We start from the raw sequence: 144,179 nt of genomic DNA on the forward strand, positions 1-144,179 counted from the left end.
TGGTGGGCCGTTAGAAAGCATAGATAATGAAGTTACAGGCTATCTTTGTCCACCTGAATCTAAACAATTTGCCGAGAAAATGAAAAGATTTGTAGATGATGGTGGATTAAGTAGCAAGTTAGGTAAAGCTGGTCATCAGAGAGTCATAGACAAGTTTTCTTTCCAAGCATTTACTGATCAATTACACAATATTGTGACACGGTACTGTGAGAGTTAGTTATAAATATACGAGACATGAACAATGTGTAATAATATTATTTTTGTATATAATGTCTGTGACACAACTAGACGAGACTATTCGCTGGTGCGTCATAGTCTCAATGCAAAATAAAATATTAAAAAAAATGGCTTCGCTATAAAACTTACTATGGTTGAACAAATTTATTAGTTTAAAATAATTTTCACATTTTAGAAATATGAAAATGAGGCAAGATCAGGGGCCTCAACATTTTTGTTTGCGTCTTCAAATGTTTCTTGCAGCAGCAACATACAATTTTTATTTTTCATGAAGATCTCACTTATCCGCAGTCAACAAGCTGACCAAATTTGATTTTTGACTTCCGTGAAGCAAAGCACACAATGGGAGTCTTTGCAGTTGGTCTGTCTGTCTGTCTGTATGTATGTGTGTATGTGCATGTGTGGTACCAACGTTGGGACAACTTCAATTTAATTTTACACCAACTTGTGACAACAGGACCTACATTGTGACATCCCTCACTATTTTTAGCTCCGCTGTCGACTTTGTCAAGCGGAGCTTATCATATGAGTGATTGTCCATCGTCGTTGTCGTCCGTGTCAATGTTATACTTTTGCGACTTCTTGAAAACTATAAGCCTGAATGCTTTGATACTTTGTGTGTATGTACCTTGGGTAGAACTCTCTTAGATTTGTTCATTTCATGATGATATCTTCAATTCTCTCATTTTGGTGAATATTTTTGTAATTTTTGTTAAAAAGTGATATTTTCAACTTCTTGTTAAAAACTACAAGTCTGATTGCTTTTATATTACATATATAGGTACTACTTGTGGACCTCTTTCAGATTTGTTAATTTCATGGTAATATTTTCAATTATCTAATTTTGATGATTATTTTTGTAATGTTTAGTGAAAAGTGATATTTTTGAATTCTTGTTAAAAACAGCAAGTCTACATATTTAGGGGCCCAAGCCTGTAGGGCGTGGCCCCTATTCTTATTGTTCGGTTTTTTCTTCTTTAAACTTCTTCTTCTTCTTCTTTCTTCCGTAACTTTTTTCGTCAAGCCGTTTGAGAAAACCACTGAACCAAATAGTCTTAAATTGCTCTATACTGATAGTCTCTAATATGAACTGGTGCAACATGCTTTCAGAATTTTGATTGGCCAATTAGTTTGGCAGCCATATTGGATTGAAATAAAACCGGAAGTGGCTGTTTGACCACTTTCTGAGGGTCTAGGCGTCTAGATTTTGTTATGGTGTATAGTACAACTCATGTGTAATAAATATCAGAAATAAAAACTTTAGCGGTCATGTGACTTTTCCCGCCATTTTGTTTTTCCTAAAAATGGTAAAAAACACTTAAAAATCTTCTTCTTCAGAACCACCAAGTAAAATGTTCTCATATACAGTATTTAGCTTCTACATATAGAGCAGATTTAGATTTGAGAAATTCGTTATGATTGGTCACGTGGTTTGGCCGCCATTTTGGGTTTTTTCTCAACAGGAAGTAGTTTTTTACTCATGCCACACTTGAGCGTTAATCTCAAATATTGCGTCATGGCATGTCCCTATCTAACCCTTTCAGAAACCTAAAAAAAAATTTCAGATCAGTCACATGTTTTCGCCGCCATCTTGGATTTTAAGCAAAATTGATTAAAAGTTTGGGCATTTGTTTCTCAGAGGTGGGTCAACCAATCTACTAGATGTTTTTATATTTACCATGCCTGGCCTTAGCTTCATATGAGAAAAATAATATTATTTTGATCAGTCACGTGGTTTGGCCGCCATCTTGCATTTTGTGAAAATTGAAATTATGCAACTACATGTTTTGTATTAGTCCGATTGGAATATATTTTGTATGTGTATTCTACTCTTTAGATACATTCTTTCCCCTGAATGGCATATGGCTAGGTCATGTGGCTACGCGCCCATGGGGTGGGGGGCTTCTAACCTCATTAATATGCATAGCTGCTATATCTCAAGCACTGTTGCAGTTAGGAAGATGATTCCTGTGTTATCATGACAACAGTGAACAAGCAATTTCATTAAAATAACAGATTACCATATATGGTCATGTGAACTCATTAGTATGCATAACTGTTATATCTCAAGCACTGTTGCAGGTAGGAAGATGAAACCTGTGTTATTATGATGATGTTAAACAAGAGATTTGAATAAAATAACAGATAACCATATATGGTCATGTGGCTCATTAATATGCATAATCGTTGTGTCTCAAACACTGTTGCAGTTAGGAAGATGAATCCTGTGTTATCATGACTATGTTGAACAAGAGATTTGATTAAAATAACAGATGACCATATATTAATAACCTTTATATCTCAAATAAATATATGGAACCAACTGCATTTCGACCTCATGGTACTAATCATTCAAACTAATTGTGTATCATTTGACATTATTTATGGCATGTATACTTGGGCCCCTGTGACGCTGCTTGCAGCTTTAATGTTCATTTTCTAATGATATTTTCTGTTCTTTAATTGAAATGTGCATTGCTAACAGCAGGTCTAACTCAGCCGACCGGCTGCTTGTTAGTCCCCGTTCGAACGAAGTCCGAAAACGGGGACTTATAATTCGGTCTCCGTCCGTCCGTGTGTCCGTCCGTGCGTCCGTTCGGAGTCATATCTCAGAATCCCTTGGACCGATTCCGTTCATTCTTTGCATTTGCCTAGTACTTTATGTGGGACATATGCACATGCAGTGGTTTAGCGATTCGATTCAAAATGGCCGACTGGCAGCCATCTTGTTTTTTGAAAATGTTGTATTTTGGACATGCTTTGTCAGTTTTCATTCAAACTTGGTACATAGATTATACATGTTAGGATGCATGTCCATGATGATTTATTTCACAATTGGATCAAAGATGGCCGACTGGCAGCCATCTTGTTTTTTGAAAATGTCGTATTTTGGACATGCTTTGTCAGTTTTCATTCAAATTTAGTACATAGATCATACATGTTAGGATACATGTCCCCGACCGTTCGTGAGTTCCTGAGGAAGTCCGTCCAACCATCCGTGTGTCCGTCTGTCCGTGCGTCAGTTTATCCAACGTCATATTTTCGTTCATTCTTTGCATGTGCCCAGTACCTTATGTGGGACATATGCACATGCAGTGATTTAGCGATTCGATTCAAAATGGCCGACTGGCAGCCATCTTGTTTTTTGAAAATGTTGTATTTTGGACATGCTTTGTCAGTTGTCATTCAAACTTGGTACATAGATTATACATGTTAGGATACATGTCCATGACGATATATTTCGCAATTGGATCAAAGATGGTCGACTGGCAGGCATCTTGTTTTTGTTTTTTATGCGGTATCTTGGATGTGCTCTGTCAGTTTTCATTCAAATTTGGCACATGTTAGGATGCATGTCCATGACAATTTGTTTCAAAATCTGGTCAAGGATGGCCGTTTGACTGCCATCTGACTTTTTGGCCTTACTACTATATTTCCACAATTTATGTACCATTTTCATTCGTATTTGGCACATACATCATACATATCTCTGTGTTTCATAATCAGATCAAAGATGGCTGAATAACGGCTGTTTTTATTTTGGCCCTATTACTATGACACGAAACACGTGTTTTCATGTACATAAACAATCTGTTGTATACGCCACTTGAAACTCAAGTTTCAAGACACGCTTGCGACAACTCCTCCGCTTTAATATGACAAGCACAAAGAGAACTTAACGGGGACTGTGTCATTTTCAATGACTTGTTATAATTTATATTAATATTTAATCAAATTTAAGTCAAGTTTGCGTAGTTTAGTGTTACTATAATTGTACCATTCCTATCCCCTTTTAAAACCTAAGCTTCGCATTTCTTTAAGTCACAGGATATTCAACTTTTATTTAATTAAACTTAATTAAAACTCAATTCTATGTTGAATTGCATTGTAATTGAGTTTAATTAATCTCCAATTAAAATGCAACCCTATATATGAATGCATTTTAATCGAATTCATATCGCAACTACTGTAAAAGGATAAATTATTCACTGGGTTTTAATTTCGCTTATTTCGCTAAACTGGAATATGCGCTAAATTAAAACCCAGTGAATATGTAAAATTTAGCATAGAACACATCATCTAAATGATAAAACCGTGAATTTAAAACCCTATGAATATGCCTGAAATGCTAAATAAGTGAAATTTAAACTCAGTGAAAATTAATCATTTTACAGTATATTAAAAGTTAATCCAATGTATGTTACAACGATGGTAAGACGTGGATGTGTGTGTGTGTCCTTCTGTTCCACTGATATCTCAAGAACAATAGGTTGGTTTTTGATTAAACTAGATGTATAGATGCTCTGGGCTATTAATTATGCATATTAATTATCTAATTTACATGATAATTAGCTAATATCTAAAGAACCACTAATTGGATTTTGATGAAACCGGGTGCATAGAAGTTCTGAGACAATGTTTAGCGTTAATATGCATGAATAATAATTACCTAATTTGCCTAATTAGTAAATTTTTGGTTTTTCCGCTGATATTTCAAGTAATAATCATACATTTCAATGAAACTTGGTTAGTTTTGAGTAAAATCTGTGAATATTAATTACCTAACTTGCATAATAATTCATAATTTTGTGGCTTTTCCATTGATATCTTAAGTTTTAATCGCATTTGAATGAAACCTGATACATTGATGGTCTGTGACTTTGCGCAGACCTTATTTCAAAAACTAATTAATTATTACATATTATTAAATATGTCTCCAATACTCTCAAGCACACAGGAGTTTTTTCTAAGCTATCTTTGATTTGAATTTCATTTTGACTTGAGATCGCTACAAAATCATTTCTGTTGAAGGGCACTTCTGAAAAATTTGCATATGAATGGAATTTTCGTTGCATTGTTACAAGAACCAGGGCTCAAGAGTCTAGTGAATCTGGAGTTGTATACTGTTCCCAGGGGCGGACATCCAGGCATTTTCACTGGCTCTGCCCCAGAGTGTAGAACAATTTCAAAATGTTAAAGTGTTGGTAATGTGCTTAAATATTTAGCCGAATTAATATCTGAATTGTTTTATTTTGTTACTGTTCAATGCATATTGCCCTAGATGCAAGTTTTATCAGAAATAATATTTGTATACAATTATTGAATAAATTATAGAATTTATCTTTGAAGTGCGTTTGATTTGTTAGTACTAGCAAAACTTTGTTCATTTATGCATTAACCTATTATTTGAACATGTTTTATATAATACTTCCCAGAATGCAACACTTGATGTCTGGCCACAAAGTTTCGGTGAGCTTATATGTGAAAATTCATCTAAATCATGAAAAGTATTTGTTTTCTGTGTAACTGATCAATATGTTTCTATTTTGTCTACATTTTGTACATCATAAAGTTTGATTTTCTAATTTTGAAAACTGTTTTCTGTTGTTGCTGCTTCATAGGCACTTGTGCACAGTGGTTTAGTGATTCAATTCAAAATGGCCGAGTGGCAGCCATTTTGTGTTTTGAAAATTGTGGCATCTCCAGAATACCTTTTTCTGACCCCTGTAATCATTCCAACATTCTATGATCTGCAGGACATCTCTTACTGATCTCTGTAATCATTCCAACATTCTATGATCTGCAGGACATCTCTTGCTGATCCCTGTAATCATTCCAACATTCTATGATCTGCAGGACATCTCTTACTGATCCCTGTAATCATTCCAACATTCTATCATCTGCAGGACATCTCTCACTGACACCTGTAATCATTCCCACTTTCTTTGATTTGTAGAAAACTTCTCGCCAACCCCTCAAGCATTCCCACTGTGTATGATCTGCAGAAAACTTCTCACTGACCCATGTAAGCAATCCCACTTTCTATGATCTGCAGAAAACATCTTATTGACCCCTGTGAGCATTCCCACTTTGTGAGATCCATAGAAAACCTCTCACTGACCGCTGTAAGCATTCCCACTTTCTACGATCTGCAGAAAACCTCTCACTGACTCCCTGTGACCATTTAAATCACTTTCTATGGTCTGCAGAAAACCTCTCACTGACCCCCTGTAAGCATTTAAATCACTTTCTATGATCTGTAGAAAACCGCTCACTGTCCCCTATAAGCATTCCCACTTTCTATGATCTGCAGAAAACCTCTCACTGACCCCAGTAAGCATTCCCACTTTCTATGATCTGTAGATAACCTCTCACTAACCCCTGTAAGCATTCCCGCTTTCTATGATCTGCAGAAAACTTCTCACTGACCTCTGACCCATGTAAGCATTTAAATCATTTTCTATGATCTGTAGAAAACCTCTCACTAACCCCAGTAAACATTCCCACTTTCTATGATCTATAGATAACCTCTCACTGACCCCTGTAAGCATTCCCACTTTCTATGAACTGCAGAAAACCCCTCACTGTCCCTAGTAAGCATTCCCACTTTCTATGATCTGCAGAAAACTTCTCACTAACCCCTATAAGCATTCCCACTTTCTATGATCTGCAGAAAACCTCTCACTGACCCCTATAAGCATTCCCACTTTCTATGATCTGCAGAAAACCTCTCACTGACCTCCGACCCATGTAAGCATTTAAATCCTTTTCTATGATCTGTAGAAAACCTCTCACTAACCCCAGTGAACATTCCCACTTTCTATGATCTGTAGAAAACCTCTCACTGACCCCCTGTAAGCATTCCCACTTTCTATGAACTGCAGAAAACCCCTCACTGTCCCCAGTAAGCATTTCTATGATTTGTAGATCACCTCTCACTGACCCCCTGTAAGCATTTAAAACACTTTCTATGATCTGCAGAAAACTTCTCACTGACCCCTGTAAGCATTCCCACTGTCTTTGATTTGTAGAAAACCTTACTGACCCCTGTAAGCATTCCCACTTTCTATGATTTGTAGAACACCTTTCACTAACCCTTGTAAGCATTCCCACTGATTTGTAGAAAACCTTACTGACCCATGTAAGCATTCCCACTTTCTATGATCTGTAGAAAACCTCTCACTGTCCCCAGTAAGCATTCCCACTATCTATGATCTGTAGAAAACCTCTCACTGACCCCCTGTAAGCATTCCCACTTTCTATGATCTGCAGAAAACCCCTCACTGGCCCCCTGTAAGCATTCCCACTTTTTATGATCTGCAGAAAACCTCTCACTGACCCCTGTAAGCATTCCCACTTTCTATGATTTGTAGAAAACCTCGCACTAACCCCTGTAAGCATTCCCACTGTCTTTGATTTGTAGAAAACCTTACTGACCCCTGTAAGCATTCCCACTTTCTATGATCTGTAGAACACCTTTCACTAACCACTGTAAGCATTCCCACTGATTTGTAGAAAACCTTACTGACCCATGTAAGCAGTCCCACTTTCTATGATCTGTAGAAAACCTCTCACTGTCCCCAGTAAGCATTCACACTATCTATGATCTGTAGAAAACCTCTCACTGTCCCCAGTAAGCATTCCCACTTTCTGTGAACTGCAGAAAACCCCTCACTGTCCTTAGTAAGCATTCCCACTTCTATGATCTGCAGAAAACCTCTCACTGACCCCTGTAAGCATTCCCACTTTCTATGATCTGCAGAAAACCTCTCACTGACCCCTGTAAGCATTTCCACTGTCTTTGATTTGTAGAAAACCTTACTGACCCATGTAAGCATTCCCACTTTCTATGATCTGTAGAAAACCTCTCACTGTCCGCAGTAAGCATTCCCACTATCTATGATCTGCAGAAAACCTCTCACTGACCTCTAACCCATGTAAGCATTTAAATCATTTTCTATGATCTGTAGAAAACCTCTCACTGACCCATGTAAGCATTTAAATCACTTTCTATGATCTGTAGAAAACCTCTCACTAACCCCAGTAAGCATCCCCATTTTCTATGATCTGTTGAAAACCTCTCACTGACCCCCTGTAAGCATTCCCATTTTCTATGAACTGCAGAAAATCCTCACTGTCCCCAGTAAGCATTCCTACTGTCTTTGATTTGTAGAAAACCTGACTGACCCATGTAAGCATTCCCACTTTCTATGATCTGCAGAAAACCTCTCACTGACCTCTAACCCATGTAAGCATTTAAGTCATTTTCTATGATCTGTAGAAAACTTCTCACTGACCCCTTGTAAGCATTCCCACTTTCCATGAACTGCAGAAAACCCCTCACTGTCCCCAGTAAGCATTTCTATGATTTGTAGAACACCTCACTAACCCATGTAAGCATTCCCACTTTCTATGATCTGCAGAAAACATCTTATTGACCACTATAATCATTCCCACTTTCTACGATCTGCAGAAAACCTCTCACTGACCCCCTGTAAGCATTCCCACTTTCTATGATCTGCAGAAAACATCTTATTGACCACTATAAGCATTCCCACTTTCTATGATCTGCAGAAAACCTCTCACTGGCCCCCTGCAAGCATTCCCACTTTTTATGATCTGCAGAAAACCTCTCACTGACCCCTGTAAGCATTCCCACTTTCTATGATTTGTAGAAAACCTCACACTAACCCCTGTAAGCATTCCCACTGTCTTTGATTTGTAGAAAACCTTACTGACCCCTGTAAGCATTCCCACTTTCTATGATTTGTAGAACACCTTTCACTAACCCCTGTAAGCATTCCCACTGATTTGTAGAAAACCTTACTGACCCATGTAAGCATTCCCACTTTCTATGATCTGTAGAAAACCTCTCACTGTCCCCAGTAAGCATTCCCACTATCTATGATCTGTAGAAAACCTCTCACTGACCCCCTGTAAGCATTCCCACTTTCTATGATCTGCAGAAAACCTCTCACTGGCCCCCTGTAAGCATTCCCACTTTTTATGATCTGCAGAAAACCTCTCATTGATCCCTGTAAGCATTCCCACTTTCTATGATTTGTAGAAAACCTCACACTAACCCATGTAAACATTCCCACTGTCTTTGATTTGTAGAAAACCTTACTGACCCCTGTAAGCATTCCCACTTTCTATGATTTGTAGAACACCTTTCACTAACCCCTGTAAGCATTCCCACTGATTTGTAGAAAACCTTACTGACCCATGTAAGCATTCCCACTTTCTATGATCTGTAGAAAACCTCTCACTGTCCCTAGTAAGCATTCCCACTATCTATGATCTGTAGAAAACCTCTCACTGACACCCTGTAAGCATTCCCACTTTCTATGAACTGCAGAAAACCCCTCACTGTCCCTAGTAAGCATTCCCACTTTCTATGATCTGCAGAAAACCTCTCACTGACCCCTGTCAGCATTCCCACTGTCTTTGATTTGTAGAAAACCTTACTGACCCATGTAAGCATTCCCACTTTCTATGATCTGTAGAAAACCTATCACTGTCCCCAGTAAGCATTCCCACTATCTATGATCTGCAGAAAACCTCTCACTGACCTCTAACCCATGTAAGAATTTAAATCATTTTCTATAATCTGCAGAAAACCTCTCACTGACCCATGTAAGCATTTAAATCACTTTCTATGATCTGTAGAAAACCTCTCACTGACCCCCTGTAAGCATTCCTACTTTCTATGAACTGCAGAAAACCCCTCACTGTCCCCAGTAAGCATTCCCACTTTCTATGATCTGCAGAAAACCTCTCACTGACCTCTAACCCATGTAAGCATTTAAATCATTTTCTATGATCTGTAGAAAACCTCTCACTGACCCCCTGTAAGCATTCCCACTTTCTATGATCTGCAGAAAACCCCTCACTGGCCCCCTGTAAGCATTCCCACTTTTTATGATCTGCAGAAAACCTCTCACTGACCCCTGTAAGCATTCCCACTTTCTATGATTTGTAGAAAACCTCGCACTAACCCCTGTAAGCATTCCCACTGTCTTTGATTTGTAGAAAACCTTACTGACCCCTGTAAGCATTCCCACTTTCTATGATCTGTAGAACACCTTTCACTAACCACTGTAAGCATTCCCACTGATTTGTAGAAAACCTTACTGACCCATGTAAGCAGTCCCACTTTCTATGATCTGTAGAAAACCTCTCACTGTCCCCAGTAAGCATTCACACTATCTATGATCTGTAGAAAACCTCTCACTGTCCCCAGTAAGCATTCCCACTTTCTGTGAACTGCAGAAAACCCCTCACTGTCCTTAGTAAGCATTCCCACTTCTATGATCTGCAGAAAACCTCTCACTGACCCCTGTAAGCATTCCCACTTTCTATGATCTGCAGAAAACCTCTCACTGACCCCTGTAAGCATTTCCACTGTCTTTGATTTGTAGAAAACCTTACTGACCCATGTAAGCATTCCCACTATCTATGATCTGCAGAAAACCTCTCACTGACCTCTAACCCATGTAAGCATTTAAATCATTTTCTATGATCTGTAGAAAACCTCTCACTGACCCATGTAAGCATTTAAATCACTTTCTATGATCTGTAGAAAACCTCTCACTAACCCCAGTAAGCATCCCCATTTTCTATGATCTGTTGAAAACCTCTCACTGACCCCCTGTAAGCATTCCCATTTTCTATGAACTGCAGAAAATCCTCACTGTCCCCAGTAAGCATTCCTACTGTCTTTGATTTGTAGAAAACCTGACTGACCCATGTAAGCATTCCCACTTTCTATGATCTGCAGAAAACCTCTCACTGACCTCTAACCCATGTAAGCATTTAAGTCATTTTCTATGATCTGTAGAAAACTTCTCACTGACCCCTTGTAAGCATTCCCACTTTCCATGAACTGCAGAAAACCCCTCACTGTCCCCAGTAAGCATTTCTATGATTTGTAGAACACCTCACTAACCCATGTAAGCATTCCCACTTTCTATGATCTGCAGAAAACATCTTATTGACCACTATAATCATTCCCACTTTCTACGATCTGCAGAAAACCTCTCACTGACCCCCTGTAAGCATTCCCACTTTCTATGATCTGCAGAAAACATCTTATTGACCACTATAAGCATTCCCACTTTCTATGATCTGCAGAAAACCTCTCACTGGCCCCCTGCAAGCATTCCCACTTTTTATGATCTGCAGAAAACCTCTCACTGACCCCTGTAAGCATTCCCACTTTCTATGATTTGTAGAAAACCTCACACTAACCCCTGTAAGCATTCCCACTGTCTTTGATTTGTAGAAAACCTTACTGACCCCTGTAAGCATTCCCACTTTCTATGATTTGTAGAACACCTTTCACTAACCCCTGTAAGCATTCCCACTGATTTGTAGAAAACCTTACTGACCCATGTAAGCATTCCCACTTTCTATGATCTGTAGAAAACCTCTCACTGTCCCCAGTAAGCATTCCCACTATCTATGATCTGTAGAAAACCTCTCACTGACCCCCTGTAAGCATTCCCACTTTCTATGATCTGCAGAAAACCTCTCACTGGCCCCCTGTAAGCATTCCCACTTTTTATGATCTGCAGAAAACCTCTCATTGATCCCTGTAAGCATTCCCACTTTCTATGATTTGTAGAAAACCTCACACTAACCCATGTAAACATTCCCACTGTCTTTGATTTGTAGAAAACCTTACTGACCCCTGTAAGCATTCCCACTTTCTATGATTTGTAGAACACCTTTCACTAACCCCTGTAAGCATTCCCACTGATTTGTAGAAAACCTTACTGACCCATGTAAGCATTCCCACTTTCTATGATCTGTAGAAAACCTCTCACTGTCCCTAGTAAGCATTCCCACTATCTATGATCTGTAGAAAACCTCTCACTGACACCCTGTAAGCATTCCCACTTTCTATGAACTGCAGAAAACCCCTCACTGTCCCTAGTAAGCATTCCCACTTTCTATGATCTGCAGAAAACCTCTCACTGACCCCTGTCAGCATTCCCACTGTCTTTGATTTGTAGAAAACCTTACTGACCCATGTAAGCATTCCCACTTTCTATGATCTGTAGAAAACCTATCACTGTCCCCAGTAAGCATTCCCACTATCTATGATCTGCAGAAAACCTCTCACTGACCTCTAACCCATGTAAGAATTTAAATCATTTTCTATAATCTGCAGAAAACCTCTCACTGACCCATGTAAGCATTTAAATCACTTTCTATGATCTGTAGAAAACCTCTCACTGACCCCCTGTAAGCATTCCCACTTTCTATGAACTGCAGAAAACCCCTCACTGTCCCCAGTAAGCATTCCCACTTTCTATGATCTGCAGAAAACCTCTCACTGACCTCTAACCCATGTAAGCATTTAAATCATTTTCTATGATCTGTAGAAAACCTCTCACTGACCCCTTGTAAGCATTCCCACTTTCCATGAACTGCAGAAAACCCCTCACTGTCCCAAGTAAGCATTTCTATGATTTGTAGAGCACCTCACTAACCCATGTAAGCATTCCCACTTTCTATGATCTGCAGAAAACATCTTATTGACCACTATAAGCATTCCCACTTTCTATGATCTGCAGCAAACCTCTCACTTGCCCCTGTAAGCATTCCCACTCTTTATGATCTGCAGAAAACCTCTCACTGACCCCTGTAAGCATTCTCACTTTCTATGATTTGTAGAAAACCTCTCACTGACCCCGGTAAGCATTCACACTTTCTATGATTTGTAGAAAAACCTATCACTGACCTCCTGTAAGCATTTAAAACACTTTCTATGATCTGCAGAAACCCTATCACTGACCCCCTGTAAGCATTTAAAACACTTTCTATGATCTGCAGAAAACCTCTCACTGACCCCCTGTAAGCATTCCCACTTTCTATGATCTGCAGAAAACCTCTCACTGACCCCTGTAAGCATTCCCACTGTCTTTGATTTGTAGAAAACCTGACTGACCCATGTAAGCATTCCCACTTTCTATGATCTGTAGAAAACCTCTCACTGTCCCCAGTAAGCATTCCCACTACCTATGATCTGCAGAAAACCTCTCCCTGACCTCTAACCCATGTAAGCATTTAAATCATTTTCTATGATCTGTAGAAAACTTCTCACCGACCCTTGTAAGTATTTAAATCACTTTCTATGATCTGTAGAAAACCTCTCACTAACCCCAGTAAGCATCCCCATTTTCTATGATCTGTTGAAAACCTCTCACTGACCCCCTGTAAGCATTCCTACTTTCTATGAACTGCAGAAAACCCCTCACTGTCCCCAGTAAGCATTCCCACTTTCTATGATCTGCAGAAAACCTCTCACTGACCTCTAACCCATGTAAGCATTTAAGTCATTTTCTATGATCTGTAGAAAACCTCTCACTGACCCCTTGTAAGCATTCCCACTTTCCATGAACTGCAGAAAACCCCTCACTGTCCCCAGTAAGCATTTCTATGATTTGTAGAACACCTCACTAACCCATGTAAGCATTCCCACTTTCTATGATCTGCAGAAAACATCTTATTGACCACTATAAGCATTCCCACTTTCTATGATCTGCAGAAAACCTGTCTGACCGCCTGTAAGCATTCCCACTTTCTATGATCTGCAGAAAATTTCTCACTGGCCCCTGTAAGCATTCCCACTTTTTATGATCTGCAGAAAACCTCTCACTGACCCCTGTAAGCATTCTCACATTCTATGATTTGTAGAACACCTCACTAACCCATGTAAGCATTCCCACTTTCTATGATCTGCAGAAAACATCTTATTGACCACTATAAGCATTCCCACTTTCTATGATCTGCAGAAAACCTCTCACTGGCCCCTGTAAGCATTCCCACTATTTATGATGTGCAGAAAACCTCTCACTGACCCCTGTGAGCATTCTCACTTTCTATGATTTGTAGAAAACCTCTCACTGACCCCTGTAAGCATTCACACTTTCTATGATTTGTAGAAAACCTTTCACTAACCCCTGTAAGCATTCCCACTGATTTGTAGAAAACCTTACTGACCCATGTAAGCATTCCCACTTTCTATGATCTGTAGAAAACCTCTCACTGTCCCCAGTAAGCATTCCCACTATCCATGATCTGTAGAAAACCTCTCACTGACCCCCTGTAAGTATTCCCACTTTCTATGAACTGCAGAAAACCCCTCACTGTCCCTAGTAAGCATTCCCACTTTCTATGATCTGCAGAAAACCTCTCACTGACCCCCTGTAAGCATTCCCACTTTCTATGATCTGCAGAAAACCTCTCACTGACACCTGTAAGCATTCCCACTGTCTTTGATTTGTAGAAAACCTTACTGACCCATGTAAGCATTCCCACTTTCTATGAACTGCAGAAAACCCCTCACTGTCCCCAGTAAGCATTCCCACTTTCTATGATCTGCAAAAAACCTCTCACTGACCTCTAACCCATGTAAGCATTTAAATCATGTTTTATGATCTGTAGAAAACCTCTCACTGACCCCTTGTAAGAATTCCCACTTTCCATGAACTGCAGAAAACCCCTCACTGTCCCCAGTAAGCATTTCTATGATTTGTAGAACACCTCACTAACCCATGTAAGCATTCCCACTTTCTATGATCTGCAGAAAACATCTTATTGACCACTATAAGCATTCCCACTTTCTATGATCTGCAGAAAACCTCTCTCTGACCCCCTGTAAGCATTCCCACTTTCTATGATCTGCAGAAAATTTCTCACTGGCCCCTGTAAGCATTCCCACTTTTTATGATCTGCAGAAAACCTCTCACTGACTCCTGTAAGCATTCTCACATTCTATGATTTGTAGAACACCTCACTAACCCATGTAAGCATTCCCACTTTCTATGATCTGCAGAAAACATCTTATTGACCACTATAAGCATTCCCACTTTCTATGATCTGCAGAAAACCTCTCACTGGCCCCTGTAAGCATTCCCACTATTTATGATGTGCAGAAAACCTCTCACTGACCCCTGTAAGCATTCTCACTTTCTATGATTTGTAGAAAACCTCTCACTGACCCCTGTAAGCATTCACACTTTCTATGATTTGTAGAAAACCTTTCACTAACCCCTGTAAGCATTCCCACTGATTTGTAGAAAACCTTACTGACCCATGTAAGCATTCCCACTTTCTATGATCTGTAGAAAACCTCTCACTGTCCCCAGTAAGCATTCCCACTATCTATGATCTGTAGAAAACCTCTCACTGACCCCCTGTAAGTATTCCCACTTTCTATGAACTGCAGAAAACCCCTCACTGTCCCTAGTAAGCATTCCCACTTTCTATGATCTGCAGAAAACCTCTCACTGACCCCCTGTAAGCATTCCCACTTTCTATGATCTGCAGAAAACCTCTCACTGACCCCTGTAAGCATTCCCACTGTCTTTGATTTGTAGAAAACCTTACTGACCCATGTAAGCATTCCCACTTTCTATGATCTGTAGAAAACCTCTCACTGTCCCCAGTAAGTATTCCCACTATCTATGATCTGCAGAAAACCTCTCACTGACCTCTAACCCATGTAAGCATTTAAATCATTTTCTATGATCTGTAGAAAACCTCTCACTGACCCATGTAAGCATTTAAATCACTTTCTATGATCTGTAGAAAACCTCTCACTAACCCCAGTAAACATCCCCACTTTCTATGATCTGTTGAAAACCTCTCACTGACCCCCTGTAAGCATTCCCACTTTCTATGAACTGCAGAAAACCCCTCACTGTCCCCAGTAAGCATTCCCACTTTCTATGATCTGCAGAAAACCTCTCACTGACCTCTAACCCATGTAAGCATTTAAATCATTTTTTATGATCTGTAGAAAACCTCTCACTGACCCCTTGTAAGCATTCCCACTTTCCATGAACTGCAGAAAACCCCTCACTGTCCCCAGTAAGCATTTCTATGATTTGTAGAACACCTCACTAACCCATGTAAGCATTCCCACTTTCTATGGTCTGCAGAAAACATCTTATTGACCACTATAAGCATTCCCACTTTCTATGATCTGCTGAAAACCTCTCACTGGCCCCTGTAAGCATTCCCACTCTTTATGATCTGCAGAAAACCTCTCACTGACCCCTGTAAGCATTCTCACTTTCTATGATTTGTAGAAATCCTCTCACTGACCCCTGTAAGCATTCACACTTTCTATGATTTGTAGAAAACCTATCACTGACCTCCTGTAAGCATTAAAAACACTTTCTATGACCTGCAGAAATCCTCTCACTGACCTCTGGCCCATGTAAGCATTTAAATCATTTTCTATGATCTGTAGAAAACCTCTCACTAACCCCAGTAAACATTCCCACTTTCTATGATCTGCAGAAAACCCCTCACTGTCCCCAGTAAGCATTTCTATGATTTGTAGAACACCTCACTAACCCATGTAAGCATTCCCACTTTCTATGATCTGCAGAAAACCTCTTATTGACCACTATAAACATTCCCACTTTCTATGATCTGCAGAAAACCTCTCACTGACCCCCTGTAAGCATTCTCACTTTCTATGATCTGCAGAAAACCTCTCACTGGCCCCTGTAAGCATTCCCACTTTTTATGATCTGCAGAAAACCTCTCACTGACCCCTGTAAGCATTCTCACTTTCTATGATTTGTAGAAAACCTCTCACTGACCCCTGTAAGCATTCACACTTTCTATGATCTGCAGAAAACCTCTCACTGACCTCTAACCCATGTAAGCATTTAAATCATTTTCTATGATCTGTAGAAAATCGCTCACTGACCCATGTAAGCATTTAAATCACTTTCTATGATCTGTAGAAAACCTCTCACTAACCCCAGTGAGCATCCCCATTTTCTATGATCTGTTGAAAACCTCTCACTGACCCCCTGTAAGCATTTCCACTTTCTATGATCTGTAGAAAACCCCTCACTGTCCCCAGTAAGCATTCCCACTTTCTATGATCTGCAGAAAACCTCTCACTGACCTCTAACCCATGTAAGCATTTAAATCATTTTCTATGATCTGTAGAAAATCGCTCACTGACCCATGTAAGCATTTAAATCACTTTCTATGATCTGTAGAAAACCTCTCACTAACCCCTGTAAGCATTCCCACTGTCTTTGATTTGTAGAAAAACCCCCACTGACCCCTGTAAGCATTCCCACTTTCTATGATTTGTAGAAAACCTCTCACTGACCAATGTAAGTATTCCCACATTCTATGATCTGCAGAACATGTCTTACTGACCCCTGTAAGCATGTCAACTTTCTTTGATTAGCATTAAACTTCTCACTGACCCCTGTAAGCATTCGCACTTTATACTAATTTTAACATCACAATTCGTGTGGAGTGAGGGCGTAGTACTGACTAAATTATCTAGCTTGCGGAAGAAATGAAATATTAAGGTCGAAGCCTACTCGCATTTTGCAGATGAGTTGACCTAAAATGACTTCAATCGATGTATTCTGTACATTGTTTAGGGCCGCAACATCGATTATAAATTGTAAAAAAATTTGTACGATTTACGGCCTGTTTTGATGAAACATTCTTGTACAAACGAAAAAAGCTGTTGATGTACGGAAGATATAAGAGATATACGTTTTACGCCTTGACAATATCTCGGAATTACGTCTTTTATTTATTAAGTCCATAATTATGCAAATAAAAACAACTGATACTCACAAATAGGTAATACGCTTTAGTTTGTTGTAACGTTGTGCATTCAAACTTTAGAATAAGGACACCGATATTTGCTTACAATGGTTAGGAAAGTTGTGGTCTGAATTGAACTTGATTACAAATAATAGTAAGAAAATAGTAAAATCTGTCTTAAAAAATGGCTTCTGCACGCGATGTTTGTTTCATGGACTAATTTATCATTGTGGGTGTGTGTTATTTTAAAATTATTATTCTTGTAAATTGCATTTGTTTGAAGATGAAAAGTTATTTGGCAGTGATCTGAGAGTAATAAATTAAGAGGGTGAACATAGAATAGATTAATTTTGTTAAATAGATTATTGCTAACAATAGTGTAGTCAACTACACTGCTGCCTTTAGTTTGATGACAAGTGTACTTGCCAGTTTTATCTCCTATACATCTACCATTGAGGATAGTTAGTTCTGCGGATAAACATTACTTCGACCAATGAGTCACCGTAATGATTTTTCACTGCCAAATCTTGAGATGCCCTTTTTAGTGTTAATATTTGGGGCGGGATGACTGATTGTTAATTTTACCAAAAGAGCTTAATTTCATAATGTTTTTGGTTCTGGCGTTAAAAAGGCCCGATAGAATAACCGAATCACGTTTTGAATATCTATTAATATCATCCTCCAATACTTGAAATAAATTTGCGTCTTTCCATTTAAAAATACTTGAATACTGCGGGCTAAGATAAATGGTGCCGTAATAAATATCCTCGTCTAGATTAAAAAATCTTTGTCTAGAAGCAGCCAGAGAAAATCACCACTTCCACTCTTAACTTGTTTAATACCCTGTTTAAAAGTGTTTCTGAAATAAACAACGATTCCTTTTGAGTTAGAGCGGGCTTTTTTGTGTTCATCAGCTCGAAAATGGCAGAAATTCGGTAATTGGGTACAGGAATCTGCGTCCATTTTGGTTATAATATCAAAGTCACTAATAAGATCTCGAAAATTATTATCAATAATTTTGAGATCCAAGCTACAATGAATGTTCCAGGTAGTACAGTTTAGGGTTGTCTTTTTAGCAATAGTCGTCATATAAAAAATACATTCAAAGCAAATAATGCCTGAATTCTTGGTTAGAAAATGTGTTCTAAAAGCAAAAAGTTTGTAGTGACATTTTTCGACACCATCATCACTTTTGTTGACATGTGATGTCTCTCTCAACCGAAATTTACAAGTGATCGGCTTCATATTATTCCAAAACCAGCGATAACAATTTCATATTGTCATTATATGGATAACGTTTTGTCAGCAATAACATAATATACTGAGTTCCTCAACTGAGTTTTAAAATCACGAGAGTTTTTAAACTATAATGTTATGCCATATTTGTCGCGCGGAGATCGAAAATTCCCATTTATTGTGCAATTATTGATCGATGTTTTATGCAATTTTTTTATGTTCGAGTTCGTGTTTATAGTTACTTATACATGTTTCTCTGATTACGATCCGACGTTTAGTCGCTGAGTTATAAGCATTACAAGTTTAGAAACAAACACAAATCTTGCCAGATTGACCATTTTAAAAGTCGGACCCATTACGTAGGAGAAGTAATCTCAACGATCACGCGCTATACACGCAAAAACACGCGTTCGACCAGAAGCACGTTTCACTTGTTAGTCTTGTAGTTTGTCTTGTTCATCCAGTTTCTTAATAAACGGAGTAGTCCCTCATTTTGACTGACTTCGCACACTAAGATTGTCTTGCTGTGTGTTAATAAGGGAAAAGACATGTGTTGGACTTTATCCGTCCACAACAATATTATCAATTCGTTTTGCTGTACAATGTCGATATAAACACGTACATTACGCACTCCCGTGAGTTTTGGAACCATTCTTCGATTGTACCATACTATGCATAGGTGGAAGTCGGAGATATCTCTCAACAATCATGTAATTGACATTTTATCAAGCACTAATGTCATGTCACTATAAGAAGACAGTCACGTGTTACCCGTCAATGATGTAAATCGCCACATGCGACTTCATTTCTGTCATTTCACCAAGTGTGCGTATACATGTACTAAGGCAATGTTTTCAGATAAAACTACCAATTCCCACAAAGGAGGATATTAATATTAATCTATTAATCTGTCTACCGTGATAAGGTTACACGCTAAAATCCAACGATAATCTGGTAAATATTTTTGTAATAGCTGCTTCCCAACGACACAGTTATGTCAAAGCAATTAGTAGTAAACTAATAGGTCAAATGACCATGAGCGAGTTTTTCATTGGCTCGGACGCTAGGTCAGTCGGATCAATATGATAACGTGTTGTTGACGAGGAGCTATGGTTTGATATGTGATATGATGACATGCCGAACGTGATGATCTGTTATATAAGCCTTGATATTAATATACATATACAATCAGACTAGCATTACAAAGATGATATAATATTCGGACGCATGAGTGGTTCGATACATATAGAATTTAGGGTTTGTATGAGGGCGCTATTTCAAACATCTTCGGTTGTGTATATATATATATATTCATATACTTGGTTTCAAATTCACGGATGTTCTAGTGAAACCTCAAAATTGACTGTAATTTGACAGGTTCTTGCTTGTAATGTGGATTTGATTTTAAACAGTATATCAACAATATAACTATGTGTCAGCAATAGCACTTGCAATTTGCACATACAAAAAAGTCAGGAGAGATAACAGTGACATTCAATGTCCGGAATGTCGCCTGCCCCCCCAAAAAATATTTAATTTTAATTTAAATACAACTATATCTATGTTGTTGGGCAGCAGTTTGACCAATATAGAGCTCCGGTTGTTATTTGAAAGTACACCGTATGTTCCGCCGGGGTCACACCACTGACTAGATGGGGACAAACGTTCGAGTTTGCTGTGTGATGGTTGACACCGGGGTAGACAAAATTACGTATTTCAGTTGTCATGGTTTCAAAATAGAGGGGATTATAATCGCCCCCCCCCCATTAACCCTGCGTATTGATACATATTATAATTGCAGTGTGAAGTACACACACTTAAAACTATACAAACCGGTTAACATCATAGCGATTATTTATAATTACTCTCTTCAACTGACAGGATATAGGCGATGTCGATGCTCGTCTCTAATTGTTATGATGACGTCATTTACCACCACCGAGAATGGATGATTTATACTGCTAAAATATTTACAATCCTCGCCTTCGCCTTATTTAATCTGTTGCACTAGCCTAGATATTTCGATCATGAATATGAACAAATGCTGACAGTACACATTGTCTTCTATTAATGAAGTAATGTCATTGAGAATTGACACTGAACAAACGAGGAGGAAATAAATGACTTCTTATATTGTAGTTCGTCTACAAACTAGTTTTTTATTAGTTTCTTTCCAACGGGTTATGTACCAGAGACAATGGAACACAATAATATCTGATGTCACTTTATTCACATGTTTATTGATGTACATTATAATACATAATTAATATATTAAAAAGTGTTGTTTTATATTTACAAACTTATTATTCACTGTTATGTATTTACATTTAAGGTAAAAGCCTACCCATGAACAAAAAATCAGAATTTATTAATTTTCCAATAATTTAAAATTGAGTTCCTGTAACACCTATGTTTTGGGCTGATATTAAGCCATTTCTATAATTTCAATATTCTGGGTTTTAAAATGTGACAACAAATGTAATTGTTCTCTAACACGGTGTTAATGGAGTTCTTCTAATACCATGACTAGCAATTTTTGAAAAAGAAATAATAGATAAATTTTTCAAAATACGATACTGTAACACACAGAAGAGTGTTACAGAATTATACTTCATAGTTGTGTGTAATGAACAAGTGAACATTGTCACGTTATTCGTGGCTAACTTTCTCATAAATAAATTATGAGTAGGCTTCGACCTTAATATTTCATTTCTTCCGCAAGCTAGATAATTTAGTCAGTACTACGCCCTCACTCCACACGAATTGTGATGTTAAAATTAGTATAAACGGCAACACATTCTGCACTCTGCTTGTTAAACGGTTATCATGAGTCGTGATCACACAGAACAAAGGAAAAAGGTCAACTTACTATCTATATATAAAAAGAGGACTTGGATTTCTTAAAGTCATATGATGAATTATTTGAATTGTTCATATATAGGAAATATTGATGTAGCGCCATCACCCCAAGTTAGTGTGAAAGCAATAATCTGTAGTGTAGTGGTGTTGAATTTCATGTAAATAAACAATGTATTTTACACGCGTTCTATACGTCACTATGAGTCCCATATCGAACAGGACGCGGCATGACGACTGCCGTTCTTTCAGTCAATCTGGGTCGTACAGTTTGAATACATGGTATACGCTCCATCCGCACAGTGAATAGATAGATTATTGTTACCATGGTAACAGCGCGTAGATCCCTCTATATTGATGTTAAAGTTTGTGCAGGTGATAGTTGCCATAGGATGCAGAATGTCGCAGTTCTCCGTGACGTAATTGTGACACTCATTGCCTCTTCCAATTGCACCGTAGATGGCGGCATAGCTTCCCGTAGTTGTCTTGCAAGCCGTGTAGTTTTTTTCACATGTCACGTGTCGGTTATATGCATCTGTAAGCCAACGAGATGGAGTGATGTAAGTACACGGGACATATTGATGGGATTGTTGCACATTCCAGATTGATAAAGGGGTTGCGTATTTGATATATGATCTTGGAAAAAAAATATCCACATATACCTGACCTGAAGAAAATTGTTGTATTAGAATTGTAAACCTAAAAAACTCATGTTTATATTTAGGGTGACAACGACACGAAACAGGTTCCCTTGGTGGGCCAAAGAGTTTGTTTGACGATGAACGTACAGATTGTTGTGTCAATGGTCTGACTGGAAGTTTATATGCGTAGGACTGGTTATTTTTGAATTACACCTAACCTAGTACAAGTAATTAGTCTGAGACCCACATATACTCGCGTAATGCATTTTAATAGAATTGAATCGTGTTTGTTTTAATCAGACGGAAACATGTGTTTGGAAATAAAAACTGAGCATTCATTTGAATCAAAGTCGGTATTCCGGCTTCTGTGTATGAGCCGATAGCTATGTATATATAAAGTATAAAGGATATACTATGCATGTAGTAGGATAGTGTCAGGCTGTTGGCGAACATTGGACGGGGACTTGAGACAAACTCGGGGGTGTATGGCTGCACGATTGGTAGGTGAATAATGCCACTACACCGTGACGAAACCTATTAATGTGGAGGGACGCTTGGAGGCTGTATTGTTCCCGAACAAACATACAACGATCATAACTACGTTATATCACAGTCACTCTCCTAGTAGAGTGACTGTGGTTATATGAATGATATGTACGTACCGCTGAGTTGACTGTTCAGATGAACACCGAATACAACCCCGACAATCAAACTACCAATCATAAGCCCAACCAGGAACAGAATAAATGAAATGCATTGCCATTTCTCTTCTAAGTCTGCTACGTCATCAGAAAAACCACCAGAACGTGCTGGACCAAGTGTTGATGAACTGCTGTTTATTTCGGCTTTCTGCATTTAATAGATACAATGGCAAGGATACAGATCAATTTTTGCTGACAAAGTTAGTTATTCCGTGACATTTGTCATTTTGGGGTCAGCTGTTGGTTGCATAGGTTCGTTGTCATTCAATTGACATTCATCAGTCATAGACACGAATTCTGACGTAGAAATCGTACGCTGAAGAGTAAAGACATCACAACACTATAAAATCGAATGTTTAAGACGAATCTATTATTAATACATGTATATGCAATGTGGACGATCGCTTACCTGCTTTTTAATAAGCCACGTGTTTTCGCGATCGAGCGAACTCATAACTGATGCTCGGGAACAGTCAGGCTTGTTGCAGTGTAGTTAAGAGTCAACAAACACAAGGACAACACACCTATAGTTGCATATGCTAATACATTTTTTTAAAATTTGTGCCATATGTCGATGTATTAATTTTAATGTGAATATATAATGCTGTCACAATTAACGCCATTAATTTGTATAAATTCACATTTCCGTCGATAAAACACACCTGTGTTTGCATTGTAATCTGGTACAAAGTATGATATATGATGGTAGACAGATATTCTAGTTGTCACCGGGTCATTGTACAAACCATATTATTTGACAATTGCTAATTCCCAGCAAGCTCATGATAGATTTTTTAGTTACCCGTGTCCCGTGACGTAAAATTGACATTGGTCAGAAAGGTATGCACCCCAATGAACTCGAGTCGATGCTATGTTAATTTTTCAAAATTGCGTTTCTGTACTTATATCTTGCCTGAAAAAAAAATTATTTGTAATTACTTACCATGCGGTAAATAACCAGCTACCTTATAGCTCTTATATCATGAAAGAATAATAACGCCATTTCTCGGGTAAAACTAATGAAGTCAGTAACCCCTTTTCATGACAATTTTCAACATCTTCTTGTCGGCCATTTTGAATTTTAAATGGACAAATAATAGAATATACATCAGTATTTATAAACAGCCACGCGTGATAGCAAAGTTGTTTGAATGGGACAATCCCTTAAATATGAGTGGACCATCATGATATAATTGTTTAGTTTGGTGAACAGGGGCACTTGATTCTGGCAGTGTAAAATATAGATAACGTTTTCTGTTCGGGGGGTCATTTTGAAATCATAGACAGTATCATATTGTAACGCTATTTTGTATAGTTTGGGGAACGCTTTATCGTTTTTTAAATGTTTTAACTCGTTTGTATAACATGCACATATATAATATAATACTTTCTAAAGTTTATGTTCAGTGAAATAAAACAATAGAACGTATGTGGGAAATTAGTGACAATTATGCAAATTGGTATATTTTGGGTTATAAAATAGAGAATTTACCACATTGCCCATCAATCTAGAACACTTCGACAAAGACTTTCCGTTTTCGACATTGTGAAATTCTTTCGTTTTATTTAAATTTATTAAAATTATTGTTCATACATGAGTTTTTAAATACATATTTTGTAATTTCATTAAGCTGCTTTTAGTCATAATTCAAGCAATATTCACTTGTAATCGGTAATTATGAAAATTATCATTGGTGTGCTTATTATTCAATACATTTTGTTATGAAATATTTTGAATTCACTTGTCAAAGTCAGATGTTTTCGCCCCCCCCCAAAAAAAACAACAAAAAACAAAAGAATTTCCCAATATTGTAAACGCAAAGTCTTCATCGTAGTGTTCTAGCATTGGATATACGATGTCGTTCTTAGTATTTGATTGCAATGTTTGGGTGTAGTATTATTGTCGATCGGCGCCATAACCACTACGTCCCTAAATTGTCATTTTTGTTTGGCCTAGGCAAGGTAAGTCACAACTGCGGTAAATGAAAACTGCCCCACCGAGGCCGTGGCTTCGCAAAATAAAAAAAAAGAATTTTTTTTAGACATTCTGCTTGAGTTTGTGCCCAAAGTTACTTTTTTGTTTTGAGTCGGGGACTGTGCTTCCATTAGGTCGGCACTAAGTATTATAACAAAATTCCGAATGACAAAATATTTCAACACTTAGGTCATCAAACGTTCAATGTCCAAGTCTCTGAAACATTCAACTTTCAAATCCGTCAATCGTTTAAAATGAACAAGCAAGTTCATGAGGTAATTTTCTGAAGTTCGTCCGATGTACGTATTATCAGTCCTGATAGACAGCCGTTCATCTTACCGACTTGTCTGTATGTCTGCACGTAACAACGTTTCTGTGATTTTTTTTTACCTGGGCTGACATTGTTCAACCCCGATTGGCTGGTCACATCTGCACTCTAGTTCGATAGAAAAATTGCCAAAATTGCCATGGTAACGGCGAACAACTTAAAAATGAATGTTTGCGTCCCAATCGCAGATCAGCCTACCGGCTTGTTTCTGGTGCGAAATTTTGACAATCAGTTTTAGTATCAGATGTGAGATTGGCTTCGACGGGATAAGTTTGTTTATAAATAAGACAAACTTAAGGTAGCGAGACTATTATTTGTGTTGAAAATTACGATTTTCACATTTATTTATTAATTGATGAAATGCACCATAAACTTTCATATGATAAAGTCAATATAACATAGTATGTCATGTAAGTTGGTTAAAATGTAGATTTTCTGAAGGGAAGCAAGGCAGCCTCAGTAGTGTTTTCCAAAATCAACAACACAGGTTTAATCTGTGTGCCTATAAGTTTCAAAGATAAACTCAAGACAAAGCAATGTTAGGATGTGTTATCAGTAGCTATCTGACACACAATGAGTGTTTCCAAACATTTGAGTGGTTTGTCTCCGCCCCTGTTTGTTTCACAGATTAGTCATTTGCATATGAATGTGTCAGACACAAGGTCACACAGCCACTGAAAAAAATCATTGATTTTGGTGTTTTCATATGCCGAATTTATCCAATTATAGCTATCCCATTCCTTTATTTTTTTGGTTTCCAATAGCCTTACACATTTGGATGTCCCTACACATGGTAAAGCAGACCTTGATGGGAAAACAAATTGATTGTGCCGATAAACAAGCTTGTAAATCTTTGCTGTTACTTCATGGACGTTTTCTAAGAGTTTATGTTTTTCAAAATACAAGGTCTTTAACAAAAAATAACGTATACTTATTGTCGTCGGATTAACACCAAATTTCCACAGCTTTAAGGTGACAATGAGAGGAACTTGAATGTGTCCAGACAAACTATTTCATCGATTATTTACCAACGAGATGTGGTTTGAGTTGGGGGCAATGCGACTAAAACAGTAATTGAAATTCAGGACACTATTTTTTAAAACGCGTTGCTTGAATAAAACTAACCAGACACATTCAATTTACCAGACTATTGAACAACTCGGAAAAGTGAAAAAAATACTTCTTATCGCCAGCATAAATGCGTAATTTTTTTTTTAACAGAAAAAGTAATTTTTCACCTTTGATTGAGTAACGCGTCGTAGAATGCAGATACGGGCATGCAAAATACACTTGTGAAAAGCTTGAAGTCTGGCGATTCTAAAAATATATACTTTCCCGGGTCTATTTGTAGTCATTTAGTCACAATTAGAAGATGAAAACAAGTATGCAAATAATAGTCCCGCTACCTTAACTGGGGTCAAGACAATCAGATATAATTGTGTATATACTCTTGTTGTTTGCTTTAATTTATTTAATTATCCATAAACTGCTTCATTTCAGCGATCTAGTTGGTCTGGAATCCAGCTATTTCAGTACGTTACCATGAGAACTCGAATACGCAGACTGACCCATACGTAAGGCCCGACCACAGCCCCCCCCCCCCGACCGTGACTGATTCACTAGTATATTATTCACCGTGACGATAATAGACGGCTTCTTGTCTACGATTTACTATGACTGATTCGTAATTCTGTGAATCCCGTTGAATCTCAATAGCTAAAACAATAGGTTAAATGCAAGTGACCAGAGTTCCGGTTGATTGCTATTAACTCCACGAAAAAGTTCAGACGATAATATGATATTTTATTACGTAAAGTTATAGGCCTCAGGACTTCATGATATTATTAAATTCAAAATATTAAATCACAGTGCACATTAGCGAAAATAAAAGACAATCAAATAGAGAATAGAAAATAATTACTGGTAAATTTAGTTTATAATAAGTTCAGATCTTAAAGCGCGGTAGTCGTCGCGCTGCGCATGTTCGACATTTGTGTTGATAAACATTGATTTCCCCACAATCCAATGCGCTCTTCAAATGGAAATCACAAGTATGAGGTTTGACCTGATTACCGCCGGTGACTCCTTCGATACCTTCCAATCACATGAAAATTACCTAATTAAAGCTTGGAAACGTCTCAGTTCGTACTCGATGATCTGCGCAACAATCAAAGTCGTCATCTTTGTTTATATGAGACCCATACATCTCGCACATGCGCAGCGCGACGACTACCGTGCTTTAAATATATATTTATACATATATAAACACAGTTTAACTAGAGAGCATAACGGACTCGTTCCTACGAGTATTTGCCTTGAATATATACTTGGCAAAGTTTATCAGTACTATTATTGAATTAGATTTTATTTACCTTTCTTAAATATGTATAAACTCAGATATATCTAGAAAGATGTGCACGCGCTTTTAATACACCGTTCCTATATATCTCGCCCTCTAGTGACAAGACACTCATCTAACGCAAGTGCGTGTAAGAGACGATGTTCATAGCGTTATTATTCATTTTGATCAGTGGTCGTTGTCAATATAAACACTTTTTCTCAAAGACGCTCTACCTTTCAAAAGCAGAACGATTATGCATCCGAACAAAGTTATCTGTTTGAACGACATTGCTTTCGTCTACCTACGTCATATTGACGTCATAAGAACGTGTCGTCACCAGAGAGCGCGCCCGTTAATCGTGTATTCTAAGCGCATGCGTAGTAACGTAATTCAATAACCAATGTGGCGTGTGATGCAATAAGACCCGTGTTATACTCCGTTAGTACCTTCCATAGTTATACTTGCACACAGTCTCATGTTTATTTTTAGTGTTTTTTCAATAAAATAAAATGTCATGGGAGTGTGCAATTATACACTCCCATATTATATTTTATTGAAAAAAAAACACCAAAAAATAAACAAGAGACTGTATGCAAGTCTAGACCCGTTTCAGCTTACAACAAATCATTATAATCTAGATTGAATATAAAACATACATGGTTACATTTATAAAAAATGGTTCTTTCAGTGAATACATTATATACATGATAGAAATAACAAGTGTATATTAGTTCAACTAGTGTCACTACGCGTAACTAGGGCGAGTCAAATATATTATAACACAGACGTTGGAGATGATTTGATGAATGATGAATTGATATATGAACTCTAAGTTATCTACATATACTAAATGTTTTTTTATGTGCTAAATTATATATATATTGTGCTCATCGTACCTGGCACTCACAAAAAATACAATTAAGTAATTTCAGAGTGATCGCTTCATTTCAAGATGACTCAAATACTCTATATGATCCTAGATGAACCCGTATTCCAAGGTGATCCTATTCTTTAAAGTACTAGTAATCCCTGTATTCCAAGCTGACTCCTATATGGTCCTAGGTGAGCCCGTATTCTAAGGTGATCCTATTATTTAAAGTACTAGTAATCCCTGTATTCCAAGCGGACTCCTATATGGTCCTAGGTGAGCCCGTATTCTAAGGTGATCCTATTATTTAAAGTACTAGTAATCCCTGTATTCCAAGCGGACTCCTATATGGTCCTAGGTGAGCCCGTATTCTAAGGTGATCCTATTATTTAAAGTACTAGTAACCCCTGTATTCCAAGCTGACTCCTATATGGTCCTAGGTGAGCCCGTATTCTAAGGTGATCCTATTATTTAAAGTACTAGTAATCCCTGTATTCCAAGCTGACTCCTATATGGTCCCAGGTGAACCCATATTCCAAGGTGATCCTATTATTTAAAGTACTAGTAACCCCTGTATTCCAAGCGGACTCCTATATGGTCCCAGGTAAACCCATATTCTAAGGTGATCCTATTATTTAAAGTACTAGTAATCCCTATATTCCAAGCTGACTCCTATATGGTCCTAGGTGAACCCGTATTCTAAGGGGATCCTATTATTTAAAGTACTAGTAATCCCTATATTCCAAGCGGACTTCTATATGGTACTAAGGTGAACCCATATTCCAATGTGATCCTATTATTTGAGGTACTAGTAATCCCTGTATTCCAAGCTGACTCCTATATGGTCCTAGGTAAACCCCTACTGGAGGCAATCCCAAAATTCGAAGGTGAATCCCATATTTTTAGTTTTCATATCTCAAAGGCGACTGCCAGGCTCCAAAGCGACCCAATATTTGAAGGCGAACTCAATATTTTAAGTTTACTCTCATATTTCAAGTTGACCCCGTATTTCAAAAACGACTGCCATATTCTTAACCGTATTTCAAGGTAACATGGTATATTCCACATTTAACCCCATATTCTAAGATGAACCCATATTTTAAGTGGGTTCCCACATTCCTAGTCAACCCATATTTTATGTTGACTTCTATATTCTAAGATGAACCCATATTTTAAGTGGGTTCCCACATTCCTAGTCAACCCATATTTTATGTTGACTTCTATATTCTAAGATGAACCCATATTTTAAGTGGGTTCCCACATTCCTAGTCAACCCATATTTTATGTTGACTTCTATATTCCAAGATGAACCCATATTGGAAGGTGTTTTAAGTATATTCCCATATTTCAATGTGAAGCCATACATTAAGCAGACTCCCATACTAGTATTCAAAGGTGAACCCATATTTTAAGTAGACTCCCATATTCAAAGTAAACCCATATTTTGAGTTGACTCCCATATTCCAAGTAAACCCATATTTTGAGTTGACTCCCATATTCAAAGTAAACCCATATTTTGAGTTGACTCCCATATTCAAAGTGAACCTATATTTTGAGTTGACTCCCATATATTACAAGGCGACCACATATTTAAAGTCACGGTCGTGCAAACTGTCATCCTGTCATGAAACCAATGTAATACCGTTCAAGCATGACAGTTTGTTCTCATTATGAAGTCACTTCCACATCGTATTGTGTCATTGTCCGATCTCCTGCATTCGATATCGGATGCAGTATAAATATCTACGTCATAGCATGATATTGTGTGATTGTTATTAGTGACATCACAATTTGTACTGACGTAATTCTTACAAGCGATGTCTTTATTTAATCCCCCATATACGTCATAATATTGAAACAATGTACGTTGACAACCTCGTAGTTCTAGTATGCATACACCGATAGATTTTCTTGCTTCTGAAAGATACAACATGTATGTATAGAGGTAATGACTCAAACATGGAGATATTATGACTCAAACATGGAGATGCTATGACTCAAACATGGAGATATTATGACTCAAATATGGAGATATTATGACTCAAACATGGAGATATTATGACTCAAACATGGAGATATTATGACTCAAACATGGAGATATTATGACTCAAATATGAAGATATTATGACTCAAACATGGAGATATTATGACTCAAACATGGAGATATTATGACTCAAATATGGAGATATTATGACTCAAACATGGAGATATTATGACTCAAATATGGAGATATTATGACTCAAACATGGAGATATTATGACTCAAACATGGAGATGTTATGACTCAAACATGGAGATATTATGACTCAAACATAGAGATGCTATGACTCAAACATGGAGATATTATGACTCAAACATGGAAATATTATGACTCAAACATGGAGATATTATGACTCAAACTAGGAGATATTATGACGCCAACATGGAGATATTATGATTCAAACATGGAGATATTATGACTCAAACATAGAGATATTATGGCTCAAACATGGAGATATTATGACTCAAACATGGAGATATTATGACTCAAACATGGAGATATTATGACTCAAATATGGAGATGCTATGACTCAAACATAGAGATATTATGACTCAAACATGGAGATGCTATGACTCAAACATGGAGATATTATGACTCAAACATGAAGTTATTATGACTCAAACTAGGAGATAATATGGCTCAAACATGGAGATATTACGACTCAAACTAGGAGATATTATGACTCAAGCATGAAGATATTATGACTCGAGCATGGAGATATTATGACTCAAACATCGTGACATCGTGATTCAAGATTGAAGATATCATGACTCATGTATTTATGATATAGAGAATCAATACTGGAGATATTAAGACTAAAGAAGAATGATAAGACTCAAGAATGGAGATTTCGTGACTTAGGATTGGAGATATCGTAATACCAAATTGAAGATATTGAAATTTGAAAATATTGTGACATAAGATGAGAAATATCGTAACTCAAGATTTGAGATATGATGACTCAAGAATGGAGATATCGCGATTCAACATTAGAGATATCGTGGTTCGAGATTTAACGTCGTCGGCAGGGAACGCACCCTACTCGCATCAGTTTAAAATGTCTAAATGTGCAATAAGTCAAGCGAGTTGTCCAATCTACAGATGGTTTGTTGGCTCTGGCCATTCAAATAAACTACATGGTGGCGTAGAGTTGTGTTAAAGGGGAACCTGCCAAACCCAGGGATTGCACCAAGGAATCATGGGACACTATTGTTTATCTTGTTTACAGTGTTAATCTATCTTTTGTTATCCATTGTAATTTTTATCCAGAAAGCAAATTTGTTGTGGATTGGGCTTAAATGGAGATTCCCCCTTACCCACAATCCAATTTTAGTCTGAGTAACGCCTGTCTTAATGTTACCTTGTAACTCTGTATTCAATGCCAATCCAACGGTTAATCCAACAACTAATCCGCCCACCAGTAATCCAAAAATAAACATCCAAAATGATATACACTGCCATTTCTCTGCCAGTATTCGCAAAGCTTCTTTTTCATTGTTCACTGAGATTTTGTGATTATTGTCACCGCTCGGAGTCGTTGACATGCTCTGAAAGACAATGGTAGGCACATAGGGTTACCTGTCTAGTCTAGAAGAAACGTGCTTACGAAATAATCTGGATATTTCATATAGACAAACTTCTGCGAGGTCCACCCTATAATCATGGAGGTAGAAAATATCTCTTTTCTACCCCCATGCTATAATCGAGTTTGTCAGTCTCTCTGTCACAGAGGATAATAAAAGTAGCGCTGAAAAAACAGACCCACTATTATAGAGGGGCTGTGGCTGGAGGTTGCGTTTGTAATAATAATTATCTTTATTGCGTTCGTATCCCTATTAGGATTTTGACTAAAATGCAATACAGATGTAAATACAGACAAACAAACAATTAAAGTGAGAATAAAAATACGTACAGGAAAATAGAAAAAAACAACTGAGAAGCAAATAAAAGTAGAAAAAAAATAAATTAGATTATTTTCCATATTTGTGTTGGTGAATGTTTGGAATACTAATGCATGTACATGACCTTATCTTGAGAAAGCTGACTATAATGTTCTCAGTTGTACAGTCTCGGTGCCAGAGGATGGCCCGTAATAGCTTGCTGGCCCCGAAGTTGTTGGTCTCTTTGTCATTAGGCTACTGATGTCGCCAATCTTAGTATTATTATTATGGCGATACATTATGGAATAGCAATGTTTTACTATAAATAATGTAAACTCGTTATGTCCATTTTGGTAATTGTGAAATATTATATAGGACGACAACTGCAAAGCGGGGCATTATAGACCATAATGATCGATGTCGTCATTGTGATAGGTATTTATAGTAATCTGTATAAAAGTGGAACACATTAATTTACCTTCAGTTCATAGATGTCTCCCTCTCTTATTATCTCAGTTGAGTCTTCCTCCGATTCAATGTCTGACCTGTCTTCTGATCTGTCTGCTCCTTTCTCGTGTTCATCTTCGCTCACTATAACGGCTTCTTTGGACTTATCTAATTGCAAACCCATCGGCTCAACTAGTTGATGCACGTCTGAGTCAACCCCTGATGCCTCAATCTCTGCAGGTTTAAGTATGTCCCCCTCTCCCTGAGTCGGTTCGCTTTCTGCTTGTTCCCGACTACTAGATTCCTGCACAGCCCCTCCTCCCATCATTTCCGCCTGTCCACTTGCAGCCTCGACATCGGTCACTTCTTCCACCGTCGCTTGCTGTGATGTTTCGCCTTTAAGGATTGTCAGTTGCGTTTGTTTAGGTGGTCTGTATCTCCGCCGTTTCGGCGTTCTTTCTAGAGATTTTGTCAGTCGCGCGTTACTCGATGAGATGGGCATTATTGTCCACAACCTACAATGGCTTGTTGGTGCAATGTGGACTGATACCGGAAAGGCGTTTGAACTGGCGTCGTGAAATCCAATGGTAAAACTATGAGGCTATGTAACTATAGAGCAAAACTGGCACAGGACAGTGACACGCCTTACCTACCTACCACCCACACCTTTATTGAGCCCGCGCTTATGAATATACATCTCATAACGGTACCATATGGTACGCTATATTAATTACTATAATGTCACAAAGTTGACTAACACGCTCTTTATTTCATACATTTTTGTTCAAAATGTTTACAGCACGTAAAAAAAAAATGTGTGAATATACCAATGATAAATACCTGGGCCATACGACTGTTCTACAGTTGAACACAAATTATTATTGGATTTCAAATTCGTGCGTCTTTGTCGCCATAGTGTTCTTTTTTTTCACCGGTCGAAAGTAAGGTTATTTCGGCACCCGTTATCTTATGATATTTTGGTAAAAATTTTGCTGCGCGGTGCATAATTTGAGAAAAAATATTCAACAATTCATTTTGAGTAGTTTCCTCAATAGAACACAGGGATAAAGCATTATTCTTTGCGCCCCATGAAATGACAGGAACGTGCGAGGGTCATGATCAGATAGACGGTGAGCAAATTTTTGCTCATTAAATTAGATAAGGATAAGGAATCCTCGTCGTAACCGCTACGTGGAGTGATCTTTTGACATACAGATCTATCTACAATTTTGTGTTCATACTTTTTTTTTCAATATTGCGGTACACAGTGAAGAGCATAAAACTGTACCTTAATTAATGATTGGTTCAAGCAGGGAGCTGTAATGAGCTCCCTGGTTCAAGAGCCTACGCCCATAATACGCACACATGCTTTCACGTGAGATAGCAACTGCGACCACCAAATTATTCAAAATGGCCACCAACTTATTCACTTGCTGATTGGATAATTTTAAACTCATTAATATTAATTATATCTAATGGTAATGTCACAGTATGATTTCAGGATTGGTAGATTTGAATGTTAACCCCCACTTTGATTTATAAAAATAATTACCGGTATGCCAACTTTATGCCCATCACTGTCGGTTTTTCATACTTCACTTATTTGTAACTAAGACTTATAGCAGCTGACTCTTCTACCCACCAGACATTTATTTTAAGGTGAGGGCCCTTAGCTGGTCCACGGGAAAATAATACTCACAGTTTACCTGATCAGAGGAGCAAAATTATACAACTTTCTAACAAACAAAACATAACAAACCATGCATGACACAGTCCCCGTTTATAAAAGTTATCAAATCTACGGTAATTTATATAGTTTTGTTTACACCGGTAGTAATATAGTACAAATACTATTGTATCATAATGAGAAATATTACCCTGGAACAGCATTAATAAAAAACAAAATGGCCACCGGTCGGCCATTTTGAATTGGATCGTCAAACCAAGCATCTGTTTATCTATGACATGATGTATAATGAATATATAAAATCAGTCAAAGCAAGTCAGAGATATGGCACTAGAACCGTGTTCATTAAAACACAAAGGCCGCTAGTCAGCAATTTTGAATCTTATCCGGAAAACAAAATGACGTGCATCAAGGTTTCCTAATGTCCAAGTATATACCAAGTTTGAACAAAATCCATCTGTAAACAGCCGAGAAATGTTCGACTTTGAAAATTTTGCAGTACAGAAATGGCTGCCATTCGGCCATCTTGAATCAGATCGTGAAATAAATTGATGTTCATATGTATAATATTATGTATGATGTTTGAATGTAATTGGTCCAGGCATGTTGTCTAAGACAGTTCTGAATGCACACAGATGCACAGAGGTCAATCCACAAGTCCCAGTTTTCGAACTGCACCCAAATGATGGATAATTTGCGATATTGTTTCGTATCGAGTAGTTTCACGGTATATATATATAACCTGATATATACAATTGGACGTATTCTTTCAACATTCACTTGCCACATAGTTGCTAAATTAGCAGCCGTGATTGGAGACAACCACATTTTCAATGTGCTGTGGACTTTACTATGTAGTAAAAGGACTGAACTCTCGCTGGACAATGCACGTCCAAAAACAATGGTTGCATAGATGAATGGAACCAAATTTGTTGTAAAATAGCGGACTCTCTATGACACATGATTGTTACTAAAAGAAACCAGTTGGTAAATGATACCTACAGGTTCAACTCCCATGCATTTCATTTCATTCCTAAAGACCATCAATCTACTTGTAAAACAGACAACCAGTGTTCTAAAACAAGCGAAGATTAGTCGTTTGCTTTCATGACGTTTACACACGAATAAGCATATTACAGTTCTCAAAAAACGGGCCTTATTTTTAGTCAGCATATTTTGCAAGAGTATGTTATGAGTGTTGCAGTAACAGATACTCAGGCAGGTGAGAATAAGGTGGAACCCTAAAAAACTAAACATTCAACAGTTCTAATAATATATTATTCTTCACTTTTAATTTGAAACATCATACAAGATAACTTTGTATAATAATGCAAATTAATTAATTATTAATGCACATATCTTTATTGAAAACAATTTATATCTTGTATTATTATACATCTGTCACCGTAACGCCATAGGATACAGGGTGTTGTAATTTTGCAGTATTTTATTTTTCTTCTACTATATAAGGGAATGTGTATTCCAAATATGGAACGATTACGCGCGTAAGCGTCCTCTAATATAAAAAAACCAACATGGCTGCCATAGGGGTTTGACTTGACTCCATACAAAGAAGTTTGCTGATTCTGTTCTAAACTTTTTAGATTTTGGCATTCCCATGATGTATCTCTGGAAGGGAGAGATGTATAATAATAAGGTTATTACGAGATACCTCAAAGTATGCACCCAGACAGTACGCTGTCGCATCGACCTCCGCTGCACACCGGTCGATACTGCCGCTGTACTGTTTTCTTGCATACTTTGAGGTATCTTCGTAATAACCTTATAGTATCAGATGATTACAGATATTAATGGCTGCAACAACCGATCAATATGGCGTTGTAGATTATTGCTACAATGAGCTATGGTGAGCAATGGTACCACTGAAGAAGGGAAATTTCCTCTAACAATGTTATTATTTCATTTCTACAGAATACGATTTATCCATTATAATCCAATTACGGTAGTAATTGACATTGACATAATCATCTTGTACCATATTTAAATACATTATTGTACATCGGACACCGAAAACAATAGAATTTACTCGTCCATAAAATGCCATATGGACGTGTTCAAAAGTGTTATGGACGTGTTCGAATGTATGCCTTATTTTGAAAATGTAATTCACGTGACATTTGAAGCGTTTCTTTTGTTTACTTCAGACGCAAAAGTGCTATGAGCGCATGATGAAAACTGAATTGTGTCACTCAGCGTGAAACATTTGTTGTTGCAATTTTGGGATGTTATTATAAGCAGGGAAAAGATGTATGAGGATACCGCAAAGTATGCACTCAGGTAGGCAGTGCGACTATCAACATGATTACTGTACTGCCCTTGTGCATACTTCATGTATTCTAGTGTGGTGTTCTTGTAATAACTTCATATTATTATGTGTACTTAGAATACATTTAAAACATCAATGTGCAAAAATTGTGAAATATTTAATATGCACAGATTTCTATAAATCAAAGCTTGCACTTGTCCCATTGTCTGTAAATATTAGTTGATTTTGTTTAATTAATTTTGTTTGTTCTCATGATACCACTATACAAAATGTACAATTTTTATGGCCCTCCCTAAATGACATAGCATTTTTGAAAAAACAAAGTTAAAAATTAAAAATTAAATTACTAGCACAGAAAGATATATCACAGTATCAAAGCAATTGGGTGTGTAGTTTTCGAAAAGAAGAAAAAGAATAACAATTTCCACTAAACTTGACAAAGAAAATGTCATAAAATGTCATAAAATAAAATAAAATAAAATCAGAAAATAATTCAAATAATTCAACTCAAAACCTAAATGTATATTATCATAGCAGTTTTCAAGAATAACTTGAAAATATTTGCAAAAAACAAATTATAGCAATCATCACAAAATAAAAAGGATCATGTAATGTAACTACTTCAAATATCAAAGCTATCAGGCTGGTGGTTAAATATTGTTGACAAACAGATTAAATGGAAGGAATATCGCCAACATACGAGTAACAATTATTTATTGCTGCGTTAAAATTGCATTCACAAATGTGCGAAAATAAAATTTCTAAAAATATGAAATATTAAAAGTAGATATTCCGCACATTTTATTTTGAGAGTCCTAGAGGATCTTATCCTGTAGACAAGCCTACCTACAATGTAACTAACCTTCAATGACAAACAAAACCCCCTAACTTAGTGTCTATTCTTAATTTCACACTACATATCTCATTATTGTATATATTGGCCAGGGGACGGTACCTCTTAAATTTGCAAAAGGGAAAGTTATTTTAAAATTTGAGGGAGCTAAAATATTTCATCAGACAGAAATCCTTTGAAATTGTTTTGAATTATATCAGAAAATATTTCGTGTTTTCTCATTAGGTTAAAAATGCATTATGCTAGTATCACCCTGCGTTGATGGTTAGTCACTTTTGGTTCCCTTTGCTTTCAAAGTTTCACAGTGTTCACCAAAGAACTGTTCAATATGAAAATAGACAAGAAAGGCAAGAAAATGTAAACAGCAGAAGACTGAGATGATAACAGGCCAGAGATCGGGATATTTAGGAGGCGGTGCTTTGAATACAGACAGCCAAGACAGGATTCCAATTTCTATCAAACAAACATAAAACTGAAAATAAAAAAAAGAAAAGTAAGTAGTTGATTACAGGTACTGATATATTTAATAGCAGCGAGTATGTTGTGATGCACATGGTTGTGTCTTGGTTACGAGACCTACGCATATGTGTTCAGAAATGTACAAACAAAAAAAGGCTTCACGTTGACGATATATATGGGGACTACTGTGTGATATATTTGATGGTCAGAGTTTGTTTGCACATTGGAAGTCATCACTAGCTACAAATAACTGCAATGTAAACGTGTATTCAGACAGTTTGAAATAAAAAACAACAACTTGGGGTGGGGGCATTTTAAGTCACAAAGCTCAATTGTAATATTGTCCCCTGTTCAATCAATTTATGGATCATAAATCCAGCGAATATACCTATTTTTTCTATATTTTACATTCAACTTGACAAAAATCAGTGAAAATAAATTCCATACAAAACACTTAAAAAGTCTTTTCAACGAAAATTAATTCCAGCTAAAATAAAGTATTTTACAGTATATCATATACTTACCCATGCTTGTATAAAACCAGCTGATGAGAAAGTCATAACACTCTTTAAGATTTCGGTTGGTGGATTTTCAAAGACGGCGAGTTTCCATGTATTGGTATCCATTACATAACATGTAGTTATTAGAAATAGTAGCATGGTGACGGTATAAGGTAAGACTAAACCATCTTTAATTAATAAAGGTAGCATACTGAAACAAAAAATTTTTTTTTTTATTTTGTTTGATAACTGAAAACATCTAAATTAAATCCACATGAATATGTAAATTTATAATATAACTCATTGTTTCACTGGAAAATCCATGAATTTAAAACCTGAATACGATCAAAATATCAAAAACAGTGAAATTAACACGCCAGTGAAAAATAATGCTGCTACAGTAATACATACCTAAATGTAGACATTATCAAAAACCATAAACAGAAAAATGGTTTTCTTGGCAACAACAAACAGACAGACCTAAAACAAAACAAAAAATATAAATATATGTATATGCTAGGTTATAAAGTAATGTATAATATCTATGGTACACTGAATTAAAGGGGAGGAGAGGTCTGGCTGTACTATACTATAGCTAGAATGCTGTACGTGTCTTTACTTTCAGGTTAGTTCTTCTGTTGATTTCTCGCAACCAACAACATGATTTTTCATTTGGGATTTTGAGAAACTTAACATGAATCGTTATGGCATTCATACGCACAACACCTCACAATGTTTCAACTTTTAAATTGTCCGTTAGCAAGGTCTTTCATAGTAGCACTTCTATGGGATTGACATACAAGAACGAATGGTTTCAATTATCACTGTTCACTGATGACATCATTGACTGGCCCTCTAGAAGCAAAATGACACCAGGCAAAGGGAACGTTTGTTGTCTACTTCACAGCCCGTTTCATACCCGATAATTAGGGCATTTCACATACAAGTTGTTTTTATCGACAGAATTCATTCATAGATCTCAAATTTCATGTACAGAGTGTCAAAAGCCAGACGTCTGCTCGCCTTTACAGCAAGTCTCAGAAGTATTGGGGCAGCCAATTTGCAAACTCGCTAGCGAATTGGCTAACTGCTTTGGTTTTGACTAAACGGTTGGCTTTCGAATCTCGCTGGCGCTGGCTTGTGATCGCGTCCACTCTTGGGGATTCTATATTGCATTGGGGGACATAGAATGTTTTTACGCAGCCTGATACATGTCTGGATTCCCCTGCATGATTTGAGCCCAAAACTGGTCACAGTCAGCTGGCGTACAAGTGATGATATGATAAATACGATTAATCCACCGATATTTATTATATGAAGGTAACCATTTTAAACACTGCTTGAAACTAAATAGATAAGTTGAGACCAGTTTCCTACAAATCAGGGAGAAAATAACAAACCTTCACACTCAAACGATTCGTTGGGGTAACATTAAGCCAACCGCTGGAAAAACCGACCTTATTCGTCGTTTTTTTGTGGACAGGAAGAGCATAGAACACTTTCCCTAGTATATTTGAAAGCGAAATCACTCTCCAACTGTAAGACTGTCGCTGAATAGCTCCTAAAATATGAGGATCATCCCCTACTGTTACATAGATTCGCCTTAAGTGGGAGTGACCACAAGACGACGCCAGCAAGATTCGAAAGCCAACCGTTTAGTCAAAACCAAAGCAGTTAGCCAATTCGCTAGCGAGTTTGCAAATTGGCTGCCCCAATACTTCTGAGACTTGCTGTAAGTCAACCACATTCACAGTCTCTTTTATATATCATGTTTTATTTTGCCTTCAGGAATGCAAAAAAAAAATCAAGCAGTAAATATTAATCAGTTCAAGGTTGTTTTGACACTTGATAACAGATGAATACTTACAAGGCAGGTAACAGGATACTTTTCTCATGTACTTGATAGGAAAACAAGAAAAATATCAAAGAAGAATTTACCTGAAAAAAGAAAACACAGAAAACAAGTTATTGTAATTTGTCAATTTTCCATGCTTTACATTTAAATTAATTTACTGGTAACACAACAGCTTTTTTTCAGACTGTTCTAGACCACAAGGCTATAATGTGCAACAAAAGCATCTTTATGTAGTATTTGAATTAAATGTTTAAAATTAATATTTGTATGTGATGGTCTGTGATGTTTGCTGTGATTAACATACAGACACACAAAGTTAATCTATATTTGATATTGCAAAGTGCGCTTGAGTAGTATTTTTTGTCTGCTAAAATGGCACTCAAATCAAAAGCTTCTTAATGATATACCATAGAATACTTTATTTTCGCTTGGAATTTATTTTCGCTATTTTCGCTGAAGGGATGATTCCGTGAAAATAAAATCCAGCGAATATACTTGTTTTTCTATATTTCACATTAAAGTGCCCGTGCAATGCCCACCCTCACGTTTCCCATTTTAGATCTGTGTCCCACTGAAATGGGCAGTTATTGATTTTTTTGCTGAAAATGATTACTCGTATTCAAGTAAATTTGGGATATTTCTTGTGTTGTAGCCACGCCCACCTATCCTGAAACGATCGACTGTTTCTGGATTTCCGACTCTCGCCGAAAGTGCGCCACCAAATGCCAAAATGTGAGAGGAAGTCATACCCCTGAGCCGTAATAACACTGGTCATTCAGTATACTTTTAAACGATATACATTTTTCAGTCGGCATTTTTTTTCTTTCTTTTTTTGTCTATTTTCTTTTTTTTTTTTGAGAGAGAATTTTTAGATGTTGTGTTGTGGGCATTTACAGTGAAACGTATAGTCATAGTGTAAGTATTCACACGTTTCTAATCCATCCGAAGGTGCGACATCAGTGGACGAAAGCCACTTAACCTCAGATTCATTTTTTGGAAAAACTGTCCTCGTCCATGAAAAAAACAACTAGGTTTAAAGAGAAACGCCGACAACATAAACCTGGCGCAACACTTTTGAAAGAAATAGTTTCCGGACCATGATCACCGAGGCAGATTTCAGAAAGGAGAGAGACGTCCGGCAAGTGTTTCAAATGAGTTGACTTTTTTGCGATCCTGATTATCGTTTTATAGAGACCATTTAGTCCCTGTTAAGTAAAAGGTAGCAATAATTTTGACAGTGACACGTAAACGAAGCGTCGGACAAACAGGAAATTACACAGCCCTTACACACTGCTAATTGTTTTCATTTTCAAAGGCTAAAAGTTTCTGAATTGTTTGGTGGTTTGTGTTGAATGTCGAATTCACACCTTTGTTCTCGTTTTACCTCCATGCTTGCAGCTTGATCTGCGTAATAATTTTTGAGATAAGAATCGATCTCGATTATTTTTGTTATGCAATTAAACGCCGCTTTTAACGCACTTGCCCTCGTCGTGACCCGACGCGTTCACCTATTTCAACAAAATTTCAATTTATTTCCACGCGGCTGTCATTTATTTAGTAACTGTGATTTGTCGTTTTTTAAATTATTTTACAGTGATCACTATGGTCTAATGTTTAGAATGTCAAAATATGTTCTCTTTTATTTTAATTTTGAAAGTTTTACTCAGACGATCGATGAAATAAAACAGTGTAGTGACGTGCCAAGTAACCTGCTAAATAACGAGATAATTCTGACGACAAATTCTATTTTGTCCAGCGACAGTGTACAAACGTGCGCCGCTGACGATCACGGTGACCAGCTATACCAGAATGAACATATTTCGCATCTAACTCAACCCCATGCAACAAAAATTGATACTATGTGTTCATTATGATCCATTCCTCCTCGACGAACAAGTACACAAGTGAAAATTTAGTCAAAGACGAGAAAACTGCAGAAGAATTTGCCTTATTTACACGTATCGGCAATGCAAGCTGCCATGCGACTTCCCCTTCTGACGTCACAAGGGGAATTTCTGTATGCAAATAAGAAGCTAATGAGGAGCCTCGTTTTAAAATACACAAAAATAAAGTTGCCGTAAATTGAGTTTAAAACACATTTTTTCACTTAAAAAAATAATTCATGCTTAGAAACATAAAAAATAATAATATTTATGTATCCATGGATAATTTTAGGCGTGAAAATAGCCGCCATTTCACAGGCACTTTAAACTCATGAAAAATCAGTGAAAATAAATTCCAAGCAAAACGCCCAAGAAGCCTTTTCAGCGAAAATTAATTCCAGCGAAAATAAAGTATTCCACAGTAATCACTTTGTGCAACGAAGCTATAACTGAATACCGTAAGTAAAATACTTCAAAATTTAATTCAACCCTCAATTCAAATCTCACTTCTGTTTGTACTTACCAGAGCTGCTTTGAAATTCTCTGTTGATGGTTTGAATAATAAATGTATGCACGACGGGAAATGGAATATCATTGTGAAATAAAAAGTCATGAAAACCCAAGACTGTTGAGTGAATATATTCTTTAGTTTAACCACAACTGACAGAGAACACCAAAAATTAGCCACTTTGTCCTGGAAGCAAACAGATAAGATCTATTACATACAAACAAAAGACACTTCGCGTGGGCGTCTTTCGCGATCAGTAATATTTACGAAAATTGTTGTTCTTTGTTCACTATTTTATAAACTATCGTCATTTCAACCGATTTCGGCTGGGAAACTACTTATTTTTAACTTGCGCACCAATTACGGTGCGCTCCCGGACTTTGTCTATGGAGGTACGCAGGGCTGTGGTGGGGACATCTATCAACCGAACGCGTCCCCGTACACACAGCACTGTACGCAGGGCTAGTTTTTGAGCGGAGTGGAGCGGATCGCCAACCAGCCTACCGGCTTGTTTTATAAACTGGCTTGGCAGTTCCCACCAACAATTAGACAATGTCACAGCATTTTGGCTATTTTTCCAGCAAATCCAAAATCACTCTTGATAATTTTGTTTACTTTACATTTTGTACTATGATTACATTTGAAGTTTTGATAATTTTAAAGGATGTACATATTTTAATGCATACATGTAGACTCACAAAAATACCCCAAAATAAGAGAAATTAGTATATAGCCTTGACAAAAAAGCATAATTTTTCCTTGTTTTAATAATGCATTTTTTTCTATCTGTGTAACTTTATATGGAAATCCTGATGAGATTTAAAATTCAGGTCACAACTGATAGTTCTGCAATATTAGGGCTTATCAACTTGTCCACGGAGGTTCAATTTGCAAGATTTTTTTTTATAAATATTGTACTCACTGACATTTTTTTTGTATTTACATTTGCCATGAGTTCCACAGTATCTTTTTCTCACTGGCGTGACTACAGTGACTGTGTAGTGTACTCGGCAGTTGTCTTTTTGTTTTGTCGATTGTTGTCAGTTGTTTATTTGTTTTGCGTTCTTGGAATTTTGTACAAAAACCAACAACGGTTAAATAGGTATATTATTTCTATTTTGCAGTATATCGTAGACAGCACATGTATACTTTGTTATCCAGCATAAATGTTGGATTGTTCGGAAGCATGAGATTGCAATGTAAATTTTGTTTTATTAATCTAATACGATGACGCTACAATGTATCTCCAGAGCCTTCAGAGTCCAATGTTGACTATGTCCAGATCAGTTTACTTACTGTCAGTGTCTGACTGGGATATACAAAATGCGACAAAGTAAACGAAAAAATTAGTTGCCCAGCAGTCTGTCAGCCGTCGCTGGCCACAGCGCAAGTGTAGACATATTGCATAGAAATGAACACTAAATACATCTATCCTGGCCAGCAATCGAATCATCAATCTTCATGAGTGATGTAACTGGTATTTCCATCTATTCCCACTATCCTAAAACGCTCAAGTGAATGTTGTCAAATTCGTGAGTGTGCGTATTTTTGTACAGTGTCATAAACATTGCTACAATCAAAGACGCGCTGAACAGAAAGTTAATTCTGGGCTAGTACCATTGTCAATTTTTGGAGAGTAAAGGACTATTTATACACGGGACGCTCCAGTAAGAAATTGTTAAAATTGCCCGATTGGCATATCAAAATCACTAAAAAATAACGAAACAAATTGAAACAAAAGAAACACCTGCATCCTTGAAAATCAAGTCTTATTTGCTCTTGTGTTTCCGAGCGCAAATACATCAATGCCAAAAACGACCGATTTTCGCCAAATCTTCTATGATTTTTTGATAATATCATTAATTCAGTTCAGCAGATATATAGGTTATTTATTAGAGATGCTCAGGGAACCAAAATTGACAATGTAAATCACTCTGGCGACGAAAAATTGGCGATAATAGCCAAGGAGGTGAGGGACTGAATTTCAAAAACATATTTTATATATAGGGTATATAACAGTATTCACTATGCCAACATCTACACAAACATTGCAATCAAACAAAAATAACATGGCATGGCATGGACATCAAAACAAAATGGCTGTCAACTGGCCATGTATGATCAGATTGTCTGTGCATACATTATGAATGGTGATGCTCTCCATGGCAACTGGTAATTAGTTCATTACCATTTTATTTTTTACCTGTCTTAGAACTGTCAAGCTTTTTTTGTAATAAATTTCATCGTAAAATGGATGACAACTGTCAACCCTGTGAACGCCCTCATTTTCACTCACTCGCATAACCTAGAGCGCTTTGTGTTTGTGGCTATGCATGTAACTACTCAAAAGACCCTCAGATATTTACTTACCTCAAAAAGCCCTCTTGAAAATGGAAATAATCGGTGTAAGACTTGGGAAGCCAGGTTGAAATCACCAAGGAATGGTAACCAGCATAATAAAAAGGTTACTATGACAACACATCCAATTTTAATGAGCTTCCATAAACTACCAAATGAGAAGAATTCCAAAACTAAGAATAGTTTCAAAATGCTGTAAACACATGGCATGATAATATTCTGCACTATGAGTCAAAATGGCCACTGGGAAAGAATTAAAAGATTATAGATGAATGACCATTGCATAGGCCTTATGCATGACACCCCATCACCCCACCCCCGCCGCCGTCGCAGGGTAATACATCCTGGTACTTTTGGGGGTACGAATTCGCTACCAAAATTTAAATTATTTTCATTGAAGTTCAAAAACACAAAAACATTCTAAATTATTGTTGTTTCTTGACAAGAATACATGGGTGTTGAAAATGACCAATCCACAAATATTTACATTTGTAGTCTGTTTTTTTCGACAAAAAATGTGAATAAAAATTTCAACTTTTTTGATTGAAAACCTAAAGAAATGTCACATTTTGATGAAATTCAGTGAAAATTACAGAAAATGTAAAATTTACCCCTATTTGAGTGAAATATTAATTTGGCACTCAAAGAGTTGAAGTTAGCCAGGGGAACAAGAGTTACATGTCAAATATCAGTGGAATTAAAATGTAGTGAATAATTAATACAATTACAGTATTTCTTACCCAGCTTTCTTTTCTAACTGAACACATCTTCCAAAAAGAAAACAGAAGAATGGTAAAGCATGATAAAGTTCCATTTGTTTATAGTTTAGCGCTAAAACAAATGCCATAGAACCAAGTAGTTCTCGGCCTGACAGCATTCCTATAATAGCCCATAAAGTCAGGCCTAATGATATACAATTATATCTTTACAAAACATGAATTAAAGATAACAATTTTACATTGAAAAAAAATTTGCATATGGAACCCAGGCTTCATAGGAAGGTGTAACTATGGTAAAACCCTCAAACAAAACAAAATGGCTGCCAGTCAGCCATTTCAAATCAGATCCACATCACAAAATGGTATGCATCAAGTTTCCTTGAATGTTCGATGTATAAACCAAGATTGATCAAATCCATCAATGCACTGCTCAGATCAATGTCTGCCACTTTTAATTATGAAAATGGCCACCAGTCTGCCATATTTGGTTGGAACCAGCCTTGTGGTGTGTTACTGTATACCATGATAACATTTTTGTGCCGGGCAAAAGTTGGAATGTCACCATTTTGTCTCTCCTGACTTTATTCATGTGTAATTTGCAAGTGTTGATGGTGCATTTTGCCACAGAAACCACAATCCATGTTTTGGAACTATGTAACAGAGCTATGTGATCATTATGGCATCATATGGCATCAACATATCGCCTGCAGAAACTCTCCACAGATACCAGAAATAAATGTGACAAAAAAATGTCCATAGGCATGTGGATTATCTAATTTTGATGAATATTTTTGTCATTTTTGGTAAAAAGTGATATTTTCGACTTCTTGTTAAAAACCGCAAGTCTGCTTTGATACTATACATATTGTTCATTTTGAAATGATATCATCAGTTCATTAATTTGAAATGTGCATTGCTAACAGTAATAAACAGGCCCAGTCGAACACAAGCATGTGCAGACCTAAACCAGGATTCCCCCAAAGTGACATTCGTGAATGAATCTTGGTAAATTGTTTTAAGTTTTCTATTGTGTTTGTGGCAGACTCGCCCAAAGTAGGGGGTCAAATATTTTTGATGTTCAACCCCAGATACGATTGAACTTGATTCTACCGATCACAAGCCAGATACAACAACCACTATTGATACAAATAATGCACACACACACAAGTGCCTAAGCTTAAACTTGCTATACAGAGACCACAACTCAGACATGGCCAAAAACTTATCTTGTTAAAAACAGGTTAATATTTAGACAGAAAAAGGATACTGGAAATGTCCATGATCTATTAACATCAGGCCTGGGTACAGCAAAATAACGGCAGAAGATAGTAGTCTATAAGATGGAGTCTTGTCTTTCAATGTAATATAACAATACAACACAACCGCTGGTATGTATATCAGTAAATCTGCTACCAGTACTGAAAATATAAATAATTCAATATGTCACACTAAATGACAAATTGTGACATCATTTTAAGGTCACACATCCTGGTACTTTTGTTGGTATGACATCATCACAAACATACACAATTGGGGCATTTTCATGTATTTTGTTGTTCCCTGGTTGTTCTAACCAGGTATTAAAACAAATAGTCCAGCCTAGAAAATTGTGCATAAATATTAATTTTAAAAAAATACCAGGATGTGTAGACTATTAGAAGTCATGAAAGTGACCTATTTACCCATAGACAGTATACTACTATAGTTCTACTATACTGTCAATGATTTAAAAGTTCAACGTGAAGAATGACGCAATTTCGCAAATAAACAACATCAGGGATTTCGAAAATGGAAAAAACAAAAATCAATCAATGCATTTTTCCATAGTAAAATAGAATGGGACCTTATTTACCATTTCAGATACACAAAATGTCAGCAAAAATTTGCCTGTAGTCACAATTTTTCATGATCACAAAATTTTACTAAAAATAGAAATGATATAATCATAAAACACTGTTTACAGTAAGTGAAACGAATGAAAAGCGAATAACATTCACAGACAATAAAGATCATTTTAATCATAGACCTTAAGGTCTGAGGTCTATGTTTTAATATGCATCACTTTGTTGCAGATTTTCAGTGATTTAAATCGAAACAAAAATCACAAACTTTAAAAAGGACGGCTGCAAGGTGTGATTAATTATACTGTATGTCCAACACTCTGGTGAAGAAGTTCAGTTTGGACAAGTTGTACAGAGTGACTTATGAGTGATACAGTCACTTGATTGCAAGATTTGTACTTACCAGTGGATCGCATGTATAATTTATGCGCATACGTTTCAATGCCCCTTGATTTATGTAATTCCACCCACTCTGGATTGATTCTATCAGCTCTGAAATGGAACACAATGAGTATACAGGTTATTGACCCTCCGAGTATCCAATTCAAACAAACTAGTTCTTAATTGAAGTAATTATAGTTGATCCCAAGTCAGTTTAAATATTTTATTTTGATTTTCAGACCAACTAAAAGTTTGAATGGCGTTTTGACATCTGCAACTGCAATTTGGCGGCGGCCATGTTTGATGATTGGATCCAAAACATCACTATGGGACCATTACTTTAACAATTCAACAATTCAGTGAAAAAACTACATAAACATTTGTTAGATTCCTTGACAATAATTGGGGGACACATAACCACCAATCTTTTAACTCATCAAAAGTTTTGAATTAGTGACAGTACTGGTCTTTAGCCTTTTAATTATATCAGATCATCTAATCTGATTAAAATAAAAAAAAAAAAAATTGTATTTTCCTAATTAAATATGTATTCATTGATTTTTATATATTTTATTAAATTTTAATTTATTACTTAGTTATTTGGTAATCACCATGGCAACAGAGCTAAAACAAGGTGTGCAAATTAATGGGCGAGTCGTATTTATTATAAAATGACAAAATAAAAAAAACTATAGTAAAAAGAAATTAAAATAACAAAATTACAGTTCGGTATTCTGTTGGAAAAAGAAATGGCATACTCACATGTATCCACATAACCAACTGTGGTAAGCAGTGAGTGGTGGGTAGTCTAAACCCCAGTACATCAATTCATTATCACTACTATTCTTATACCTACAAAATAAAAACAATGACATAGCCCCTGTTACATTTATTCACATAACCAACTGTGGTAAGCAGTGAGTGGTGGGTAGTCTAAACCCCAATACATCAAATCATTATCACTACTATTCTTATACCTACAAAATAAAAACAATGACATAGCCCCTGTTACATTTATTCACATAACCAACTGTGGTAAGCAGTGAGTGGTGGGTAGTCTAAACCCCAATACATCAAATCATTATCACTACTATTCTTATACCTACAAAATAAAAACAATGACATAGCCCCTGTTACATGTATCCACATAACCAACTGTGGTAAGCAGTGAGTGGTGGGTAGTCTAAACCCCAGTACATCAAATCATTATCACTACTATTCTTATACCTACAAAATAAAAACAATGACATAGCCCCTGTTACATTTATTCACATAACCAACTGTGGTAAGCAGTGAGTGGTGGGTAGTCTAAACCTCAGTACATCAAATCATTATCACTACTATTTTTATACCTACAAAATAAAAACAATGACATAGCCCCTGTTACATTTATCCACATAACCAACTGTGGTAAGCAGTGAGTGGTGGGTAGTCTAAACCTCAGTACATCAAATCATTATCACTACTATTTTTATACCTACAAAATAAAAACAATGACATAGCCCCTGTTACATTTATCCACATAACCAACTGTGGTAAGCAGTGAGTGGTGGGTAGTCTAAACCTCAGTACATCAAATCATTATCACTACTATTTTTATACCTACAAAATAAAAACAATGACATAGCCCCTGTTACATTTATTCACATAACCAACTGTGGTAAGCAGTGAGTGGTGGGTAGTCTAAACCCCAGTACATCAAATCATTATCACTACTATTCTTATACCTACAAAATAAAAACAATGACATAGCCCCTGTTACATTTATTCACATAACCAACTGTGGTAAGCAGTGAGTGGTGGGTAGTCTAAACCCCAGTACATCAAATCATTATCACTACTATTCTTATACCTACAAAATAAAAACAATGACATAGCCCCTGTTACATTTATCCACATAAACAACTGTGGTAAGCAGTGAGTGGTGGGTAGTCTAAACCTCAGTACATTACCGTATTTATCCGGCTAAGAGCCCATGCCCGGACAAACGCCCACCTCCCACTTTTGATAAAATAAAGGAGTTGAGGTCATATCCTAGCAAATGCCCAGGGGTGTTTTTTCTACACCTGTAATAAAATAAAAAAACAAAAACCTATTTTTGTTCGTTGTATTAACAGTTTACTTCTTTGCAGTTTGTTTTGATTCTGATAACAAAATTTGAAAAATAAATGTCAATTGCGATAAACTAGGAGAGAACCAAAATAACTGTGACGTAAATAGAGCAGCGCATTCACCACTATTTACGTAGTTAGCGTCGTTGACAATGAAACCAATGTTGCAATATTGAAGCAACCAGTACCAGGGAGAGTGGTTTAAAGCACGTTGTTTTGGCTTTATAAAATATTTGCGAATCCATAACTGGGGCCAGCAATTTTGCAATGTCAGACTGCCAACTTTTTAACCATCTTTCACCACAGCTATTGCATTTCATGGAAATTATTCTTCTGTCGTTGGGAAAAAAAATCTTCCTATTTCAAGGCCACCGCGATATCCATATAACTTGCTGAATGGTAACTTTCACCATGATTGATGAACGCCTAGTCTTTTCTAACAAATATGAACTTTCGTAATTTTACTGCGTAAATTATTATTGATCTTGTATGGCCGTTGATCTGGTAATTGTCGAAACCGGAAATAATTCACGCGTATGGGGCGGCGTGTTTGTCAATGGGGATATTCTAATTCAAATGAATCTTCACTGTCGATTTTTATTATTTCTGGTTTTAATTTTTGTCACATTCTAAGCAATCAATTATTTCTTGTTACACTTCTAATGCTGCATATTGTTCATTTAATGTTGTTGCATGTTTTTATTTGCCGTTTTTCTCCCTGTCGCAGTTCGATCTGCGTGTTGCCAATTTTCGCGATTTTTCTTTTTTTGCCGGGGATATCCGGACAAACGCCCACCCCTTCTTTTTGGCGATTTTCCATGTTCAGGACCCTGGGCTTATACCCGGATAAATACGGTAAAATCATTATAAATATTTATATATATCAATAGTGGTTGAAACTATACCTGCCAATCAACATGCACAATGCGCAATGATATTATTTGAAAATTTTACAATAATGAAATTTTCTAAATAATTGACATTGATAAAATAGTGCCAATAAATTATTTAGTGTATTTGGTCTGACTGGTAAAGACAGTTCAACCACTTTCATTCACACCTACGCATGACTTGAAATTCACTGATGCATGGAAGCAATTGCCGCGATGCCACACATGAGTGCCTCAATCCCCTTCAGTACTTTCTTAAAGGGGCACTTCCAGTTAAGCCTAATCACACAAAAAATTTACTTTCTGGATTAAAATTACAATGGATAACAAAAGATAGATTAACTTTGTAAACAACACAAACAATAGTGTCCAATGATTCTTTGGTGCAATCCCTGGGCTTGGAAGGTTCCCCTTTAACAATTTCAGTCAGTTCAAGGCATTTTTAGAAAGTTTGGCCTTGAAATTAGATGCTCTTAGAATACTGAAGTTCAAGCCCTGCTCATGGTTAAACATTTTTTTTTGTCTTTGATGCATATTGGTAAGCAATGAAATGATGTCCTTACCATTGTTTCACTGGTAAATTATGCGTGATTTCCATCCAGTGTCGCTGCGCTTCAAAATCCCCAAACATCGGTGGTGTACCTGCACCTACAATGTAAAAACAATCACGCGTTAATGACATTTCTCAATCCTGTATTAAAGGGTGGTAGTCGTCGCGCCACACATGCACGAGATATATGGGTCTCATATAAACAAAGACGGCAACTTTGACTGTTGCACAGATCAACGAGTACGAACTGACACGTTTCCAAGCTTTAATTAGGTAATTTTCATGTGATTGGAAGGTATCAAAGGAGTCACTGGTGGTATTCAGTGTAAGTGGCGCCCAGGTCAAACCTCATACTTGTGATTTCCATTTGAAGAGTGCATTGAATTGTGGGAAAATCAATGTTTATCAACACAAATGTTGCAAATGCACAACGGGACGACTACCGCTTTTTAAGCAATTGTTTTATTTTACACATGTTGTACATGCAGCATTGGATCCATATGGAACATGACACAACATCACATGACAACTGTGATAATCTAGCAACCACATATGGGACTACTGAATATGAATTATGGGAAATATTTGATGATTCACTGGGATGAAGAGGGGAATCTTTGTGAATCTATTGAACAATATTCAAAAGTGTTAAATTTAATTCAAGCAATATAACAGTCAAATGAAAATCTCTCTTTGCAAATATTCAGATATGCTTGAATAACAATTAAATTTTTATTCATATATTCAACAGTTCATACAAATTAAGTTCATAATTCTTTTCTACAAGACAAATTTTATTATCTATTATGTGTATTATTGTATTTCATTTACTAGTATACATGTGTAGACTGTGTCATTAGTTCATATGGTATGACTAAGTAAAATTATGTTGTTCGTCCCACAGTAATGTTCCAGTCAATGTCATCCCCATCCACAATCCTGACTGGTGGATAAATTTGAAATAATTTTAATAAGAAAAATAATGAGTTTATTGCATCTTTAAAAATAGTTTCCATTGGTTGACAGCAATAACATGTTATTGTTAGTAATAAAGTACAATACATATACAGGTAATACTAAAGTAAAATGTCAGTTATTATTTCTGATTTCAAATATTTTGTACAAGTATTCCCCAACTTATCTTATTATTATTATTATGTCTTCTCTTGAACTCATAATATATATAAATATCTGGTCATCACTTTTTAATTCTTCTGGAGTATTGATATTATTAAATAACTTTTGTCTTTCTCTTTGGTACCTAAGACATTCCATAACGAAATGTTCTTCATTTTCAATTTTGATCTGGGATCCTGTTTCTAAAGGTGTTTTAGGTTGGGAATGTCTACCCTTCTCTATTTCTAATACATGACTGCTTATTCTGAAACGAGTCACTATGACTTTGTTTTAGATTACATAAGTGCAAATGGGAGGTGACTGAAAGAGTGTGACTGATACAGTTTTTTTGTCGCTGTGTTTTGCATTTTTATTTTTCTTGAATGCAATTATTTTTCTCTCTTTTTAAAAAAAAAAGAAGTCTTTCAGCCACCCCCCTGTGATTAATATGGTCAGCCCCTAATTATCACAGAGGCCTGGCGATCTAAGTTGCCCCAAGTCTACTAGTATTCGGAAATCTACCGTATTTGCCTCGTATCGTGCAGGGTGGGGTGGGGTCGGGTCGGGTCGGGTCGGCGATGACATAATTTGACTGCAGCTTAAATGCAAATAATTGTACCGTTAACTAACCGTGGTCAGTACATGTACATGTACATGTAATCATGGAGGGGTGCAAAACACCAACACGACATAAATTAATTACACCACGTGGTTACGTACTTACCAGAATACGAATTGAGCGAAATCATCCACCTGACAACAACGGCGAAAAGCACCGTGAAACTCATCATCAAGAATTGGTTATCCATGTTGAAAGAAACAATGAAATAAACTCCCACGAAAGATGCACCTATTACCTACGACCTCGCATCGGTGTGCCACATACAAAACGTGCGTAGAGGTCACCGCGCATGCCCGATATGATCGAATCAAATACGGTAGATCCCACTGACGTCATCACTCGGGGTTCGCGGTAGTTGTAGTTGCTCATGTGAATTTTCTTTCTGAGTTTAAAATTATCAGTGGTGTTTTCGCACATGGCCAAGGGCAGAAAGTAAAACTTTTCGTACTTGCGCCATCGTACTTTCAATTAGGCTTGCAATGTGAAACAAATTTACACTAAAAGGAAATGACAACGTCTATTTCATTCATTTCGAACATATTGGGTACGTACACATATATACTGTTTCAATATCAGAGAAAACAATATTAAAAATAACCAGCTGCTTTTATTTTTGCTCCCGTATTTGTTAGACTATTAGACTATACTACTAGTATTCTTATTGTGAAAGTGGTCCTTTCACACGTACTTTGAAAATAAATATACAATTTGAAATTGGAAATGTGAGTGGGACTTAAAGTTAGCTTAGGGTTAGTGGAGGTACAAAAGAAACTCTTTCCCAAGTGCCGAACATAACATCCCTCTCAATCGCTTGAGAATTAATATATTTTGAGAATTTGTTTTGAATCTAGACGGCAATCTAGATATCAATATAACCCGATGACCATCCCAGTTATTAGACTTTCTGTCATGACAAAAGCTATATTCCTTGAAAAAAGGATACGCTCGGAGAAGTAAAAAACCGTGTGTGTCAATCGTCGCCGAACTCCGAACACTGGTAGACCAAAAAAACAAACTGTTTGTTTACTAAGATTAGAGTTGGAACATATCTTTCTACCTATGGTATTTCCACTGTGACATTTTTACCACCACCAACATAAAAGACTGTTTGGACCGTACAACCAAATCATAGCTCAGTAACAGGTATTTCACCGAGCAATTGACTATACTACACTTTTAAACATGTTTTCAACACCGATGAATAAAAGGTCAATCAGGTGCTCTACACATTAAATAATCATTTTCTTGCATATCATCCAATCTTGTGTACTTTATAAAAACACAGTTCCTAGAATAAATTCACTGAAATCAAATGTACTGTACTCGTTGCCCTGTATTGGGGAACAGCACACAAGATGCATTACCCATGCAGTCGCTAAACATTTACTAGGCCGCATTGCGGTACCTAGATTAGAATCCCAGCTGTAACCCTAATCACTGGTGACAATACCATACGTCAACAAACAGGACAGTGAATCATACACAAACAAACCAATATTCATTTTCCGGCATTCTCTATATCGTTTTGATTGATTCAGTGTTCGTTATAATTCCCTATTATTCACTCCACTGTTTAACTCACGTATGAATGCCGGACCGTTTATCTCCATGGTCGACCTGATAACGGATTGTACCTGAAACGCCTTGCTATTTTGAATATATCTCATGTTTTCTATCCCCGATGGTCGGTTCTGTTATGCCATTAACGGTAAAGTCAAAAACAAAGCCCATTGTATAGTAGCATATTTCAGAAAGCAAAGAAGGATATATTGCAGAACATAATTCAAAAGCGGTAATGTACAGCAGGTCTTTTTCTCTGACTAGTTTATTTTTTATAGGGAGAAACCCACAACTCTACGATGTGGAGGGACTTGGGACACAACATGGTAACATTGTGGTGTGATACGGGCCATATTGCTTCGACCAATTATAAAATTAACATCCGAGTCTACTCGACATTTACAACAATAATACTCTTCACTGGGCAAAATCGTTGGTATACGGCGGGTACATTAGCGTATTCGCACGCGTATATTCCCGATATTCGAAGATACACGTTGGTCGGCGCACTCGTACATTCAACCACCGTCCCTCAATGAGGGACGGTGACCTAATGCAGAACAATGCTGTCTAACGTATTCCTACGTATACGTAGTATATACGGACACGTGATAAACCACTGCACAGAGTTAATACTGACGCAGATCGACGTATACGTAGCGTACTAGTATACGGTCACGCAATAAACCAGTGCACACATCGGCGTAGATCTACGTATATTTTGCGTATACTCGGCATGCTATTGGCTGATTTTTCAGGAACATTTGCATACAGGTCATATATCTTAGGTCATGCTTCATTTCCGGTTAATCATTCACGTAGTAATTTGGTTCTTGGGCGCCGCACGTGCTTGTAATTTTTTTAGGTACTAGTATTTTGTTTATAAATAAAGTATCGATAATATTACTAGTGTTTGCTACCGCAACACATTTATTTATAAACACAATACAACAACCTAGCAATATCACGAGCTCCTGTTACAGTCATATACATGTAAAGATAAAGAAATGGTTATTGCCACACCCATGGCCATCCCAGTGATCAGACGTTTTTTTTATGAACACAGGACCAGCAACGAGACATTAACCCATTCTTTATCTGTAGGTTACAAGTGACTGTTCTCCCTTGACTTGCATCAGACTAGATCGCATACCACAGGAAATTAAACGTGGGAGGTGATTCACAATGAAATATTTGGCCACTCGATGTTCAACACAAGTAGGATCAGGGCAACGTGAACAGTTCATAATCGGAAATAACGTTTACAGTAGATCTACGGTCAACGATAACACATTGCAACTAATGCAATTTCGTGTTAATTAATATTGAGGAGTTGTTTTTGGGTAATTGCAATTGCAAAGGTGGGAATAAAAGACATACATTTGTAATTCAAGTGATTTAGTATTTATTTGTAATAACAATACACACACTTACAAGTACACAAATCTTCCTCGACATACATAAATAAATCATATGGGGTTTTAATTCCAATTTAATTGAAGGTGAAAAATAAGTTCATTTCAAGTGGTTTAAATTTAGTGGACTTCTTTAACAGAAATAACGAAGTTCAACAATTAATGCATTTAATGTCAAGTAATTTATAAATTCAATGAAACAAAAGAAATAAAATTCCAGTTATAAGCTAAAAATATTGAAAGGGTTTGAGTTTGGGTAGGAATCAGAAAAAGACCACGCTGGTCATCAAAACTTAGGGCAATCACGTGGGGTTTGACAGGTACATGGTGGTCCTACTTATTTCTGGAGCATGCGGATCGGTTGCCTCCTTGCCACTCGGTTGTCTTAATCCAAAATCAAGTCGTTCAGTGCCATGACCTGAATGTCGGAGACCTCACAATGAACATTCCTTTCCGATCTTCTTCGCCGTCTTCCTCATCTGACATCATAATGTCCACAACTTTCATCACCATCTCCCACATCTCTTGTTCTTCCTCTTTAACTTCTTTTCCCGACATTCTGCCAGCTTAAATGATAGAAATGTTATTTATAACTAACACTATATTTATTATTACTGCTATTTTAACAAGCTTGAATAAAACGAATTCAAAATTATAAAAACTATAAATTAACACTTACTCATCTCCTTCTTGGTTCTTTATTTGTTTTTTCCAAGCTGTCATTTTCTGGTAACAGTACCTAAAATAGAATATGTAACAGTTTAATTGAGATTTGTCAAGCAAATTTGAATAGGAAAAGGTGTTGTACTACCGGTATAATGTTTGGTGACCTGGACAGTTTTTACTCAATATATTACCGACTCAACAGTGGGCAATGAGATTCAAACCTACCTCCCGATCGAAATCAAAACGTGCTAATCATTGTAGTAACAACTTATGTATTTTATATTTAAAATTATAGGGGTGAAAAATTTGTTAACAAAACGCAAGCCAATCACCAAGAATAAAAAATGCACGCGAGCTGTAGATGGAACAAACGTTGACACATTCAAGAAAAAATTAAAAAAATATAAATAAGACAGCGTGAAAAAAATAATTGCAATGGTCATATCCCGTGATTTCAAATGTTTGCCTCAAATATTATGCCACATAAAACTGTTGTTAAAATGCAAGTTGGTATGAAGTATTAGTGCTATATGGCTACATCCACCCACACTTGCTTACAGGAAGTCAGTAGAAGACAACAGATTTTTTCGTTAGTGTGGGGAAACGTTGGTCAGCGCGGGGGAAAACAGAGGTGTTAATCCGAAAATTCATTGTCTGTTCTCGTTTGTGATTGGTTCAGGCAACGTTTCGAGTATCGCGTGGTAGCTCCTTTGTTGGTAGTGGGAGCGTGTAAATGGCGAGAGCCGGGTTACCACGAAAGTTGGGTTACCGCTATCGCCATTTATACACTACCATATTTTATTTAATAATAAAATAAAACAAGAGCCTTTATGCAAGTCTAACGCCCACTTTACACTAGGCTGTGTCGGTTAATTGCTGAACAGCCTGAGCCCTTTGTCAATTTGAGGAATGACACAGCTAGACACGCTACATCGACTGAAAGTTAAACACAACTTACACAAATACTGCAGGGTCAATCCGTACACGCTGATTTTCAGAACTTCTAAAAGGGTTGATATTATTCTCTTGTGGTGACTTGGTTTCGGTTTTTAAAATAGCACGCTTTTTTCTGTTTGTTTTGATGTAGCCATGACTTCCTTGCGCAAACGATTTACTGTTGTAAACTAAAGATCGCATAATGTTGGTGATCCGAGATGCTTGAAGACTGTGGGCGAGATCTATCAAAACTTCCGAATAAACTTTGACTTGGTGAAGATGAGATGGGGATTGAGATCAGCCTGAACGCTGAACGTCAGACCAACGACAACTACGATGGAAATGGGACATCTTGTTTCTGGATTAATGCAACAATTACGTAACTGATTTCAAAAGGGCTCATCACTTCAGTCACGTTAGCGTATAGCATTTTGTTAGTAGTGGTGTGCGATTGCGAAATTCGACATTTCACAGTTTCATCATGTTCGACTATTATTTTATTTCCACCAGTAATATAGATATTTGTTATTTTACTATTCTGTACGTACTAAAAACGTAGTGTTTAATTTGTTAGTGACGACGGTTCCAACTCAGCCCATAATGATAACGTCCAACCAGTGTATTGCGCCCTCATTATTTTGGACAGTGTTCTACGGACGCCTGTTCACGCAAAGAATTGTGGGACACTCTACCACAAAGATGAAATGAATATATATACCCGAACGAGAGACTGCACCATTGGAGTATCTCTCACGTACACCATAGACTATGGAAAATTTCTAGTAAAATGTATTCAGGAATTCAAATGATAGTAAGAGACAAACATTTATTTAAATTTATAAATGAAACCTGATAACAAAATACAAGTTTACAGACAGATTCGGAAAAGGATCGTCGTGACCCAAGTATAAATACAAATAGGCTTCTAAACAATAAGAATTATTTCTTTGCAATTCTCGCTGCAGAAAACAGTAGATGTATGTGGCTATGAATATCACTGCAGTTATTCAATGTTGTATTTATGACAATAATTAAAGTTAAAATTAAGATTTTGTTGAATAAAGGTACAAAAAAACATGAACCGGTAAACCGTTGCGCTGCTAAGCATGAATAATTAACTGATGTCAATCAATATCACGTGATGTGAATGCACTAAAACATGAATCGTCAGTCTAGTTTTCACAAACATTTACACAGTTCCTAATATGTTGCCAAGTACCACATAGCAGGTTCAACCATAGACTGTCTATGGTTCAACGAAGACAATGAGAATTGTGTTCGCAAATCTGAAACGTCACTGCAAAGAGTACTAGCCAGAAATATCCATAGTTGTTTGAAATGAAAATGCGATATTTAGCGTTGTTCACTGTATGTGTTCCGAGTGACTGTGGTGATATAGATCGTATTCTGAAAATAACGCAGCGTACGATGGTAAATGGAATAGAAATGAAACTCCGTAATCAAACGATCCCTAGAAATGGCGATGACAGCAAATTCGACCAATTTTGTTACATGTCTCTCAGTGAGAATTCATTTCACTTTTTTGGTATGGACTTTGTGGCTATTCTTACCAAAATGCCGATCGGCCAACATTCACGTGTATGAGACCACAAGCGGCCCCGAGAAACACTCACACGACCCGAATGGAAAGTATTTTAACACTCGCCAAAATATTCACACCTGTATTGTTCGCATTCATTCAGGCTTGCGAATGATATTGCAATTAATCAACGTATTGTGCAATTTCCTGTCTTGTGTTCGAATTCACCAGTGTATAGTGAGACAAATGAAGACGTCACGTTATTATCAAAGCGATGGTGCACTTCAGTCAGGAAATGTTTTTTTTTTTAATTTAGAAATTAGTAACAACCGTTTCTAAATTGTACCTGTACATAGGCATTTCTCAATTACATGTACTCGGCAAAACAGGAGACGTTTTTAGATCGTTTCAAGACGCCATGTGAGTCGACAGTTCCGGTAATTATTTATTATAAGTACTGGCGACCGCGATCCCAAATAAAACCGGACAATTCCACGCGCACAGTATACTCCACGTATGCGTAAATATACAGACTTCGTTTAAACAACGTTAATTGTACTACGAGAATGCACGTAAAATACGTACGTATACGCTGCGTGCCACCCAAGGCGGGCATGTGTGAAAGAAACCATAAAAATACGTAGCGCATATGTACGTATATTCCACGATTTGTATACGTAATCATATCTGCGTATACTAAACGTATACCGTGAATATACACAAAATGTATATCTGCGTATACAATCGTATATCAACGATTTTGCCCAGTGCTTTTTCATGACCGTATAAAGGCATGAACGGGAATTTATAAAAAAAAAATTATCTCGGAAGAGCCTCGCGCTGCATTCAAAAAAATAAAAGACGCTTTCATTGGCTGAAGAAAAAAATGGTAACGCCCATCAGTGTACCCCATGAGTGTATTTGTATCATTCAATCATTGGCCGATTTACTGTCATTCGTCCGCTAAGTCGTTGTGATTGGTCAAGTTTTTGACGGATATGGTTGTTCTAAATCTCGTTAGAAATTTACGAAATATATAAAAATGCCAAAATTGCGTTAGAAACCCGGAAGGGAGTATGTCACATTGAAAATCTGTTTTAGCTACGCGGACAATGTGTTGGGTTGCATACATACTCTCCTTTGTTTTTTGTTCAATAAATGAAATATTATGTGAGTGTATAAATGGCAAAGTCAGGTTACCGTGAAGCAAACCAAATTTCATAAACACACACTGAGAATGTGATTCATTACTGGTTTAATTTTTTTTTTCTAAATATTTTATTTTCTATATGTCTGGCGATATACATTCCCTCCTTACATTTACTATGCAGTCGCGTAAATTTTCTTTTTTTTCACAAAATTTCTTTACATGAAATCTCCAGCCCAGTTTTGAAGCGACGAATCCCTAATAATTAAATCCGTGGTGCTAATATTATCAGGGAGCTGTAATGAGTGATAACCTTCAACCTTAACTGCGCACTGTGCACGTGACTCGTCAAGTGCTATTCAGTTCAGTGGGCGTGAAATCAGGGACGTTCTCCGCGGCGTCGATCACACGGGACAAAGGAATCGTACACAATGGTTTTATAAGGGATTACAGTCTTTAAAACAAAGGGCGTTAATGGGGATTAGAATTGGTCCAGTCTCCTTCTCATTACAGCTCCCTCTCATTACAGCTCCCTGAACCTCGGTAGTGTCGGCGCCATCATAATTAAGCTTCAATTGTTTTACCGGAGACACAGTGTCGCCGACAGTCTGAATAATTCCATTCAGTTGAGTTTAAGAAATCAACAAATGTTTGGATTACGTGCCTTATCTCCTTTACAATATTGACTTAAAGTAGACAGCAACGATTAAAAAATAAACGACGTCGACAGATAGGGTATGAATAAGGTGTTATAAATTCGAGTGTTTGGACCCCGGTATGACGTACACGTTTCACACTTCTTTCCAACGGTTTCCTTGAAAACTACGTTATCGTGCTAATAGATCACATATCAGATGGTAGCAACGTAAATACCAGATGATTTTCGCTTCTTCGCTCCAATATAGAATACATGAAATTCACCGAATGACTGTAAAATCGTTACGTAACATTCATATATCACCGATCAGGGATGGAACCAAAATCTATGAACGCAGTTATCGAAATTGTACCAGACTTCGTACAGAACTCTACAACGATCGCATTGACGTGGTTTGAGGAACGTTTCTTAAATACCAGAGAGTCAAGATTTATAAAAGAAAGGGAGTTCGTGGACCGAGCCACCTCGCTATCAGAGGTAAGTTCCAAGTACTCTGAGAGTACGGTAAACTAAATTGCCGTGCAATACGGGTAATCACACCAACCCTCCCTCGCAAGTCCGGGACTTCGTGCAAAACATGTCGCGACTTTTTTGGGGAATGTAGCGTTGCTCTTCTGTATAACTCCCATAATTCCGGACCGATGTTACGCCATGTAATATTTTATGAGGATTGTTTTCCAAATTTGTCAAATCATTTCCACGGTGTGTTGGTAACCACCCCGTAGAATTCCGGGCTAGTAGAAAGCCGTTGTTGTCAAATAAGGCAACCAGTATCACACTGAGAACAATTACGTTACTTTATTTGTCATTTTCGGTATTAAACCACGAATCCACGTTCTTCAACATACCACAGTCCTTCTAGTATAATGGGACAGCACACGCTAGCGGTTGCTACCAATATTTACATGTATTATTAAAATGAAAACTACATTCTCGTCCTAAGACCGTTATTGCAGTCACGGTTACTAACCGTGTTGCAGTTAATGTAGGCGTCACAGTGGTCTTCTAGGGAATTTTGGACAGCATGACATAACAATCAGTAGCTATTTTGAAACAATAAAATCGATTAGAAAAATCACAACTTTTATTGTTTTCTTGAAAGTTTGAACACTGTAAAACCGCCATGCCCGAAGATACCCTGGGAGAACCAGGGAGCTTCCTGGGAGAACACAGCATTACGTGTGCATCTGACCTGTGACATGCCGATATAAACTAATTAGACTTAGATGATGTTTGTTCAGAAGTGTCGACGCGCCTTGCTGATACCGTAAAGCCTATAACACGAGGGTGAATTGACTGTTTCATGTTTCCCCCGCAGTCAAAGTTGATGCACTTTGCAGGAGAAGCTATGAAGAGGGTGATTTTTTCTGATACATACATTTTTTTGTATTCAGTGGCACATTGAATCGTCGCGTTCGGGAGAGTATGCGTTCGGCTATGGGCGGCACAGCAGTATACATAAGTGTACTTTCTGACAACCGGAAACACGTGGTATGCTATTATGACGTGATGTCATTACCACGTGACTAAATTGCTATTTCACAACAACAAATGAAAGTTCATGATGTCAGTTTGGAATATACGTAGTCATTTTACCCTGTGTTTGGAGAAAACATTTACAATATACCAAATAATGTAACAAAGACAATCAGCAACATATGATCTGCGACCAATGCCACCACAAATGACTAATGCAATTTCCATAAATAACCACTCACTATTACCGTAACTTTCATTATAGGATTTGGCATATCAACTATATACTATATTCAGTGGACAAAATGGCGGCAGTATGTACTTTCACGAGTTGATAGGAGCACTCTATAGACTGTCCAGGTAAGCGGTGCTATCGCGGTATTACTGTGTAGTATTGATGTAAATTGAAATTATGCAATACTGCGCATGCGTAATTGAAACATAATCAATTGTAAAGTCTTTGTTATATATAAAAGTAAGCTCAATTCATTCTCATCCAACATTATTTACAGTAAAGGAAAACAGAAACAAGATGTAGACTGGTTTTACAAATTATTTAAAAATGTGTGCGGAGAAAATCATGAAATTTCCATGAAGAGCTTTAGAGATACCATAAAGACCAGTCAGGTAAGTGGTATCACAGCCACTCTACTAGGAGAGTGACTGTGGTGGTATACACATGGTTACTTGTACAATTTTAAATACGGAATACTTACAGAATACCTCTCTATGCCATATGCAGGTCTTTAACTTGATTTATATATTACTGGGTAGTAGAAGTACAACAAATATTTTTATCTCCTCGTGTGATAACAAGGTGCCGTAAAGAGGCTGTTTTTTTTACAATGACGCGCATGCACTGAATGTTTAAAGCGCGGTAGTCGTCTCGCTGCGCATGTCCGACATTTGTGTTGATAAACATTGATTACCCCACAATCCAATGCGCTCTTTTAATGAGAATCACAATATGAGATTTGACCTGGGCGCGACTTACACTAATTACCACCGGTGACTCCTTCGATACCTTCCAACCACCTAAAAAGTACCTAATTAAAGTTTCGTAACGTCTCAGTTTGTACATGTTGATCTGCGCAACAGTCAAAGTCACCATCTTTGTTTATATGAGACCCATAATCTCGCCCATGCGTGGCGATACGACTACTGCCCTTTAATAATTACTTATGTTTTGTGTTTTTTGCAGTGTGCCAAGAAGTTGTTTAAAATATTGGATGCCCACGGAAGTGGTTATTTGAGTTGTGTGGACATTGTATCATGCTTACGTGTAATCAGTTTGTAAGTTTCGATTTGGTAGTGTTTGTAAATAATGTGACAAGAGAATAATATTATGTATAGTCATATTTGTTATTTTGTTATTGTTATTATTAACCTCCTCTTGTTTTCCCCAGTTTGTCAAAAGAAGAAAAATGGTTGTCATGGTTTCACTATTTATTTGGTGTGCGAGGAGATAAAGAAGATAAAATGATCGACTTTCTGGACTTCAAAGAAGCTCTGCATTTGAAAAAGGTCAGTTATTTTAAGTAAACCGCTTTGCGTCTTAGAACTTTGTACACTACACACTAAGACCTTTTATAGTTCATTTATATCCACATTATTCTGTATCTGATACTTATTTAACAAACATAAAAAAGTCATAAACAATATAACTGCATTTATATTTCAAAATACATGGTGACCCTCACCATAGAGCTAAAAACAAAGCTCCATGCCCTCACCAAGAATCATATGCATGAAAAGTCAGTTACGGCCCAACCAAATGCATTCAAGGGGAATGTGTTTCGATATCACATCGATGTAATCGAAACTTGGTATTTCGGCATGACGTCAATGCCGCCTTAAATACGACGTATTGTTGCAAGATTTAAAATCATCGTATGAGATATTGACATGAAAAACAATTTAAAATTAAAAATATAAAACACCAACAACTTCTCTATTGTATTTTTAACACTATCAATGGATTTATTAGCCTTTGATATTTTAATAATACATCTTTTGCTAAATAATTTGAATTTCATATCTTTTGTTTCAGTCATTCTTTGCCAAGCGTTTCTTCAGTCTCTATGACAACACCAATACTGGTAGAGTGAATACAAGGCATCTACTGTACGCAATAAATCGACTTTATTACGGAACAAAAACAGACAAGTTAAACTTTCTATTTAAAGTCTACGATGTTAGCGGTAGGTGTACATTTTCTTTGTTCATTCTGGCTCAGACCTTTTTTTAGTGGTCAGAGATTGCTCACCAACCTCGCGCCGAAGGAGCGACCTTTCTAGAAAGGCATGCCCTCCTTAAAAAAATGGAATCTATACCCTCTGAAACGCTATTTCCTGCATTTTGAGAGGCTAATTTTGCTGACACAAAAGGTTTCAACTTCAAGTTGATTATGGAGGGGCGACGCCTCCCAATTATTTTTTCGCGGGGGGGGGGTCTTATTAGATTGAAGCGTCACCCAACGTCTCGTGTTCGGTGTGGGGCTCATATGACGTATACAAAATTGAAAGTATGAATAATCACAGTTCCGGTGTTGAGGGACTGTGGTATAATGCATCGTGTGTTCATGTGTAACAATGATTGAATACATAAAAAGCAACTACATAATAATGATCTAAGAATATTCACTTCGTTTAGAAGTGTACATTTTTAAAAATGTTGTTATAACAAGCAATAAATGTTAATAACTTTTAACATTATGGTGCAATATAGAAGGGAAACAGCCTTTTTAGCGAATATTACGTCGTTGCGACCATTCACGCGACTTCTAGCGTGGCGGGACGCGGTGCGTGAACCCCGGGGCGTTAACCGCACTCTCGTGTATATAAAGTTACTTATGGATCTTCTCACACTGTCTCTAACAGGAAATGATGTAATTGACTGGAATGTACTCCGTACTGTATTATTATCGAGCATGAAAGACAGCGGTGTTAAATGTACAAGTGAACAGCTAGACACGTTGACCGACGTCTTGTTTAATGACGCCGATCGCAACGGCACTGGTGTAATCACGTTTGAAGATTTTCGAGTACAATTAGAAAAATATCCCGAGATATTAGACAATTTAACTACTAGGTACGTACAATTAATCATGTACGCGAATTAAAAACCGTTTCTTTCGTTCAAGATGTGAATAGACCTTCGCTATAAGCGCCCTCCAGCGACAAATTATTTCAGTGACGTAACAGATTGTTTTGATCTGAGGTCATTCAAAATGACTAACTTAGATGTATGAAAACAAAAATAGTAAAGAATGAACCAGAATTGTCGTTATGAACGACATTACTTACACCATGGAGCTGTAATGCCCTGCTTACACATCTGCACGTCATATTGACGTCACAGATGCTCGACTTAAAAGGTGATTGAGGTAATATATATATATATAATCATAATTCCGTCCATAGTGCAACAAGCTGGCTGAACCCATCCCCCAAAAAGCAGCAGAAGAATAAAACGCCATCTGTGTTCAAATTCATTTATCGTTACCTTGGAGACAATCAGAAGTGCGTCGCGTTTCTCGCTTGCTACGTTCTTCTCAATATGGCGTTGTTTGCCGAGGCAGGTTATCAGAATTACGGAGCGCCCTCAGACGTCTGGATTGCAATTGCCAAAGGATCTGGTAAGTCAAAGATAATCAACGTGATTTCAACTGACAAGTGATTTCCGTTCAGTTGCTAAAAAGTTCTCATGCCAGTAATTCTTGAAATAACTCATTTTTGGCAGGAAGGTGTCTAAGTTTCAACACTATGTTCATTGTCATATTAATGTTGAGGAAATGCCTCACGTGGCTACGCCGTACAATGCTAGGATATTATCTTCCATTAGACGACCACGTGATGTTACATAAGATGGTTGGTTGGATAATTGTAATACTTAGTATTATCCACACAGTGTCACATCTTCTAAACCTTGGTGAGTAGTATATTAGATAATTATTCATAATTGATCACTTATTAATTATCGCTTGGACGATAAGAAGTTGACCAATTTAAAGCGGGAGGGTCGTCAGCTGCGCAAGCGCGGGAATTGAGTCCCAGGCGACGACAACAACCCACGCTAAAAACGCAAAGACTCATGGGTAGACGCGTGTTTGTAAACAATGCCTTCTGCCGCATGCGCAGGTGACGACTCCCCGCTTTAATCAGCCATTTAATGTCCAATGAGTTAATATTCGTCTACACTAATGAAGTTACAAGACGAACCACTCAATTAAAAGCGCGGTTCGTGTTCGAATTTCACAGCCATCTTCACTAGCCAAGGTCTAAGTTTATTCGGCCAAGCCTCTAAACAGAGGCCTATAGGTCGAAGACACGGGACCGTGCGATTCTGACGATGGTCACAGCGAGTAATTACAAAATCTTTACTTATTTATGACAGGTTTCAAATGGAATGATAACTTGGCAAATCTTACTGGGCTGCTATTGGTTATTATTTTAATTATCATTGTGGCGTGTTCATTACCATTCGTCAGGAGAAACGGTTATTTCCAGGTAAGGGTCAAAGGTCAATCACGAATTTCCCAACGCACACTTTATACACATAAGCAGATACTGTAAATGCGTTAATTATTCACTGTGTCTTAATTTTTATATTTTCGCTGATGAGTAAAATCCGTAAATTAAATCTACGTGAACATGTATAATAACAATAAAACTCATTGTTTCTTTGACCAATTCGTGAAATTAAAACATAGTGAAATTGTTCAAAACATCAATATAGTGATAATTAATGGTTTTACAGTGCTATTTTTTTGTATTTATTCTAGCTTTTCTACTGGACTCATCAGTTGATATTTTTACTATGGGCAGTACTGATTGCGCATGCGCCTTACTTCTGGATATGGTTTCTGTTTCCTGGTATACTGTATGTAATGGAACGAATCCTGCGTACCAAGTGTATAAAGAGATCAAACTACGGTAAAACATACATCAAGACGGCGAAGACTCTGCCATCTAAAGTAAGTCTTGTATATACATCATGTGTGTTTATTGTGATGTACATTATTCCTGTAGACTGTGCCCTCTAGTGACGCGGCGTTCCTGTGACGTCAAATTGACTTACATGGGGTGGGGGTGGGGGTCGCAATAGACCACTTTCCCGGAAGTCGTTTCGGGGTGTGAAGTAAACTTGCACGCGTGATATTGTGCTTGTGGGTTTACCAATCAACGTGGCTACAATAAGATTCCATTTTACCGAAAATCAATAGACTAACATGTTCGTCTTCAAGTTATTTGCACCATGACAAAAGCGGGCGTCGTGCTTACACCTCAGTCTCACTATTTCCGGAAAAGTGGTCTATGTCGTTAAAATCGACACTGTGTTGGTTGTGTAGTCGTACTTTATCTAGAATATGGTAAAATCTCCCATAAACCTACTCTTCAATAATGAACGACCACAGATCATAAAGGTGTCGAGCGTGCCACTCATACAAAAGAAGTGTACACATACAAACTAAGCTAGAGTGGCCCAGCTGTGGTGATTTAAAAAAAAAATGGATAAAAATAGTTTTGCGAAAGGTGGGATGAACCGGAAAACCACCACAGTCTGGGTGATTTCGCGGTTACAGGGGATTTTGCGTTAACACCTCCATTTCGCTATTTTTTTTTTTATTTAATTTTAAATTTAAAAAGAAATGAATCGCCCAGACTGTGCCAGTCTAACACTGAGCTACAGCGACGACGCGCAAGTTTTCGGGAAAATGCCCGGATGTAACACGAAGAACCCATATTACTAGTATTACGTTTTCATTATAACATATATATCCTATTTTATTTTCTTAGGTAGTACATCTTCGGATCAAGAGGCCACCGCATTTCAATTTTCAGTGTGGGGAATATGTTTATATCAATATTCCACGGATCGCTAAATATGAATGGCATCCATTCACGATCAGTAGTGCCCCTCAACAACTAGGTAAGAAATATGACGTCATCCGTCTAACCGAAGACAAATATAATGTACAGCTTTTTCTTTTATGTTACCGGTAGTTTCTGTTGTTGTTGTTGGCGCCAGAAACGCCTGATTCACTTATCCGTATATTCTACAGACATCGTTTTAGCTTTTGTACATAAAACCAAATAAATAATGTATGTTCTATTTCGCAGATACTATATCATTACACATCAGAGCTGTTGGAAACTGGACAAAGAAACTCCACAAATATTATTCTGTGAGGGAGGCATGTGACACACAGCCCAGTCCATCACCGACGAGTAATGATGTCACGTGGGCAAAGAAAGACAGTATTACAACTGTCGATATCCTAAGTGAGTTGGATGCCATGGAATTGCAAATATTAGATATAGAAGATAATATGAGTTTACCGAATGTACTCATTGCAGATGAAAAACGCTGCGACATAAATCCACGTGACCGATCTACTGCCAATGAGAACGACGATGATAGGATAGTGTTTGACTTATTGGATATCCATTCTACGTCACCTCCGCTACAAACCATGTCCGGTGTTGTTCAAAAAGAGGACAGTGACACTGAGTTGGAAGTTAGTTAATTTTATATCGATAGATTCATGTCTTGTTTTGGTTAATCCACTGCGTTAATTTTCTTAATGTTTAATCTTAAAAACTAAACAAAGTGTTGGCGAGATTTGTTTACGCTACCCCTAACCAGAGAGGTCAACTTTTTTTGTCTTTGCTAACAGAAAACATATCAATATATATAGTTTTCCATTTCAAAATATCATCAAAGAGGCACTACGAATAATTTTGACTACTAGTATTTCAAAATAGTGAGATCTATAATAATACAAATAGTATTCATTGGTGAAATAACGAAAAATCCAACTGCGCATGCGCCAGCGGCCTGAGTTTTTTTATGTGTACAGGTAATTCGAGGTACACGCACATAAGCCCCGTATTCGTTATTTTATTCAATGTATACTGCTATACAACGTTTTCATTTTTCGATAAGCCATACTCTACTTTGTTTATCAATAGGCAATATCAAGCAAACATATTTAAAGTGTGGTGGTCGTCGCGCCACGCATGCGCGAGATTTGTGTTGACAAAAAAAACACTGATATCCACACAATCTAACGCGTGGTGAGCACGAACGCGAGTTTTGATCTGAACGCGATGTGCACTAAATACCAACTTCGACTTTTTGAAATTTTCGTTGATGGTTCCAATTATCCAACGTACCGTCCCTGTTGAGGTAATGTGATCTGCGCTACGCAAGGTCACCATCTTTGTTCATATGGGACTCATATCACGTGCTTGAATAGCGCAACGACCACTTCCATTCAAAGATACTCAAAAATACCCCCACGTCCTCCGTGTAGTCTATTTAATGTTACTGTAGAGGCACTAATTATTCACGGTGTTTTAATTTCGGTCTTTTCATTGTAAATATATGCAGTAAATATCGCTAAATTAAATCTTCATGAATATGTAAAATCACTATGGAACTCATTGTCTCCATGGCAAGTTCATGAACTCGAAATCGGTGAATACTAGTATGCTCAAAATTAAATGCCAGTGAAAGTAAATGATTTTACAGTATGTGATTGTTGTTATATTGCAGGTATACATTGATGGTCCATATGGTTCCCCTTCTCAACACATATTTGACTCGCAGCACGCTGTCTTGATCGGTGCGGGTATTGGCGTCACGCCATTTGCTTCAATTCTACAGAGTATTAACGAGCAATTCAAATCCACGAAAAACGTTTGCCCAAAATGCAGGTATGCGTGGAGGGAAGAACTGCCAGAGACGAATCTGACTCTAAAAAAGGTAAAATTGTTGTGTTTTTTTTTGTAAATATTCGGTAAAGTTGCCCAGGAAGTCGGCAAACTTACGTGGAAAGTCGATCAAGTTGCGTAGAAATTCGCCATGAAAGTTGTTAAAGTTTCATGGGAACACAGTAAAATTTACTAGAGGGAAAGTCGGTAAAGCAGGTGAAGTTACATAGGACGTGGTTATTTCCTTGGTCGCAAAACAATTCTGCAATCTTGAGGTAACCACCAATGCCACTGTGTCACAATCCGAAGTAATCAGTCGATTGAATTTTTGAGTGTTATTGTTAATCATATAAATTTGCCGTAACAGTAACACTGTTATAACAACTTTGTGTTGATGTTGTATTGTTCCTTGTGATTGAATAAAATATTATTTTATTTTCCCACCAGGTCGATTTTTATTGGATTAACCGGAGCCAGACATCATTTGAATGGTTCGTGAATCTATTGAACCAATTAGAACAAGAGCAGTCTGAATTATCGAATTTGAACAACATTATCGATTTTCATCTGTACATGACGTCAGCACGCGGCAAGGGCGATCTTGACAGTTTTGGCCTCCAGATGGCGCTTGATCTAATACATAAGAAGGAAAATCGTGATATGATTACAGGATTGATGACAAAAACTAACCCTGGCAAACCAGATTGGGATGAGGTAATGCCCATTAATTTGATAATCTAATTTATGTTGTTGATTAAAATGATATTTTTTTTGATAGCATATTCATAAAGCATATACATATATTATTCACAATAGTGACGTTTTATTTATTGCAAACATGACAGCCTTGAGACAATTGATATGTTTATTAAAAATTTAATATTTATTTTGTATATTTTTTTTTGCAGGCATTCCAGGCAATTGCTGCAGAGAACAAAGGAGATGTAACAGTGTTTTACTGTGGGCCATCTAACCTAGCGTCAATATTAAAACGGAAGTGTTGCCAATACAATTTTAAATTTCGACAGGAGAACTTCTAGACATATTTCTGCAAAACCAAACAATCGAGAATTTTATATTATATTGTAACATATCATATATTTTAAGTTATGCCAGATATCGATTTGTTTCACGAAATAACATTTATAACAAGTACATTTCATTGATAACATTGACGGATAAAAATCTGAATTAGAATACAGTAGACATAATATATCAGTAATTCGGTGTATCATTATCGTTCTTCATCCGGGTTCTTCATCGTTGTGTCTGAAACGGTGTGTATCATGATGAAATGGAACACAGTGGCAGACTCGCTGTCTCTGCTTGAGAGTAAACAAGACGATCATGTGAACACCTTGCTTTCTACTAGTATATTCCTTTTTTTAGCCTAACGTTGAGAGGCGGAAACAATTCCGCATCAACAAGTACAAGTTGATTTCGTTTCACCGTCCATAGCTGAGACATTATTGCGAGCTATAACCTTCATAATAACTGGCTACACCAATCAGAAAGTAGCTTGTCTGGTGACAGTTTTTTTCGCATTTCAAATTCTGCCTTTTATATATGTATATTCTGTGAGGAAAATCACAAGGTTACTGGTACTTGGTCGTGTTTGCGCAAAAATGCATATATATATATATATATATATATATATATATATATATATATATATATATATATATATATATATATATATATATATATATATATATATATATATATATATATATATATATATATATATAACTGTAGTATACACAACATATGATCTAAATAAATTATATTTTATATGCCAGCATATTATACGTAAATGTTTGTAGACTGATCTCTCAAAGTTATTCTATTGTGCGGTGCCATAAAACCAAACTGTCACCGCATTAATGGGTTTCATTAGTATTTAACGAGTCCGCATTGAACCAATCACACGTAACGTCATCCTCATTCTACTATGCAGCTATTTGCCACTTATAAATAATTCATATACACTGAGGTTACCATGGAGATATGTTCATACCTCCAGTAGACTAGCCTGGGATTACCGATGTATAAACTTGCAAATGCAATGCATAACGGGCGGTGGTCGTAGCGTAGCGCTTGTCCGAGCTTCATGTAAACAAACAATCGGTTCTTTACACGCGTTGCGTACGTCGCTATGAGTCCCCCATCGAACAGGACGCGACGTGACGACCACCGCCCTTTAATTGATTATTTGATCGACCACATGTCCACACATGTTGTCATATTGACTGTGAACGATTTGCATGTTTCTATGGACACGCCAAAATAAACGACCCCGCGCCATATGGTACATTTGTGTTAATAGGTAAATTTGGAAAATTACCATAACGCGACGTTTGTATTTACAAAGCGAAGTTTCAAATGTTTCCTGCTGGTATGAAAGTCTAACGACCAGAATGAATTGGCTACGAAGTGACGTCATGCTGACGTAGTTCGACAGTAAAGTGGATTACTTTGTTCAGAGCAGTGACTACTAATACAACAAAATGCAATCAACTGCGTCGCCATCGCCGCCACCGAGACACCGCGTAATGCCGTTGAAGATGGTTAAAAAGTTTGGGCACTACATCGTAACGGCGATAGTTCTGGCTGCGATGGGTCTCCTGATTAACTCCTGGCAGAATGTGGTGGATAAAAAACACACATATGAAGTAAGCGATGCTGTGATATCTGCGTTTCGTAGCAATGATAGCGAGATACTTGATCCAAGACGCCAGGACATTCAGTTTTTTACAAAAAATGGCGATAACAGTTTCAATCGTGGCACACTCGACAGTGGTGCCAAGACGCAACATATAATTATATTGGCAGCCTTTAGGACTGGTTCCAGCTTTACAGCAGAATTATTCAATCGCAATGACGACTTCTTCTACGTGTTTGAACCGGGCCTTCTTCTAACACAATGTGCGATGAAATCGGGGATGTCGGATGCTGTCTTCCCTGCGCTATATTCGCAAATGTTAGAAAACATATTACACTGCGACTTTGAAATTGCAAGCATGCAATGTTATCTGCAAGAACTCTCCGCTTTGTCAAATTCGTCGAGATTACGCTATATTCCGTCACTCCAATGTAAACACTCCAATGTGAAACCATGTTCGATATCAGCTGAATCTCTAGGGGAGGTATGCAGGAACAAAAAACACATTGCTGTTAAAACCATACGCGTTAGACAGATAAATGAGGCATTGCATTTAATACGCGGTGAAACGCTAAACACTAAACTCGTGCACGTAATAAGAGACCCTCGTGGTAGGATCGCTTCGTGGTTGAAGTTGAAAAGAGGGGCCAAACCCAAGTATGACTCGGATGACTTAGATATGCAAACGATGTGGACTGCAAACACATACTGTCAACAAATGTTAGATAATTATATAATTGGACGTACTATGACTAATATCGGATATTTCGACACCAAATATACATTCGTTAGATACGAAGACATGGCGGAGAACCCAGAATTATCGGCGGAAGGTCTGTATAAAACATTAGGATTACATTTCCCAACAAGTATTCGTGACTGGCTACAGGATAACACAAAGACGAGTAAAGGCGGCGATTTTGGGACAAGTCGAAACTCCAAACAACAAGCCCAAAGCTGGAGAAGTAAGCTAACATTGGCAGCAGTGAGAGCTGTGGAAGCACTGTCGCCGTGCAAAAAATTACTCTCCACCTTAGGCTATGTGACTCCCCAAAATAACTCTATTCTTTTGAACCTGAACATCAGTCTAGTTCAGAAAGTGCCGGATTTTATAATAAAGGAACACAATGCTACATGGAGACATTTTTATTGAATATCATGTACTTCTAGAAACGGTGTTGGATTGAGACTTACAGGTGATTGGCGTAGTATGGTAATAATTAATAACGTGACCTAATGAGTCTCAATCTGATTAAAATCTAATGTATTGTACGGCTTGTATTTTATTTATTTATTTTGTATTTTTTTATGTTTTTTGTTACGTACTTGTGATTTGGTATATGCACAGTCCCTCCGGATAGAGGGACTGTGGTATATGTTTAACTATCGCCACATACATCGATCCTTGTTGGCTTTCGCAATTACCAAAACATAAAAACAAACTATCAAAGAATGAATACTAGATCAAAATAAAATAAATATAGAAAAAAATAAAGGATCTTATTTTAATCAGATTATTACCTCCATGGTCTATAGAAGGTCATAGATTCACACTGCTGAAGCACGTTTTTATGACTCAGCATGTCTCGGTGGCAAGCACGTTTATCACAGGATCTGGTAAACGGTTGACATTGCACAACCCGAGATCGTATGAGTACCAGCCCCCTGGTAATTAAGAGGACGTCAGTCTCACGTTAATAAGGTTTTTAATTGGGCTTTTTCTTGTATTTGTAATTTTATGTGTTTATTTATTTTTATTTCGGGTACTATATGCTAATAAATAGTTGACATGCGTTTTGTTTCGTTTAATTAGAGAAAAGAAAACAAAACTGAAATACATAAAATTAAAATAGTTAATGCAAAGAAATACGCTTTTAACCAGATTGGCTTCGCATGTGCGTTTCCAGAATAACTCATTCAATGTAGGGGAATACAAAAAAACACACAAAAAACTATTTTGTTTTTGCATACGTAATCCCTCTGAAATCAATGCAAATTATGATTATTTCTGTATTAACGAAATTTTCCCACCATTTTCACAGATTTTTAGAGAGACAGAGAAAGCGCTAATATGTTAGAAATTAAACATGTCAAGGCTGTATTGTGAAAACAAACAAGCACTATTAGAAAACTTATAAATTTGAAGTAGCTGAGACTATGTATTTTTGCAAGTTAGAATGTTGTAATTCTTGAATAAACAAGTCATTGTTAACGACACAGTCCCCGTCCAAAATATGGGTTATCTGACATATCAATTTGATGCTGATGAAGTCATTGAGACTAGATTGAAACCATTAATAGGAGATGGATTTGTAAAAAGTTATGATTTAGTGCTTTTACGCGAAAATTGAACATTGGGCAGTCATATTGAATCAAATTACAAAAATAATGTTCATCTTGATGTATCTATTGGTATACTGTCTTTGTACAGAATTTAAACAGAAATGTTCATCACATTCATGGGAAAGTAGGCAGGGGCATCATGAAAAACAAAATGGCCACCAGTCAGCCATATTAGTTTGAATCACAGAAAAAGTATGACATGCAACTATAACCCAATATGTATGATCATCATACTAACTTTGATCCAAATTGGCCTAGCCATCTCTGAGAAACAGCTCCGGACATGTAAAAATTACGATTTAGCATTTTTACATGTAAATTGGGCATTGGCCGGCCATATTGAATCGAATCACAAAAATAATGTTGGTGCACATGTATCCCTTGGTATACTATCTTTGTACAAAATTTAAAGAGAAACGTTCCTTGCATTCAAGATAAAGCAGCATGGGTACCATGAAAAACCAGATGGCCGCCAGTCGGCCATATTTGTTCGAATCACGAAAAAAAAATGACGTGCACCTACAACCTAATATATATGATCATCATACCAACTTTGATCCAAATCGGCCCGGTCATCTCCGAGAAACTGCTGCAGATACGTTTAGGTATCAGATATGGCAAATTTTACATTCAAAATGGCCGCCAGTCGGCCATTTTTGCTCCGATCATAAAGTAACTTGACGTGCATATTTAAGACATTATGCATTGTCTTCATGTAAAATTTGAATGAAATCCGTCAATGGCTGTCCGAGATATAGCTCCGGACGTACGTACGGACGGACGGACGGAACTAATCTAAATTACAATAATAATAATAACTTTATTACACTACTATGCCATCAGAGGGCGCAGTATGGTAAATAAAATGCAAATCATAAGAAAAAATACAGTAGCTAAACTATAAGATAAAATTAAAAGATGTTAAAAGCTTAATAGGAAAAACAAATTAATGATAGTTACAGGATTCTCCCAATGTAGAGGTGATAGCTATCATATACCTGATTTCTTTTTTGCCTTATTTAGAAACTTTACCAGGGGTATGAAGCACGTCATTATTTTAATGAAATTGTCTGTTTTATTTAGTTTATCTTTAATTCCTATTTCTTGAAACAGCTCCCCTCTTTCTTTATCAAGAAATTCACAATTTAGGATAAAATGTTGTTCGTCCTCAACTGAATTTGTATGACATTTTTTACAAAATCGCTCATCCGCAGGAATTTTTGGTCGTTGTTGTCTGCCTCTTTCAATTTCTAATTTATGATCACTAAGCCTAAATTTACTCACAATTCTCCGAAGGCTCAAGTTTGTTATTTCTGTCAGGTAAGTTTCTATTTTCAAAAACAATTTAAATAATTTACATGTTCTCATTTTATTGCCATCTTTACCATGTTTACTGTGAGGAGAATTTAAGCTTTCTTTCCATAATTTTTCATAATCTTTTGTGAGTTTTATTTTAACAACATTTGAGATTTGATCAATGTTATTCGCTTTATGGTTTAATTTTATTGTTTCAAAGTCATTGTGTCCCATTATATTTTCTATATGTTTTATCCAGCTAGAATTATTCTTAACTGCTTCATCGAGAGCACATTTAAGTATATGGTTATCAGGTAGGGTATTTAGCCCGAACCATTATTTAGTTGCCAATGTCGATGCCTTTATTCTTATTGGCATTCTGCCAAGTTCTCCTTTAATACCGATTACTGATGTAGTTATACTTATGAAACGATAGAATTGATTACAGGTTTGTTCAAGATTATTGTCATCTTTTAATTAATCACAAGCCTAGATTTCTGCCCCGTACATTAAAATTGGTGAAATTAGTTGGTCAAATAACTTTAAACACAGTGAAGGGGACACCATTTTGTGATTTAATATGGTTTGTCGTATAGAGAATAAAGCTTTCATTGCTTTGTTTTTTTAACATAGTAAATTTGATTTAAATTTTCCATTTGGTGTGAATATAGTGCCTAAATAACAGAATTCACCCACTGCTGTAATATTTTGATTATTAATTGAGAAATGTTGATTGCCAGTATTAAAAACCATCACTTGTGTTTTCTTTATGTTTACTACAAGGCTCCATTTTTCACAATAGTTGGCTAGTTTATTTAAACAATTTTGTAGACCTTCGGGAGTCTTAGACACCAATACTAAATCATCTGCATATTGGATACAATTTATATGTTTTTTACCAATCGAGACTGGGTCATCGTCCTTTTTACCAAATAAATCGGGTAGGTCATTCAGAAATATATTAAAAAGTGTTGGTGAAATATTGCATCCTTGCTTAACACCACAAGTAGACTTAAAATTGATAAGCAACTTGATAACGCAATCGCTCTATAATTATTTGGGTCGGATTTGTTGCCAGATTTATGCAAAGGGACCAGTATTGTTGATTTCCAGCTTTCTGGGAATTTACCTTGTATTAAAGGGGAGCAGAGGTGTGGCTTTTGACACTCTGTACATGAAATCTGAGATCTATGAATTAATTATGGTGATAAAAATAACTTATATGTGTTGCGAAATGCCCTAAATATCGGGTATAAAACGAGCTGTGAAGCAGACGACAAACGTCCGCTTTTCCTGGCGTCATTTCGCTTCTAGAGGGCCAGTCAAATGACGTCATCAATGAACACTGATAATTGAACCCATTCATGCTAGTACGTCAATCCCATAGAAATGCTACTATGAAAGACCTTGTTAACTGACTACTTAAAAGTTGAAACATGGCGAGGTGTTGGGTTATGAATTCCATAACGATTCATGTTATGTTTCTCGAAAATAAAAAATCACGTTGTTGGTTGCGAGAAATCGGCGAAAGAACTAACCTGAAAGTAAAGACAGTACAGCGTTCTGGCTATAGTAAACAGTGAGTGAATAAATATTGTACGAGTTGAAACTAAATGAGAAATATGCTAATATCACTTGAACCACAGTACTCATTTTGCCCAACTTCCCACTTTTTAAACGACCACATCTTTACCGTTTTTTTTTTCTCTCGCTCGCTTATTGAAAACACCGACCGCTCGCCCAAACACTTGTCACCAGCACAGGAGTAGTCAAAATGTTTGGGGATATACAAAGAAAATTCTGAACGGCTCTTCAAATCTATACCATTCTGTATCGTTCGCGAACAACTTCAGCTGTGTCAAATCACAGTCCCTCTATCATGATATAGAGGGACTGTGGTCAAATACTAGAGGGTACAATATTGTAAACAAATGCCATGATATCTCAGTCATATCGCTATTGTATACACTACCTTTTTTATTCTGGTTTGCACAAACGTTGAATAGCCGTCAAACATTCAAATATATTTAGTTTTTAACTATCTATAATTATATGCACGCAATTTGACCCTTTGACCTAGATTTGATTGGGATGGAATATTTTATTTTAAACAATATTCTGACGTTACTTACTGCCCCAAAAATGTTTCAACACAATTGCGGTATGACTGTCCGATTTACGACCATTCTCACCAATCGCTAGCTTAGGAGAGAGTAGGAAATCAAACAGCCGCAGGTCGCCCGCCTTTTATGCATAGATTTCATGACGCCGTCTGACGGCGGTCGGGTACGAAAAGCTTGCACAGCAATTCACACTTATTGTCAAGACAATGAATGAACAGAAAGGACTGGGAAATTAAAAAGATTATATTTCCACAAAGTTAAATATATCTGGCTGCATCAAAAGCTTGGAAATTTTGCAAAAGACTGAGTGATCAACAACATCATTTTGGGATGCAATTGACCTTTAAGTACTTCATTGCGTAACTTACTGCGCGGCGATGCCGACATCAAGTGAGCGTTGACCGAAGTTTGACCCCCAAGTCACGCACAGAACTGGCGCGTTACCTTAGCAATCTTTTTCTTTCATGCTCCGCGTATATTTTGAGGTCGTTTACTTAGGGACGACGTCAAAAGATCGATGTCGGATAAAAAACTTGTTTCCTTTAGTTTGGGGTGGGGGGTTTTGACCTCAAAAAGTTTCCATCCGACAAAAACGATTTTATTTTTTAATGAAGTCAAAAAAATCTTGAAGTATTTGTAGTTCATTTTTTTTTCTCTATCCAATCATGGACAGAAATAACCGAAAAGGGGAAAAAAAACTAGAAAAATGGTTTGGTTCGAGTGTAAATCTGTGCATCAAATGAGGTGCATTTGTAAAATCTTTTTACACCCACCCGACAGCCAACTGCTATGCCATACTACTGTCCAATTATCAATTTGTATTTAATGGTGAATGTAGTCTGACGCCATGACCAATATTTATCAATTAAGTTTCAGTGGGGGGTAGGGGGGTTTGGAAAAAACTAAAGGAATTAAGTTTTTTATCCGACATCGATCTTTTGACGTCGTCCCTTAGTGCGCTGCTTTTCTAATTACGCAAATTTGTTTACAATGTTGTACCAACTCTAAAAAATTCAACATTGTAATATATCGCTTTCATAATAATAATTACGCAAAGTCAGTTATTTAATATTGAACACAGGTGAAGTTTTGTCCGCGAACGATACAATGTGGTATAGATTTGAAGAGTAGTTCGGAATTTAATAATAGTTAGTACCCGTTGTATCCCCAAACTATATCACCCAAAACCACTATTTCGATCACTCCTGTGCCAGTGACCAGTGTTTGGGCGACCGGTCGGTGTTTTCAATGGGTCAGTGAGAGAGAAAACACGATAAAAATGCGGTCGTTTTCCGGTCGGAAAATACAGTGCGGTCGGATATTAAGCGATAAGCAGTCGATTAAAAGTGGGAAGTTGGACGAAATGATTACTGTAGTTCAGGTGATATTAGCGTATTTCTAAATTAGTTTTTAACTCAAACAATATTTGTTTACTCACTGTTTAGTATCTTCGTTTTCAGGTTAGTTCTTCTGCCGATTTCTCGCAACCAACAATGTGATTTTTATTTGGGATTTCGAGAAACATAACATGAATCGTTATGGCATTCATACGCACAACATTTCGCGATGTTTCAACTTTTAAGTAGCCAGTTAACAAGGTCTTTCATAGTAGCATTTCTATGGGATTGACATACTAGCATGAATGGGCTCAATTATCAGTGTTCACTGATGACGTCATTTTACTGGCCCTCTAGAGGTGAAATGACGCCATGAAAAGCGGACGTTTGTCGTCTGCTTCACAGCCCGTTTTATACCCGACATTTAGGGCATTTCGCAGCACATACAAGTTGTTTTTATCGACAGAATTCATTCATAGATCTCAAATTTCATGTACAGAGTGTCAAAAGCCGAACCTCTGCTCCCCTTTAAAATGAAATTAAATAACTTCAGTAAACATTGAACTAGCAGTTCATTGTTCACTTTAAGCATTTCATTCGCTATTCCGTCTTCATCTGTTGATTTGTTATTTGTTAGTTTTTTAATTGCCATTGTTATTTCAATAATTGTTATTTTTGAATTCAATGTAGAGTTATAATGTTTTTCCTTTTTTTTCCAGTAATGTTTCCTCAAGATATTTTTGACATTTATGTTATTATAAAGTTTACTGAAGTGATCTGTCAAAACGCTACTTGTTAGAATGGGTTCTGTTGTGTTATTGTTTTGTGGACAACGTAACTTTTTAAGTACTGATCAGTATTCATTCTGGTTGGTAACATCTAGCTGTTCCAGATGATTGATCATAGTATTTTTAAATTCTCTTTTCTTATCTCTAATCAATTTAATGTAGTGTTTTTTTGGTTTTATGATAGTTCTGTCTAGCAAAATGATTGTTTGGATTTTTTGATAAAGATTTAGAAATATTAATTAGATCTTGTTTAACTTCACAACACGTCTTATCAAACCACTGCTGTTTAGGTCTTTTTGACTTTCTTGTTTTCTTTGTTATTTTTTAAAACAATTTTCAGCTGTATTAATTAATGTATTTTTTAATTGTTCAGTTGCCGAGTCAATATCTATATTATTGTTTGATAACAATGTAACTTCTAGATACCATTTACTTTTAATGTTTTGGTTAACCACAAAAGCTTGCTTGAGTAGCACATTATTAGAATTCATGGCCCGACTGTAATATTTAATTATAATACAATAATACATTGTAATAATAATTTAATTCATTATGCCACAATGAAAGTTGACAGATCATTTTAGGCTGTTAGAGTTATAAATTGTATACATCTTTACAAATATTTGCTAAAAATAGAGAATTGAAGATAATGTAATGAAATGAACAAATCTGACAGAGGTCCAGTTAAGGTACCTATATACCAAATATCAAAGCATTCAGGTTTACTGGTTTTGAAGAAGAAGTCGAAAATAGCATTTTTGATCAAAAATGACAACAAATATTTGCTAAAAATAGAGAATTTGAGATATGGCCATGAAATATACAAATCTTACAGAGGTCCAGCTAAGGTACCTATAAACCAAATATCAAAGCATTGGGTTACCGGTTTTGAAAAAGTTGAAAATACAATTGTTGATGGACGGACAACTGAAAATCACCTATATGAACAGCTCCGCTCTGTCATTTTCGATGACAGCAGAACTAAAACATAGTGTAATAATGTACAGCTTGCCCTTATGAATATATTCTATGCACAATTCATTATAGATACCATACAGTCAGTTCGCCAGTGCCTCATTTACATATAATTAACATATTTTTTACTTTGGACTGTGTGTCATTTGGAAGTCAGTCGTTGGATGTACTAGTTGTTCCTATACATCAAGATCGACAGCATTTCTGTAAAATATATATTACAAACTTACTTCTGCCTAATAATTTTAGTAGAATCTTTGGATTCTTTGTGTTATCTTAACTATAGTTGTATGTGTACTGATTTGTCCAAAGTCTCTTCATGCATTCTGAAAATTCTTAATCATGAGTGTTTCACAATTTTTTTTACTTGCATTGGACAATAGCATATATATATATTAATATATATTTAAAAAACTTCTGGGCAAATTTTGATATATGTCCGAGGATAAGAACATGTCTTAACTGCTTTCTAACATAGACCATCTCTCAATCTAAAAACGTGTATATTGCAGACATTGACCTTATTATAATAAATGGTGGGAGATTCAGGAGCTGTCGTTATATATAGTTTTGCTTGGTTTCAACTTTATTGATGCATCTCTAACAGTAATTTTAGGAGCCCAACAATTTAAATCAAAGAAAGCTTAGAAAGAACTCCCATGTGCTGAGAGTATTGGAGACACATTAAATATATTATTTAATTCAAAATTACTTGTCATAGATAGTGATAGTGATGGGAAATCAGAAAACTAATAATGCAAATCAGAAAATTAATATGAACAGATTTTAATGGAAAACTAATGAGGTCTGCACAATGTAACAGACCATCTATGTACCAAGTTTTATTGAAATGTGATTGGAACCAAAACAAATTATAAATTATTATGCTAATTAGGGAATTAATATAAATAGATTTTAACCCCAAACTAATCATGTTTGTCTTAGAGCATCTTTGCACTGAGTTTCATTGAAATGGAATAATTAGTAATTTAGATATCAGTGTGATAGCTTAAAAGTGGTTAATTATGTAAATTAGTAATTAATATGTACAGATTTTAACCCACAATTGTCTATTGTTCTACAGCATCCATGTACAAAGTTTCATTGAAATGTGATGATTAGTACTTGAGAAATCAGTGTGAAAGCTGAAAATTAATTATGCAAATTAGGTAATTAATATACACAACTATTTACCCTAAAATTAATCAGGTCTCTTGATAGTCCTAAAGGATCTATGTACCAAGTTTCATTGCAATGTGATAATTAGTACTTGAGATATCTGTGGAAAAGCTGAAAATTAACTAATAATGCAAATTAGGTAATTAGTACGCACAAATATTTATCCCAAAACAATCAATCTCTGCATAGTCCTTGAGGATCTCTGTACCAAGTTTCATTGAAATGTAATGCTTACTACTTGAAACATCAAAAGCTGAAAATTAATTAATTATGCAAATTAGGTAATTAATATGCACTGACATTACCTTAAAAACTATCAGGTCTGTGCAGTGTCCTATGACATCTATGTACCAAGTTTCATTGAAATGTGATGATTAGTACTTGAGATATCAATGGAAAAACCAAAAATTGACTAATCATTATGCAAATTAGGTAATTAGTAATTAGGTAATTTTTACCAAAAACTTATCAAAACCAAGCATTAGTTCAGAGCATCCATGTACCAAGTTTCATCAAAATCCAATAAGTGGTTCTTTAGATATCAATGGAACAGCTAAAAAATAGCTTATTATCATGCAAATTAGGTAATTAATATGCATGAAATTTTACCAAAACCTAATCAAATCTGCGCATTAGCCCAGAGCATCTATGCACCAAGTTTCATCAAAAACTGATGTATGGTTCTTGAGATATCAGTGGAACAGACGGACACACATACACACACACACACACACACACACACACACACATACAGACACACTAACCGCAAAGATATATATACAATGTTAGATTAAATGTCTACAATATGAATGGGGGTTGCCTTTTGCTACAACATCACAACACTTAATATTAGTGTTGACAGGCACCCCTGTCAGCAAACTATTTTGTTCCTGCCAATTAACTACTACTCGTTAGACAACTGGTTATGAAAATGTGTCTTTTGGCCAACAAGCAAATGTGTTTGTAAAATAAAACAAATGAATATACCGGTATAAGCAAAATTACACTGCTTGTTTGCAGAAATGTTGGTAAACTGATCCCTGAAGCCAAAAAGTGAAATATTTTTTGTATTTAAGAATTTTAATACTGGAGGTGGACCATTCGATATCTGGGGGGGGGGGGTGCAAAATTGAAACAGGATAAGTTTGCAAGACACCACCTATAAGGAAACAAGTTTGTTGTTGAAAAAAATGAGATATTGAATGGTCCAACTATCAATAGAGGGTGCGCTTTAATACATACTACCGTAAAACCGTAATAGAAACAGCACCCATAATTTTTTAACAAATGAGAAACAGAAATTTACCATTTCTCATATGTGTTGACACTCTAATAGAAGCTGCATCCTGTTCATACTACCTGAGCATTTTAATTGAAGCCGCTGCTTCTAATACAGATTTTACAGTAGTACTTGTTTAATAGAGGTTAGGCAACAGTGGTGGGAATGGCTGAATAAGGGCTGGACCATTCAAAATCTGAGGTCAGGTCAGAATTGAAAAAAAAAGTTTCCAAAACAGCACTAGCCAACAAAAATATGTAATTTGTTTAAAAAAATGCAAGCAAAGAAAAAAAAAAATTAACCCTCCTCAGATGTACAATGTAACTTCCCTTTCAGCTAGTTTTCAACTGTATGCTTTTTTTGGAAAAAATGATTTATACTAAAAAAAAGAAAATAGGATATCAGATTACGGTACAATGGCCATCCTTTTTTTGTATCTGGTAGCCAAATAATAGAAACAATTGAAACACTTTAACACTTCAACATTAAATTTGTTCCTCAACAATGTAAATTATATGTCTGTGGAGGCCTTAGTAGCACATGTGCTAAAAAAACAATTTAAGAAATTGATTAAAAAAAAAAAAAAAAAATGTTTCTCTAACTTTGGTGGGCGACTAGCATATCAAGTTACTGTACAATCCAGATAAAAATCTTTGAAGGTAATTCAAGAACTTACTTCTGGTTCCCTGTAGTAAAGATCATTTAAAATGCCATGCAGTAGCTGTGTATTAAATAAATTTATTTGATAGTTTTGTTTAGTGTATATCTCTAATTATAATATTTACAATTATACATGGTAAGTCACACAAAAAACTTACTTGTTTAACCCCGGGGGGGCTACTTCCACATTAAATGGGTAAGGGTGTGAAGCCCACCTCTCGTAAACCATACTCACTTCTAAACCATTTTTTTTCTATTTATATACCCACTTCTAAACAAAAGTGTTTTTAGCGAAAAAAACACCCAACTACAAGGTGAGACAATTTTAAGTGATTTTACACTAATATCCTGAAAAAATTACATAGGAAATTTGCCAAAATCAATCTCGGCCAAGATCTTCTAATGGTTAATAATATAATCAAGTTAGGAAAGGATTGAAGAAAAACTGTTCACGTTATTGTGACCTTAAGAAAAGTCTTAACGATGGAGATGACAAAAACGACCCGGACAGATATTTTTCCAGTACTATATCTTCCCCTTCATCATCATTTCGGGCAAGCTAAAAATAAATATTCAATTTATCTAAAAAAAATTTTCTTCCTTGAACAACAACCTTCAAGTGCCTTTCAAATGTGTCCTGTAAGAAAGCAGAAATCTTATGAATGGTTTTCAAGAAATCAAAATTATAAAATAAATTTTGATTAAATTATAATACTTCTAATGCATACATAAACTTAACAAACCTGATGTACAATGCATGCAAGTATGTTGTATAGTTCTATGCAAGTTACCTCCATGAAATCGCAATTCAGAATGGCAGTTTTCCACTCAAAATGCCATTATTAGCAAAGTAGGGGACAGACAATAGTCAATTTGCTATATTTATGGTGCCACATATGTGTATACTTTTTTACTGTCACTTTATTGTCATTATTGCTTTTATAAAGTGTCATATATTATCATTAGCAAATGGAGTATAGGGCGTGTACAGGTCGGTGGACAGGAAGGTGTCACTAAGTATTATCATTGTTAGGCAGTAAAGAAATGTTTAAATATTTTTTGTTCAATCTGGTACATGTATAAAGTAAAAACATCACTAAAATCAATGAAAGCTTAGAAAGAACTCCCGTGTGCTGAGAGTATTGAAGACACATTAAAAATTAATTCAAAATGGAAACGCAGAAAACTAATTATGCAAATAAGGTAACTAATATTAACAGATTTAAGTGTAAAACTAATAAGGTCTGCACAATGTACCAAGTTTCATTGAAATGTGATTAGAACCAAAAAAATATTAATTATTATGCTAATTAGAGAATTAATATGAACAGATTTTAACCCAAAATTAATCAGGCTGTCTATTGTCCTGGAGCATTTATGTACCAAGTTTTATTCAAATGTGATGATCAATACTTGAGATATAGTATTAATTAATTATGTTAATTAAGTGATTAATAAGCATAAATATTTACCAAAAACTAATATGATGTATAGTCCTAGGTTCATTGAAATGTGATGGGTACTCTATAAAAGTTTCATTGAAATCCAATGAGTGGTTTTTAGACATCAGTGCAACAGCCATAGAACAGCAAAATATTAACTAATAATGCAAATTAGGTGATTAATATGCACAAATATTTACCCCAAAACTAATTAGGTCTCTGCACAGTTCTCAAGTAACTATGTACCAAGTTTCATTGAAACATGATCATTACTATCGGTACTCGAAATATCAAAAGCTGAAAATTAATTAATTATGCAAATTAGCTAATTAATATATACTGATATTACCCAAAAAACTATCAGGTCTGTGCAGTGTACTATGACATCTATGTACCAAGTGTCATTGAAATGTGATGATTACTACTTGAAATATCAAAAGCTGAAAATTAATTAATTATGCAAATTAGGTAATTAATATGTACTCATATTACCTTAAAAACTACCAGGTCTGTGCAGTGTCCTATGACATCTATGTACCAAGTTTCATTGAAATGTGATGATTACTACTTGAAATATCAAAAGCTGAAAATTAATTAATTATGCTAATTAGGTAATTAATATGTACTCGTATTACCCTAAAAACTATCAGGTCCGTGCAGTGTCCTATGACATCTATGTACCAAATTTCATTGAAATGTGATGATTACTACTTGAAATATCAAAAGCTGAAAAATAATTAATTATGCTAATTAGGTAATTAATATGTACTCGTATTACCCTAAAAACTATCAGGTCTGTGCAGTGTCCTATGACATCTATGTACCAAGTGTCATTGAAAAGTGATAATTACTACTTGAAATATCAAAAGCAGAAAATTAATTAATTATGCAAATTAGGTAATTAATATGTACTCATATTACCCTAAAAACTATCAGGTCTGTGCAGTGTCCTATGACATCTATGTACCAAGTTTTATTGAAATGTGATGATTAGTACTTGAGATATCAGTGGAAAATTGATTAATCATTATGCAAATTAGGTAATTAATATTGCACAGATTTTTACCCAAAACTAATCATATCTGCGCATTAGTTTGGAGCATATGTGTGCCAAGTTTCATCAAAATTCAATGAGTGGTTCTTTAGATATCAGTGGAACAGTCATGGAACAGCTACAGATCAGCTAATTATCATGCAAATTAGATAATTAATATGCATGGATTCAAAGATCTGGTCACAAAATGAGCAAAACCTGTATAGAGATGGTAAAGTATAAAGATTATTATATAAGGCAGCATAATAGAGATGGTATTGACCTGGTATCACCTGATTATGATTCCAGTGTTAATGATTGTGCTAGAGATGGGGGTACTCTTCAGCATGGACCATGCACGCAGCTGCAACAGTTCTGCGGGCAAGGATAACATCAATTTACCCCCCAGTCAATGGTTTGCTTGACCGGTGTGTAAGTATTTTGTCCGAGGAGAACTGGTAAGCATTATATCACTTCAATTTATTTTATTATGTGGACCAGTATGTCTAAGCCTTCTCGAAAAACATGGTCACCTAATCATTTTGTCCCTTTACTACTGCAGGCTAGAAACACCCTCAGACCTCATGGCCAGCTCACCTATGCCAGTGAGGTTAAAAGCCCTTGATGTTCAACACAAACCAGAACATCGAAAGCACTTGTGCCTGCTGTATATAGTCCAGTGACTGTATCACCATTATCATCACCACTGCCATCACCATTGTCATCACCATCCTCACCACCACTGCTATCATCATTGTCATCACCATCCTCACCACCACTGCCATCACCACTATCATCCTCATCATCATCATCACCACCACAGCCATCATCATTGTCATCATCACTATCCTCACCTTTGTCATCAGCTGCAAGTACAGCCATAACACCACCAAAGGGAGATATCCAGTCATTAGAAGGAGCCATGCAGAGAAGTGGAAGATTTCAGACTGCAAATCAGGTATTTCATGTAATGACACACAGTAATCCAACTGGAATGTATGTCCCTTATGGTGTTAAGGAGAATGTTTCTTTTTTGTTAGACAATGAAAACAATGTGAGAGATCAAAGAAATGGTAATAGATGCAATTATGTAGATGACTGTGGTGCCTGGTCCGGTAACAACTAAAAAAACACATCGATACATCGTCCAAGGCCAGCATCTTGAATATGTAGATTTGAAAGAAGGAGCATATTGTAAAGATTTCAAAGGAAAACGAGTACCATTAGACCCTCAGCCTGAAGAACAAGATATCATTATTTTCAAGAGATACTATACTTCACTAAAACAAGATAAAGATTATAAGAAAAGAGTTTCAACAGTTGTCCAGTGTCCTGAAGTCTTCGAGTCTTATCGCGTATAAAGAATTTAGCTTTAGTAGAATATATAGGTAAATACACTCGTGTTTCAGGACCACATGGGAACTCAAAAAAGAATAAAGGTGACTACATTAGGACTTCAAGAAATGTGAGAAGAAAAATAGATGACAAGGTAAAAACCCAAGACCCCCCCATGAAGTTTATGAAGACATGGTTTTAGATGATTCAGTGTGTGCCCCCAGAGATTTGAAGCAAGTTCAGAATGCCAAATATCGAGTAATGAAGAAGTCCAGACCAAGTCAAGGGCATCACCGACAGAACATGGCAGATGATATTCAAGTATTGCTTAGCCAATTTCAGGACAGTCTCTTCATCCAGGAAATTATTCAAATGAAAGGAAACAAACCACCATCCGTGCCTTTATACCATGAACATCAGCTAGAAGATATAAAACAGTTTTGTAATTCTAAGGCATCGCATCCAAGTGTTTTAGGAATTGATCGAACATTCAATTTAGGTCCATGCTATGTCACTCTCCTTGTTTACCACCACAACAATCTTATTGAACCACCCCATCATGCTCAGCCCTATGTATTTACACCGGGTTGCAATCTTCATGCAAGGCCATCAAACAGTGTTTTCCATCATCAATGCAGGTTTTATGCACAAGACATTTAGAAGATAATTTACGTCGCCACTTGTCACAGAAAGTAGGAATGAATGCAAAGATCCAGAAAAAGATACATGCAGATATTTTTGGAAAGGATGGTCTAACTTCTAGTAAGAATCTACACAGTTTTCAAGTTAAGTCATTACAACTTTCAACCTATTATTCAACTAACATGCCATTATTCTGTCCGTATTTTAATAAGATGTCTGAAAAAATAGAAAATTATATATTCAAGCCAACACAAAGCAACAAGTGGATACCAATAGACTGGAAGAACAATTCATGTGAAAGTATGAACCATATCCTGAAATTGTCAACAAAATGGGAAACACAGAAACTACCAGACTTAGTCAACATACTCCACAAGATAGTTAAAATACAACAGGCTGATGCTCGGCGCACCATTTATGGACAAGGAAACTACCAGCTAGCACAGTGGATGACGAAGTTTGCAATTAGATATGTATACTGGATGCAGAAGACAGGAAGAAAAAGAAATTTTGTATAAGAAGTTTAGGAAAGGCCCACCAGCTAAAGGAAAAAAAATTACATCAACAGATGGTGCTCTTACCACAGGGAGCCCAGGAACTATAATCAACTGTAGTACGCAGTCTCTATGAGCGGGGGGGGGGGTTATCGGCTGGTATCTAGTGTAAGAAATAGACAAGGGATGAAGGCTCCAGCCAGCTCATATTTGTTAAACTGGAAAAACAGACGAACAGAATGAAAAATAAAATCTAAAAAAAATACCAGGTTGAAGAATATTAGTTGCTCCTTCAAATTTCGCCAAAGCCTTGCCTAAATTTTACCGATATCTGCAGAATAAATCAAGAAAACTACATAAGTTGACTCCATTTAGGAATTCCTAACGGTTTGCCCGAACACACGGCAAAGTTTGGAGGCGTGGCTTGTAGCATTTGGCAACAACCAATCACAAAACTGGTTACGAACCAGTTGAGGCAAGGCTAACCGAGTCGTGACCTCGATGTGGTATGTAACTAGTCTTGTGATTGGTTGTTGACAAATGCTGAACAGGCCACGCCTTCAACTGTGCCGTGTGTTCGGGCAAACCGTTAGGAATTCCTAAATGGAGTCAATTTGTGTAGTTGTCATAGACTGCAACCTAATCATTTTAAACGGTAGAAGTATGGGTGATTCAATGGGTAAATACACATGCCACACACCAAGAGGTAGCAGTACCATTGACTTTGCTATTACTTCTAAACCATTATTTGATAAAATTAATTACTTTAAAGTACATGGTCTCTCATTAATCTCAGACCATTGTTTAATAACATTGTCCATACACGTAATAAAATATAGTCTTCTCAAAATAAATAAAACATCAAAAAAATATATATTAGACCCCCTGCCATCTAAATATATATGGGGTAACCAGGCAAAACATCATTTTGAAACATCACAGCTATTACATAACAGTGATATTGAATATTATCTTAACAGATCCTATAGTGACAATGATACAGGCAAGGCAATTATTGACTTTGAAAATTTAATAACCCCCATTGCCAACAGAAGTCTGCAAAAAATCACCCCCAAAATTAAAAAAAAGAAGAAAAAAAAGAAAAATTGGTTTGATCAAGATTGTTGGTCCATCAGAAAAGAGCTAAGAAGCCTATCGATTTTGCTGGAAAAATTTCCCCAAAACCCAAATATACGTGGTCGTTTCTTCCAAACAAGAAAACTGTTCAAAAAAAAATCAAAGAGAAAAAAAAACAAAAAATAACTTGAAACCTCAAAAGAAAACCCTTCTGAATTCTGGAAAACATTGCGTGAAATGAATAATGAAGAATCTCACAACGAGTGTAACAACAATATAAAACCAGTTGAATGGCTTTCATACTTTAAAAAGTTATTTAATGCAAATTCCACATCCCACGGTGATGATTTACCTACTGAATTAAAGAACAAAGAAGAACACATGGCTTTTAATTCTGACTTGAACGGTCCAATTCTAAAAGATGAAATTTTAAAAGGGATTAACCTGTTGAAAAATAATAAAGCTTCGAGTCAAGATAAAATATGCAATGTAATGCTAAAACACAGCCAAGCCAACTTACTGAAAGCCATACATAAGCTTTTTAATTAATTTTTAATTCAAACCACTTTCCAGATTCTTGGAACCTCAGTTTTTTAATACCAATCCACAAATCCGGCTGCAAATCCAACCCATTAAACTATAGAGTCATTGCCCTTTCTAGTTGCCTTGAAGCATTCTAAACATTAGACCAACCACATTCTTAGAGAAAAGGAACATACTTTCAAACAAGCAATTCGGATTCCGAAAAGATCGACGCACAACAGACAATATCTTCATTCTTAAAACAATAATTAATAAATATCTTTATAATAGCAGCACTGTCAATAACAAAGAAAATATTAAAACACAAAAAAATAATAGTAAAAATACAAATAAAATATATGCGTACTTTGTTGACCTCAAAAAGGCCTTCGACAGTGTCTGACAACAGGGGTTGTATATTAAATTGTTAAAACTTGGAATATCGGGCAAAATCTATAAAATTATCAAAAATATGTATAGTAAGGTAAAATATAAAGTTAAGAGCAAAGAAGGATTAACTGAACACTTCACTTCAAGGGTGGGAGTAAAACAGGACTGTAACTTAAGCCCAACCCTATTCAATATTTTCATAAACGATTTACCTGATGTTCTTAATAAACCTAAATGTGACCCACCCTAACTACAAAATACACCCATTAACTGTATAATGTATGCTGATGATCTTGTAATACTTTCTGAATCGAAAACAGGATTACAAACTTGCCTTGATAATTTATCGATATACACTAAAAAATGGCATCTAACTGTTAACACGGAAAAGACAAAAACTATGATCTTTAACAGATCAAACAAACTTCTAGAGAATGATATTTTCTTCTTTGAAGGTTGTGAGTTAATTACTGTAAAATAAACCAATTACCTAGGATTAATAGCAAGCGCTAATGGAAAATTCAAGGAAGGCCTAAAAAGCATAAAAAGAAAAGCTTTGAAGGCCTTATTTTCCTTAAAGGGAAAAACAGGCAAAAAATCTAAGTATACCACTGTCACTCTCTCTGTTTGACAAACTAATCAGACCTAATCAGACCAATCCTCACATATGGTAGTGATGTTTGGGGAGATGAAATTAAACTAAAATCACTAATTGAAGATGTACATATAAATTATCTTCGTTTTCTTTTGGGTACATCCAAAAACACTACAACAATGGGTTTATACGGCGAACTTGGACGTTACCCATTGGAGACTTTTATCGAAAAACAAATGATAAAATATTTTAATCGTATAAAGAACTCGTCAAATCCATTACTAAAACTAGCTTTCCAAGAAAATAAAGAAATTATTAGTAAATGGTACACCAATATAGATTCCCTTTTGAATAACATCAACCAGTCTTACCTGGTCGACAGCGATGAAATTCTAACAGCAAGGCAATTAGGACAAATCAACAAAAATATACAAACATCATTCATATCAACTTGGAAAAGTGAATTACATAATGACAATCGATCAAAACAAAATGAAAAAAATAAATTAAGAACATACAGAGAATTAAAAAACAATTTTGCTTTCGAAACATACCTTGTTACCCTGAAAAACATTGAGATGCGCGAAAATTTAACTAAATTCCGCCTCAGTGACCATAACTTGAAAATTGAGACAGGCAGACACAAAGAAATACCCCTTGCTAATAGATTATTCAACCTGAAGATGTGTATCACCTCATGACGTCATGTAAAAGATATACCCCCGAAAGAAATGTCCTATTCGAAATGGCAAAAACCAAAATCTAAAGCTTTAAAAATTTGCCACCAAAACACAATTCATAGCCTTGCTAAACAACAGTGGCCTAACACTCCCCGTAGCAAGGTACCTAAAGAAGTGTTTTGAAATAAGACAGCAACCCCAGTGACAACCTTCTTTCACTATTTAAGTTTTGCATTTTGTTTTCTATCTATCGTAGTATCATAATTTTATACTTGCTATTATCTGTAATGTATTAGCTTAGATTGTTTTCTTTTTTCTATTTACTGTTTTGTAACCTTTTATTCCTTCTTAAACTTTTGTAACCATTGCCAATCCCTCCGGGGAATGTGTAAGTGTTAATAAAAAAAAAACACGCTAACTCAATACATTACAAGATACGATTCACGTCTTTCGTTCTACTGTAATAGCATAGAATTTCTTGTTTTTTTTTACTTCTTCCCACTTTTCGGAGCTTTCTTTGTTCATCGCATTTCAATCTCCAAACACAGCTGATCTAATTCCGATTCGTAAGCAAAACTTGTACTTCGTTTTTCTTTCAAAGATCTTTTTCCCATGATGAACGATTAAGTCTGATATGTTCTAGGACCATATATTATCTACCGTGCACCTTTTAAATAGTGTAATTCGGCCTACAGCCGCTGTATACAAGCTCAATATACGGAGCTAACTAACATGCGTGTTTACGTAACGACGCCATTTCGTCTGAACGAGGACTAATAAGACATTGGAAACAACCTTCAATGAGATTTTAATTGAATAACAAACATTACGCAGATAGAACATGGAAGTAAAAAATAGAGCAATGGATAGAGCAATTTAAAATACCGATTAAAATATTATTCGAATTGGCAATTCATATGACAATTTAACAATTTTATTAACTCATAACAACCTACTGAAGGAGGTTAAAATTTACAACAACAAAAATTACAGAAAAAAATTAATCAAATTACAATGACTAATAGTTTAAAGACAACCAAAAACAGACTAAATTGAAGTTAGTAACGGAAATATATAATAAAGTAAAATGAAACACCAACAAAAAACTATAAACTGAATATAAAAAACAAAAACCCAATGAATAGGTTTAAAAAAAAATTAATGACTAAGTAGATCCTGCTGTCTAATAGCAAAGCTGTATTTCAGATATTGTGCCAGAGGAATTGCTAAGTTATTATTTGACATTATTTTTATGAATTTATTTTCAGGTGTGAGATTAGTAAAGTCAGGAATAATCTTTTCCGCTTCATTGTATAAAACGACCCTTTCTTTACTATATACTGGGCATATTATGAGGAAGTGATGTTCATCTTCAATATCATTTTTATTACACAATTTGCAGATTCTGTCGCTACTTTTGATTCTGTTGTGTCTTCCTTTTTCAATTTCCAAACTGTGATTGCTCAGTCTGAATTTAGTTAGGGTACTTTTCAGTTCTTTATTTTTTAGCTTAATTAAGTAGTTTTCCAAAATGAAGTTTGTTTTTAAATTTTTTGTAAGTCCTCAGTTTGTTTTTTGTATTAGTGTTTTGTCTGTTATCATCTTTAATTGAGTTAATCCAATACTTTATAAATACATTTTTTATTTTATCATATATCCGTGACATTTGTGACGATTTTAGCTCATTATTGTCAATATCTGATAGTGTTGTATTTGTAGATTTCAGTACTGAGTTAAGTTCATTGTACCACTTAGTTTTTATAGTCTTGTTAAGTAGGAAGGCTTCCTTAATAATGGGTTTTTGAATTTTGTTTAGGTGGTTTGTATATTTTATTAACTGTTTTTTAATGAATAAATCGGTAGGATATCTACCCAACTCACTATAAATTCCCAATTTCGGAGTGTTTTTTGAAACGCCTAGGATGAAGCGACAAAAGCTGAGGTGTACATCTTCTATAGTAGAGTTGAATGAACTTTCTTCAGCCCATACTTCACATCCATATATAAGAATTGGTCTTATTAGTTTATCAAACAATGATAACAATAATGAGGGACTGAGGCTTTCATTATAATGACCTAATTTGGCTTTCAAAGAGAATAATGCTTTCATTCCTTTGTATTTCAGATGTTTCATAGCCGCTTTAAAATTTCCATTAGGGCTGAGAACAATACTTAAATAATTATAATTTCTCGCGATGTTAATCTCATTCCCTTCAAAAAAGAATAAATCACTGTCATAGAGTTTATTATTTTTATTAAAAACCATAATTTTTGTTTTTTTCTGTGTTCACAGCAAGTTTCCATTTCTGTGTGTATTTTGAGACATTATCAAGGGCATTCTGGAGGCTATTTTTGGATTTAGAAAGAATAACTATATCATCTGCATACATTAGACAGCTGATTGGTGTGTTATTTAAATTTGGGGGATCACATGATGTCATTAATAAAAATGTTGAAGAGTGAAGGGCTCAGATTACACCCTTAATTAACACCCAGTGTTGAATTAAATTGATTGGTTAAACCATCTTTCATTTTTATTGTATATTTTATATTACTGTACATACTTTTAATAATTTGATACATTTTACCTGTCACCCCATTGTTTAATAGTTTCCAGAATAGACCATCATGCCAAACTGCTTTATGTATAGGTATTATTAAACTTGTACTCCATGCATGTGGGAAGATATTTGCATTGTAAATAGAGTTAAATATTTTTTTAATAGGTTTGATGAGGTAATGTTCACCGCATTTTAGCATCTCATTACAGATTTGGTCTTCTGCAGTTGATTTGTTGTTTTCCAATAATCTGATGGCTTCTTTAATTTCATTTTCCTGTATTGGTCCATCCAAATCAGTTTTACTAGCATCAAGTCCCTTAATTTCCCTATTTCTAAGATCTGATATAATATCGTCTTGTTCTTCTGTATTTTTACCAGGTTTAGAATTTAATAGATCTTTGAAGTGTGTCAACCATTTATCTGGTGCTATGCAATCAGTCTCTGACTTTCGTGTATTCGCGTCATTGTTGAGTTCACTTATTTTTTTCCAGAATGATGAATTGTTACCTTGAAGACTCTCAATTTCATTAAGCTGGTGTACTTTAAATTGTTTTTTTTTTTGTATTTGAGGATTTTTTTAAATTGTTTACGTGTTTTGAAGAATTTACCTCTAACAATAGGGTCATTATGACGTCACGTAGACTGGTCGACTCACTGTTTTTGCCGCTGCACAAAATACCCCGAAAGGCAATCACATAAAGTCATATGACAAATCGACGCTTGTGTGAAAGAACGAACGACGGAAGAGATCGCAGAGGGCGCAATTCCAATTCACGCGACTTTCATGCCAAACGAAAGTAGGGAGTTGCTAAGTCCATAAACATCTATTAAAGTTGCGCAGGCGCAGGCATGGGAATATATTTATAAAGAGTACGGCGGCAGACGTTTGTCACGTAGGGCAGTGTAGGGCAGTATAAGCTAGAGTATTCACACGGTGTATGGTAGTTTGACTTAGCACAATGGCAGCGAGCACAAAACTCACGCTGAATACACGTGCCCAGATGCCAATGTTAGGACTGGGCACATGGAAGAGTCAACCAGAAGACGTTGTGGACGCTGTCTGCGTTGCACTTGAGAATGGCTACCGACACATTGACTGTGCACCGGTCTACGGTAATGAGAAAGCCATTGGCGAGGCACTCTCATTAACCATTGGCAAGGTAGGCGACACTGTGTGAACTTTAGATGACCTTTCTGTTGTCATGAAAATATTAATATATCAATATCGTGAGTATAGTATTTTTGTTTTAGTGATATACTCAATGAATCATGTTAGCAGTGAAAAATATTACAACGTTTCCCAGCCAGACGGATAGTTTTATTACGTGGGCACGCCCATTATTATTATTTTTTTTTACGTAGGTAGGCATTGTCTTGATGAAAATTACGGTAACTGCTCAGTTTTTATGACGTGGGGGAGGGTGTCCGTACACTCTAGAGGGGAAAGTCGTTCCTTTTTTCACTTCATATTCATTGGAGGGAATGGAGAGAGATTAGGTTCACTTTTGCCTTTCTCGAACATTAACAAATTACACTACTTGTTTTTATTGCTTACATTTTTTTGTATTATTCAGCTGCATACGTGTTATACAACAGACACAGTTTTACAATATAACACTTGTACTGGTATGAGTATGTATTTATTGGATTCTTAGCCAATGAATTTAAGTTTAGAAGAAAGCATTCCTCGTTATCAATGACAAGAATGCACAATTGACGTTAAGTGGGAACTATAAGCGAGGTTAAATACAATCATAGACTCCAAAATATTTAGAAATACCAATGATAAATTTGGAATGGTGTCTGCTTCGAACAAGTCGTATTGTGCTCTGTGTCTTCGGAATATTTAAAAATATCTTTGAATAATAGACTAGCCTGTAGTGAATCGGTCTGGAGTGTTGTGAGTGGGTTGGTGGATGGGTCGGTGGCTGGGTCGGTGGCTGGGTCGGTGGGTGGTTGAGTCTGTCTGTGCATGTGCCTTACCATGGGAATGTACTGAAGTCATGGAGACAACCAATTAGCAGTGACACAGAATTCTGTGCTGACTACATAGCAATTCATCAGACCATTCTTGAGTGTACTTGAAATGACCGGATTCCAGTCTAAATGTACGATTGTACAAGCATAAACTGAGAAATATCGAATCGATAATTATTACTTCATTGATTTTGTTCTTTAGGCCATAATTTTTTTTATTCCTTCTTTCTCAAGTTTTTATAAGTAAATTTTTTTGAGGAGGGCGAAAAAAAAATAAAATTCTTTTTTTCCATTAGATTTGTGTGATTCTCAAAGAATTGTAAGTGAGATCATTGATCGGAAAGAAGAAATGAAATAACATTTTATTCCATGTATAACCTTGTTTCTCATCTGCACGAGACTTCGGTACTTTAATCATGATACTCTCGAGAAAATGCAACTTGGGTTTGTTATGCGGCGGGCAGTAAAAAAATGAAGATAAAAATAATATTTTTTTAGCATTTTTTTGCGCTTACAAGTCAGCGGGCGCGAAAAATTACGCTGAAATAAAATTTTATTTTAATTTTATTTTTGGCTCCTGTTCATTCGGCGGGTTCGCGAAACAAGGGATAATACAAGTCTGGCCTAAGCTTACTCAGAGCAGAACAACAGCAGCTATGAAATCCATTCAACCATAATTATAAGTATAATCTCAAATGACTGCTCCAATGCGAGGTAAATTAGAAATATTAATGCAATTTGTAAATAAAAATACTGTGTGGGGGTGTAACTGCTGTCACACTGAGAAAAAAAAAATATTAGGAAAAAAAAAAATTGCAATTTACTAATTTCTTCCTGTCCCCCCCAATTTTGAAATGCTTCACTTGTAAATATACCAGTTACTGCATGTGTATACATGCCTGTTGTACATTATAAAGTGGAATGCTGGTCACTCCCATGTGAACAGTCTACTAAATTAGTACAGTGTATATTGTTTTTGAAAAAACATCCAATATTTGTCATGAACAAGTATTACGTACTTCATTTAAATTATTACTTTGTTTACTGTTTTCATTTTATGCAAACAAATGCATGAATTGTGTATGATTAAGCATTTTTATTTAAATCCAGGAATAATGTGTCTATGGGACACATGCAATCATGCGCATTAACAACAGATGCACACAGTATTTTTATTTACAAATTGCATTAATATTTCTAATTTACCTCGCATTGGCAGTCATTTGAGATTATACTTATAATTATGGTTGAATGGATTTCCTAGCTGCTGTTGTTCTGCTCTGAGCAAGCTGAGGCCAGATTTTTATTATCCCTTGTTTCGCGAACCCGCCGAATGTACAGGAGCCAAAAATTAAATGAAAATAAACTTTATTTCAGCGTAATTTTTCGCGCCCGCCGACTTGTGCAAGTGCAAACAAATTTTTTTTTTTATCTTAATCTTTTTTCCGCCGCCGCATAACAACCCAAGTTGCATTTTCGTGGGAGTATCATGATTAAAGTACCGAAGTCTCGTGCATATGAGAAACAAGGTTATACATGGAATAAAATTTTATTTCATTTTTTTTCTTCGATCAATGATCTCACTTACAATTCTTTGAGAATCACACAAATCTAATAGAAAAAATGGAATTAATTTTATTTTTTCGCCCTCCTCAAAAAAATTGCCTTATAAAAACTCAAGAAACAAGGAATAAAAAAAAGCCTGGCCTGACATTAAGTAACACCACCCTTTCAATAACTATGGTTTGTGTTACAATGCTACAACTTAGAAAATTAGTAAAAAACTCAAAGTTGATCAGTGGTTTGTAAAAAAACAAGTACAATTGAATGATTTTTTTAAAGTTACAATTTGAAATTTTCATAGAGGCAAAAATACCATTTGTATTGAAGGCAAAACATGTGTACACATCTAAACTAAATTTGAAAACGCGTCTATTTTATAAATTAATCAGTCTTACTGAAAGTGTACAGCAGTGATTTTGGTGGGGGAGGGAGAGAGGAATAGAAAAAAAGGCTAGGTAAACGTCGGATATTGAAGATGGGCGTCAATTATCGGTATCACTTAAGGCTACAAAAATATACCTGTAGTAAGGCTGAGAAAAAAAATGTTTCTCGTTCTCGCGCGCATCATTTTGAACTATGTGCCTCGAACATTTTTCCGTTCTAAAGCATTTCAAAATGCACTTGTACTCGCACTTGTCTCAAATTTTCCCTATTTTAGCTCAGTTTTAAAAAAAAAAAAAAAAATCGCCTCGCCGCCTCATTTTAAAATTTCCATGGAACGAGAAACAAAGAATTTTTTTTCCTTGCCTAAATGTAATTGGTAAGCATGTAGCATGTTCAGTTGCTTGCGATATTTGTGGTTGGATTCAGTCGGCCACATTCCACAATCTAGCATGGACATGTACAGTCACTATTTGACATTTTCCTACTTTGTTTTCTCATATGCAAGACCTAGTGTGTACATTTGTATGACCTTGTTTTGAATTTAGGCAGAGCACCTATTGTCAACTGATTTTTAAATAATTTTCACAAAGCTTGATCCCTGTTTTAAATTTCATGTAGTGGATCAGACTTGATTTGGTTATAATTTTTGGCATGGCTAGACAAAATACAGAGTAGCAGACATAATGTACTGTCTTGTAACTCCAATTCTATTATTTTCTTCTTATATTTTCACAATACTTTTCAGTGAAATGAGAACATTTTCTACTATAGAACACAAAATGTGTAAAATCTGCAAGCTTGAAAGTCACATGATCATAACTGAATTCTGACAATCTAGGAGCAAGGTGATGATCTTCGTGTCCATTGAATATTAACACATTGAAGCTGAGGAGTTGTCTTACCCTACCTGAATTGTTAATCAAATATACATACTGTAAAATGCTTTATTTTTGCATGGAATTAATATTCTTTGAAGGAATGATCCAGTGAAAATAAAATCAGCGAATACCGGGTATACCTTTTTTCCTATACTTTACATTCAACTTGTCAAAAATCATTGAAAATAAATTTCATACAAAACACCCAAAAAGTCTTTTCAGTGAAAATTAACCCCAGCTAAAATAAAGTATTTTACAGTAGTGTATATGTCACATGAGACCTGTTCTTTTTGTACTTTATGCAGCATAAGATGACTTAATTTTTGAAATCGAGCAACTTGTTCAGATATGAAAGATTAAAGTTCCACCCTTACAGCATTCTGGCAATTTAATTATTGAGATCTTGGGAGTACTGTGACATATTTACCTGAATTAAATTTGCACAAGTGTTTAGAAATGTATACAATGTAATGATATTCAATTTTAATTTTTTTTTTCAACCCAATGAAGTTTTATGAATGCTTAGAGTACAGCCTTTTCACCACCAGTCTTTCTCATCCCAAATTTTCCTGCACTAGTTTTTTGTATTCTTCAATATTTCTGGCAAAATTTGAGTCAATTTTTAGTATTTACTCAAAATAATTTGGTTATTTTTGTCCTAATCTTCTGAAGGAAAGTTCAGAAAGTAAACTACATGCATTATGTGAAATTGTGATGAAAACGGGGAACTTCTGGTGAAAAGGTTAGGTTAACATCATCAATTTCACGTTCTTAAGAATGAGGCGGGATCGGGTGTGATTTTGGTAATGTTACCATAGCAACATAGTAAAACTAGCGCCAGATTAGTTCATTTTGTATGCAAAAGGTTAAGTTCATAAATGGTAAATCACCTGGTACTGTTGGCCCTCAGGTTCTATTCTACAAAATCTTACAAGACAGTCATGCAATGCTGTAAAAAGAAATCGCCATGATTAATTCATGTGAAATTTGTCATGCCTTGGGTTAAACAATTTGGATTATATTTGGTACAAAAACATGATGTGAAACCCTCTTCCATTGTGTTAGGGTTAAGTGCAAATACAAAATATGATCATATCATCATCAACCATTCATTCTATCATGTCTGGGCAGATTTTATTGAAACTTGGTAATTGAGCACACATGTTTTGATTTGATTCAAAATTTCCAGCCGTACATGGTTTGTGTTTGGAATTAGACTGAATATATTTTTTTTCTTAAATTGTGGTCCGACAAGAAATTACCATGATTGGTGGATTTTGCAGCATATTCATTATTATTACTTATTCATGATACGCAGTGACGTTATGGAACCCGGGAGGAAAGTATGTATGCGTTCAGGTTGGGTGGAACAGATCGCGGACTAAAAGCAGTCTTTCTTATTGGTTGGCACTTACAATTAATATTCCTCATTAGCATATTTATAACCACAAAAACAGGTATAACTATAGTGACGACTATAAAAGGCGCGGCAGAACAGATCAGTTGTGGTAATTTCGCGTCAACATGGAAGATTCTACAAACTCGTTCTAAAAGAATTATCATATAACAATAAAATTGTCTCAACTTAGCCAGTCTAATGTGGAATATGCAACTTGGTTTGTACATTAAAGAAAAGATTTCTTTGCTACATGTGTAGGAGGTGCCACTTTGACCGAGCATTACCTGGATATGGTACTATTTGAAATAACTCTTTGTAGTGGTTACTTCAACATTAATTATAATCCATCTACATCTTTTGTTGTTCGTAATTGACAGTCACCTAAAACCTGACAGGGACTATGTCATCGTCAATGAAGTCTACAAAGAATATGTATACTTTTTACAACATATTTAAATAATAATTTTGAATTGCTTTTTATCTCCTGTATAATTGATTGCATGGCACTGCAGACTGTCAAGCGTGAAGACTTTTTCATCTGTTCTAAGTTGGCAACTACAAAACATGCTGCCAAGGATGTGAAACCAGCTTGTCAGCAAACACTACAAGATTTAGGATTGGACTACTTAGACCTGTATCTGATACATTGGCCTTATTCATTTGCGTAAGTTTTATATCCAGCAATTCCTTTTTTTTTTTCAATGTTTTAATTGGTTAAAATATGTACTTTTAGGTTTTGTTTGATTACGCTTGTTTTGTGTTTTGACAACATACAAAACAGTCAAAAGTATAGTTGACTGGGTGTGGTGGAAGTGTTTAGTGTACGTCTGTATTATTGTTGGGCAGATAACCCATGTAGATGGTATGAATTGTAGGGTGGATGACAATTATGCAAATTTATGCTAATGAGCTGTTGTATATTCTCAACAAGTTTGACTGTTCGTTTGCCCGTGGTGACCTCTGTTTCCTCTTGTGCATGAACGCATTTTGACTATTCGATATGCAAACGTACAAGATTAGCTTAAATCTTACCCGCACTTTGTGTAGCGACACGACTATTGTACCAAGGTGTATCCACTTTGTATCATGTAATAAGATTATAAAGGCTTGGATATTTGGTAATAAGATTAACTCTGTATTGTAAATCAGTATGTACTTCAGGTAAACCGATGTATCGATGTATTGTTTATTTCTTGTAGTAATTTCGGTGATGCAGCGGTCCCGCGATATGATGATGGTTCAGTCATGTATGCAGATGTACATTTCATGGAAACATGGGTGGAGATGGAAAAACTTATGGATGAAGGATTATGTAAAGCTATTGGTGTTTCTAATTTCAATAGCAAACAGATATCTGAAATAATCAGAAAAGGTCGAATAAAACCATCAAACTTACAGGTATGTTCTTTTTTACTATGAAACAGGCTATATCTGTACTAGATTGGATAATAAAAAAGGCCATTTTCAGCTGAGCTGTTCATATGAGTGATTGTTTGTTGTGCGTCCATCAAAAATTACATTTTCTACTTTTTCATGAAGACTACCAGCTTGATTACTTTAATATTTGGTATGAAGAGGTACTTTGTATGATCCAACACTGGCATAGTCAGAATAGTCAAAGCACAATAACAAAATATCAAAGTATTAGGTATTTTGTTAGACAAACATTGGTAAGGCATGTACCACTGTATTTGCCTGTAAGCTTTCAGATGATGTGTAGCTTGTTATAATAGCACGAGTAGTAGCTTTTAAAAATTGTCTGAATCAGATAAATTTTTAACCTAATATTCTCTAATTGCTACCTTAAGAACCCCCTATTTGCCTCTTACATACATATATATATATATATATATATATGAATGGATTTCATGCAAACTTGGAACATGTGTTGAAAATTATGGTACCTTGATGCGCATCAATTTGTTTTTCAGATCAGATTTAAAATGGCCAACTGGCAACCATTTTTAGTCCCCGTTCGGACACAGTCCGAAAACGGGGACTTATGTTTTGCCCTGTGTGCGTCCGTCCGTCCGTGCGTCCGTGATCACCTGTATCTCGAACATACATGGACCGATTAAGTTCAAAGTTCACTCATACATCACACATTATATGGGACATATGCACATGCATTTTTTTCATGATCCGATTAACGATAGCCGAATAGCGGCCATTTTAAGGCCGAAAATGCATCAAAATCGCACATTTTCACCATTCCGGACCCGGATCTCAGTTATGCATGGACGGATTTTGTTCAAATTTGGTACATACATTAAACATAATAGGACCTTGATGCACGTCATTTTTTTTTTTGGATCGGGTTCGAAATGGCCGACTGGCGGCCATTTTGTTTTAAAGAATTCAGTTCTGGATCCGTATCTGAGACATGCTTGGATTGATCGAGTTCAAACTTCACACACACAAGGTACATCATGTCACAAATATGTATGTGCATTTGTTTCATGATCTCATTAACGATAGCCAAAAGGCGGCCGCTTTAAGGCCGAAAATGCATTGAAATCGCACATTTTCACCATTCCGGACCCGGATCTCAGTTATGCATGGACGGATTTCATTCAAATTTGGTACATACATTAAACATAATAGGACCTTGATGCACGTCATTTTTTTTTTTCGGATCAAGTTCGAAATAGCCGACTGGCGGCCATTTTGTTTTAAAGAATTCAGTTCTGGATCCGTATCCGAGACATGTCTGGATTGATCAAGTTCAAACTTCACACACACAAGGTACATCATGTCACAAATACGTATGTGCATTTGTTTCATGATCTCATTAACGATAGCCAAATGGCGGCCGCTTTAAGGCCAAAAATGCATTGAAATCGCACATTTTCACCATTCCGGACCCGTATCTCAGTTATGCATGAATGGATTTTGTTCAAATTTGGTACATACATTAAACATAATAGGACCTTGATGCACGTCTTTTTTTTTTTCGGATCAAGTTCGAAATGGCCGACTGGCGGCCATTTTGTTAAAGAATTCAGTTCTGGATCCATATCCAAGACATGTCTGAATTGATCAAGTTCAAACTTCACACACACATGGTACATCATGTCACAAATAGATATGTGCATTTGTTTCATGATCTGCTTAACAATAGCGGAATGATGGCCATTTTAAGGCCGAAAATGCATCAAAATCACGTATTTTCACAATTCCAGAACCGGATCTCAGTCATGCATGGATGGATTTTGTTCAGATTTAGCACAATGTGTTGTACATATGCAGGTGCATTTCGGTCATGATCTGCTTTGAATGTATATGTCACTCAAATATGAACGGAACGGGGACGTGTCATTGACAATGACTTGTGACATCTTTGCCTTGAACAATCATGTTCAAATTTGATAGATACTTTATTTATCATGTCGCACATACATGTATGTACAGTAATTTGTTTGATGATCCCAATTGCTTGCCAATTTTTATGTTAAATATGTATAAAAATCGAGCATTTTTCATTCTGGATCTTGGTCTTGATTATACATGGACAGCTATTGTTCATCTTAATACATATATAAAAGGACCATATTTTTTTAGATCGGATTCAAAATGGCCAATGCAAGAGCTGTTCAAAGAGCCATGTCTCTGGCATACATTGATTGATTGCAGTCAAACTTTACATCCTGTCATTTGTTTCATGTTCTGATTAAAAATGGCAGATTCAATTCAGTTTGTCTACTATTGAACTTACAAGGACTAAAATGGATTGTATTATTCAGTATACATTACTCATTCACACATGTATGATCTGAATGTGCAGTATGGCTGGTGATGTGATGAACTGAACTGAATGTGCAGTGTGGCTGGTGATGTGATGAACTGAATGTGCAGTATGGCTGGTGGTGTGATGAACTGAATGTGCAGTGTGGCTGGTGATGTGTTGAACTGAATGTGCAGTATGGCTGGTGATGTGATGAACTGAATGTGCAGTGTGGCTGGTGATGTGATGAACTGAATGTGCAGTGTGGCTGGTGATGTGATGAACTGAATGTGCAGTGTGGCTGGTGATGTGATGAACTGAATGTGCAGTATGGCTGGTGATGTGATGAACTGAATGTGCAGTATGGCTGGTGATGTGATGAACTGAATGTGCAGTATGGCTGGTGATGTGATGAACTGAATGTGCAGTATGGCTGGTGATGTGATGAACTGAATGTGCAGTGTGGCTGGTGATGTGATGAACTGAATGTGCAGTGTGGCTGGTGATGTGATGAACTGAATGTGCATTGTGGCTGGTGATGTGATGAACTGAATGTACAGTATGGCTGGTGATGTGATGAACTGAATGTGCAGTGTGGCTGGTGATATGATGAACTGAATGTGCAGTATGGCTGGTGATGTGATGAACTGAATGTTCAGTGTGGCTGGTGATGTGATGAACTGAATGTGCAGTATGGCTGGTGATGTGATGAACTGAATGTTCAGTGTGGCTGGTGATGTGATGAACTGAATGTGCAGTGTGGCTGGTGATGTGATGAACTGAATGTGCAGTGTGGCTGGTGATGTGATGAACTGAATGTGCAGTGTGGCTGGTGATGTGATGAACTGAATGTGCAGTGTGGCTGGTGATGTGATGAACTGAATGTGCAGTGTGGCTGGTGATGTGATGAACTGAATGTGCAGTATGGCTGGTGATGTGATGAACTGAATGTGCAGTATGGCTGGTGATGTGATGAACTGAATGTGCAGTGTGACTGGTGATGTGATGAACTGAATGTGCAGTGTGGCTGGTGATGTGATGAACTGAATGTGCAGTGTGGCTGGTGATGTGATGAACTGAATGTGCAGTATGGCTGGTGATGTGATGAACTGAATGTTCAGTGTGGCTGGTGATGTGATGAACTGAATGTGCAGTGTGGCTGGTGATGTGATGAACTGAATGTGCAGTGTGGCTGGTGATGTGATGAACTGAATGTGCAGTGTGGCTGGTGATGTGATGAACTGAATGTGCAGTGTGGCTGGTGATGTGATGAACTGAATGTGCAGTGTGGCTGGTGATGTGATGAACTGAATGTGCAGTATGGCTGGTGATGTGATGAACTGAACTGAATGTGCAGTATGGCTGGTGATGTGATGAACTGAATGTGCAGTGTGGCTGGTGATGTGATGAACTGAACTGAATGTGCAGTGTGGCTGGTGATGTGATGAACTGAATGTGCAGTGTGGCTGGTGATGTGATGAACTGAATGTGCAGTATGGCTGGTGATGTGATGAACTGAATGTGCAGTGTGGCTGGTGATGTGATGAACTGAATGTGCAGTGTGGCTGGTGATGTGATGAACTGAATGTGCAGTGTGGCTGGTGATGTGATGAACTGAATGTGCAGTGTGGCTGGTGATATGATGAACTGAATGTGCAGTGTGACTGGTGATGTGATGATCTTAATGTGCAGTATGGCTGGTGATGTGATGAACTTAATGTGCAGTGTGACTGGTGATGTGATGAACTGAATGTGCAGTGTGGCTGGTGATGTGATGAACTGAATGTGCAGTGTGGCTGGTGATGTGATGATCTTAATGTGCAGTGTGGCTGGTGATGTGATGATCTTAATGTGCAGTGTGGCTGGTGATGTGATGAACTGAATGTGCAGTATGGCTGGTGATGTGATGAACTGAATGTGCAGTGTGGCTGGTGATGTGATGAACTGAATGTGCAGTGTGGCTGGTGATGTGATGAACTGAATGTGCAGTGTGGCTGGTGATGTGATGATCTTAATGTGCAGTATGACTGGTGATGTGATGAACTGAATGTGCAGTATGGCTGGTGATGTGATGAACTGAATGTGCAGTGTGGCTGGTGATGTGATGATTTGAATGTGCAGTATGGCTGGTGATGTGATGAACTTAATGTGCAGTGTGACTGGTGATGTGATGAACTGAATGTGCAGTATGGCTGGTGATGTGATGAACTGAATGTGCAGTATGGCTGGTGATGTGATGAACTGAATGTGCAGTATGGCTGGTGATGTGATGAACTGAATGTGCAGTATGGCTGGTGATGTGATGAACTGAATGTGCAGTGTGGCTGGTGATGTGATGAACTGAATGTGCAGTGTGACTGGTGATGTGATGAACTGAATGTGCAGTATGGCTGGTGATGTGATGAACTGAATGTGCAGTGTGGCTGGTGATGTGATGAACTGAATGTGCAGTATGGCTGGTGATGTGATGAACTGAACTGAATGTGCAGTATGGCTGGTGATGTGATGAACTGAATGTGCAGTATGGCTGGTGATGTGATGAACTGAATGTGCAGTGTGGCTGGTGATGTGATGAACTGAATGTGCAGTGTGGCTGGTGATGTGATGAACTGAATGTGCAGTGTGGCTGGTGATGTGATGATCTTAATGTGCAGTATGGCTGGTGATGTGATGAACTTAATGTGCAGTGTGGCTGGTGATGTGATGAACTGAATGTGCAGTATGGCTGGTGATGTGATGAACTGAATGTGCAGTGTGGCTGGTGATGTGATGAACTGAATGTGCAGTATGGCTGGTGATGTGATGAACTGAATGTTCAGTGTGGCTGGTGATGTGATGATCTTAATGTGCAGTATGGCTGGTGATGTGATGAACTGAATGTGCAGTGTGGCTGGTGATGTGATGAACTGAATGTGCAGTGTGGCTGGTGATGTGATGAACTGAATGTGCAGTATGGCTGGTGATGTGATGAACTGAATGTGCAGTGTGGCTGGTGATGTGATGAACTGAATGTGCAGTATGGCTGGTGATGTGATGAACTGAATGTGCAGTGTGGCTGGTGATGTGATGAACTGAATGTGCAGTATGGCTGGTGATGTGATGAACTGAATGTGCAGTGTGGCTGGTGATGTGATGAACTGAATGTGCAGTATGGCTGGTGATGTGATGAACTGAATGTGCAGTATGGCTGGTGATGTGATGAACTGAATGTGCAGTGTGGCTGGTGATGTGATGAACTGAATGTGCAGTGTGGCTGGTGATGTGATGAACTGAATGTGCAGTGTGGCTGGTGATGTGATGAACTGAATGTGCAGTATGGCTGGTGATGTGATGAACTGAACTGAATGTGCAGTATGGCTGGTGATGTGATGAACTGAATGTGCAGTGTGGCTGGTGATGTGATGAACTGAACTGAATGTGCAGTGTGGCTGGTGATGTGATGAACTGAATGTGCAGTGTGGCTGGTGATGTGATGAACTGAATGTGCAGTATGGCTGGTGATGTGATGAACTGAATGTGCAGTGTGGCTGGTGATGTGATGAACTGAATGTGCAGTGTGGCTGGTGATGTGATGAACTGAATGTGCAGTGTGGCTGGTGATGTGATGAACTGAATGTGCAGTGTGGCTGGTGATATGATGAACTGAATGTGCAGTGTGACTGGTGATGTGATGATCTTAATGTGCAGTATGGCTGGTGATGTGATGAACTTAATGTGCAGTGTGACTGGTGATGTGATGAACTGAATGTGCAGTGTGGCTGGTGATGTGATGAACTGAATGTGCAGTGTGGCTGGTGATGTGATGATCTTAATGTGCAGTGTGGCTGGTGATGTGATGATCTTAATGTGCAGTGTGGCTGGTGATGTGATGAACTGAATGTGCAGTATGGCTGGTGATGTGATGAACTGAATGTGCAGTGTGGCTGGTGATGTGATGAACTGAATGTGCAGTGTGGCTGGTGATGTGATGAACTGAATGTGCAGTGTGGCTGGTGATGTGATGATCTTAATGTGCAGTATGACTGGTGATGTGATGAACTGAATGTGCAGTATGGCTGGTGATGTGATGAACTGAATGTGCAGTGTGGCTGGTGATGTGATGATTTGAATGTGCAGTATGGCTGGTGATGTGATGAACTTAATGTGCAGTGTGACTGGTGATGTGATGAACTGAATGTGCAGTGTGACTGGTGATGTGATGAACTGAATGTGCAGTATGGCTGGTGATGTGATGAACTGAATGTGCAGTATGGCTGGTGATGTGATGAACTGAATGTGCAGTATGGCTGGTGATGTGATGAACTGAATGTGCAGTATGGCTGGTGATGTGATGAACTGAATGTGCAGTGTGGCTGGTGATGTGATGAACTGAATGTGCAGTGTGACTGGTGATGTGATGAACTGAATGTGCAGTATGGCTGGTGATGTGATGAACTGAATGTGCAGTGTGGCTGGTGATGTGATGAACTGAATGTGCAGTATGGCTGGTGATGTGATGAACTGAACTGAATGTGCAGTATGGCTGGTGATGTGATGAACTGAATGTGCAGTATGGCTGGTGATGTGATGAACTGAATGTGCAGTGTGGCTGGTGATGTGATGAACTGAATGTGCAGTGTGGCTGGTGATGTGATGAACTGAATGTGCAGTGTGGCTGGTGATGTGATGAACTGAATGTGCAGTGTGGCTGGTGATGTGATGAACTGAATGTGCAGTGTGGCTGGTGATGTGATGATCTTAATGTGCAGTATGGCTGGTGATGTGATGAACTTAATGTGCAGTGTGGCTGGTGATGTGATGAACTGAATGTGCAGTGTGGCTGGTGATGTGATGAACTGAATGTGCAGTATGGCTGGTGATGTGATGAACTGAATGTGCAGTGTGGCTGGTGATGTGATGAACTGAATGTGCAGTGTGGCTGGTGATGTGATGAACTGAATGTGCAGTGTGGCTGGTGATGTGATGATCTTAATGTGCAGTATGGCTGGTGATGTGATGAACTTAATGTGCAGTGTGGCTGGTGATGTGATGAACTGAATGTGCAGTATGGCTGGTGATGTGATGAACTGAATGTGCAGTGTGGCTGGTGATGTGATGAACTGAATGTGCAGTATGGCTGGTGATGTGATGAACTGAATGTTCAGTGTGGCTGGTGATGTGATGATCTTAATGTGCAGTATGGCTGGTGATGTGATGAACTGAATGTGCAGTGTGGCTGGTGATGTGATGAACTGAATGTGCAGTGTGGCTGGTGATGTGATGAACTGAATGTGCAGTATGGCTGGTGATGTGATGAACTGAATGTGCAGTGTGGCTGGTGATGTGATGAACTGAATGTGCAGTGTGACTGGTGATATGATGAACTGAATGTACAGTATGGCTGGTGATGTGATGAACTGAATGTGCAGTGTGGCTGGTGATGTGATGAACTGAATGTGCAGTATGGCTGGTGATGTGATGAACTGAATGTGCAGTGTGGCTGGTGATGTGATGAACTGAATGTGCAGTATGGCTGGTGATGTGATGAACTGAATGTGCAGTGTGGCTGGTGATGTGATGAACTGAATGTGCAGTGTGGCTGGTGATGTGATGAACTTAATGTGCAGTGTGGCTGGTGATGTGATGAACTGAATGTGCAGTATGGCTGGTGATGTGATGAACTGAATGTGCAGTGTGGCTGGTGATGTGATGAACTGAATGTGCAGTATGGCTGGTGATGTGATGAACTGAACTGAATGTGCAGTGTGGCTGGTGATGTGATGAACTGAATGTGCAGTGTGACTGGTGATATGATGAACTGAATGTGCAGTGTGGCTGGTGATGTGATGAACTGAATGTGCAGTGTGGCTGGTGATGTGATGAACTGAATGTGCAGTGTGGCTGGTGATGTGATGAACTGAATGTGCAGTATGGCTGGTGATGTGATGAACTGAACTGAATGTGCAGTATGGCTGGTGATGTGATGAACTGAATGTTCAGTGTGGCTGGTGATGTGATGAACTGAATGTGCAGTGTGGCTGGTGATGTGATGAACTGAATGTGCAGTATGGCTGGTGATGTGATGAACTGAATAAGCAGTGTGGCTGGTGATGTGATGATCTGAATGTGAAGTGTGGCTGGTGATGTGATGAACTGAATGTGCAGTGTGGCTGGTGATGTGATGAACTGAATGTGAAGTGTGGCTGGTCATGTGATGAACTGAATGTGCAGTGTGGCTGGTGATGTGATGAACTGAATGTGCAGTGTGGCTGGTGATGTGATGAACTGAATGTTCAGTGTGGCTGGTCATGTGATGAACTGAATGTGCAGTGTGGCTGGTGATGTGATGAACTGAATGTGCAGTGTGGCTGGTCATGTGATGAACTGAATGTGCAGTGTGGCTGGTGATGTGATGAACTGAACTGAATGTGCAGTGTGGCTGGTGATGTGATGAACTGAATGTGCAGTGTGGCTGGTGATGTGATGAACTGAATGTGCAGTATGGCTGGTGATATGATGAACTGAATGTTCAGTGTGGCTGGTCATGTGATGAACTGAATGTGCAGTGTGGCTGGTGATGTGATGAACTGAATGTGCAGTGTGGCTGGTCATGTGATGAACTGAATGTGCAGTGTGGCTGGTGATGTGATGAACTGAACTGAATGTGCAGTGTGGCTGGTGATGTGATGAACTGAATGTGCAGTGTGGCTGGTGATGTGATGAACTGAATGTGCAGTATGGCTGGTGATATGATGAACTGAATGTGCAGTGTGGCTGGTGATGTGATGAACTGAATGTGCAGTGTGGCTGGTGATGTGATGAACTGAATGTGCAGTGTGGCTGGTGATGTGATGAACTGAATGTTCAGTGTGGCTGGTCATGTGATGAACTGAATGTGCAGTGTGGCTGGTGATGTGATGAACTGAATGTGCAGTGTGGCTGGTCATGTGATGAACTGAATGTGCAGTGTGGCTGGTGATGTGATGAACTGAACTGAATGTGCAGTGTGGCTGGTGATGTGATGAACTGAATGTGCAGTGTGGCTGGTGATGTGATGAACTGAATGTGCAGTATGGCTGGTGATATGATGAACTGAATGTGCAGTGTGGCTGGTGATGTGATGAACTGAATGTGCAGTGTGGCTGGTGATGTGATGAACTGAATGTGCAGTGTGGCTGGTGATGTGATGAACTGAATGTTCAGTGTGGCTGGTGATATGATGAACTGAATGTGCAGTGTGGCTGGTGATGTGATGAACTGAATGTGCAGTGTGGCTGGTGATGTGATGAACTGAATGTGCAGTGTGGCTGGTGATGTGATGAACTGAATGTGCAGTGTGGCTGGTGATGTGATGAACTGAATGTGCAGTATGGCTGGTGATGTGATGAACTGAATGTGCAGTGTGGCTGGTGATGTGATGAACTGAATGTGCAGTGTGGCTGGTGATGTGATGAACTGAATGTGCAGTGTGGCTGGTGATGTGATGAACTGAATGTGCAGTATGGCTGGTGATGTGATGAACTGAATGTGCAGTGTGGCTGGTGATGTGATGATCTTAATGTGCAGTGTGGCTGGTGATGTGATGAACTGAATGTGCAGTGTGGCTGGTGATGTGATGAACTGAACGTGCAGTGTGACTGGTGATATGATGAACTGAATGTGCAGTGTGGCTGGTGATGTGATGAACTGAATGTGCAGTGTGACTGGTGATATGATGAACTGAATGTGCAGTGTGACTGGTGATGTGATGATCTTAATGTGCAGTGTGGCTGGTGATGTGATGATCTTAATGTGCAGTGTGACTGGTGATGTGATGAACTGAATGTGCAGTGTGGCTGGTGATGTGATGAACTGAATGTGCAGTGTGGCTGGTGATGTGATGATCTGAATGTGCAGTGTGGCTGGTGATGTGATGAACTGAATGTGCAGTATGGCTGGTGATGTGATGATCTTAATGTGCAGTGTGACTGGTGATGTGATGAACTGAATGTGCAGTGTGGCTGGTGATGTGATGAACTGAATGTGCAGTGTGGCTGGTGATGTGATGATCTGAATGTGCAGTGTGGCTGGTGATGTGATGAACTGAATGTGCAGTGTGACTGGTGATGTGATGATCTTAATGTGCAGTGTGGCTGGTGATGTGATGATCTTAATGTGCAGTGTGACTGGTGATGTGATGAACTGAATGTGCAGTGTGGCTGGTGATGTGATGAACTGAATGTGCAGTGTGGCTGGTGATGTGATGAACTGAATGTGCAGTGTGGCTGGTGATGTGATGATCTTAATGTGCAGTGTGACTGGTGATGTGATGAACTGAATGTGCAGTGTGGCTGGTGATGTGATGAACTGAATGTGCAGTGTGGCTGGTGATGTGATGAACTGAATGTGCAGTGTGGCTGGTGATGTGATGAACTGAATGTGCAGTGTGGCTGGTGATGTGATGAACTGAATGTGCAGTGTGGCTGGTGATGTGATGAACTGAATGTGCAGTGTGGCTGGTGATGTGATGAACTGAATGTGCAGTGTGACTGGTGATATGATGAACTGAATGTGCAGTGTGGCTGGTGATATGATGAACTGAATGTGCAGTGTGGCTGGTGATGTGATGAACTGAATGTGCAGTGTGGCTGGTGATGTGATGAACTGAATGTGCAGTGTGGCTGGTGATGTGATGAACTGAATGTGCAGTGTGACTGGTGATATGATGAACTGAATGTGCAGTGCGGCTGGTGATGTGATGAACTGAATGTGCAGTGTGGCTGGTGATGTGATGAACTGAATGTGCAGTGTGACTGGTGATATGATGAACTGAATGTGCAGTGTGGCTGGTGATGTGATGAACTGAATGTGCAGTGTGGCTGGTGATGTGATGAACTGAATGTGCAGTGTGGCTGGTGATGTGATGAACTGAATGTGCAGTGTGACTGGTGATGTGATGATTTGAATGTGCAGTGTGGCTGGTGATGTGATGAACTGAATGTGCAGTATGGCTGGTGATGTGATGAACTGAACTGAATGTGCAGTGTGGCTGGTGATGTGATGAACTGAATGTGCAGTATGGCTGGTGATGTGATGAACTGAATGTTCAGTGTGGCTGGTCATGTGATGAACTGAATGTGCAGTGTGGCTGGTGATGTGATGAACTTAATGTGCAGTGTGGCTGGTGATGTGATGAACTGAATGTGCAGTGTGGCTGGTGATGTGATGATCTTAATGTGCAGTGTGGCTGGTGATGTGATGAACTTAATGTGCAGTGTGGCTGGTGATGTGATGAACTGAATGTGCAGTGTGGCTGGTGATGTGATGAACTGAATGTGCAGTATGGCTGGTGATGTGATGATTTGAATGTGCAGTGTGGCTGGTGATGTGATGATCTGAATGTGCAGTGTGGCTGGTGATGTGATGAACTGAATGTGCAGTGTGGCTGGTGATGTGATGAACTGAATGTGCAGTGTGGCTGGTGATGTGATGAACTGAATGTGCAGTATGGCTGGTGATGTGATGATTTGAATGTGCAGTGTGGCTGGTGATGTGATGAACTGAATGTGCAGTGTGGCTGGTGATGTGATGAACTGAATGTGCAGTGTGGCTGGTGATGTGATGAACTGAATGTGCAGTGTGGCTGGTGATGTGATGAACTGAATGTGCAGTGTGGCTGGTGATGTGATGAACTGAATGTGCAGTGTGGCTGGTGATGTGATGAACTGAATGTGCAGTGTGGCTGGTGATGTGATGAACTGAATGTGCAGTGTGGCTGGTGATGTGATGATTTGAATGTGCAGTGTGGCTGGTGATGTGATGAACTGAATGTGCAGTATGGCTGGTGATGTGATGATTTGAATGTGCAGTGTGGCTGGTGATGTGATGAACTGAATGTGCAGTATGGCTGGTGATGTGATGAACTGAATGTGCAGTGTGACTGGTGATGTGATGAACTGAATGTGCAGTGTGGCTGGTGATGTGATGAACTGAATGTGCAGTGTGGCTGGTGATGTGATGAACTGAATGTGCAGTATGGCTGGTGATGTGATGAACTGAATGTGCAGTGTGACTGGTGATGTGATGAACTGAATGTGCAGTGTGGCTGGTGATGTGATGAACTGAATGTGCAGTATGGCTGGTGATGTGATGAACTGAATGTGCAGTGTGGCTGGTGATGTGATGAACTGAATGTGCAGTATGGCTGGTGATGTGATGAACTGAATGTGCAGTGTGGCTGGTGATGTGATGAACTGAATGTGCAGTGTGGCTGGTGATGTGATGAACTGAATGTGCAGTGTGGCTGGTGATGTGATGAACTGAATGTGCAGTATGGCTGGTCATGTGATGAACTGAATGTGCAGTGTGGCTGGTGATGTGATGAACTGAATGTGCAGTGTGGCTGGTGATGTGATGAACTGAATGTGCAGTATGGCTGGTGATGTGATGAACTGAATGTGCAGTGTGGCTGGTGATATGATGAACTGAATGTGAAGTGTGGCTGGTCATGTGATGAACTGAATGTGCAGTGTGGCTGGTGATGTGATGAACTGAATGTGCAGTATGGCTGGTGATGTGATGAACTGAATGTGCAGTGTGGCTGGTGATGTGATGAACTGAATGTGCAGTGTGGCTGGTGATGTGATGAACTGAATGTGCAGTGTGGCTGGTGATGTGATGAACTGAATGTGCAGTATGGCTGGTGATGTGATGAACTGAATGTGCAGTATGGCTGGTTATGTGATGATCTTAATGTGCAGTGTGGCTGGTGATGTGATGAACTGAATGTGCAGTATGGCTGGTTATGTGATGATCTTAATGTGCAGTGTGGCTGGTGATGTGATGAACTGAATGTGCAGTGTGGCTGGTGATGTGATGAACTGAATGTGCAGTATGGCTGGTGATGTGATGAACTGAATGTGCAGTGTGGCTGGTGATGTGATGAACTGAATGTGCAGTGTGGCTGGTGATGTGATGAACTGAATGTGCAGTGTGGCTGGTGATGTGATGAACTGAATGTGCAGTGTGGCTGGTGATGTGATGAACTGAATGTGCAGTGTGGCTGGTGATGTGATGAACTGAATGTGCAGTATGGCTGGTGATGTGATGAACTGAATGTGCAGTGTGGCTGGTGATGTGATGAACTGAATGTGCAGTATGGCTGGTGATGTGATGAACTGAATGTGCAGTGTGGCTGGTGATGTGATGATCTGAATGTGAAGTGTGGCTGGTGATGTGATGAACTGAATGTGCAGTGTGGCTGGTGATATGATGAACTGAATGTGCAGTGTGGCTGGTGATGTGATGAACTGAATGTGCAGTGTGGCTGGTGATGTGATGAACTGAATGTGCAGTGTGGCTGGTGATGTGATGAACTGAATGTGCAGTGTGGCTGGTGATGTGATGATCTGAATGTGAAGTGTGGCTGGTGTTGTGATGAACTGAATGTGCAGTGTGGCTGGTGATGTGATGAACTGAATGTGCAGTGTGGCTGGTGATGTGATGAACTGAATGTGCAGTGTGGCTGGTGATGTGATGAACTGAATGTGCAGTGTGGCTGGTGATGTGATGAACTGAATGTTCAGTGTGGCTGGTGATGTGATGAACTGAATGTGCAGTGTGGCTGGTGATATGATGAACTGAATGTGCAGTGTGGCTGGTGATGTGATGAACTGAATGTGCAGTGTGGCTGGTGATGTGATGATCTGAATGTGAAGTGTGGCTGGTGTTGTGATGAACTGAATGGTGCAGTGTGGCTGGTGATGTGATGAACTGAATGGTGCAGTGTGGCTGGTGATGTGATGATTTGAATGTGCAGTGTGGCTGGTGATGTGATGATTTGAATGTGCAGTGTGGCTGGTGATGTGATAATTTATCATGTCTTCTCTTGAACTTGTACTATATTTCAATATCTCGGCATCACTTTTTATCCTTCTGGACTATTGATATTATTAAATAACGTTTCTCCTTCTGTCTAAAACATTCAATGAAGAAATGTTCTTTAGTTTTAATTTGATGATGAACTGAATATAGCTGATATAGGTAAATCCAGCTACCTTTTGTGCTCTGCCAACAGATGCATCTGTAATTTGCATCCCATTACACGACTATTGTCCATTGAAACTGTGTGCTTTTGTGGTTATCTAATTATTTGTTTTCTAAATTCAGGTCGAGTGCCATCCTTTTCTACCGCAACAGAAATTGATACAATTTTGTAAACATCGTGGTATTTCAATGACTGCACATACACCTCTTGGGTCACGTGACCGCAAATGGCATCTGCCGAGAGAACGTGATATGTTGTCTGAAGAAAAAATTGTCCAGATAGCTGAAAAGCATGGAAAAACCCCGGCACAGGTCATGATAAGGTAAATAAATTATCATGCTATCATTTGTAGAGGTCAACTAATTAGTCTCCGTTCGAACGAAGTCCGAAAACAGGGACTTATAATTCGGTCTCCGTCCGTGCGTCCGTGCATTCATGCGTCTGTCCGGAGTCATATCTCAGAATCCCTTGAACCGATTCAGTTCATTTTTTGCATGTGCCTAGTACTTTATCTGGGACATATGCACATGCAGTGGTTTAGCGATTCGATTCAAAATGGCCGACTGGCAGCCATCTTGTTTTTTGAAAATGTTGTACTTTGAACATGCTTTGTCAGTTGTCATTCAAACTTGGTACTTAGGTTATACATGTTAAGTTACATGTCCATGACAATTTATTTCGCAATTGGATCAAAGATGGTCGACTGGCAGGCATCTTGTTTTTTTGTTTTTTTACGCGGTATCTTGGAAGTGCTCTGTCAGTTTTCATTCAAATTTGGCACATACATGTACTTTATACATATTAGGACGCATATCCATGACAATTTGTTTCAAAATCTGTAAAATAAAATGCTGTCAATAAATTTGCTAGCACTATTGGCAATGAACCCATCTCTCGAACTTAAAATGTCTGTAAACATTTAGTTTTTTGACTCCTGTGTGCAAAGCAAACAATAGAAGTCTTGGAGGTTAGTGTGTCTGTCTGTGTCTGTGTCTTTGTGTGTGTCTTTGTGTGTCTTTGTGTGTGTGTGTCTTTGTGTGTCTGTGTGTGTGTGTGTGTGTGTGTGTGTGTGTGTGTGTGTGTGTCTCTGTGTGTCTGGGTGTCTGTGTCTGTGTGTGTCTGTGTGTGTGTGTGTGTGTGTCTCTGTGTGTGTGTGTGTGTCTGTCTGTCTGTCTGTCTGTGTCTGTCTGTGTGTCTGTTTGTGTGTCTGTGTGTGTCTGTCTGTCTGTCTGTCTGTGTGTCTGTCTGTCTGTGTGTCTGTGTGTCTGTCTGTCTGTGTGTCTGTGTGTCTGTCTGTGTGTCTGTGTGTGTGTCTGTCTGTCTGTCTGTCTGTCTGTCTGTCTGTCTGTCTGTGTGTCTGTCTGTCTGTCTGTCTGATATCTCAAGAACGAATTATATAACATTTCAATGAACTTGGTACATAGATGCTCTAGGATAATGCTGTGATCTGATTAGCTTCGGTTGAAAACTTGTGTATAATAATTACCTAATTTACATATTAATTAGCCAATTTTAGGCATTTTCATTTGCTTCTCATGCGTTATGAAACAAGATTTCAATGAAACATTGTATACAGATGCTCTGGGATAATGCACAGACCCGATTAGATGTACAGTAATGACTTCATTTGCATATTATTTAGCCAATATTTAACTTTTCCATCAATATCTCAACCACTCATCAAACTTACTTACTTACTTACTTACTAAATTACTGAATTTGCATAAATTAACCAATTTACAGATGTTCCACAGATTCAGTACCACTTACCACTCAGCTTTTTTTGATTATTTTTTTTTAATTTGCCAACATTGTTCCAAAGTGCACCTTGCATGAATATTTTTTTTCTCTCAATGTCTAGCTTGCAATTCTTTCTTACAAATCTTCCTGCCACCTCTGCCCATGATTTCAAATATTAGACCCGTTAGCTTGCCCAGAATGTTAATGAAAGGTATATGCTAGAAAAGTGTCTCTTATTGGCAGTGATATCGTCATTCCCGACCTTAACCCTGTTTACTATTACATTAACTTGAGCAATTCTTATCTGATTTTCAAACGTTGATACCATATTAATCAACTATACAAATCTTACATACTGTAAAACACTTTGAAATAGCTACATGCCATTTTAGCTAATTTGACTCAATGCACAAATTAACTGAATCCTAATTTAGCTAAAGTGTCAACAATCTCATTGTGAGAATATATTCTATTCTAATTAGCGACATCTTAATTTAGCGAAATTGTGGATTAGCTAAATTAGCTAAAATAATGTGCTAGCTAAAAAGACACGTTTTACAGTTTTTTCATGTGGGGTATGCTTCGTTAATTACATGAATGTTAATACAGGAATGACAGCACATTTATTGCTGGTAATGATTAATAAATATCAATAATGGAAGTCCAAGATCTGTTGTGATAATGCAGTAATAGGATACGTTTTCATTGTGTAGTACAAATCATTTTTCACCCCAAAATTCAGCTTCGATATATTGCTCTATTATTTCTACTATTCATGGTATTTTGTAAGAGATAAATACCATATTTTTCAAATAGATCAGTGGAGCTGTAGATACGATGACAGGAGAGAAAAAAAATATTTTATTTGGGGAAAACAAAATCTTGTGGCTCTCTGATTGTCATTGAGATCTTTGCAGCCATTTCTGTCTAATGTGTATCAGTGATACATATCTAACAACTCTGGCATTTATAAGTTGACCAGGGCAGATCGTATATTCTATGGGGGACAAAGTTGTGTTCCATTTCATGTTGTAAGCATCCACTGTATTATAGTCTATACATCTGTATGTAGATTTCAGATTCAAAGAGGTGTTGCCGCCGTACCAAAAAGTGTTACCCCTGAAAGAATCATTGAAAATAGCAAGGTATGTAAAGATAATAAATACAATTTATTTGTAAGATGAATATTATCATGTGAGTGTTTTAACAGACAGTAACGAGAGATCAGGGCAGTTCAGTTGACATGCTGTCTTCTTTCTTGTACTTGGTAATTAGATGTACCCTTATATTCTCTCGCAGGTATTTGACTTTGAACTTGATGCATATGATATGGATGATTTACTGTCATTTCCCATAATAAGACAACACGTACCATATACAAGAGTAAGAATTCTTTTTACTTTTTATTTCTACAATTGAAACTTTCATTGTCTTAGTAAATCAAGGATTATGTTTCTCTGATCCTTGTATGTATGCTTAAATAACCGATCACTGGTAGCATAGTGATTGTCGCATCAGACACGTGGCCGGTAGACCCAAGTTCAAATCCTACCTTGGGCTGAACATCAAAAGGGTCGACCCCTACCCTGGGTGAGTGTGCCACAGACTTAATGGGAAGGCCAATTCCACCGGCAGAGATTCATTCACTAATGAATGTGACTTTGGGGGAACCTTGTTTAAGGTCCACAGGAGCCTGGTTGACGCCAGGATAGCACATTAAATTGCCATTTGATAAAGAGATAGCCACACGACCCTGTCATGTAGTTCTAAACATAAATATGACTTCTGTGGCAAAAATACACTGTCGGCCCTAGCACTTGAAATTTGCACATACAAAAAAAAGTCAGAAGAGACAACAGTGGCATTCAATGTCCAGAACTGTCGCCAGGCTCAAAAAAAAAAAAAAAATAAATAAAAAAAAAAATGTATGCTTAAATATGACTATAATTCATAACTTAGTAACCACAAAATTAAATTTTTCATAAGCTTTGTATATACCCTGTTTTATATCAAATACAATTTTGATGTCGTGTATTATTTTAAAATGCGATAATTCAACTCAATATTAAGCATTATACTTCTGTCTGGTAGGAAACATGATTTACCTGATGAAAGTATTGTAAGTCAAACCCAAATGAAAATATGGTTGCATATCCTTGCAGCTTTTATAGTATTTTTCCCCATCAGTAAAAACAATTTACACATCACATCATTTAAAGTCATAACGTAATTAATACCCGGTACACTGTCTTTTATTTGACCTCTTACAGGATGAAGATGACAACATAATACCACGTGATGACCACCGACCACACTATCCGTTCAATGAACTATTTTAAGATCTACTTAAATATAAGATCTTAGAGCAATATAATATATTTTTATTGGTTGTATTTATTACTAGATTGTCTACATATGTTCTCAATCCCGACATATTTTGAATTGAGACAAATTCAATTAACACTACTTTTACTGACAGATTCAATTTAAACACTACTTTTATTGACCAATTTCAAATCAAACGCCACTTTTATTGACCAGATTCAATTCCAATGCCAGTTTTACTGACCATATTCAAATCAAACGCCAGTTTTACTGACCATATTCAAATCAAACGCCAGTTTTACTGACCATATTCAAATCAAACGTCACTTTTACTGACCAGATTCAATTCCAATGCCAGTTTTACTGACCAGATTCAAATAAAACGCCACTTTTACTGACCAGATTCAATTCCAGTGCCAGTTTTACTGACCATATTCAAATCAAACGTCACTTTTACTGACCAGATTGAATTCCAATACTGCTTTTACTGAATTTGATGCAGACAAGATTGTTTTCTGGTTATATTTTTCAAATCATTGTTTAGATTGAGGGTTGATTTACATTTCCTAATTAATATATACACATTTAATTATTGTCATTGTAAAACAATTAAATATTATTCAGTGCATTTTCTAAATTAATTATTTTATTTTCCAGCTTTTTCATTTTTTTTTGCTGCGTACCTGCAGGTTTTTCAGCAGTCACCAGATTTTGATGTTTTTTAAATGTTTTGATTTTAGTATTATATATTTTTCATGCAAGTGAAAATTCATCATATTTCAATACACATATATGATTTATTGTTTGTTTTAAATCTTTTTTTGTTTCAGTTATATCTAAAGTGTGATTCATTTTAATGATAATTTGTATATATAATTTGGGATTTTATGAAATTTGGGGGAAAATGTTTTCATTAAGGTTGCGGTAACCTGATTGTAATCAAAAATATATTAAAAAATCATAATTCTTAGCCCAGTTTGGACATGTTTGGCTTTGGGCATGTGATGATTTATACAATTTGTAACAATATATAAAAAAACAAAAAAATTGTAAAACAATAAAATTTTCCCTTGTTTGAACAATAGTATGTACATGTATGGTAATAATACATTTTAATAAATCAAAAGCATACAAACCCACTTTTTAGAGAATAAATAATTTGAAAAAAATACATTTATATAGAGTATTTATATAACAATAGTAAAAGTGTGCATATTTTCAAATAATTCCTGACTTTTTACAAGCTTACATTTCTTAATTAAGATAATCTACAAGTTATTTCACGTGTACTTATAGCTATGTAGTCCTCTTCTGATAAATCGGATAGAGGTGCATGCAGGTTTCAGAAATTCTTAACTTAATGGATATGACGAGCAAATCTCCTGAACTGATTAAGTTTAAGATGAACCATTATGCATGCCATCACTTGATTTGCTGAACATTGTCATTTGTAGGTACTTATTTGTAAATGGTGTGTTCATAGGGTGAGATACTCGTACATACCGTCACTGTGGGAGGACAGTTGCACATATCAAGCAGGCTGTTTGCTGATTACTTGGCAATATGCTTCAAAAGATGGTATTTATTTATGGATGTGTCTATCAATAAAAAGTAAATATCCACAGATGAGCTAACAATGTGTTCTGTATTATTTTTTTTCTCCATATTCAATGATTTAAAAATTCAACTTTGTCCTAGCAAAACAAGTTTTTGTATTTGCAAAAACTTTGTGGTCATTTATGCATTTCAAATTTGTCAAGTCTCCAGAACCATCATATGTTGCCCCCCCCCATCCCATCCCTCTATTGTTCAATGTATTCGTTAAAACTGACATTGTCAGATTCTATGATAAAGGACGCCTCAACCAGCTGCTCTGGGTTGGCAACCACTACAGGGCTTTTTGGCACTCGTATGCAAGTCCAACCAGAAGGTCAAGTTATTATGCCCCCCCTCCAGGAATTCTTCTCTCCGGGACATTTCTATGTCCAGCTGGAGTTGCATTATGGGACTGAGGAGTTTGCAAGAGGCACAAGATCTTCCAAAGACTACTTGTTAAACAAGGCACTGTTGTTGACCAGTGTTTGATGGAACCATGTATCGTTCAATAAGCATAGTAAGGGAAATTCATCTCCCTCCCACCACGTGCGTGTATGGTGCAATAACTGGTAGTGTTGAGCTCAAGTTAGGAAGATAGATATTAATTTCAATCCAGAAACTGATAAAATCATAAAGCAAGATTATGCTTGTCTTGTCTCGTCTCGTCTTGTCTTGTCTTGTCTTGTCTTGGCCAGGCTTTGGGAATATTGTTGGCCTCTACTGGGAACATTGTGCAAATATTTGGGCGGGGTCGAAAAGAGCATGTTAATTATGGGCTTAACTCAACATAGACCTGCCATCATATGCACGATTCACGAGATTTATGCGAGTACCATATTGTCATTAAAAATGTATAACCCAAATTAGTAGAACAATGTTATAAAAATTTATTTATTTGTTGCCAAAATTGCCAATCAGGGAATACAGGATATGTTTGGAGCTACGAGTATGTAGAATACATGTTCAAAGTTAAGATTGTGTGGCATAAAATGATCAACCTACATTTGTAGTTTTTATTTAAACGTTAATTATCAAAAGTGATAGTGCTGCTAAATTGGCCGTTTTACAAGGATTTTGAGTTGAGCTTAGCCAGTATAATCTTGTTCATGTTGCTTTACGATCATCCACATTTTCTCGCGAGGTAATAAATTAATGATTTGAAGTTAGAATCACATTCCATCATCTGTTTGGGTTATGTCTAATAGATAAATTGACTGGTCGCATACATGCATATTGGCTAATGATGGCTAAGTGAATTTGTAATATTTTCTACAATAACATTTTGGTTTCTGACGTAATAATTGAATTGGCGGAAAGTAATCGCAATTGAGATTTCAGCTGTGGTTCTTTTTTATATTAAAGTGACGAAATTAAATCAAAATCTTATTTGCAGTTTGAGACTTATTTCAGTTATTTGCACATCTCGTTGCCGCCCACGGGCCCAACAAAAATAAAGATATGTCAAAGGCAAATTGAATCATTGTTTCCAGTCTGTTATGCTCCTCGTGGATGACCTGCAATGTACATTATAGAAAAGTGACATTTTTCATTGTCTGTAACGAAATTTGGTTATTTTAAATTATTTTCGGGTACGTTTTATAATGTGTGGAGATTTTTACATAACTATCAAAAGTAACGAATACAAAACTATGTCTCCGTTCCCACGCGACGAATCAACCAGTGTAACTTGATAGGAAATAAATGGCAACAGAATGGCCAAGAATATATTTATATTGTCTGTGTGAACGTTTTTCACAATTATTTATTTCTAAATTCAACTTTTTCCCAACAAAACGTTTTTTTTTTCTCTCTGTATTTACATGTTTTTTTGTAATTACAAAAACATTGGATAATGCAGATACATTGTAGCCATATGGAATACAATGTTCTTGGCACGTCCGGGTGTATTAAATAGAAGATAAACTGGCCTGTTCGAACAAATAATATGTAAGTTTTTGCCCCAGCTAGAGCCTGTTAGTGAACGGCGTCTTAAATAATCGGCGTTAAATCTCGGCTCTGTTAAAGTTTGATCGAGTAAATGCTATTGTGTCGTTGGCTCTAGACAAACTATGAATTTATTGGCGACAACAACAAAATATCATTGATGAATGTTCACATGAATATTGAGGAGGTACGGTCTACTTGACCATTGTAAAGGCCATTTCCACTACTGGATTCGGAGCATACCTCGAACACATCTTGTGTCATGACATCACCGGTCCAGATCTATACCGGTTGATACTTTGTCCCAATGATCACGCAGCTGTTCAATGTGTGTCCCCGATATTTGTTTAATCAATTGCATTTGTTCGTGAATTATTAACTCAAAACGCCACCTTTCTCCAGAAGTCCCGGCCTGGTTGTATATACCACACACAAATGCTATTAAACCAACATTACGCAGGTATAACTGAAGATATGATTAACCCAACAAATTAGGGTGTGAGCAGAATTTATGACAGGGGGGTTGGGTGAGAAATTATTTTGTTTCACTTTTTTTTCGCAGCCACCCCAACTTGTTGCATACAAAATTGGCAGCCCCCAACCAACCACCTATTGTTTTCATGATCCCTCTCGAATACCCAGTTTTTCAATATGTTTACATTCCATAAAGAATACATGCATCATATCTGTGATCATGCATTTACGATGATATGTGGCCATATTAAATACATGTACTTAAATATGCTGAGGTACACATGTATCCCTCATGGGGTTTTCGTCCATGATGTTTGGAAAGCACAGAGTGTCGGTCAAAAATTAAGCACATTCTCCCAAGATATCACAGCCTTGCAAGTGAAGTTAAAGAACAGAAAGACCCAATTATATGACAACAACCACAATCCCAAACCGTGGACCAACAGCGTTTTATTGAGAAGAGATTAGATACCCTTGAGAGGTGGTTGGAAACAGTGTCAAGTCGAGAAAATGACATAACGCACACTATTCAACAACTGACGTCTCGCTTCCATAACACTCGTGTTGCATCAACAGAACGAGTACGAACAAAACGTAGAAAGAAAGAAGACAACGGCGGGGGGATACCAGAAGAAAGGAAAAAAAGAACCATCAAACAGGCAAAGATGCTAGTGGTTGACGCATACAGCTCTGATATGGGAGAAAAAGTTGTTAAATCCAAATATGGACATAAACCAGATACGGTTATTAGTACTAATAAAATTGCCAAACAGAAGCTGTTGCCCAGGAAACACCTCAATGGTCTAATATACTTGAGAAACATCAATGCATTTGTGGACCCTGATAATGCTGATAACCTGATTGCAATTTTACAAGCCCGTCAGAAAAAGAAACATGCATTAACCTCAGATCCTGAGTCTGACGAGTCTGAATGATATTGGTACAAACATCGTCTCCTGTAATACCATGAGAGTTTAATAGAGTGGGTGTTGCATTAGGGGGAATTGCGTGGCTTGATTAAAGTACGTTGTACTTGGGGGACAAGAAAAACATTGTTATAGCAAAGTATATTGAATACAATAAGTGGTACCAGGAAGAAATGCATACAGTTTGTTAAATCAGGGTGCTAGTTTCTTTGCTTTTAAAAAAACAAACTATTATTCATTATTTTATATGCCCACATTTCCTCTGTTGCTACCTTTAATACATATTTACAAAGGTTTCATATACATGTACATATAAAATACTTTTTTTGAAGTTTTTTCCACCATAAAAATTTACAATCAAATCACATCGTTCTTTGGTCAAACTACATGTTTACTTATACTGTTGTTCCATGTTTTATTTATACTAGTACATCTACAAGTATGTTTTGTTTTTCTTAAGTAAAAAAGTGAATCAAATATGACAAATAGTTATACGTTGTCGTGTTTTAAAATTTAAAACAGCTGTCTTAAAATTTCAAAGCCCCCCTGAGCCACCCATAATTTTGTCATGCCCCCCATTTTCTCACCCCCTCTGCCATAAATTCTGCTCACACCCTTATTACGTGTCTCATGCATGAGCGAGTGAGACGTGATTTCCAAAGTCTGTTGAGGGCGCTGTTGTTGAAGCTGTAATTTTTGCATCGTGAACCGATTGTCGGTGGAAATTTCACACCAGAGTATTTTTAGACGTAAGTATAATCGGAGGTACATTACTTGTACTTCTGGTATATTACTGCCTTTATGAAAGTGGTCGTTTTGAATATTTGAAACTCGAAGCATGGTTAATTCTGATCTAGTTTGAAATTTCGATTCGTGATTGTGTGGACATAGTAAACGCATTGATCTTTGTCAGTGCCCGGTAAGGCAGGAAGGCGCGACATTGCACTTTTTAACGTTATCCGATATTATCGTCTAAAAATGTCTAAGTTAGACAGGTCTGTCTGGGCAACTATTGCAACTGTTCGTTTTTCTCCGATATTATCGATAATATCGTCTAACAATGTCTAAAAAAGTCTAAAAATGTCTAAGTTAGACAGGTCTGTCTGAGCAACTATTGGGACAGTTCGTTTTTCTCCGATATTATCGATAATATCGTCTAACAATGTCTAAAAATGTATAAAAATGTGTTTATAGTGGCATAAACTACTAAAAAAGATAATTTACCCGGACAGCGATTTGTCGAGAAATAAATGTTTTATTATAATCATCCAGGATTTTTTTTAGTCTGAAAATTATATTCCCCGTATTAGTATAGCCGAAACGTTCGTCCACTGATTATAATTAAAAAAAATGCGTCCAAGCATTACGTTGAACGTTGAAAACATTCCAAGGGAATGACTTAATTTTACCTTTCCCACGTTCAGTTAATTTGAATATAAATTACAGAATTAATTAATTATAAACCTCAACAAATACTTTATCTTTCTAAGTATAAACAAATAATCCTTGACAACTGGCAGCGTAACGAAATATATTTACTCAAAAACGATCGAATTGCGCTAGTGGCGGACTTAACAGAAGTACATAACATTGCCACATATACTAGTAGTATAAACTAAATGTTTATTTACGTACTTTAATAGATAGATAAAATGTAAAATATGTTAATGCTACTATTGTCTCCATGAACATAGGACAATTTTTCCATGGCAATTTATTCGTAATGCGGAATGAAGTATAGTTAATTCTTACACGAGTATGTTGGGTTTTTACGTAACGGCAGTAGAGTTGTCTTTCTTCCTTTCGGCTTTAAAGCATTTCCCACCAAAAACACCGAAACGCTGGAAACAAGTTAGCAAATACGTCTCGCATGTCACATTACCGATAAAATGTAATATGACAAGGTTCCCGGTGGGTATGGGTGTCTAACTTAGACATTCTTAGACGATAATTTCGATCTTATCGATAATATCGGATAAAAACTATCTTACCCAATAGTTGCCCGCACATGGTTGTCTAACTTAGACTTTATTAGACGATAATATCGGAGAAAAAGTTAGACAGGTCTGTCTGGACAACAATAACAATGTTTAAAAATGTTTAAGTTAGACAGGTCTGTCTGGGCAACTATTGGGAGAGTTCGTTTTTCTCAGATATTATCGATAATATCGTCCAACAACGTCTAAAAATGTCTAAGTTAGACAGATCTGTCTGGGCAACTATTGGGAGAGTTCGTTTTTCTCAGATATTATCGATAATATCGTCCAACAACGTCTAAAAATGTCTAAGTTAGACAGATCTGTCTGGGCAACTATTGGGAGAGTTCGTTTTTCTCAGATATTATCGATAATATCGTCCAACAACGTCTAAAAATGTCTAAGTTAGACAGATCTGTCTGGGCAACTATTGGGACAGTTCGTTTTCTCCGATATTATCGATAATATCGTCTAAAAATGTCTAAGTTAGACATCTCTGCCAGAATTTCATTAGATTTTATTAGACGATAATTATCCGATAATGATTTATATGACATTGTCGCGCCTTAATGGAGGCGGTAAGGGTCTTTTTACACCAGCCCGAGACAAAAATGTTTAAATAATAACACATGTTTGTGAGGGTAATATCACGATGTGTTGCCTGCCCAAGGGATGGTGGTCATGATCATCAATATTATGGTCATGACTAACAGCCCGGAAACGGAAATGGGACAAAAACAAAAGATTTTTCAAGTTAGCGTGGGGGAAATAACGTTGCTAAGTATTATCGTCAGGGAAAGCTATTGTTTAAGCTAGTCAGTGATTGGTTGCTGGCAATGTTTGAGGGATTTTGACCAGTTTGTGACGTAGGCTTGACTTAGAGAATGTGTTTAATATTTGTTTTATCACACAAGACACTTCGCGATGAGCGTCTTTTGCGGTCAGTAATATTTACGAACATTTGTGTTCACTATTTTATAAACTGGCTTGGCCAATCACCAATTAGACCATGCCACAGCATTTCGGCTACTTTTCCAACAAATCCAAAGTCACTCGATAATTTTGTGTACTTTACACTTGTACTATGATTACATTTTAAGTTACGATAATTTTACATGTACATGTACACTCATAAAAATACCCCAAAATAAGAGAATTTAGTATATAGCATTGACAAAAAAGCATTATTTTTCCTTGTCTTAATATTGCATTTTTTTCTATCTGTGTAACTTCATGTGGAAATCCTGATGAGATTTAAAATTCAGTTCACAACTACTAATAACGGTTTTGCAATATTAGAGGCTGTGAACTTGTCCATGGAGGCTGCAAATTAATAAATATTGTATTCAATGATATTTATTTTGTATTTACATTTGTAATAAGTTCCGCAGTATCTTTTTCTTACTGGTGTGACAGTGTAGTGTTTTTGTTTTGTCGACTGTTTCAGTTGTTTGTTTTGTGTTCTAGGAATTTTGTACAAAAATCAGGTATCTTATTTCCATTTTGCAGTATATCATAGTCACAGTACTTGTATACTTTGTTACCCAGCATAAATGTCGAATTGTTCGGAAGCATGAGATTGTAATGTACATTTTGTTCATTCAGAGTCCTATGTTGACTATGTCACGGCCCGTTTACTTACTTGTTGTCAGTGTCTGAGCAATCTGATTAAAATAAGATCCTGGTTGGCTTAATTTTTTTTTTTAAATTTTTTTTTTAATATAATTACTATAATTATTATTTATTTTAATTATTTACTATAATTAGTATTATTTTTAATTATTTTTGACGTTACAATTATATACAAAATACGACCAAGTGAACATCAGAATATTAAAAAAACTGAAACCTAAAAATCAGTTGCCCATGCCAAAATAGCGGCAGAACCAAAACAATCTGTCAGCCGTTGCCATCCACAGCAGCGATATGATTTTATACATCGAAATTGAGAATCGCATGTGTAGACATATTGCATAGAAATGAACACTAAATACATCTATCCCGGCCAGCAATCGAATCATAATTCTTCATGAGTGACGTAACTGGCATTTCCATCTATTTGCTTCTATTCCCACTATCCTAAATCGCTCAAGTGAACGTTGTCAAATTCGCATGTTCATACAGTGGCGTAAACATAGGGTATATAATCAAGCAGACATCCACCATGCACAAATCCATTCCACGTTGTTAAGACGCGCACAACTTTAACATGCATTTCTATGGGCTCTGCGCGAGCTGTTGTGGAACACTGAAATGTCGCAGCCAGGGCTGCTGTGGCGCGTTCTACGCTGTGAGCATTTCTATGCATTCCACCCAGATGCTAACTGCAAAAATGCTCTAAGCTGTATGACTTGTGAATAGAAGGTGTGGTACCTTCGTGAGAAAGTAATTTCATTCACTTCTACGACACTGACATTTTTATTGTCGAGTGGTCAAATAACTTGCGTTTAAGAATTTCTCAATTCATTTCAAAAATGTTATACTTGATAAATTGAGTGATTCACACTACTGAAACATAGTTACTGAAAAAATAGTATCCATGGCTGAAAATAACATTTAGTGAGTGTAATTCGCAGTTTTTTCACCAAACAATGTATGCTATTGGTTAATGGGAAACCTGTTATAATACATAAAATAAAATACTTCAAACACAAGTAACCTGTAGAATGCTGTGTGGGTAATATTTTTATATTGATTTTTGTTGCATTTGCAGAAAATAGTTACCAAACAATGAAAGATCGATAGGATTGGATATACCTCTCAGCTGGCTTCACATGCATAGTTCAAGACTGCCTAACCGGTGCTTATACCAGGATTTGGTCACATCACATAGGCGGTATGTGGTTACAGCTTCATGTTCCGAGTAATCGCAAGAAATTGACATGACAATAGAAATTCATGAAAGACTGGCATTCCCATGCAATTAACAGCGAGTGAAATTCCTGGGATTGAAACATATATTTTGAAGTCACTGATGTAGGCAACGAATAACTGCAAGTTGACATAAAGACGAGGTAGTTTATTTAATCAGTGCTCAACTAGAAGCTGAAATTATAATTAATTTGTTTATTTCAATTTCTCCTGAAGTCAAATAGAATACACTGGTGAAACACGGTTGTAACCGTGGGTGAAAGGGTGTTTTGGGATGTAGTTTACATTGTGTATGGAGTGGTAGGGTCAGGTGTAATTTGTTCATTTCCAACTCTTATGAAGTCACATAGAATTTCACTTAATTTATTTTTGCTGACATGTTTTCAAGCATTACATGTGAATACAATTTCACTGTGCTGTGTCTCAATAGAGTATGAGGAAATGGCATTTTCACTGGAATTTATTTTAGGGAAAAAATGTTTTCAGTGATAATTTAGTATTATGACAGAACCCCTTACCCTCCCCGTGGCTTTCATTGCGTATGGAAGTTATTTTCACGAGTGATGCGGTGTATCCTGCTGCCGTACTTTCACGAGCGAAGCTACGGTGAGGGTGTGGGGTTCTGTTATTATTACATATGTCCCATATTTGATTATTTCATATTAAAGAAAGAACGTGCAACAAACAGGGATAGCAATTTAGGTCGGGGAACCCAATTGCCCATTAATATGCTCCAAGACAGTTCTGCGACCTAGCGACGCGTGTCAGTGTAGAACGCGTGTCAGTGTACGTGTGAAAATAATATAATCAGACGTCTAATTTGAGTCGTCCAAATAAATAACTCTTGGATGTTTGAGCTTCATGTACGTCGCTATATCGAGTCCCATGTCGAACAGGACGCGGCACGACGACTGTCGCCCTTTAGTTGGGACCACGACAGAACCAGAACTTAAACTGGGCGACTACGATACACGGTTTATGTTGAAGTTAAAAGTTCCTCCACAGATCTGTGCATTGGCAAACATGCCGTGCAAGTGCGGTACTCCACTGACGGAATGACTTTCGTTGACATCGGTCGTCGCTGACTCGTGAGCTGCCCACTACAACTTCGTTTGTGATGTTGCTTGCTGGTCGTGGATAGACTGAGTCTTGGTTACCGGTTAAATGTTGCTCATTTGGCGTAGGTAATCTTTATTTGGAACTGAGTAACGCCGCAACGTGGCCAGCAGAAACCTCCTGGTATCTCGATGTTGATGGTTGCGGCTCCATAGTAATCGCTGATTTTACTGCGGGTCCAGGCTGCGGGTGGATCTTCCGAGAGCCCTTCAAGATTTATAAAACTCAGTTTCCAGGTGGTCAACATACATTAAGTTCTCCTAATCCTAGTATTCTATGTGATGTACATCTAACATGCCAAAAATGCTGATGAACGATTTGAACCTGACAAAAATAGCAGACGGAGATGTGTTTACAAAATAAAAATAGTGATTACTTGAAATAGATACCAGGAAGGGGAGGGGGTAAAAAAAAGTTATATAACATTTTATTATTCAATAATTTATTAAAATACATAAGTTTGTCCAACTCCCTGTGATACAACACCTCGGACATAGCTCATTGTACTCGGCTTCAGTGCGGGCACAAAGTTACTATTTGAATTTTTGATATCTTTTTTCATTAATGAGAAAGTTGACCCCAAAGTTAGAGTAACTCTTTGTTCATACTTGACAGGCAGGTCGTACCATCACTAATTGGAAAAAAACAATCCTGACCCACCGCTACCATGGCAAAGCCAAATCTGTTTTTTGAATACTTTCGCCCCACAATTGTTACACTGTCAACGTAATCCCAACGCAACTTTGAATAAAATGTAAATGCTGCCTCCAATCTAGAAAATACTATCGCAAAACGGTTGGAAATAATATATTTAACAGCCGAATACGTCCTAGCAATAAAATAAAGTGACTTCTAAAGACTGAATGTTATTTTGCGAACCTCGTATAAGGTGCCCAGTTTTAGTTATAAACCGACGTTAGCTTCACGTTCATGTCCTACCATGGTAACAGCCGAAAACATATTGCTTGTTTTTTACCGGCTTGTTTTCAATGGCAACCGAAGTATTTTTATCCAGTTTAAATCGTTCAGCAACATTTTTGGCATATTAGGTGTACATCACATGGAATACTACGATTGAGAGAACTTGATGTATGTTGACTGAGTTTTATCATAGTACGAAGTACCAGGAGGTTTCTGCTGGCGACGTTGCGGCGTTACCCAGTTCCAAATAAAGATTACCAACGCCAAATGAGCAACATTTTAACTGGTAATCAAGATTCATTTAATCCATGGCTAACAAGCAACATCACAAGCGAAGTTGTAGCACGCAGTACTAGTAAGTCATCCCGTCAGTGGAGTACCTGTAGCACGGCATGTTTGCCTTCAGCATTGTATTCAAACGAATCACGTGGTGTGCCGTTCTCGTTCAAACCCGGGATTCGATCAATAGGGGAGTTTCAGTAAAAAAAAACACATTGCAAATCATGCAAGTTCAAGATTTTCAAACCAATATACAAAAACAGAAATGCTCAGAGATGCAAAAGAAGGATAGATATTACTTTTCACTATACACATCTCTGTTGATACTATCCCTCACATATTCTACTCCAAATTACTCCTGCGTAAAATGGACTAGCCTCTTTTCATGTTGACATTCAGAGTAAAATCATGTGACAGGCTGTTAAAATTGGCTGTTGCATACTCTTTCGCCGGTCTGGAAAATGTGTTTAATTAGCTCTCATTCAAGCAACAATGCAGATTTCCCAGTGGGAGTGAAACTATTCGACTCTGCCATTAAAAAATAGGGGTGTTTTCAGCAAAAAACGAATAACCCTGAAATGCACACAGCATACTGAATTTCGGAACAAATCGTGCATTACTTACAGCAGCAGAATACCACAGAAATATCAGACGAAACATGAAAACACTATTTATTGTATTTCAGCCTGAACCCTCTATTATATATTGCCATTCAAGGAATTAACCCCATATGTGCATCCATTTTCCATCTTGGTATCACCCACCCCTGAAAACAAACTCTTAATACCACGCTGAAGCGTTTGGTAATAAGTGTTGTTATTTTGTGCGTGGGAGAGCAGGTGTGAGTTAAACAATAACTCATGTTCGTGAGGGTAATATCATGATTTGTTGCCTGCCCAAGGGATGGTGACCATAATATTGATGATGCCAGAACCGAAGGCGAGGTGATGTATGGTAGATGTAATTGTGCATGGTGGAAGTCTGCTCGATGTTTATTTATTCTCAGGGCAATCCACACACATAATTGGTTACATCAATAACATGTTGCATACGGGACACAGGATTTGGATGTTGCATCAGAAATGTTACCAACAAATTAAAGATTTTCTGTTTGTTTTCAGTGCACTTTCTTATTTCTAGAACGTTTAAGCTTTATCAGTCAAGAAAGTATCCTCATACTTCCTGGCGACATTGACATTTGTAGTTGCAAACATACATTCCACTTCATTATCATGAGATTCCTGCAGTACTGTTATAGAAACCATACCATGACCATACAAGATTGTTTGACCAGATATTTTTAATTCAATATATAATAATGGTAACAAAAATATAATACAGCTGAAATTATTCTACCTGATTTTGGTTCGCAATCTTGCTTAATAAATGTATTTCGTTTTTTTGCAGTTTCAATGGTATTCTCTCATTTATCTGCTATATCAATGTTATACAGTAAAGAAGTAAAAATGTTGAAGAGTGGGATATAATTGTAATTAAATAATGAACATGGTAAGAGGTGCTTTGTCAAATCATCACAATCAACATATGCAAATGGATACCAAAGAAAATCCTCATAATTGCATTCAGTGTGGGAAAGCATTTGCGTGTTCAACTACTCTAAAACAGCATTTACGAACACATAACTACGAAAAACCTTATAATTGTTAGCAATGTGAGAAGAGTTTTTCCCAGTCAAGTCATCTTAAACAGCATATGGAAGCACATGCCAATGAGAAGCCTTATCATTGTCAGCAATATGAGAAGAGTTTTATCAAGTCAAGTAATCACAAACAGCATATACGAATACATATCAATGAGGAACTATTTCATTGTGAACAATGTGAAAGAAGATTTACCCGGTCAAGTCATCTCAAACGGCATATGCAAAGACATGACAGTGATAAGCCTTATCATTGTGAGCAATGTGGGAAGAGTTTTTCCCGGCCAGGTCATCTTAAACGGCATATGGAAGCACATACCAATGAGAAGCTTTTTTGTGAGAAGCCATTGTGAGCACTGTGAAAGGAGTTTTACCCGGTCACGCTATCTCAAACGGCACATGCACGCACACACCAATGGACAACTTTTTCACTGTGACCAATGTGAGAAGAGATTTACCAGGTTAAGTAGTCTCAGAAAACATTTGCAAACGCATACCAATGAGAAACCTTACCACTGTGAGCAATGTGAGAAGAGATTCACCCAGTCAAAATATCTGAAACAGCATATGCTAACACATACCAATGAGAAAACTTACCACTGTGAGCAATGCGAGATGAGTTTTGCTCGGTCAAAATATCTCAAACTGCATATGCAGACACATAGCAATGAGAAACCTTATCATTGTGAGCTATGTGAGAATACAAATTAGAATCCATCTTGTAAAAATTGAACATAAACTCAAGAATTTCACTTACATAGATTCAAATAATGAAAATGTGTTGACACCTATGTCACTAAACCAGTTTTACTGTCAACATTGTGAGAGTATATTTAGTCAATTACCTAGTCAAACAAACTCATTAATTATTCATAAAGGGGAGAAATATACATATAGATGGGAATCAATGAATGATAGAAAACAGTTAACTGTCACACTTAAAAGACAAGATAAGTGTTCAAGTGAGGAAGAACAGAAACAATTGTCTATTGCACATGCTGGGTTCATTGTTGAAAAAAGAGGAGATGACGCAGAAGAAGAATTCAAATTATACAGTTACAAGGTTGATAAGCTCTGAAGTTCTTTGAATCTGTTAATCTCAGTGCATGGTTAGAAGTTACTGACACCTGTGCATTTTCTCTCTAAAACATTGTATGTTTTGCAGTGTAGTGATTGGTAGTTCCATAGTGCAGACTTATCTTTTTTGTAAATAAGACCAGATAAATAAATACATTGTTAATATAAAGTTATCACTCTATATTCCTACGTTTCATTTGTTATGCATTCTGGTCCAGTTTGACTAATGGTGTAAATTGGGTATGTATTATGTAATGTGCATGAAATGCCAGAATTGCCTTTTAACGTTTGTGGCAATCGAGGTGGATTATGTGGGGATTAAATGGAAATTAACGACAGTATTAATTTGTTTTCCCCCTCGTTGATAAGCAGAGTGTAAAATGTCCGATTCGGCATTATCATATGTGATTAATGGATTCATAATTTATCATATCAATGATTGCTAATTTTATTATAAATTCTGAAGTTACAGACTGCAAAAAAAAAAAAAATTAAAAATGGTAAAAATATGTTAATGGCTGCGATCACAGTTTTAGAATGGTCATACAGTGTAAAAAATAGGAAACAATGAATTTAACAAAACTCACCTTAAATTTTACGTGTGTTTAGTAAAATTCCATTTTCATTGTGAAACAAGTTTTAAATTGATCTTGGAAATATTACCTTTAATTTGGTATTTGGTGTGCCAGTATGCGTAATCGAGAATATAGAAATCATTAATTGGGTTTCTAAATATATTCATACGACGAATCCCTAACTAACTAATAATACATTTCATTGGTGATTGGTCAAATGGGGGATGACCTGATCGGCCCCTCCGGTAGTGGGACTAAACTCGAGTTGAACTAAAAAATATTTCTAATTCCTTCATGGTGATAACTATTTTATTTCCATTTCACACTGAATACAAACAAATAAACATTGAATTTTTGTAGGACACTCTCATTTTCTATTTGTGATTGAAAGAATTCTCGGTCGTGCATTTGTCACTTTTATTTCATCATAATTTAACTGCAGACACTGTTAAGACACTTTAATGAATCTTCTTAAATTGTTCTATGTGCCAACTTGGGTTACCCGATCTAGTTTTTGTATGTTTTTCCCCTCAATTTCCCCGGATTCAAAGTGACCGCAAAGTCATTGCGTACATGAAAATTCTTTCAGCCATGTATGTCATTATTACGTAACAGAAGCGGATTGTCGTTGAGGATGCGACTTTTGAGAACGTTTTTTTTTCACTATCGCAATAAAAATATTAAATTCAACGGCAGCTACAAGGAAGAAACTTACCATAGTCTGATCGTTTTAAGTAAGGCCATCGGTGCGTGTCGTCTTTACAAAAATAACAATATGCAGTCTTGTTTCAAAGCTTTTTCTTTTGAAAGCAAAGAATACAATTTAGCTGACAGAAAACAAACACAATCTGTATCAAAAAGAACATTGTGAATTCTAGTTGAAAATTCACAATTTTTAACATCAAGTGAATGCATATTATTTTGATAGAACAATGCCGATTTCAGAGGAGAGAAAATCGATTGTTTCCACTACCGGCAAAATAAGTATGATGATTTCATGTGATTTAGAATGATTTGTGTATACTACGTGTTTCTGTGCATTAGAACCAGAGTATTGCTCGTAATTTAAGTCACTAACTTTTGCTCAAAATACCTTTATAGTTCATTAATTGTTTAGATTAGATTACTCACATGTGCTTTGTTCCTTGACAGGCTGTAATGTTTTCAGTTATGACATCGTGTTTACGCAGGATGTTTCGTTTACACATTTGTGTTAGACTCAAAATATTCATAACTGAAATATTGAAGTTAATGAAATAACTAAACCTGACAGCAACGCCGTAAAACAACTTTCTTGCACGCTAAGCATTGCTAGGCACTATATAAAGTGCGAGATTTCGCGTTGCTGATGCCCGGGCGTTTGCTGTGGCAGCCCGTGTCGTGACGCAAACTCGAAAATTGGTCGAACACAAACGATTCCTCGCGTGAATCAACCATAACATAACTTAAAATCAAAGAAAGCTAATAAAGAACTCCTGTGTGCTGTAGGTATTGGAGGCATGAACAAAAATAAGGAATATTATATTAGAAGCACATCTTCATTTCATTGCATGCAGAATACATTGAGCAAATGATTAGTGTGGTTCTAAGTAGCTATGGTTAAACAATTATAAATAATTAATGAAATAATTACCATAAGTGATAACTTAATATCTTGTTAGACCACAAAAATATAGCACCGGTTAGATGTCCCTATTCGCAACAATACTTTGTATAGTATAGCTATGCATATGAAGAAACCGTACACATAAAACTAATAAGAGTTAATTAGTGTCCATGGATTTCAACCCTGAAGTAACCAGGTCTGTGGATTACAAGCATATATGTACCCGGTTTCATTAAAAGTTGATTAGTGGTACTCAAGATATCTGTGGACCACCTATAAATTAATTTATGCAAATTAGTAGAAATGAAAAGTACAATTAACATGTATATGGGTTATCCCCAAACATCTACATGTGTATGTTTCATTGAATCTGATGAGTGGTGCACAGGATTTCAACCAAAACTAATCAGTACTGTGCAATATCCCAGAACAGCTATGTACCAAATTTCATTGAAATCTGTTTAATGCTATATAAAAAAATGTGAAAATGCTTAAAATGTGCTAATTAGGTAATTAATATGCACAGGATTTCAACCCAAACTAATCAATACTGGATATTATTCCTGAACAAGCTGCATTGAAATCTGTTTAATAGTACATGAGAAACAAGTGAAAATGTTTAAAACGGGCTAATTAATATACACAGATTTCAACATTTCCCGGAATATGTACCAAGTTTCATTTAAATCTGTCTGACAATACACGAGAAACAAAGGAAAATGCTTAAAATTATATGCAAATTAGGAAATTAATATGACAGAATTTCAATCAAAAAAATTTCAGGACTGATCAGTATCTATATACCAAGTTTCATTGAAATCTGTTTAATAGTACAAAAATTGGTTAATTATTATGCAAATTAGATAATTATTAGGCTCGGATTTCAACCAATATCTAATGAGCATTATACTAGATTATGTATTAAGTTTCATTAAAATCTGTTTAATACTACACGAGGTAAATGAAAATGCTTGAAATCGCCAAATTAATATGTAAATTAGGTAATTAATATGCTCATATTTCAACCAAAAACTAATCAGGTCTGAACATTATCCCTGGGCATCTGTGACGTCATATGATTACATTGTTGCTAACCTGCCTATAATAGGGTGATGGAAGAAATGGCGCAGTCTGCTGAGATAACATTGCCAACTACCAGGAATTCAGGAACACATACATGCATATTTATTTTAACAACAATAGCAAACGCCGTTATTTTTCTTATGTAAGGCAGTAACCACCCGTGTACGCGCACAGAACGTAACAATGATGTGTATTTCGTTGTCATTCAATATTTACTTTTTTGTTTCATTTATTTTTTATGTTTACTTTTTAGTGAAAGGGTTAAACTTCAACTTCAGATAATGTTGTATGTGAATGGACGCAGGCAAAGATTATTCATTTTTTCAAAGATGGAGATACGCCTACAAAAGTTTCCCATAGGATTACTATAAGTCAAATTCCTGAAGGTTTCCTATAATATTCTGACATACGTTTTTCTATAGGATAAATTCCTACAGGATTTTTTTCTATAGAAATCCTCTGGGATTTTACTAGAAAACAATGTATTTTACTCAAGGTTTCTATTTCTGATTTATTTATATGTGGTATTCCTCAAGGTTCCATTTTTGGCCTATTAGTGTTTGTCCTGTATATAAATGATTTTGCTGTTTGTAATATTACACGTCTGTCAATAATAACGCTTTGATCGTACTTTATTTCGAATATTGTGACGCTGTGGTACAGCGCTCCACAATAAACTACAATTAGTACAAAATAAGGCAGCAAGGTCTATTTTTAGGGAAGGAACAAAGTCTGGCGTAAATTCTATATTTGCACAAGTGAAAAGTATGTTTTATGTTTCTTTACAACTTGCGCTATTCTAGGAATACCATCCTTAGAAGCTATTAATTTGCCTTAATGATTTGTGCAGTTGCTGTGGCAGGAGTTCCAAAATAAGACCCATGCTCTGATAATGCCCATAGTTTCAAAAACCAAAAAACATTATCATTATGATCTTATTGGTGTTATTGGGATCTTAAGGAATAGTTGTTTATTGAAATTAATAATCCCCATAACCGTTTTCCAATATAGATAAATTGTAGTACGTAACAAATATATAACTCAGTCTCAACAATTAAATAAAGAAGTATATATATATATTTATATTATTACTAATGCATTGCAATACAACTAATTAAAATTGAAAGAAATTGCAATATAAAATATTCCGTCAGTAACACTTCTCAAGGTCGTTTCACGGTCAGTGTTATTTACGAAAATATTTGTTTATAATTTTATAAACTGGCTAGGCAATTCCCACCCCAATTAGTTATAATGTGTACATGTTTTAATAAATAAAATTAAAGATACACTAACAAAAATGAAATATTAATTATTTTATTATACAACCTGCAAACAAGTAATCAATATTTTTCCTTGCTAGAATGATGTGCAACTTCATATGGGAATCCTGATAAAGTTCTTAGCTAGCGATTTAGCAATACCCGTATCAGGGATAGTCAACTTCTTGTGAATTTTATTACCTAACGTTTACATAGCACGTACCTAAGCGACCGTTCCTCAGCAAACAATTAAACCAAGGCATTTTCGATGTCGAAATCGCAAAATTCTCCGTTATTACGCAATCTGGGAAGTTCGAATTACTAAATGAAGTACAGGACGACGAAGCTGAAATATCCAAGAACCAACATATACCAAAAATTATATCTCAAAAGTGAATATTCGTGGTGTATTTCAAGTCTAACCATGAAGGTATAAACCTCCATGGTCTTGTGATAGGTATTTTTGATGGTTAAAAACCTTTCACTTAGGTAACCGGGATTCGGTCGTTTCCACGCTAGGCTGACAAAAACACACCCAAGCTTCGTTCATGTTCCCAAACGATTCTCTGCCAGGTCCCTGGTTTTCACCCGAGACAGCATTAAATCACTCTTTATTTCTTGTCACTCCTTAACCAATTACAATCAGTATAAGAGACTCCAAGGCCTTGCCTTCAAACAAACAACCAATCACATGAAAGTTTTACACATCATAATCAATTAATTACTCGTCAAGCTGTCTAGAAAAAACACTTCTATATATTGTCAACACTAACTAATATTGATGGGGTAATAGTCTCGCACTAACATTCCACAAAGATACCACCTTAGTTAAAATCGCAAACAAAATTGGTTTAGAATTACATCTACTGTATTGTATCTTAAAAACTGCAGAGTCATAAGATGTTTTTGGTTGATTTCGACCAGCTCGCCATCAGGTCTTGTCATTAACCTTTATCAGTATATGTCATGGCAACCACTGTCAAACTGACTGAAATATAAATCATGATAGTCTAACCGAACCAGAAGTGGAAATTTGTTAGTACTCTAAATATCTGAACATATTTTAGTATACGGTAGTAACAACTTGTCAATAATTATGAAATTATTTGTAAGCATGAGATTGTTATGTGAATTTCTTTCATTAATGGAATACTGTGTGATGACGCTATCTTCAGGACCTAACTGATTCAAACTTCTATTGGCGCTCCGCTAGGATTGCCCTTAAAATCACTTGTGTGTGTGTGTGTGTGTGTGATTTCCAGTGTTTTCACGTATTAAATCTTCTGTGTTTTTTTCGGCTTGGCCAATTTCGCTCAAACTTGGCAGGTAGGTCACACCTTCACCCTAGTTATTAGGAAAAATCTGAAAAAAAAGTTGGCCCATCGTTGCTATAGCAACAGCCAAAAAATTGTTTTTATAACTTCGCGCCAAATATATCTCCTACAAATTGCATATCCCACGATAATACGTTTTCCTGCTATATTATCATCACACTACTACACTATCACACATTTCGTGCATAAAAGAAATAAACATGGACAAAATAATTTCATTTTGAAAAAATAAAGTGTTGAGTTGTTTTTACGTACAGTGACGTGAACAATCAACAATGTCTTGGGCTAGTGGCATTGTCAAATTTTAGAGAGTACAGGAAATGTTTCAGTAAGGAATTGTTATGCATATCAAAATCCTCTATTGGAACAGAACATGTTATATATTCACCAAAATCAACGTTGCCATGTTTCTATGCGTACAACGAATTGGAAACAAAAGAAATCGTCTGATCCAAACGACCTGCGTCTTTGAGAATTTAGTCTTATTGCATTTGCCTTTTGAGCGAAAAAAAGTCGAGGCCAAAATTTATTAGAGGTGCCCGTGAAACTAAAATTTGGAAAGTGAATCACTCCAGCGGCGAAAAATCAGTGATACCTGTAATAATTACAGTTCCTGTGTAATAACCAAAGGGTGAGAGACTGTTTACCAAATCCAAAATGTAGCATGAATAGCTTTCCAAGCGAAAAATGTCAAGGTAAAAAAAAAGAAATAAAAAGGAAACGATTTTCGCCCAATCATCCATTTTTTGGGTGATATATCATTGATTCAGCCCAGCAATAATATAGCGCAAATACATTTTTGTCTTTCATGGCGAACGCAATTTAATGCGAGTGAATTTCCCTAGTTATTGTGGTGTCCAATATTAGCTTCAGTTGAAAATTTGAGTTTTCCCGGCGATATCTACGTGAATTTGAACCAAAATGTTATCAGTAAGACTCAGAATACGACTGTGACAACCACTGAAACGCAATTGAAGGCAAATGAGCACGTCAGGCAAACAAGACTTTTTCGAGTCGTGGCGTAAAATGGAGGCACATACCATTTTGACTCTTGAGGGGAATGGAAATCAGTTGATTTGAGGGTGTCACAATAAGCGAGGTAGTACTTTGTTTTTATGCAACGAATAAATGCAAACCTTGAATGTACTAGTACTTTTTGGACTTTAGTTCAACGTCATTTTTGTTTGATTACCTAACGCTTTTAGGTTCATTTGCTGCAAGTTACAGTCATACACTCGAGAAGGGTGAACAGCACAAGACGAAGCGAACACTGGAATTTACGCCCAAAGTTCCAACAAGATCCAACAATATTGGGCCGCTATTAATGCTAGGAGCGACTTTAATTTCTCCCTTTCACTTACGCACTCCCAACGCTTGCTGTGCGAATATCCGTGTCTG

General features: G+C 36.9%; 7 protein-coding genes across 7 annotated transcripts in view; 4 read left to right on the forward strand and 3 right to left on the reverse strand.

The window, feature by feature from the left end:
* The window catches only part of LOC100371989 (alpha-1,3/1,6-mannosyltransferase ALG2-like), a 5,773-nt gene extending 3,382 nt beyond the window's left edge, over window positions 1-2,391 (forward strand). Inside the window, exon 4 of the mRNA XM_002740124.4 lies at window positions 1-2,391. This exon is cut by the window's left edge and continues 295 nt beyond it. Within this exon, the coding sequence (XP_002740170.1) occupies window positions 1-217 (217 nt within the window). The 3' untranslated portion in view covers window positions 218-2,391.
* An 18,678-nt stretch (window positions 2,392-21,069) lies between these two features.
* Window positions 21,070-23,537, reverse strand: LOC144362803 (uncharacterized). The gene is made up of 3 exons (XM_078013856.2): window positions 23,469-23,537; window positions 23,021-23,207; window positions 21,070-22,252 (listed from the first exon to the last, which is right to left on the reverse strand). Exons 1-3 carry the CDS (start codon window positions 23,511-23,513, stop codon window positions 21,966-21,968), a joined length of 519 nt encoding a protein of 172 aa, XP_077869982.2. The 5' UTR covers window positions 23,514-23,537; the 3' UTR covers window positions 21,070-21,965.
* A 6,679-nt stretch (window positions 23,538-30,216) lies between these two features.
* On the reverse strand, window positions 30,217-33,593 carry LOC144362802 (uncharacterized). The gene is made up of 3 exons (XM_078013855.2): window positions 32,970-33,593; window positions 31,972-32,158; window positions 30,217-30,488 (listed from the first exon to the last, which is right to left on the reverse strand). The coding sequence occupies exons 1-3, from the start codon at window positions 33,438-33,440 to the stop codon at window positions 30,217-30,219; spliced, it is 930 nt and encodes a 309-aa protein (XP_077869981.1). The 5' UTR covers window positions 33,441-33,593.
* A 2,302-nt stretch (window positions 33,594-35,895) lies between these two features.
* LOC102806381 (dolichyl pyrophosphate Man9GlcNAc2 alpha-1,3-glucosyltransferase-like) lies at window positions 35,896-53,840 on the reverse strand. The gene is made up of 12 exons (XM_085503243.1): window positions 53,661-53,840; window positions 51,834-51,918; window positions 49,407-49,496; window positions 48,292-48,380; window positions 47,315-47,465; window positions 46,069-46,251; window positions 45,341-45,476; window positions 42,986-43,156; window positions 40,592-40,662; window positions 39,136-39,204; window positions 38,749-38,935; window positions 35,896-38,237 (listed from the first exon to the last, which is right to left on the reverse strand). The coding sequence occupies exons 1-12, from the start codon at window positions 53,743-53,745 to the stop codon at window positions 38,031-38,033; spliced, it is 1,524 nt and encodes a 507-aa protein (XP_085359369.1). The 5' UTR covers window positions 53,746-53,840; the 3' UTR covers window positions 35,896-38,030.
* A 12,039-nt stretch (window positions 53,841-65,879) lies between these two features.
* LOC100371840 (NADPH oxidase 5-like) lies at window positions 65,880-72,028 on the forward strand. The gene is made up of 10 exons (XM_006823320.3): window positions 65,880-66,046; window positions 66,379-66,593; window positions 66,698-66,886; window positions 67,352-67,464; window positions 67,740-67,931; window positions 68,755-68,887; window positions 69,079-69,476; window positions 70,517-70,726; window positions 71,122-71,388; window positions 71,583-72,028. The coding sequence occupies exons 1-10, from the start codon at window positions 65,886-65,888 to the stop codon at window positions 71,712-71,714; spliced, it is 2,010 nt and encodes a 669-aa protein (XP_006823383.2). The 5' UTR covers window positions 65,880-65,885; the 3' UTR covers window positions 71,715-72,028.
* Window positions 72,029-73,226: 1,198 nt separating this feature from the next.
* Window positions 73,227-74,831, forward strand: LOC102808479 (carbohydrate sulfotransferase 1-like). The gene has a single exon (XM_006823319.2). It carries the CDS (start codon window positions 73,227-73,229, stop codon window positions 74,487-74,489), a length of 1,263 nt encoding a protein of 420 aa, XP_006823382.1. The 3' UTR covers window positions 74,490-74,831.
* A 22,128-nt stretch (window positions 74,832-96,959) lies between these two features.
* Window positions 96,960-123,718, forward strand: LOC100371689 (aldo-keto reductase family 1 member A1-B-like). Its single transcript, XM_006823311.3, has 7 exons — window positions 96,960-97,247; window positions 102,801-102,952; window positions 103,488-103,686; window positions 118,139-118,338; window positions 120,829-120,901; window positions 121,056-121,139; window positions 122,027-123,718. The coding sequence occupies exons 1-7, from the start codon at window positions 97,047-97,049 to the stop codon at window positions 122,093-122,095; spliced, it is 978 nt and encodes a 325-aa protein (XP_006823374.3). The 5' UTR covers window positions 96,960-97,046; the 3' UTR covers window positions 122,096-123,718.
* The last annotated feature ends 20,461 nt before the right edge of the window (window positions 123,719-144,179 follow it).

The sequence above is a fragment of the Saccoglossus kowalevskii genome, chromosome 9, assembly GCF_978046115.1.
Source record: "Saccoglossus kowalevskii chromosome 9, keSacKowa6.1, whole genome shotgun sequence".
NCBI lineage: Eukaryota > Metazoa > Hemichordata > Enteropneusta > Harrimaniidae > Saccoglossus > Saccoglossus kowalevskii.

What these genes read in the sequence shown, in the direction of transcription:
- LOC144362803 (XM_078013856.2), bottom strand. Translation starts at nt 23,513, where the DNA reads ATGAGTTCGCTCGATCGCGAAAACACGTGGCTTATTAAAAAGCAG. An exon ending in CGTGGCTTATTAAAAAGCAG is followed by an intron (nt 23,208 to 23,468) that starts GTAAGCGATCGT and finishes TATTAAATGCAG; the next exon opens with AAAGCCGAAATAAACAGCAG. An exon ending in TCTGAACAGTCAACTCAGCG is followed by an intron (nt 22,253 to 23,020) that starts GTACGTACATAT and finishes GTTGGCTTACAG; the next exon opens with ATGCATATAACCGACACGTG.
- LOC144362802 (XM_078013855.2), bottom strand. Translation starts at nt 33,440, where the DNA reads ATGCCCATCTCATCGAGTAACGCGCGACTGACAAAATCTCTAGAAAGA. An exon ending in GAGACATCTATGAACTGAAG is followed by an intron (nt 32,159 to 32,969) that starts GTAAATTAATGT and finishes ATTGTCTTTCAG; the next exon opens with AGCATGTCAACGACTCCGAG. An exon ending in ATTGAATACAGAGTTACAAG is followed by an intron (nt 30,489 to 31,971) that starts GTAACATTAAGA and finishes TGTATCTTTCAG; the next exon opens with AAGCAAGAAAATCTATCGGT.
- LOC102806381 (XM_085503243.1), bottom strand. Translation starts at nt 53,745, where the DNA reads ATGGATAACCAATTCTTGATGATGAGTTTCACGGTGCTTTTCGCCGTT. An exon ending in ATTATACATGCGATCCACTG is followed by an intron (nt 47,466 to 48,291) that starts GTAAGTACAAAT and finishes TTATATTTTCAG; the next exon opens with TACTGGTAGCAGATTTACTG. An exon ending in ATAGATCATGGACATTTCCA is followed by an intron (nt 46,252 to 47,314) that starts GTATCCTTTTTC and finishes TGTTTTGTAAAG; the next exon opens with ATATAATTGTATATCATTAG.
- LOC100371840 (XM_006823320.3), top strand. Translation starts at nt 65,886, where the DNA reads ATGAAAGACAGCGGTGTTAAATGTACAAGTGAACAGCTAGACACGTTG. An exon ending in TGCAATTGCCAAAGGATCTG is followed by an intron (nt 66,594 to 66,697) that starts GTAAGTCAAAGA and finishes CATTTTTGGCAG; the next exon opens with GAAGGTGTCTAAGTTTCAAC. An exon ending in GCAAACCAGATTGGGATGAG is followed by an intron (nt 71,389 to 71,582) that starts GTAATGCCCATT and finishes TTTTTTTTGCAG; the next exon opens with GCATTCCAGGCAATTGCTGC.
- LOC102808479 (XM_006823319.2), top strand. Translation starts at nt 73,227, where the DNA reads ATGCCGTTGAAGATGGTTAAAAAGTTTGGGCACTACATCGTAACGGCG.
- LOC100371689 (XM_006823311.3), top strand. Translation starts at nt 97,047, where the DNA reads ATGGCAGCGAGCACAAAACTCACGCTGAATACACGTGCCCAGATGCCA. An exon ending in TAAAACCATCAAACTTACAG is followed by an intron (nt 103,687 to 118,138) that starts GTATGTTCTTTT and finishes TTCTAAATTCAG; the next exon opens with GTCGAGTGCCATCCTTTTCT. An exon ending in CCGGCACAGGTCATGATAAG is followed by an intron (nt 118,339 to 120,828) that starts GTAAATAAATTA and finishes ATCTGTATGTAG; the next exon opens with ATTTCAGATTCAAAGAGGTG.